The sequence below is a fragment of the Diadema setosum genome, chromosome 13 (assembly GCF_964275005.1).
Source record: "Diadema setosum chromosome 13, eeDiaSeto1, whole genome shotgun sequence".
NCBI classification, from domain to species: Eukaryota; Metazoa; Echinodermata; class Echinoidea; order Diadematoida; family Diadematidae; genus Diadema; species Diadema setosum.
Genome location: NC_092697.1, coordinates 10,475,416 through 10,590,794, shown reverse-complemented (window position 1 = coordinate 10,590,794; position 115,379 = coordinate 10,475,416). Strand labels below are relative to the sequence as shown.

The window sequence follows — 115,379 nt, the reverse complement described above, 5'->3', positions numbered from 1 at the left end:
GAAAGATAGAGAGAAAAAAAGATAGAGAGAAAAAAAAATGTTAACGTGTGACTTTTTGTATGAGATTGTCATATCGATATGTTAATCTATATTTATTATGCTTGTTATGTTTATGTGGAAAATATGTGATGAAGAAGAGAAATTTGTTCCGCTAATGGAGAGTTACTTTATAGTCGACTCAGAATTAATGTACATAATTATTTTGTTGCTTCAGTTGTCAATTGTGTATTAATAGGTTGACATTGTATATTTACGATACACTTTATTTTTTTCCATATTCGTTCTGCAGGTTTTTCACCTGTGTACATTTAAACTTCTTTATCCCAAAATGCGCCTACTAATAAGTGAACACATGACATATTAGACATTTAAGGCAATGCATTTGGTCATAAAGATTAAAGGTTTTAGATTATGCGTACTCTAACATACAAACATGTAATACACGAGAACTATAGATCAACACAAATGAATTCAACATGCATCGCACAAATCTTAACGGAAAGTTACTAACATGCATCATTCTCATCAAGTGTTTTTCCCCTGAAAACACTTTGAAAGGATATTGTATTTCTCCAGGCAAAATTACCATGACTTCCAGTTAGATACCTAGAAAACAACAATATTTCAACACTTCAATGAAGCTTTGTAAAGCAAAAGTTAATCACCGTGGTGAAACCAAAATTTCAATGAAAAGATGCAAAAATCAAGTCCAGCCTTGTTCTACGTGAACAGCAATATTACTAAAGGTACAACAGGGGGGCGGAAATCAAGAAGTTATTTTCATCGTAGGAAAAAAAAAACAGATCTTCGATATGAAACGTGTCATTTCCTCAATAGTATCAAATCACGGAAAGTTTATTGAGCCTGATCATCTAAATGCTTTCCTGATACATGTAAAAAGATATTGTGCTTCTCTATTGGCAAAATATGAATGAAAAGATGTAGGATGAAGTGGGGTAACTGGAACACTGGGGTAACTTGAACACTTGAAGGATTATGGGTACCTACATTGTTTAGGAGAAGGCATTAGTGGAGTAAAGTTTTTTTACGAACAAACAATTACGTAGAAACAAAGTGGATGCCTTCATTGTGACAAAAATTAGAATTATCAGAGCAGAAATCGTCAAAAATCCTGAACATCCCACAGCCTCACTCCAAGATTTTGCGTCATAACTATTTTATAAACAACAGTGGATAAGACGTAGTAATGCTTGGTGTCCCAGTTGATTAAAAAAATATAAGTATTTTTGTCTCGTGATTGAAAGATTGTACAACAGGTAACTAGACTTTCAACAAAACGTAAGTAGATTTTTTTAATTTTGGGCATTTTCTCCTCAGATGAAACATTGACCGACGGCCTGTTTAGAGCGTCGTCATCATCGAGATGATAGAGCTTCCTGTCAGAGCGTTGTTTTATTCAGACTCATTTTAGGCTTATTTTTCTTCAAAATATTTCATTGACAAGTTTACAGGTCCGAAAAATCCCGAAAAGACTCATTTTAGTCTAGTTAGTTAATGATAATTTCATGGACTAGATTACTCATAGAAATGGCATCTTGCTGGCCTGTGTTGACCATGACGACAGGGCGGTAAATTTGAAAATCGAAATGATGCACACGCTACTGAAAATTGGTTTGGAAATTATTTATCGTTTTTTTTTTCTTCACCAAAACTTCTTGCAAGGAACCATTTATTCAATCATGTGTCAAAATTAGGGGAGAAAAATGTTACATTCCATCAATTGCAGCATTTAAGCATTTCCTGATCCACTAACTCCATGGGGTATAGTCGTGGAACGCATGTATTATTAAATAGACTGCTTGATGACTATATCAGTTCCGCGTACTTTCACCTTTCTCATTTTGTGTAGACAATCCTATGCGTACGATGCTGTTCCACTTACCACAGTACGTCGGGGCAAGTGGGACAATGGAGTAGTTATCTTGAACTTAATCATGAATAATATTTGCCCAAAACAATATCACATACATGTATTGTGTTAATGGTCAAACTGTGATGCCTGAATATTTGTTGGCGCGTTTTATTATTTTTGTGTGTGCGTGTGATTTACGAATAAAGGCTTAAGTGTTCCACTTACCTCACTTTATCCTGAAATCAATTCTAGCCTTGTTCGTCATGATCACAACTCCACCTAGCACTAAAACACGGGAAGAAATTTTTAAAAAGTGTTTTTACTGGGAAAAATCCTAAGAAAAGTGTCATTTCCTTGATAGTATCCAATCACGGAAGGTAAACAAAGCCTAAGCAGCTAAAGTTGTTTGTCCTGAAAGCCGAAGAAAGAAGTAATATTTTGTATTTCGCTATTCAGAATTGTCATCTATTTACAATTATATCAACTATACTTTTACAAGAAAAATTAATAAAACTAAATACAGCTAAAGATAACAATCGTGAAATCATAAGGGATGTATTAACATGATATATCAGTGCAGTAGAGATGCAATATCAAGCTCAAATACGAGATAAATACGCAACTTCATAGGCAGTAGAAGAGGAGCTGGATGTTAAAACATCTTTTACTGGAAAAAAAACCCATAATGAATACATGAAAAGTGTCAAAAAAGAGGGAAAGCTACGTATCAAAGAAATCAATTCCATCCTTGAGCCATTCATTATTCTCAAAAAGTTATCTTGTTCGCATCAAACATTATTAGCAAAAGTGATTACATGTGATAAGATGACAATTTGAGAATGGTTCTGCATGCCGATTCATTAAAGGAATCGTACGGTTTTGGTTGAGACCTAATTTCAGGTTTCTAACATTTTTTGGCGAGATGAGAAAAGTCTTATGAAATATGAAAGAGCATGTAATTTTATGAGGAATTCAACGGTTATTTGATGAAAATTGGTTTTGAAATGGCTGAGATATCCAACAAAGAGCGATTCTAATACAATAAAGTGTGGGACCCACACTTTATTACGATCGCTTTGTTTCACTTTGTTTTTGGATGCTTCATTCATTCCACTCCCGATTTTCATCAAATAAACTTTGAATTCCTCTTAAAATGGTGTGCTCTGTACTATATCATAAGTGTTTACTTGGTATCTCGCAAAGAGTAAAAAGCCCAATTCTCATCTCCACCAATAGTGTACTATCCCTTTAAGCCCCTATGCAATCAGTAGGCCTACACATGAAGTGATCTGAGCCAAGTTCGAAAGAGTGTAGCTTTTACTCGAAATAATGCCAAGACTCGTATTTTGAAATGAATATACAAACAAACAAAGTTACGGTCATGATTCATTTCTGTACAATATAGTTATCGTGCTATCACAGAGAGAATAACAAAGTCATATACCAATGAAAATATTCAAAATCAACTTCAGCCACAAACCATCAGGTGCACGCCCCGAGTTCCACACTCACGAGTTACAAAGCCCATGACCTCGACAATAGGCAAATGTCGCCCATGAGTCAGACACTTGGCAAACAAGGCCCACAAGTTCGACACTATTAAAAAAGGCTCCGTGATGCAGGCTAGAAACCGTAGACATTCTTGAATAACATGCAAATCTACGAAAGTAAAACGTCTTGAGGAAAAAAGAGAAAATATCAGAAGTTAAATTTGTGTGCCAATTACTGTACAGTGTTAGAAAATTGCTCCTGAAACTGTAGTGCATTACAAACGTCAATCTTCCATATCTTTGATATAATATACATATATATATATATATATATTCTTTTTTTTTTGGGGGGGGGGGTGATATAGAGACAGATTTTGTAATACAATCGTTATACACTTGAAGAGTTTGTTTGCAAAAACCGATAAGTCCATTTTTGAAGATTTTGAAGTACGGTCTCTGTTATAAAGTACAAAATAATACCTTTTAAATGATATATTGGTCACTACATATAAAGGTACATTTTTGAAGTTATGGTCAAAGGAAGCAAAAATGTTCTTATTATTCTCTATATTTTTCTTGACCTTTAATCGCAAATATCTCCATTTGGCAAATATGGACTTATCGGTTTTTGCGAACAAACCCTTCACTTGTTTATTGTTTTCTCATGATCGAAATCCTGACATTTGGATTGCACATGATAATAACCATACTGTTTGATAAAATAAATACCGGTAGGCTTGTCACATAATTGCTTTTTTTGTTGTTTTTATTGAATCTGATGGCGAAAATGTAATGCGGGTTTTTGAGAATAATTATTGCAATATTAACAAAAGTATCTTGATGAAAAAGACTGATGTCTGTCCCTGTCTCACTTTCGAACGAGAGACCTACGCCTCTTACGCTTACCTGGATGAGCAGAGCACTTATAATGACACCAAACTTGAGACAAGTCAATGACCCCCTCCCCCCCCCAAAAAAAAAACAAAAAAAAAAAACCACAAACAAACACAAAAACAAACAAAACAAAACAAAACAAAACAAAACAAAACAAAACAAAACAAAACATCTTGAGACAGTGTAATTCCTGCGGACCCCCTGCAGAAATAATTACTCTATCACTTTCGGATATTTGGAGATCACCCTACAGTCCCTGTGGACACCACTACTGTTTATATAGATTATTGTACGATTCCCCCCCCCCCCCTCCTTCCATATTAACGATTCCTTTTTAGGTGGGCAAAGTCCACCCACTAGTTTTCGAGAAGATAAATTTTCAAACTTATGAAAACAAATAAGGTCTGCATATAAGATCCGAGGTTATACAGCAAACCAACTGTTAATTAGCTTCCTCAATTGATGACTGCTGCCAATTTTGGTCAGCGGCATCAGTTCAGGAAAATACATTTGGTGTGAAAATGGTTTCTTCCTCCGCAAAGTATTTGACTATTAACATTGAATAAAGTCACTCTTGAATTGTACAGACATGTAAAATAACAAGTCAGATATTAATAAAGAGAATCTTGCTTTCTGGCCTTCCGAACCAATAGGGAGCTGTAGATTTTCGCGACGGGGAAGTTCGGAGGGGAAAAAAACTGTTCTGAGCATGCGCAAAATCGCTTATCAAACTTGATCGATTTATTGCTTGCGTCGTCTTAGTTTTCGCTACTCGTTCTGGGTTATTTTTACGTCCATTCAATCTTGAACCTATTATACATGGACTGTTCACTGCAGTCTTTCTTTGATGTAATGATCGTCGCCGACACCTGATTATGTACATCTTAATGAGTGCATTCAGGTGTCTGGACAATAACGATTTTGTGATCATGTATCGTCACTAACAAAAGAATCTTTTCCCTCTTTTCAGTCTTGTTTCGCCGATGGTGCCTTTTTTCAGACGGCAATGTCTTTGAATAAATGTAGATGATAAGGAGCAGCAAACCTGAGATCACGACAAATTTTGTGTCAAAAGATGGGTAACTACTGATTCGCACATTTTCGCACACACATAAGACCTTGCCTAGTGTCAAGATATATCTGTTCTCTACCATAACCGTCCCCTTTTGCTCTGGAATAAGCTGGAGAAAAGTGAAATATTGAAATTACAAATGACAATGATTCCTCCGAAATGTTGGCTTACTTTTTAAAACTGCCTGCTTCTCCCAAGCAAAATTGTTTGAGGTATGATTTCCTAACATACACCACAACTGCACGTTTACTTTACTTGATTTTTGTCAGTTATTTTCTTCTGCGCATATAGTTTTGGATTTCTCAAATCTCCGTCTTGTTCTTCTTCCGGTTTGCTGGCGGTGACGATCATGGGATCAAAGCAGTGAAGCATGCTAAAAATGTCTTTTTGGCGCTTTTGAGATGTACGGGTGCATGAATTTATTGACGTTACGATGAATATCCATGTGTATTAGGTCCATGGTTCAATTCACGACGCAGAGAGCTACTTTTGATGCACCGATCATGGGGACGCCATTTTATTTCTTTATTGGTTGCGACCTAGCGTAATCTAAAACTACTTTTCAGGACGACGCAGGGAGAGGGAAGAACGTCCAGCGTACTCGTCTCTAACGTCCCCCTCCCCCTTCCGCAAATCTAAAGCTCTATGATGATGTGAAGTTGACAAGTCACGTGACTCTTTTTTTCTCGCTTCCTCATTTTTGGGCGGAAAAAAAAGTAAAGGAAGAAATTGTTATTATATTCTGTAAGTTTCGGCGTAGGGTAATATGTATAGTTCCTGTTGATTTGTTCATCATTGATTCTGAGTTAGAGTGCCATATACCAAAGCTTCGGACGTCAGTCTATTTGCAAATGTGCATTATTATAGTGCAATATTTGTACCGTTTTGCCGTACCTCTTGGTAAAATTATATCAGTATCATGTCCACTTATAGGAGAACAGGATTTTAAGACAAAAAACATTAGATTTCTGATGCACCACTGGCACACTCTGACAAAAACCCTTGTCAGACTGGAAGAACTTCAAATTCTTGCTTCATAATTTGCGCAGCAATGTCGCATCGAAACATCCCAGACTTCACTGCCAAGGCTTTGGCATTACCCGCGATAGTTGCGACGGTTGCAGTCCTGTGTGTATCTTTCGTGCAAGGTAAGAAGATCAACCCTATTTCTGTTGCTCAAATCTGTGGTCAATCCTTATGGTGTTATAACCCTGAAGCGTGTGTGGTTGTGCTGGCATAGCCATGGTGAAAGATCAATGCTGGTAATGGTGATAGTGAAAGAATAACGACATGATTATGGATTATTGCTTGGTGATCGAATGATTTTGATGTTGATAAAGAAAGATAGTAATGATGAAAATTACAATATAAATGAAAGAAATTATCGAAGATACTCAGTGTAGTAATTAACAAATCATAGTAGGGGAATTAGTAGTCTTGATGAACATAAAATTATGGGGATGTTGCTTTTGATAAAAAAAAAATTAAAAAAACAAAATTAATGATGCTAATTGTGATAAATGATGAGTGCTGATGATGTTATTGGTGATTGCGATCTTCTTCTTTGCATGTCACAATATGCCTGGCATTAGATCATTAGATCTATCAATAGGGCCTACAATTATACGATCACTTACATAATAACAGTCAGATCAGAGAGGTGAAACTTGTACGTGGGGGGCACTGACCACTTGTAATCCCATGTTGAGTGATAAGGAAAACCCCCAGGGCTCAAGTGAGTGCCCACTTTCTTTCCTTCCACCTCCCTGGCCAGATGCAGTAACCGCATGTTCAATGTCATCTCATAGGCTGGATGTCCGAAATATGATACTTGATGCTCAACTGAATGATTCTCGATGTACTGATGATTAATTATCGATGCACAGATGAATATTCCACTCAATGCGCACAGGTAATCCAACATAGTCAAGCAAGTAGAGTTGACCAGATCTTCAACATGTTCAACTTAGCACTGCCCATAAGCACGTAAATAAAATGGAGTAACGTATACACAAAATGTAAGCGGTTCAACTCTCCACAGGGGCAGTGTGTCTTCCAGGCCTTATCTCCACAAAATGTATAACAGGTCAGCAGGAAATGTAGGACTAACTAGCAGGTAGCATCTTAATTTGTGAACTTTTTAACTTGCGATATTCAGGTGAGCGTTAGACACCGCGGGAAAGCTTGTCTAAGTTTGAACAGAAATACTGTCCCAACCACATCACCTTTGCCAAGTTTTTCAGACATCTTTGTTAAACACGGTGTGATTGTGATCGCGTCTGAAGCGAGATAGGCGTACACGCAGTTGTGATTTCCAGGCAGACTGACTTTCAAAGTGATGTGCTTTTGTGTTTATGTGGCGCGGTGAATTGGATTGACACTTGGATAGTTTGCCTGTTTAATGTCTACATTTTGATGAAAGTTTGGACCTTTTATTGAGCGCGTTATTGTTTCGAATGATACTAGTAATGACCTTCTCATCGAGGCAGAGATTGCACTGGCCACTCTTTCCTAGGGTTAAGTTGACTATTTTTTTATGTCTCACGTTAACGTGAAATTTGCATGTTCTTTCAGGCTGCAGCTGTACTTTAAGAGCTGGGTCTCATTTTTTTCTTGCTTGATTAAACATAATTTAACGTGTTTCCTCGTCTGACGGTTGCCTTATATACAAAAGCCGTTTTTATGCATCTTTCTCTCAGCGGGCATTGGTTTTTTTTATTTTTGGGGGGTCTTTTTCCGTATAAGATAGATATATGAGTATCTGAATATAAAAACGAGCCAAATCCATGGAAGGTCGTTTCGAGTAAACTTAACAAAATTTCATATCTTTTTTATTTGTCCAATGATATTCTATTTAATTGTGATGGGAAGGTAACATTGTACAAATAAATGAGCACATAAATTATTTTCACAATTAAAATTTGCATTCATTGTGGAGAGGTAATTTTGTGTGATGGACTTGGGTCGTTCTTTTAATCATAAAAATGGACTTGGGTCGTTCTTTGAATCACATACAGGATAGGCTGCTATATTAATTGTATGGTAAAAGCAATAGATAAGACAGTTTTGATACTTTTTCCAGCTTTTAGTCCGTATGGCAAATGGCCTACAAATATGTAGCTGTCCACCATAGTATAATGTCCCTCATCACTTTACTAATTCATCATTTTGTGTGTATCTGTGTGTGTGCACGTCTGTGTGTATATTATTTGGAGCTTCGATGTGTATGTAAATGCGTGGAAATGTCTTCCATCTGTCTCTTATAGGCAATAATATGTGGACGTTATGACTAAGGAACTGCTAGAGGTACCCAGCTGAAACTTTGCACACAGATAAATAAGTGGATAAAGCTGCCCCCATCAACTCATGCTTGCACATACAGTTGTACCTAAGGTCAAGGGTCAAAGGTTATTGCTCAAGTTTAGATTGCAAAATGTCACAATTTTCCATGTGTCTCTGCAGTATTGTTACGAATTCTGTTGAGACATAATTCATGATATAGCATTTACATCGTATGTTCTGTATATTCCATATATATTCATTTATTTTTATGTATTGTTGTATAGAATTACATTTGAATTAATATTGAAAGTAAACTGAGTTCTATATCAGGCCTTGCTTCTCGTCCTCGCTCTATCCTTGCTTCTCGTCATCCCTCTATCCTTGCTCTTTTCGTCCTTGCTCGACGATCGGCCTCTGTCCTCGTACGATCCTTGCTACTTTCTCCTCGAAATGTCCTCTCGTAAATTTTACTTGTCTCAACTGCCTGTAGCCCTCCTTCTCGTTTTCTGCTGACTATTATTTCTCCCCCACGCTATCTTTTCATTTCTGCTTGCTTGCACTTTCATCTCACCTTCCCTCGTGATTTCTCTGACCCTGCAGCCTGCGCGTCCGCGAGCAGTGGCCTCGTGTCGTAAAAAGCAAGGATGCCGCATGCGACCTCGGTATTACGTAACGAGAGGACGCGTCCGCATGCGACCCCAGCTAAGGACAGGATCGTGTGAAGACAGGGACGCGTAAGGACACGCCCTCGTCCTCGTAGTGATGGACGGCGACAGCTGTCCGTAAGGTCAGATTGCTTGCTCACAGGAAGGCCACTCTCGCGGCCGCTAACAGGCGAACTCAGTATAAATAGACTTGTTTATGCCAAGTTGAGGAGCTTGTTCGTTTAGGAGTTTCAGCATGTAGATCATAAGTTTTTCGTTGTAGTTTTCGTGGTGGACATAACTTTCTTCACAAATAAATTGGACAAACTCCATATGATGCCTCCTGTGGTCTTTGTGACTTGTGACTCTAGTATTTCTTGTTCCGCAAATAGCTTACAATTAATTACATGATTTCCAGTACACTGGCTACCAGTAGGCACGCTTACCAACCACATAACGGATTTTGAGGAGAGTAAACGAGGAACGGAAACTAAGTACCCTCAGTATACCAATCGCCCTCTCCATACCAAAATTTTGTTACATTGGTGGCAGCGGTGGGATCTGTACTTTAACACGTACAAATAATCGAATCATGGCACCAAAAAGGAAAAAGATTGAGCTGGAACAAGAGGTACATCGCCTGGAGAGAGAACTGGAGTATGCGAATAGGCAGATTCAGGAGTCCCGGGCGAGTCAGGGGTCTCAATCGCAAGACTACGTAAGAGAGAAGCCGCAGCGAGCTGGTGCTACTGACCGTGCTCGTGTAACAGTTAGTCTTCCTCCACAGGAGCACTACAACCATGACAGACCATGGGAAAGTTTCATTTTCTCATTCCGGAGTTTAGCGGTCACATGCGATTGGGATGAACGGGAACAGCGCTTCAGTCTTCTTGCCTGTCTTCGCGGGGACGCCGCCGACTTCGTCTTTCAGCAATTGAGCGCCGAGGTCGTCAACAATCTCGACCAGCTGATCGCTGCCCTGGAGAGTAGATTTGCTGCTCGGAGAACCCCCTCTGCCTTTGTTTCCCAACTCGAGGCTCGTCGGTTAGGAGCCAAAGAATCAATCCCCGAGTACGCAGCCGACATCCGCCGGCTCACCACTTTTGGGTATCCAACGGCAGACACAGCCACGCTGGAAACAATTGCAACAAGACACTTTTTAAGGGGGCTTGGAGACAATAGCATGTCGATGGCCATCGGTATGCAGGAGCCTAAGACTCTCCAGGAGGCCAGGGAGATCGCTGAGCGGTACCACCACTTGCGAGAGGAGGCTAGCAGGAGTAATCCTCGTGGAGTCCGCTCGATCGCGTCTTCGGTTGTGGATAACGTAGTGACGGAGGAGCGGCTCGTGACATTTGAGCGACGGCTGCTGTCAAGCATGGACGACAAGATAACTGAACTTTCCCAGGCTATCAAAAAGCAACTCCAGCAGCAGGGAGAGCAAGGACCGCGATACAGGCAGGGAGTACAGCGTGGTCGACCACAGGGTCGCCCCACGCATTGCTACGAGTGTGGGGAAAACGGGCATTTCGGGAGAAATTGCCCCCTTCGATTATACCAGGAGCAAAATAGAATGAATCTTCCCTACTCCAACAATCAAAGGGCTGCATGGGAGCATAACCAGCTACAGCCAAACTGGGTGTCACAGCAACCACGCCCGGCCCAACAGCAACAAGCTCCTCCACCACGCCCCCAGCAGCAACAGCCGCCTCACCCTCCTCATCCAATGGACCGTGGGTCGGGAAACTAGTCGGGGCCGGCCCGGTCGACCAGGACCCGGCCCGTGATCATGAACCAGCGCCAAGGAATATTCAGATTAATGAGTGCACTGGAGTAGCGGCGTACGTTAATGCATGTGTGAACGGTGCTACATGTAAGTTATTGGTCGACTCAGGCGCAGCGGTGACGGTTATCTCCACAAAACTGTATAAAACAATGCCAGTTGAAACGCGCTCGGAGCTAAACTCCCCCTCAGAACACATTCAACTGCAAGCGGCAGATAGTGGATTACTGACTGTACACGGGGTCATACAAGTAAGTGTAAACATTGAAAATGACAATTTCATATGGAATGCATATGTTGCGGATGTGTGTGATGAGGGATTATTAGGCTTTGATTTCTTACACAATTTCAACTGTTCCTTGAAAGCGAGGCGTGGACTTCGTATCAGTGATCGTCTCTATCCAATCGAAATCGAGAGTAACTTTGTAAATAGTGCTGTTTATGTCAAGCATGATGTTTTTATACCCCCCAAATCGGAATTCATTGTCCCGGGGACCATTAACAAAGTTAACTGTGATGGCTATGATAGTGCGCCGCTGGCAATAATTGAACCTTGTCTACATAGAAGCGGCTCACACGAAGTCCATGTTGCATCGTGCCTCATCGATGCGACGCGAGATGACATTGACATGCCCGTTCGCGTTGCAAACTTGTCGAATGAGGAAATTAAATTGTATGCAGGCACACGGATCGCGACTTTGAGTAGGACTATGGACGAGGTTTATGAACATCATGGAGATGATAATTCTTGTAAATATGTCGACATAAATGTCCGCAATGTGAAAATAAATTCGAGTGGAAACAATAACCCTCCAAGTGGATGGTCGGACGATTTAAAACACCTATATGAGAGATCGTGTGGTGACATGGACTCAGATGAAAAAGAGCGATTGTTAGCCTTATTCGAAAAACATAAATCGACTTTTGCCTCTTCACCCACCGACCTCGGGCGGACCTCGATAGTCCAACATTCAATTGACACTGGAGATGCAGTGCCCATAAAGCAGCGACCTCGACGCCCCCCTCGAGCCTTCGTCGACGAGGAGGATAAAATAATAGAGACCCAACTCAAGGCAGGCATCATCCGCGAGTCAACGAGTCCCTGGTCGAGTCCCCTGGTCTATGTTAAAAAACGTGACGGAACGACTAGACCATGCGTCGATTACCGGAAACTTAATGAGGTGACGAAAAAGGATGCATATCCTCTTCCGCGAATCGAAGACTGCCTTGACTGCTTGAGTGGTGCCAAAATTTTCTCCACCTTAGATTTGCAATCGGGTTATTGGCAGATCGACATCGACGAGGAGGATCGCCCCAAAACGGCATTTAGTACTCGTACTGGGCACTATGAATATGTCACCATGCCATTTGGATTATGCAATGCCCCTAGCACCTTTGAAAGGGCAATGGAGCTCATCATGAAAGGGCTCCAGTGGCGAACCCTCATCCTCTATCTCGACGACCTTATCGTCATCGGATCGACATTCGAACAGCACATTGAAAGACTTGACGAAGTACTCGGGCGTCTTGGGCAAGCGGGCCTTAAGCTCAAACCGAGTAAGTGTCACATTTTTCAGTCGGAAGTCGCTTATCTCGGCCATATCGTCACTGCGTCCGGCATCAAACCCGATCCCGAAAAAGTAGAACGAATACAGAATTGGCCTGTACCGTCATCAGTGAGCGATGTGCGATCTTTTTTTGGATTGTGCTCATACTATCGTCGCTTCATTCGTGGATTTTCGACCATTGCTGCCCCCCTTAACAAGCTCCTCGAAAAATCACATAGATTTCAATGGGACGAGCCATGCCAAGCTGCTTTCGATCAACTGAGGGGCGTGCTCACCAGCGACAACGTCATGGCCTACCCCGACGATCACGGGATGTTTATACTAGACACCGACGCGTCCTCGACGGGGATTGGGGCAGTTCTATCTCAACTTCAGTGGGACGATGTTAATCAACGCGAGGTCGAGCGGCCGGTAGCTTTCGTGAGTCGATCTCTCACTCGAACGCAACGACGGTACTGCGAGGGAAAGAAACACGGTAATGCCGACGCGATGTCGAGATTGCCGTGTGATCCCGAGAAGTGCGACTGCTATGACAAGTTCACCATATTGGAGGATTTACCATGTGGTGGATGTTCTACGTGCCAAAAGCGACACCGCGAATGGTCGGATTTCTTAGACGAGGACGATGTCGTCCCACTTTCTGTGAAAAATATCCGACCAACGCGTGAATCTACTTTGCCTGCTGGAGACACGATGTCTTCCTCAACAGGGGGCGACTATGCTGAGAACGAGGGGAATTATTACAAAGGATTATCATACAATGTGTTGCCGATGATCGTAATCATTGTCGGTCTCGTTGCAGCCACGATTATTGGTCTATTGCGATGTGATGATTTAATTGTGATCGGTTGTATTGTCGGAATTGTGATTATGAGTTATGTGCATTACAATGCGTGTTCTGTGAGAAGGGGAAAATGGCCACTCCCCGATGTTTCTACGTCTAAGTTGAAGTATTGGATATCGCGTACCAGAGCAAACGTGTGCTCGATGTCGCTGACGACGGCAACCTGCCCTGCACCTCCGAAACAGGTGCCATAGCTGGAAATTTTTCCGGGCAGCAGGAAGTCCCAGTCAGTAATATCAATCGAGAAGAATTAATCAAAATGCAACGAGCGGACCCCAACATCGGGATCGTGATCGGATGGCTGACCACCTCGGGGAGTAAACCTGACCGCGGCCTCGTGCATGACAAGAGTCCTGCAGTGCGCAATCTGTGGCTAGCCTGGTCACAACTTCGCCTGGTGGACGGCCTATTTTACAAGCGTCATGACACGAACAACAAATTGACGTCGAGACTTCAACTAATTGTCCCAGCCAAACTCCAAGCAGAGATCCTTCAATCGAATCACGCCACGATCATGTCGGGGCACTTGGGGGTAAAGAAAACCCTCAGCCGGATCCAAAGGAGTTTTTACTGGCATAACATGAAAGAATCGATCCGACTCTTCATCTCCAATTGTGTGGTATGTGGTGCCAGAAAACGACCGCCAACGAAGCCGAGGGCGCCACTTGGAGAATATAACTCGGGCGCCCCTATGGACCGAGTCGCCATCGATATCATGGGACCCTTTCCAGTGAGCTCAAATGGAAACAAATATGTTTTGGTCATTGGTGACACTTTCACAAAGTGGATCGAAGCGTATGGTATCCCCGATCAGTCTGCCCGGACCGTGGCCGACGTAGTCGTACGGGAGTTCATAGCGAGGTTCGGAGCCCCGCTGGAAATTCATTCGGATCAAGGGAAAACGTTCGAAGCCAATCTTTTTCAAGACGTGTGTAAGCTCTTGGAAATTACTAAAACCCGAACTACCCCTTACCACCCGTCGTCAAATGGCATGATCGAACGATTTAATCAAACCCTTGTCAATATGATTTCATCATTCGTCGATAAGAAACAACATGACTGGGAGGAGAATTTATCATTGTTGACTGCCGCCTATCGAAGCACAATTCATGAGAGCACTGGTTTTTCCCCCAATTTTCTGATGTTGGGTCGCGAACTTCGAACCCCTATTGAGATAGCGCTTGGGATGGACCGGCCGGACATCGACCAGCGCGACTACGACGAGCACGCCGTCGACCTGGTAAAGACGATGGGGGACGCATGTCACCTAGCTCGTAAAAAGCGCAAGACAGAAAAAGGATTACGACGCCAGGCTTTCAGTCAACACATACAACGTGGGGGGTCTAGTCTACCATCTAGACACGACCAAAAAACAAGGGCTCTCACCAAAGCTAAAATCAGCGAACTGGATTGGGCCTTGTGTGGTAACGCGGAAATTCAGCGATATCATCTTCGAAATTCAGTCCCAACCAAAAGGAAAGCGGAAAGTGTTACATCATGACCGGTTAAAGCCATTCGTAAGCACAACCATTCCCTCTTGGGCGCGGGAACTGTCCCGAAAAGCTGTTGTCGGCCTTTCCCTAAACAATAAACGACAGGCTGGGACACAAACTAGCATCAAGGACGCTCTTCTCCCTCGCCGATCAGCTCGCACCTCAAGGATGCCAAATCGTCTCAAATTGTAACCCCATCCCCCCCCAAAAAAAAAAAGGAAACGAGGGATGAGCGCTGACGCTAAGAATTGCTGAAGACTGCGTTTTCTCGGATTGATGGGGGCAATAGAATTTTTTCACTGAATTCATGTTGCCTCCCTGATGGTTCGTCATTTCAAACGAAACCCGGGTATCGCGAACATTGTCATATACCATCCGATTTTTCTTCTCCCTCTCTGTTAATTCGAAATTATCGAATTATCATGGCGTTTAACTACTTTCTCCCTTCCACCGCTGGTGCTGGACAAGGGTATATTCCACTAAATACCCCCACCACGCCCTTGCTCGACGAGGAAAACCCGGGCTACTCCCCACCGATCACCGGGGGTGATGTCGAGAGAGGCGACGTCGGAACCGACTTTACATCCACTAGACCAGGTCCTTCCCTTCCACAAACGAACACACCACCGGTGGCCTTTCAACCGAACCCTCTGCCGCAAAGGAAGACCCAGCCCCCACGAAAAAGAAAATACTGCACTCTTGGCGAAGACAATGAGACCCGACCTGAAACTCCCCTCTCTGAAACGGACCGCATCATCCGGGCCATATCAGCGATGGAGCAAACACTCAAAGCGGATATCGCATCGCTTCGGTGCGATATTGCCAGCCTCTCGCACGCGGTCGCCAGGCTTGAGGAGAAGGTCGATTCCAAAGGAGACGATGCCCGCGAGTACGCCCAGCACATTCAAAATGACCTCAAAAATGGAATAAATCATCTGTCTGGGGTTCTCGGCGGACAACGGAACAAAGTCTACCGGGCTTCGTCCATTTTTCAGGACCTCCTAACGACGACCTCAACGCCGAGCTCATCCTCGCTGTCGGATTAGCAGTTAGGTGGCTACGATACAGCTGGGGAATCTGAACGACCCTATGGGAATACAGTCATCAAGAAACGACTTTTTTTTTTTTGTCCTTATTAATCCGGCCGAGTTCGTGCCTTTAGTTGATTTCAGTGTAAAAGAAGCCCGGCCTACAACGGCCATCTTATATGATATATGCTTTTGGATTCAACTTTGAAGAGAAAAATTCCCGTACGCATTCCGTATCACTTTTATGCGTGGACTGTTCGACTTTTGCCACGGGATGATGTAGCAAGGAGATCTGATTTATAACACAGGACACAATTATTGCCTCCTTTTGGACAATGAACTGAGTGTGACCAAAAGGGACACTGAAAAACAAAATGTACGTATGAATTATGGTGTTCATTTCATTTATTTGGAATCATGCTTTGATGAAGTATATACTTTTCTGTCGCTTGTAAATAAATAGGCAATACTTTTCTTGGAGTTTTGATTTACCTTTGCGTCCAATATACCGCACTCTCGTGTCTCTTTTATGACATGTATGGATTTATATGCAATTGTGACATACTATAGAACTCTCTACTTTATTTTTCTCTTGTCTTCTTCCTCTTCTCTCTGTTTTTCCTTCTTCCTCTCTTCTTACTTTCTTTATTTCGTTGCATAATTCGTTTGAATAATACGCATTATATTTTTTTTTCAGTCATGAAGTTATAATTTATCATGCAGTTATTTTTGTGCTTTCGACAAAATATGCCCTTAAGTAGTTGCTGTGAGGATTTATCGTTTACACATTTTCATGATGTAGCATTACTTGTACATAGATTTTTTTTTCTCCTTTCATGCATTCGTCCCTTTAATTATGGTAGCGCCATTACTCGCTCTTGAATTTCTTATATCCATCTACTTCTTTTTTCTTTCTTTCTTTCTCTCTGGCCTGTCACACCCCTGATCCTCTTTTACTCACTGGTTCCTTCGTCTGGCTTTTCTCTTGTTTACACTCTCCCTCATTTCACTTTTTCACTTCTCCGTTTTTTTTTCTTCTATTTCATCGTCGATCCTTTCTGAGGAGTACCTCGGGCTTCTCGATTTCTTACATTTTTTGTTTTGTTTTGATGTTGTCTTTTCCGCGAGTGCTTACTATACGTACATTTTGATTTAATTTGTTTTAATTTGATTTGATTTTATTGGCGCATTTCGAACCACGAACAAGGTCATGATATTGTTTGTGTATATTATGTTTCTGCATTTGGGAAACGCTCATTTTTTCGCATCATTCTTTGAAAGTGTTAATTTTCGTTGTTCTGGATACGTTTTTGGAATCTAAAAAAAACACAACAACAACAAAATCCTCTACTCAAAAAAAAAAAAAAAATGTAGCAAACAACTCGGCCATGAGAATCATTTGGGATATCATCTCCTGGTCGGGGGACTATACACCCAATTGGACTGTGTAGCATTTATCTCGTTATTTTAGTCCGTGTTACGTAAGGATGAATGTATCCTTGAGTGTAGTATTTCTCAAATCTTGCCGGCGAGCACGTGTAGTAATTCATTCCTTCGCCTTCGTAACTTTTCCGATGTAAATACCACTTTGTAAATAGCTGGATTTATTTCGTAGGTCTGGTTTTTGTTTTTTTTTTTCTCGAGCTTTGTGCACAATGATGGACTTGTTCAGTACAGACACGTGCTCTTGTCATGACGACTGTTTGATTTGCCGCAATGATGATGATACACTTCTAAATTTGAGTTGATTTTCATGCTATTTTTTTATTGCTGGTTGTTAGTACATACAGTAAGCCTGTTATCGAAGTTGCTTTAAGTTGTTAATTAGAATCGATTCTCCCATATCACTTATGTGCCCATCTGGTTCTTCTACTTTGTTTTCCTTGCCTTCCCTTATCTACTCGTCTTTACATCCTCACTGTCGGCACCTATCTTGGTTCGCTCTCGCGATTTCATTTTGATTGTTTAGGCTTTATTTAGCTCCCCGTTTCCTCAATTTTTTTCTCCTCTTCTGATTTCTCTAAGTTTTCTGTCATCCTACTAAATGTATTTATTCCATCTCTATCATTGCGATGCTCGTGTATATAGAAGTTCCTTTCGTTTAAATTTTATCTTACAACGTCATTGCTGAGGACAGCAATATTTTCGAAGGAGGGGGATGGTGTTACGAATTCTGTTGAGACATAATTCATGATATAGCATTTACATCGTATGTTCTGTATATTCCATATATATTCATTTATTTTTATGTATTGTTGTATAGAATTACATTTGAATTAATATTGAAAGTAAACTGAGTTCTATATCAGGCCTTGCTTCTCGTCCTCGCTCTATCCTTGCTTCTCGTCATTCCTCTATCCTTGTTCTTTTCGTCCTTGCTCGACGATCGGCCTCTGTCCTCGTACGATCCTTGCTACTTTCTCCTCGAAATGTCCTCTCGTAAATTTTACTTGTCTCAACTGCCTGTAGCCCTCCTTCTCGTTTTCTGCTGACTATTATTTCTCCCCCACGCTATCTTTTCATTTCTGCTTGCTTGCACTTTCATCTCACCTTCCCTCGTGATTTCTCTGACCCTGCAGCCTGCGCGTCCGCGAGCAGTGGCCTCGTGTCGTAAAAAGCAAGGATGCCGCATGCGACCTCGGTATTACGTAACGAGAGGACGCGTCCGCATGCGACCCCAGCTAAGGACAGGGTCGTGTGAGGACAGGGACGCGTAAGGACACGCCCTCGTCCTCGTAGTGATGGACGGCGACAGCTGTCCGTAAGGTCAGATTGCTTGCTCACAGGAAGGCCACTCTCGCGGCCGCTAACAGGCGAACTCAGTATAAATAGACTTGTTTATGCCAAGTTGAGGAGCTTGTTCGTTTAGGAGTTTCAGCATGTAGATCATAAGTTTTTCGTTGTAGTTTTCGTGGTGGACATAACTTTCTTCACAAATAAATTGGACAAACTCCATATGATGCCTCCTGTGGTCTTTGTGACTTGTGACTCTAATATTTCTTGTTCCGCAAATAGCATACAATTAATTACATGATTTCCAGTACACTGGCTACCAGTAGGCACGCTTACCAACCACATAACGGATTTTGAGGAGAGTAAACGAGGAACGGAAACTAAGTACCCTCAGTATACCAATCGCCCTCTCCATACCAAAATTTCGTTACAGTATATACGGGAAAGTATATATTCATAAAGTTATGATACACATTATATTATTGTAGACATCAATTCTCTGAATCTGTTTGGCCATTTGTTCAAGGGTAAGGTAACAATGCTGTCATTTCAATAGTTTCTCCATCTTCTTAATTGGTTTGATTGCTACATTTCTAGTTACTCCTAAATTCAGACCATAGGCCTATTACTAACATGCGCACTGAAAACATGAATTTCTCCACATGATTTCCCAATAATTTTGTGTTATTCAAATGGCAAGAACTTGGTTCTTTGGCAGTTTTTGTACCTTTCCCCCACTGCTATAAAACCTTTTGATCTTATTTTGCTTCCATTCCTTCGTTTTTCCCAACCAAACTTCTCATGACTATCTAGCAAGTCATGTTCATTTTGTGTATACATGAATAGGCCTGGATATCAACAAGGAGTGATGAGAGAGGTCGCTATAAATCAATATGAATGCAAAAATGACCCAAGTCTGGACTTGGGTCATTCTTACATATATACAAAATTTCAGTCATTCATTCGAGGCACTTCCGGGGTGATTAGGGTTTATCATTTATACACAAGATGAGTCCATGCATAAGCTACAATTTCCCATGTCAAACTGAATTTGGCCAAAATTGGACTTGGGTCGTTCTTATATTCAGGTCTTCATATATATAAGTGAGCTACAGCTGCATGAAAAACATGGATGCAGTCATGAAATCCCACAACCAAAGAGTTATCTGTCAATTCAAGTTTCATGACAAGGAACCAAAGCCCAAATGAAACAAAAAAAAAAACAAAAACAAAACAATGCCCGCTGAGAGGAAGATGCATGGAAACGGCTCTTTTGTGTATAGGGCAACCGCCATACATTTGTATACGCAGGACTTATGTACATTTACGTTTAAGCATGAATTATATACATTGTACTTTTTTTCTGTAAAATGAAGCACGTGACAGAAGTGTGCATTTGATTGACTTTATTATTATCATTATTATTATCATTATCATTATTGTTGTTTTTTTTTTGTTTTTTTTTTTTACAAAGGACGACATGACATTTGTAGTGCGAAATATTTCAGCCTCATGGCCGAAGGATTGATTTAGGATTCCATTCATAATGCACAATTCAAAATGTCACAATCATACAGGTGTCACATGGTATGATGGCCAAAGGAATAGACTCATGCACTACAGGTCAACGATCCTTTGGGTAATATCAATCACTTTTGCTTTGAGTTCTTTATTTCACATGACATTATATTCCTATTTTCGTAAGAATTTCTCTCATACATACATAATTTACTGATATTTTGTATGACATGATTTTGTACAACTGTTTTATTCTTGAGTACTATTGTTCATAATTGATCATCATCATCAGCTCAATCGACAATGTTTACAGGGCCATTTTTAAAAACAATAACCAGAATCAATAGTGTAAATCGTCAAATAGACGGTGACATAGTACACTCTCAGATCACAGAGATGTAACTGAAATGGATAATCAGTATGGGCAGAAGTCTTTCAAGTTAATTTTCCCATGGTTGTGAAAATAAATTTAGCCTTGCTTTCATAATTGTATATCACATTTAGTTTGCTTTTTCTTCAATGGCATTGTGCATTGCCTCACAAAAGCAAGATGCTGGCAGAATAATTTTTAGAATAGCCTCCCCCACAGGAAATGGCCTACATCTTCTGCATCTCATTAAGCACTTGTGTGTGTGTGTGTGTGTGTGTGTGTGTGTGTGTGTGTGTGTGTATCTGTCTGTCTCATGCTACTTGACATGCGCTATGTGTTTTAATACCTATTTCTGACTATTCCGAAACCAATTTGGTATGTCGGAGAAATGTGTTGTTTTCTCTATCTCAACACCAGAAAGCGATGATGAGTATTATTTCAACCAATGTGATCGTTGGCCAGAAGAGAATTTGCTGTTGAACTGAGTACCTAGATTTTGTTTTCAGATGTGGATGGTAAACCTAGCGTCGCACCTTTTCTTTCTTTTTTCTTTTTTTTTCTCTGATATCCGTTGTTTCTTGATATTTTTGAAATACATGTACATTCGTTTCCATTTCGTGCGACCTTACGTTGCACTTTTGGTGAGGGTTTGCAAGAAGAAACTGAAACTGTGAAAATTGGACCCCAATCTGGCTACCCCCCTCCATTGGGGTCATCCGATGAGACCGACACCTACGAGTCATACGGTCCACGAGACCGACATCAAAAATAGGTCCATGAGTCATACAGCCCATGAGTTATACGGCTCACGAGTCATACAGCCCATGAGTTCGACACTACACACAAAAGGCTCACGAGACCGACACTAAGCAAAGAAAGCCCACGAGACCGACACTACACAATAAGGGCTCACGAGACCGACAGTACGCAAAAGAGGTTAACGAGACCAACACTAGGCAAGAAAGCCCACGAGACCGACACTAGGCAAAGAAGGCTCACGAGACCAACATTAGGCAAAGAAAGCTCACGAGACCGACGCTTGGCAAAGAAGGCTCACAAGACCAACACTAGGATAAGAAAGCTCACGAGACCGACGCTTGGCAAAGAAGGCTCACAAGACCGACAGGATGAACAGCGCCATATACATGTCAATTACAAATATGTACCTGTACAGGGTGTTCCATTAAAGGGAAAATTACATACTGGCGGGTGCAATTTCGTCACGCTATCGAGCGAGAGATTGTAACTAATTGAACAGCACCATCTACATATCAACGACATTAAATATGTATTTCTATACACGTGTGGCTTGTAGGGGGCAGTTCTGTGACTCTACTGGGAGCGACATTGTTACCAATAATCTTTTTTTTTCTTTTTAATAATATTGTCCTCTTCATGGGAACCCCCTCAAAAATAGTATGAAAAAATGATAAAGGACAAGAACGATGTATGGTTTAATCTTAGATGCCATCGTGCTATTCTTAATAGGCTTTCCTAATTTCTAGCTAGACGGTGGACAGGATCTAAGATTTTTCGCCCTCTTCTTTCTCGCTTTACAAGTTAAATAGCCCTTATAAGATATCCTATCCGCCTGCTTATATCCGCCCGCTTAGAGTAATACAATTGTGATTTCTCTGTAACTATAATGTATGAAATTCAAAGGATGAAACGTTTTATATTGCGGCGATTTGTGGCTTGTCTTTGTAAAAAATATTCTCAAAACGATACCTTTTTCGTGAAATAGAATAGTTGTTTTCAGGGATACATTTTCTTTTTCCGAATTCTTAACGCTACCATAATAGACGATTACATTATTTTCTGTGAATTTATACTATTAAAATCAACACCTTCGCAGATGACTACCCCCGCTCATATCATGTAAAGCAGGTGTTCACTGCAACATTGACCATTTTGTGAATAATTTTCTTGTAGTGAACTTCATTTCATTCCTGGGTATTTTTCTAGTTGGTTGATCTGAATGTCCACATCATTTTACTATTATTATTAATGATTTTTTTAGTAGGTGTATACCGGTATGGGCTTTGCGGAAAGGGAAACGAAGGTGTTTTGGCATTTTCGAAATCAATGTTGAAACATCTTATGCACTTTTAATTAATTTTGTTCATTTTTCTTCACAAACACTCACATACGCAAACACAATCAAAGATTTTGAACCGTCCAGGGGGTGAAGGAGGTCATTTGGGGGTCATCCCACGAGACCGACACCCACGAGTCATACGGTCCACGAGACCGACATCAAAAACAGGTCCATGAGTCATACAGCCCATGAGTTATACGGCTCAAGAGTCTTACAGCCCATGAGTTCGACACTACGCACAAAAGGCTCACGAAACCGACACTAAGCAAAGAAAGTCCACGAGACCGACACTACACAATAAAGGATCACGAGACCGACAGTACGCAAAAGAGGCTAACGAGACCGACACTAGGCAAAGAAGGGTCACGAGACCGACACTAGGCAAAGAAGGCTCACGAGACCGACAGGATGAACAGCGCCACCTACATGTCAATAACCTGTACAAGGTGTTCCATGAAGGGGAAAATTACATAATGGCGGGTGCAATTTCGTCACGCTATCGAGCGAGAGATTGTAACTATTTGAACAGCACCATCTACGTATCAACGACATTAAGTAACTATAATGTATTTCTACACGTTTGGCTTTTAGAGGGCAGTTCTTTCACGCTGCGGGAAGCGACATTGATAGCAATTTATCTTAAAAAAAACAGAAAAATTGTCCCGCCCCCAGAAAAGAATGTATGAAAAAATAATAGAGGACAAGAACGATGCATGGTTTGATTTTAGATGTCATCGTGCTATTCTTAATAGGCATTTCGAATTTCTAGATAGACGGTGGACAGGATGTAGGTTTTTTTTCTAGATATCCTATATCCTCCTGCTTCTGATGACCAGCCTGTTTAGAGTTCAGTTTGTATTTTTTTTCTGTAATTATATTATACAGTAACATGACATTTCAAAGGATGAAAACGTTTTTTATTGCAGCGATTCACCTCGATTTGTGGCTTGTATTTGTAAAATTATTCTCCTCAAAATGGTACATTTTTCATGAAATAGAATAGCCGTTTTCATGGATGCATCTTCTTTTTCCGAATCCTTAAAGCTACCCTAATAGACGATTATATCATTTTCTGTGAATTTGTACTTTTAAAATCAGCACCTTTGCAGATGACTACTCCCCTTCCATATCATGTAAAGCAAGTATGCACTGCAACATTGACCATTTTGTGAAATATTTTCTTGTGAACCTCATTTCACACCTGGGTATTATCCTAGTTGGTTGACATAAATGTCCACATCATTTTATTTATTTTTTCCTAAGCAGGTGTATACCGGTATGTATTTCGCGGAAAGGGAAACGAGGGTGTTTTTTGGCATTTTCGAAATTAATTTTGAAATATCTCATGCACTTTTACTGAATTTTGTTTATTTTTTTTTCACAAACGCTCAAATGCGCAAACACAATTAAAAATCTTGAACAGTCCAGGGGGTGAGGGAGGGCAATTGACGGGGTAATCCCCTAGCAACTCTCCTTTTCCATCTCTCATATCTTCCTTCTGCCATTATATGGACACCCTATACAATTAATTGGTCTATAGGTGGCGCTGTTCATCCTGTTGGTCTCGTGGGCCTTCTTTGCCTAGTGTCGGTCTCGTGAGCCTTTTAAGCGTAGTGCCGGTCTTGTGGGCTTTGTTTGCATAGTGTGGGTCTCGTGAGTCTTTTGTGCGCAGTGTCGAAATCGTGGGCTGTATGACTCGGGGGCTGTATGACTTTTGGGCTGTATGACTCGTGGGTGTCGGTCTCGTGACGTGCACCCCTTCCATTCCCCCAATTTAGCACTAAGGATGACACCCCGGATCTGCCATGAACAAACTTGAAACGTCGCTAATCAATGTTCTTATTTACAGCTGTATAATCATGCAGTACTAGAGAAGGTTTTCAAAGATTCCTTATAATTAGGTGGATCGAGGGGGTGCCGTGTACCAATTTGAACAAAATGAAATCTTATTTCCCCTGGGGACGTTACCTGCCAGGTTTAGAGAAAATCCGTCAAGGTGTTGTTAAGAAGAAACTGAAATTATGAAATGCTTCTGCATGACGTGCGACGCACGATGACGGACGCCGGACAACGAATAATTGCAAACGCCTACTTGAGCCTTTGGTTCAGGTGAACTAAAAACCTAAACCCGAACTGATTTGAGTGTATTTTCCCCCATACAGCTCAGTCACCTTTCACATCAACAACCAGCCGATCCTTCACGAGTGCAGAGAGTGGAAATTCGTTCTTTGCCTGTTTTCGAAGTGCACCAGACCTTGATGCCACCGTTGCCACTGGTCGCTATGTCTACACGATGAATGGTCTACAGAGTAACCCCGATCCTCCTGCTGCACGTTCTGTTAATGGCCCTACGACAGAGTATTATAACACATTACTCTCAGATACCACTAATCACAGGGCATATGGTGCATTTTATTGTTCAGCCACCAAAGATGGACAGTCCACGGTGGTGCCAACAATATTTCTGAGGTCTAATGGTAAGTGTAAAGAAGTCATCATATTCTCTCACATTGACAAAGGATTCAGCTGATATTACAATACATACAACAATAAACAACAACTTTGTGAAGCGGACTGTACTCATATTTTACAGACAGGTATGGCTGTTAGTATTCGTTTAAGACGGGCAAGATTTATTGTATAAAAATCAAGGAAAAAAAAACAGCCCGAAACATGATTGAGAAGAAAATGCAATCCATCAACATTAGTTGACGTCACAGTCAGATAAATGAAATATATTTTATATCTTCACCCGGAAAGTATAACAAAGAGTTGCGAAAGAGAGAGAGAGAGAGAGGGAGAGAGAATCGATGTTTTCATTTGCTATCTAGCATTGCTACAGCTCATATTGTCATGATTACTTCAACTTGCTTGATACTTCGTAGGTTTTTGTTACCACGTAAGTACAGGAATGATCAAGGGAAAACTTCAGATTTTCAGACTTTTGCATTTGAAAATCCATAATCAGTTACGCTGGGTACACGGTTACAGAATTTATAGCGATTGGGATAAGTAATGACAATAATTTCAAAATTTGTAACAAATCACAGTGAACAAGGATGATGACATAGCAGCTTCATTTTAGGAATGTAGGATTGGGTGCTCAAGAAAGCAGAACAAAAGAAGAAAGCATACATGAAGTCTACACAGGATGACAGGTGAAGTTGTTAAGCAAGTGGTATTGTAATGGAATCACATTGCTAAATTACTGGAATATGTTAGTCTTCTACAGACCAATTCGGTTTGGGTACTGGTTTTTATGGTAATTCATAACTCGGGGGCTTCAAGTATGCCTAACAAAAGACAGAGATGCCAAGTTCAAAAAACTTTTATGAGTGAGATTTTCATGACTCGGTGTTTCGGCGCTCGCGCGCATGCGCACGCGAACGAGGAGGGTGTTCCTTCCCATGGTAGGGAGCTTTTTTAAATTATTAGCTCTTAATGATGCGATCTGGTGCATACTTAAGTGACTATTTCTTACTAATTTTGAAAGGCAAAAGGGAAATATACCTTCAATTGCAACTATCACTTTAATCCTTTGAGCTATGCTCCTTATTTTTGGCCAAAATTGCAGCCTTCACCAGATGCGTGAGAAAAATGAGTGCCATGCGTGAGATCGTGAGACAGACCCTAAATGCTTGAGTCTCACGCAGAATGCGTGAGACTTGGTAGCTCTGAAAAGATTATTTATGCACTGACATTTATGCATAACCAACTGACAGTGCTTTCGTTCTTCTTTGGAAGCCTCCCAGTTATGGCCGACATAAGTTACATTGCTCTGAAATCGGATTCATCTATAGTATGTCCTCATCCTTGTTCAGTGTGAGGGTAATTTGTTTTCGGTTTTTCAGAGTATTGGTTTATCTGCCCAATGACCACAATAACTTCCACAAATCTATGCACAGCAATATTGATTTATGTACTTCATGATATGAAGTATATCGGCTGGAATTCCCCTTTAAGGAAAGATGTTGCATCCAGTTGACATTCTGTCTTGACATATGTCTTACACTGTCAGCACTGTCAGCCATATTGCAGTTCACACTCTACGTACGAATATATATATATATATATATATATATATATATATATTAGATGGCTTAGACAGTTTCTGGTATGTGATTGGTCAAGAGCGTGTCACTTGATACTGTTTGCGAGGATCGCAAATGTTATATTTTGCCAGCTCGTTATATTTCACCAACTGGTCAAATGAATATATTTTTTCCATGGGTGTCGCCCTCTTACGGTTGAAATAAGAACAATTACACCAATATAAGGGTGTGGGACCACATCGGTAACTGGGACGAGCAAACGATTACTATCGATAACTGCAGTCTGGATCGATATAATCTGTTCCCACCCCCCCCCCCCCCCCCCACACACACACACACGATGTACGTTATACGTGAGAGAGTAGACGGCATGCACGGCGCGACGCGGAGTAGCGTCATGCGCGAGGCTTGCCTGGTTGGGGTAGGTACCGTACCGATGTACCGTTTACTACATGCACGTATCACTCGGCCCGCGAAGTTTGGATTCACACTTCCAAATGGAACCCCGTTTTGTCTATAAACGACGACGAGCTCGATAAGAATTTGGAGGATAAGGATTCTAACTCCACTAAACATCTCCTAAAACAAGCGAGTTAATAGTCTGTGAGACATTTTGTTCAGTTCAGTTCTTAGAACGAGGACAATTCATTCATCTTTATTGACGTAACTTATTTAGACTAGTCTAGATCTTACTGTTGGCCTAACATTACAACGAACAAGTAAAGGACTACGACACCGAATAGACTGGTTTGCAAATCACTGTGTTTCTACAATGTTCATCTCTGCAACAGAGGAAAAAGGAGACTGATTTTGAAATTGCTGCAGATTCCTGATGACAGAAGGTAGGCCTAATGTTGTAATGTCTATACCGGTCCTGGCACAAGACAAATTGACTAAAAATCACGGGGTAAAAAAAGATGATGCACTGGGCATGGGGAGCCCATTTGATTCTAACGTTAGATCTAAATTAGGCCTAACATGTAACAAACATTAGAATCTAACTGTTAGGCTACCTGTAGGCCTACAACGAAACAAATGTCAAATGATAAAAATTGCCCAGTAAGCCATAACGTTAGGCCTAAGAGTAAAGTTAGAATTGTTTTGTGAGTAGACCCTAGAACATCTGCTGATATCTTTTGGACCTGAACCTAACTTAACTATAAAGCGTCGTTACTGGACTTGAGCCTAACGTTAGTAGGGCCTACTGTCGTTAGAGGACATGAGCCTAGTCGCCGCTGTACAAAATCGCGACAGCGCGCACACAGCGTCTGGTCGGGCTAACCTAACATGAGCATATAAACGGTTAGGCTATGCGTCGTCAGTGTAGGCTCTTCTGTAAAGCATAATCAAGGGCAAGGCCATCTAATATAACAGATATCGACTGGTACAACGGCGTAGCCAGGATTTGATCTTGGGGGGGGGGGGGCGGTTAGTCTGCGAGGGAGCGAAGCGACCGAGCCCGAGCGAGCGGAGCGAGCGAGGGGGGGAGGGTGTGTGAGGGGGGTGTCCCCCCTCCCACGGTAAGAACTTTTTGCATTTTGATTTTGTAAATGGTGCAATTTGATGCATGTTTTTGCGCGTTTTATCGACGTGAAACAGTCCCACTTGTTTGAGGTAGCAGTATATTTTAGCGTAGATTATTATTGAACAATTTGCATATAAAATGGTATAATTTAAACACACTTCTCAATATTAATTCTTTTCACTGAATATCATGAACGCGACTGAACCCGAGCGAGCGAGGGGGGAGGGGAGGGTGTGGGAGGGGGTGTCCCCCTCCCACGGTAAGAACTTTTTGCATTTTGATGTTGTAAATGGTGCAATTTGATGCATGTTTTTGCTCGTTTTATCGACGTGAAGCAGTCCCACTTGTTTAAGGGAGCAGTATATTTTGATGTAGATTATTATTGAACAATTTGCCTATAAAATGGTACAAATTAAATACACTTCTTGTGTTAATTCTTTTCACTGAATATCATGAACGCGACTGAACCCGAGCGAGCGGAGCGAGAGAGGGGGGAGGGGAGGGTGTGGGAGGGGGTGTCCCCCCTCCCACGGTAAGAACTTTTTGCATTTTGATGTTGTAAATGGTGCAATTTGATGCATGTTTTTGCTCGTTTTATCGACGTGAAGCAGTCCCACTTGTTTAAGGGAGCAGTATATTTTGATGTAGATTATTATTGAACAATTTGCCTATAAAATGGTACAAATTAAATACACTTCTTGTGTTAATTCTTTTCACTGAATATCATGAACGCGACTGAACCCGAGCGAGCGGAGCGAGCGAGGGGGGAGGGGAGGGTGTGTGAGGGGGGTGTCCCCCTCCCACGGTAAGAACTTTTTGCATTTTGATTTTGTAAATGGTGCAATTTGATGCATGTTTTTGCGCGTTTTATCGACGTGAAACAGTCCCACTTGTTTGAGGTAGCAGTATATTTTAGCGTAGATTATTATTGAACAATTTGCATATAAAATGGTATAATTTAAACACACTTCTCAATATTAATTCTTTTCACTGAATATCATGAACGCGACTGAACCCGAGCGAGCGAGGGGGGAGGGGAGGGTGTGGGAGGGGGTGTCCCCCCTCCCATGGTAAGAACTTTTTGCATTTTGATGTTGTAAATGGTGCCATTTGATGCATGTTTTTGCGCGTTTTATCGACGAGAAACAGTCCCACTTGTTTAAGGTATATAGCAGTATATTTTGATGTAGATTATTATTGAACAATTTGCCCATAAAATGGTACAAATTAAATACACTTCTTGTGTTAATTCTTTTCACTGAATATCATGAACGCGACTGAACCCGAGCGAGCGGAGCGAGAGAGGGGGGAGGGGAGGGTGTGGGAGGGGGGTGTCCCCCCTCCCACGGTAAGAACTTTTTGCATTTTGATGTTGCAAATGGTGCAATTTGATGCACGTTTTTGCGCGTTTTATCGACGAGAAACAGTCCCACGTGTTTAAGGTAGCAGTATATTTTGATGTAGATTATTATTGAACAATTTGCCTATAAAATGGTACAATTTAAATACACTTCTTGTGTTAATTTTTTTCATTGAATATCATGAACGCGACTGAACCCGAGCGAGCTGAGCGAGCGAAGGGGGAGGGGAGGGTGTGGGAGGGGGGTGTCCACCGTGAGAACTTTTTGCATTTTGATGTTGCAAATGGTGCAATTTGATGCATGTTTTTGCGTGTTTTAACGAGTTGAAACAGTCCCACTTGTTTAAGGTTGCAGTATATTTTAGTGTAGATTATTATTGAACAATTTGCCTATAAAATGGTATATCATTTAAATAATCTTCTTGTATTAATTCTTACACTGAATATCATGAACGCTGTCTGCAGTTCAGCAATCAAACAGAAAAAGCATGCACACGAGGGTGTAGATAGGGGCATATCCCCTCCCACACGAAGGTGATTTTGCGTTTTCAGACCTGAAATTCAGCGATCTGGTGCAAATTTTTGGTGCAATACTTTTTCATCGAAGTGTTAAAATCACGGAATTTAGCTCTTATTCCAAATATGCACCATCTGTGTGTATGTATAAAGTCTAGTGAGGTAGAGCTTAGGGGAAGGGGGATTCCCCCTCCCGCTCGCGGAGCTTTTGCGTTTTTAGAATTGAAATAAAGCGATCTGGGTATAGCCACAGTCTACTTCTATGCATGGCGGAAGGGGGGGGGGGGAGGGGCGGGCGAGCAGGGAGAAGGCGTGGGCGAGTGTTATCTCCACCCTTCCCTTCCGATGGAGCTTTTGCCTGAAATTGAGATATCTCGTATACGCATATTTGATGGAATCAACATTTGGGAAATCACAAAAAAACAAAAACAAAACAAAAACAAAACTGATGGGGGGGGGGCTGAGGGAGGAAAGGGTCGATTAAAAGGGGAAATTCCCCTTATACATGAGGGAACCTTGAGTTTTCGGAATATAAGTGATAAGTTTTGTGCACTCAGAATTACTCATATATATATATATATATTTTTGTAAATCTAAAAAGTGTACTAAGCTAGGGAAAGAGGCACAGAGGGGGAGGGTTTGTGTATTTTGAATTGAAATTCAACGATCTGGTGCACACTTTGAGTGAAATGTTCAAAAAAATATCTTATTTGATGAAAGGTTGCAAAGGAGACCCGCTTCATGTGAATGCATACAGTATACACGCATTTTTTTTTTCGCCTCCCAAATCCCCGGTCCAAATCTTAGGGGGGGGGGGGGCGACCGCCCCCATCGCCCCCCCCCCCCCCCCCTGGCTACGCCAGTGGACTGTTAGGGGTGGAATGTAACAATCTTCGGAACGCCAGGGAGTTATATTTTCCCTCGTGATCATATTTTCCCTTGGGAAAATATAACTCCCTGGCGGTCCAAAGAATGTTATATTCCACCCCGTACCAGTCAATATCTGTATAATATTATACAGATATTGACTGATACGGGGTGGAATATAACATTCTTTGGACCGCCAGGGAGTTATATTTTCCCGAAGCGCGCAGCGCTGAGGGAAAATATGATCACGAGGGAAAATATAACTCCCTGGCGTTCCAAAGATTGTTACATTCCACCCCCTACCAGTCGATATCTGTTATATTAGATGGCCTTGCCCTTGATTATGCTTTACAGAAGAGCCTACACCGACGACGCATAGCCTAACCGTTTATACGCTCATGTTAGCCCGACCAGACGCTGTGTGCGCGCTGTCGCGATTTTGTACAGCGGCGACTAGGCTCATGTCCTCTAACGACAGTAGGCCCTACTAACGTTAGGCTCAAGTCCAGTAACGACGCTTTAGATAGTTAAGTTAGGCTCAGGTCCAAAAGATATCAGCAGATGTTCTAGGGTCTACTCACAAAACAATTCTAACTTTACTCTTAGGCCTAACGTTATGGCTTACTGGGCAATTTTTATCATTTGACATTTGTTTCGTAGTACAGGTAGCCTAACAGTTAGATTCTAATGTTTGTTAAATGTTAGGCCTAATTTAGATCTAACGTTAGAATCAAATTGGCTCCCCATGCCCAGTGCATCATCTTTTTCTACCCCGTGATTTTTAGTCAATTTGTCTTGTGCCAGGACCGGTATAGACATTACAACATTAGGCCTACCTTCTGTCATCAGGAATCTGCAGCAATTTCAAAATCAGTCTCCTTTTTCCTCTGTTGCAGAGATGAACATTGTAGAAACACAGTGATTTGCAGACCAGTTTATTCGGTGTCGTAGTCCTCCACTTGTTCGTTGTAACGTTAGGCCAACAGTAAGATCTAGACTAGTCTAAATAAGTTACGTCAATAAAGATGAATGAATTGTCCTCGTTCTAAGAACTGAACTGAACAAAATGTCTCACAGAATATTAACTCGCTTGTTTTAGGAGATGTTTAGTGGAGTTAGAATCCTTATCCTCCAAATTCTTATCGAGCTCGTCGTCGTTTATAGACAAAACGGGGTTCCACTTGGAAGTGTGAATCCAAACTTCGCGGGCCGAGTGATACGTGCATGTAGTAAACGGTACATCGGTACGGTACCTACCCCAACCAGGCAAGCCTAGCGCATGACTCCGCGTCGCGCCGTGCATGCCGTCTACTCTTTCACGTACATCGTGTGTTTGTGTGTGTGTGTGGGGGGGGGGGTGGGAACAGATTATATCGATCCAGACTGCAGTTATCGATAGTAATCGTTTGCTCGTCCCAGTTACCGATGTGGTCCCACACCCTTATATTGGTGTAATTGTTCTTATTTCAACCGTAAGAGGGCGACACCCATGGAAAAAATATATTCATTTGACCAGTTGGTGAAATATAACGAGCTGGCAAAATATAACATTTGCGATCCTCGCAAACAGTATCATGTGACGCGCTCTTGACCAATCACATACCAGAAACTGTCTAAGCCATCTAATATATATATATATATATATATACTCCTAGATGGGTCATTTGGAAGACATTTCCATTTGTTTTATATGCAAATTTATTATTACATGTTCAATGGCAGTTTACGCAATGGAGACACGAAAATTGTCTCCTTAATGACCAGTTGTCTCCCTAATGAAGACACTTCCCCCCAATATGTCTCCCTAAGGTGCCAACTAGGGATATATATATATATATATATGTATATATATATATATATATATATATATATATATATAATAACTTATATATACATATATGTATATATACATACAAATGAGTACCTGAATATAAGAACGACCCAAGTCCATTAGAGAAAATTTAGGAAAAATAGAAATGAATAAATAACTTCTTACTGCTTTTAGTGTTTTCAGTTATTGGGATGTTATTCATACAAATTTGAATCTAAAACAGTCACTTGAATGATTATCTGTATTTGCATGACTTCGTAAATGGTTTACAAAGACGATAGCCAAATTTGGACTTGGGTCGTTCTTATATTCAGGTACTCAAATATCAGTTTTGAGAAAATTCCTCTCAGCCACAACCAGTCAGAGTGGAAGGTTAACAAAATTTGGCTAAAAATTGCATTTCAGTTTTAACTCCAATTATCAGTAACTTTAGCTAACAAGTATCTACATGTGTCGCTTTTTAGTTAATCGCCCCATCTCCATCCCTTAGATTATTCTGCACTAAATGTTTTACTCTTTCAATTCTTACCTATAGTACAGTGTACCCTTCTTTTTGGTAGTACTTATGGCAGTATGTATGTTTGGATCTCTTTCCTTTCATTCATGTTGTATGTATGTGCTATTGATTATGTTTGAAATGGAGTAAAAGTAAACGAACTTTCGCTTTAACGTAAATTGCATGGGAATATATAATACAATTAGAAGGGAAGAGTGAATATGTATAGGTAGACAAGAAATTAATTGCAGGTCGTTTGAACGGATAGAATCAAAACTAGAGATTGTAATTTGTCATCACTGACAAATTAAGGTGATCCGATTTCTTTTTTAATCAATGATTCGAATCGTGATAGTGCAAAGTCTCAGCTACAACATACTAAAATCTGAGAGAAATTCACCGAAGCATAAGTAAGATAGTGCTCGATAAAGAGAGTCATGTCAATTTTCACATCTAAAAAAATTCCCTCCCATAGAGATAACACGTCATAGCGAAAATAGAAAAAGAAGTACATATGACCTTTGACCCCACTTTGCACAGACAAGATGGCATCTGAGCAAAAAGTGGTTATTTTATGAAATGATCCCTGTAACATGGTCTTTACGTGTGCAAAATATGGGAAAGATAGGACATGCATTCACCAAGATACAGGATGAAACATCTATGACCTTTGACCCTAATTTACATACCCAAGATGGCGTCTGATCAAGTCGTTGTTATTTTATGAAATAATGTTCGTGACATGAACTAAATATGTGCAAAATATGGTGGTGATAGGGTATGTTTTTCTTGAGTTATTGCACATAACGTTGCAAAAAGAAAGAAATATTTCAATACATCGAAGATAAACTTTAATTTCAAGTAAGTTTTTTGACGTGATCCCGACATCGTATGAAAAAACGAAGGGCACACTTACGATAGCCCAAAGTCTCAGCTACAACATATTAAAATCTGGGAAAAATTCACCGAAGCATAAGTGAGCTTGTGCTCGAAAAAGATAGTCATGTCAATTTTCACTTCCAGAAAAACTGCTCTCCCATAGAGATAACACGTAAACTGGTCAAATGTTACAAGGATACTTTCAATCCATTTTTACGAGGTGATGACGTCATCCAATCAAAAGTTTGTAATAATAAATATGAAAGAACATTAAATAAGCTACAACATACTGAAAGTTAGGTGAAAATCGGCAAAGGATAAGTGAGATACGCTCGAGTGAACTTGAATTTTGAAGACGTCATTTTGAAAATTTACTTTTTTTACTTTTTTAAGAAATTTGATATCTTTTAATCATTTTGTCAGTATCGCCAACCCATGAAATGATATGTACAACTCATCAGCTTTCAAAATATGTGAAGAAAATGGGGGGTCACCGTCCATCCTGACGAGTAAAATCGGATTTAAAATTGGTGGTTTTTTGGCATTGTTGCACTGTATATCGCCATTGACGCGCGCGCGGAATTTCAACTTTGACGGGCCCGTATGACGTCATATTGAGTCGGATTGACTTGAAACTTGGTAGAAACATTCGTTGACATTTCAGACATCCGATACGTGTGAAAAAACGGGAAATTTCTATTGCATATGAGCTGTGCGTGCGTATATGTGCGCGCGCGTACGCGTCCGTCGATTTTTTCTGAAATACTCCAAATGACCTGAAACGTGTGAAAAACAATTTTGAGCTCGATTGGAGCATGTTAAAATTTCAACGCGCGCGTACGCGCTCGTTTACTATGAACGTGACTAAATTTTATGAAATATATCAATAGAGCTTGACTTGAACTATATGATATGTAAATTTCATTGAGAAAATCCATTCCATTAATGAGATACGAATGTGAACGTGTTTTCAGATAATGACGTCATAGTGACGTCATGGTTGACTGATCACAGTGATACATTAGATCTGTCGTCCTTATGACGTGATACATATATGGTATCAGTTTAGAAGTGATAGGTGAATGACTTTTTGAGTTAACCTCTGCACAACATTTGAGGAGAAAGAAATAAAGAAGAAGAAGAAGAAAGAATCCGTACAGATACAATAGGTGATCCGAGAGGATACTCGGATCACCTAACTATGATTTGCATAAACATGTTTATCGTCCTAGACATAGTTCATCGTTGATGGTCTCTGTACAATGGTTAAAATTCAGTGTTCACCCCCAAAGTTACGATATATAGAAATGGGCCTATGGTTATACAGTGACTTACTACATAACTTATGGACATTTCTAGCGTAAGTATATATAGAAATAAATGCACTAGACACCTAAATATGGCAAGGATGTTAATGGTCAAGGCCAAAGGTCATCCAGCCGAATACTCTTATTCGTTGAAATGGATACAAATAAATCCATGCAGTTCCTTTGTACACAGAGGTTAACAGTTTAACCGTTAACGTCAATGGTCAACTGAAGTTAAATGAACTTAATCAAAGTATTGTTAATGAAAGGCCTTTTACAACCATGAGGAAATTAAATTGATATTACCTGTCCTCCTTAAGACTCTTTCTGTTACTCCTTCCACGCTGATTATTCTCTTTTCTTTGTCTGTCTCTTTCTGCTTTTTAAGAGAGCTGCCTCGTGTTTGTTTGTTTGTATGTATTTTTTATGTGTGTACGTTCTTCTTTTTCCCCTTTTTGAATAATAGTACAAATTATATGCAACTTATATTGCGCCAAATCCACTCTGTAAAGTGCTCACGGCGCAAATTGTCTTAGTTTCATTAGTCCAGTTCAGTAATTAATTATTGTCCACAAGGAGACTGCATTTCCAACAATTTCTGTTTCAATTTAGTACTCAGAAAGGGCACAGTATTTATTGTCAATTCACAGTATTTTTCTTTGTTACAACATCTTAATGATTTTTTGCTTGTATGTGAATGTAAATGTTTTGTGCTGTTTTTGAAATGAAATTAAATAAAATGAAATGAAAAGAAATGAAATGCGTGACAGTGCAGACATCCCAGTTGACTACATGGTGAAGTAGAAATTCTCGAGGTCGTTATAATCAATAAATTGTCAATGCATATGCTTGAATTATTCCAGCTAGGTTTGTTCCAACAGAAGGCAGATTTACAAAGACTGTGAATGCCGGAGATGTGAATGTGATAGTGGACTTCTCACCAGTGGGGCCTATCAGTGATGAAAAGGAGAGAAATTGGAGACATAATGGAACGTACGATATCAGTGACCTCCTGTCAAAATACACTGGAGCATCATCGAGTTATACCATTGCGGGAGAAGTCACACCAGCAAATGGAGGGGTGTATGAACTCCATCTGGCAGGCGAGAGAGCTTCGGCTCGAGCTGGCTTGTTGCGACTCATTGTGAGAGGTAGGGTGATCATAGCTGCAATACCTGATTGCATAAGCATCGGCTGATCAACCCCTTCGCTTATAAGTTAGAGAACCAACAAATTGAGACCATATTATCATACAATATTAGCACAGGAGTGGGTGTAAGAGGAAGCACGTACATACAAAACAATGTAAAACGTAGAATATGAGATGTGAAACAAAATTTCGCGGTTCAATTTTCAAGAGTGTTATGGAGAGTATAGTAGCGTTGCTGAAACGCAAATAGCGTAATGAAAGTGGGGAACGTGCTGGAAAGCGTCGTAAGAGCAGCCTGCATTTCTCATTCATGTCATTAATATTGGGCGGAAGTCGGCCTTTGATCAGGATAGAGCGCCACAGCAACGGGACATCACCATTGTCTATATATTTTACATCCCTGATGCCGCTATTACAAACTTGTAAATGTATGTAGGGCTACTCTGCTTGGTGTAGTACAGCCCCCGTTCCACTATCACGACCTGGAAACCTATGTATCCCGATCAATCGGATTGGGGATGATTATTAAAAAACAACAACAACATAGACGCATAGGTTCAAATCGAAAGCATCCAACGAGTGAAATCGGGTGTTTTTTAGATCGGCAAGAAATAAGATTTTGAACATGCTCAAAACTTCTTGCCGATCATCCTAATCAGATTCTCTCCACTTTCAATAGTAAGGCGATCGGGAAGACGCAATGACAACTTAATTAAGCGCTCCATCCAAAATTGAAATGGAGGTCGATTCTTACAACGCTCTCCGCACGTTGCGTTAAGCTCTCGTCATACGCTGTCTCCTTGTCAGCTATACGCTACATAACGGATGCAGGCGATTAACTGGGACCAAACATGTTGCCCAAAAAGAGGTCCAAGAGAGGCAAACGCTACTTGGGAGGATGAAGAAACCAAAGCAGATATCCAACGAAGCCACAAAATATAGAGACTATCCAACGTATGAATTAACTGACGAAAAAGCCTATTTTTCGATCAAATGAAATAAATTTTATCAACAAAAAGAAGACATAGTGGGATTTTTGCAAAAACAAGGATATCAAGAAAATCCTTGACAATTCAAAGTCTGTCAAAGACATTTGACATATCCGTTTAAAAAAAAAAGTTCTGTTACATTCACCTGCAACAGATATGGCCGTCTTTTGTTGGGATTGGCAGTCATTAATCGGGATATTTCTAACACATCGGTCAGTTTTCTGCTCTCAGGACACAGCGTGACTACATCGCAGAGGAAGCTTAGAGCGTAAATACAGCGTATGACTTAACTAACAATGAAATTTCATATCAGTTTCTAACTGGTATGATTGGCGTTGTTCTAAAATGCTCATTCTACACAGGCATGTTGGTTCGACAGTGGCATCTGATTGAAGAAATTCAATCATCTAACCCAAACCGTAATTTGATCGTCTTGCAGGTCAAATATGGAGATGGAGGGCGTTAATGCTACGATTTGTGATTTTATTCACAGATCGATGTGGTCGCTATGATCGCCTTCCTAGTGAGATGATGCATGGTATTGGAACAATGTGACTACTCTGAGTGCGATGTATCCGATGCTATCCGATCTATGCACGCCGCATTTTACGCTCTGAACGATCTAAATATGAAATTATCACGCTGCTTCCCAGTCCAGAAGACTCAAAATTCCCCGATGTGTCTAGAAATACCCCGATACAACTGCGATTCTCAATCATTAATAGTGTTAGCAGAACACCTCGGAGAGTCTCCTCAGCTGACGGGTCTTCTGCAGCAATTCATTTTTTACCAAAAATGTGCTGACCATTCCAATGATTTGTCTTGTTGTCCTTGCTTTCATTGTCAGTCTTTTTCTTGTTGTAGATGATTTTATTTATTCTTAGAAATTATACCATTCCCACTTCCCTGGTTAGCCACTCTATACTGAACAGACATATCTTCCCACGACATGTAAGAGAACCCCCGAAATTGCCACAGGCATATCGTGTCGCTGTTAAGTTTAGAATTCCATCAAAAATTTTGACTTTCGATACATAAAAACTGATGAATTACGGCATGAAACACATCACTTATATTTATTTTTCTTCAGTTGCACAATATACACATCAAAAGAATCATCCAAATCACATTATCGTTTACAGTAATAGATGGCACTAAAAATGGATTAGTCTTAGGTTGAATATGATACTAAGGTATAATCAAAAGATTTTCATTGCATTGAATTGACAAGCAAAACATTTTTCAATGTGGAAACTAAGTGATAACATTGGTATGTGCTTTAACATCAATAGATTGTCCAGCTGGTCGCCACGATGTACTCGGCCGATGCCTTCAAGCCTGTCAATCATGCTACAATGGAGGCATCTGTCACAGTAAGACGGGAGAGTGTGTTTGTCCCCCTGGTTTCATGGGAGATCAGTGTGGAAAATGTAAGTAAAGCTGCTAATATGTACTTTTTAAACAATTATTTGGCTCATTTCATCTTTCTGCTGTCGCAAATGATTTGCTTATATGAACTCATATCATGTGGTTTGGTCTGGGGTTCAAGTGATGGACAAGGATTTGGACATCGCGGTCTTGATAATTCAATCATTCAAAGGATATTGCACTGTCATGTGGGTTTATGTGTATATTAGCACTATTGAATAGAATGATTCCTAACTGTTTTTTTTTAATTCACTTATTTCGATTTTGTTATCCGATTGAGGTATGCTGTAATGGTGAATTGCAAGGGTACAATTAGAAACTTGTGACAAAAATATTTGGTATTTCGTAACTTTGTAATAACCCGTTATTAGATCACCTTGGTTATCACTGCAAAGTCATCACACTGTGGAATAATGAAATGTTCAGGACAAAATTTCTTTCTGTTTGATTACTCTTCAAGAATCATGACGGCTGCTACCATGTTTACATGCAACTTTAAGAACCTGTTACCTCCATGACAGCATGTGTCCGTAGGATGTATTTATTGTTTTGTTTGTTTGTTCTGTATCGTTTCTGAAAGTCGACTAGGGTATATGGAGTAGCTTTTATCTGTTAGTAACCATAGAGCATTTCCGTGTGTGATAGGTATTTCAAGCTCTAGTGAGATTTTACTCAAAATATGTTATGCAATTATATTACAGTAAATCAATACAAAGATATGAATCATAACTTCTCTGAGGATACGTTTTCTTTGTTACACTTAAATATAAGGAGTTTGAATAAACATCTTGATAATTTAAAGTACTTATTAGAATCTGATGAAAGTCAGTCTTTATCGGTTATTGGATTAAGTGAAACATGGTTAACTTCCAATGCAGAAAATTCTTTTGCAATTGATGGTTACGATTTATTCGTTAATAGGCCTGATAAGAATAGTGGGGGTGTTGCATTGTACATATCATGTTCCTTTGAAACTATTGTCCATCAAGATATTTCTAGAATGGACGATACGCTTGAATCTTTGTTTATAGAAATTCTCATCCCAGGATGTAGAAATCTTATGTTAGGCATTGTATAAAGACCTCCTGACTCAAACGCTAATGATTTTTTATTTTATAATTCAGATTTGGCAAATTCACACGTTTTTTGAAATAAGGATTGCTTTTTACTCGGCGATTTCAATATTGATTTGCTGAAGTCTGAGCATGATAATATCTCTAGTGATTCACTTCACACAATTTTATCTTCATCCTTCCGCTCATTTCCAAACCCACACGTATTACAGATCGTTCTGCCACCCTCATTAATAATTTTTTTTTGGTAATATTCCACCACTCCCCGATTCTTTCATAATTCTTTCAGATATGACTGATCATTTTCCAATAATGACTTATTTTACTCTTCAAACATCATCTAATATTAAACCTCTTTCATTTCCTTTGTTTAGTCGTAGAGTTTCACCCGAAAAGTTAGCTGGTTTTGATGTGGCTCTCGAGAATGCTGACTGGTCAGGAGTGTTTGGCAGCGATGATATCTTTTCATAATTTTATGGAAATATTCAATCATCATTTAGATGTAATTCCTCAAAAAAAATAATAAAACAGATTACAAAAAAAAAATACCCAGGTTACCTTGGATCTCAAAATCAATCAATAAATAAATATAAGTTGGAAAAAAGTGAACGATCGAAGAATATATATACATCATACAAAAATACTTTGACAATGATTGTACGTTCTGAAAAGAAAAGATATTATTTCAAGCAATTCTCGAGATATAGGTTTGATATGAAAAATACTTGGAAAGTTTTAAAACAGGCCATGAATGTTCCGAGTAAAAACTCTGACATTGACAAAATTAAAATGAATGATGAATTGATTAATGATTCTCTTCATATTGCAAATATATTTGATTCCTATTTTTCAAAATTAGGTGAAAATTATGCTCAAACTATCCCTGCAACAGAAACACATTTTACTGAATTTTTAGGTCAGCGTAACTCTGATTCAATATTTTTTTTACACCGACTAATAGATTTGAAATTATTGATATAGTTTCCTCTTTTGAGAACAAACGAAATTCTGGTTATGATGAGATAGACAATTTTATACTTAAGGGTGTTATTTCCTCGATTGCTGATGCACTTGTTCATATATTTAATTTGTCAATCCTTAACGGTGTGTTTCCCGATAAAATGAAATCGGCTAAAGTAATACCAATATTTAAGAAAGGCGATAAACTTGTAGTCAGTAATTATCACCCAATTTCATTATTGTCCTCACTGTTTAAGGTTTAAAAAAACTTATTCATAAGAGAATGATCAATTTTTTTGAAGGTACATGAAGTTTTTACGAACTCTCAGTTTGGATTTCGTGAGAAAAATAGTACTTCGCGTGCTCTTTTACATTTCGTTGATAGAGTAATTCATGCCATTGATAATCATTCTCATTTAGTTAGTATTTTCTTGGACTTCTTCAAGGCCTTCGACACCATCAATCATGACATTTTACTTTATAAATTATCGCATTATGGAGTACGTGGGAAGGCCTTGGAATGGTTCAGGAGTTATTTAGTCGATAGAAAACAATTTGTTACAATTAAAAATAATGATTCAGTTATCAGAGAGGTTAAATGTGGCGTCCCACAGGGAAGTCTTTTAGGGCCGTTATTGTTCATTATTTATATACATGATTTTTGTCGCGTATCTGATGATCTCTCTTTTATTCATTTTGCAGATGATACAAATGTATTTTTTGGCCATAATGATATTGATTTTCTCGTTCACAAAATCAATATTGAATTGAATAAAGTGACAAATTGGGTCTGAGCTAATAAGTTATCACTCAACGCTCAAAAAACGAAATATATGATTTTTAGTAATACTGTTGATAGTTTCAACACAAATATAGTTTTAGATGATTCTCGTCGACAAAGAGTATCAAATATTAAATTCTTGGGGGTCATTGTAGACGATAAACTTTCCTGGAAATCAAATGTTGATAATATTTGTAACATAATATCCCGTAATGTAGGTGTTATAAATAGATTAGAATTTCATATTCCACAAAAAAACATTGCTTATGTTATATTCGTCGTTAATATTACCTCATTTGAATTATGGAGTTTTAGTTTGGGGCAACACGCATCAGAATTTACTCGAAAGAGTGTCCCTCTTGCAGAAGAAAGCCCTCCGCGTTATCTGCCATTCCCCGTATGTTCTCATACAAACACGTTGTTTGCCTCTAACAAGCTCTTAAAAATTAAAGATCTATTTTTGTATAATTTAGGGCAATTTATGTACAAGTATTGCAACAATTTGCTTCCATCTATTTTTGATTCTATGTTCCTCAAAAACCAATCATTTCATGAATATCCCACTAGGCGTTCAAATGAATTTCATTTACCCCTTTTACGCACGATCCTTGCTAAAAATACACTTATTCATATAGACCAAAATTATTGGAATTCTTTAAATCATGATATGGAAAACGCCCCACCCATATATTCTATTCATATAGACCCAAATTATTGGAATTCTTTGAATCATGATATGGAAAACGCCCCACCCATATATTCTTTCAAGAGGACACCGAAGTCCTTTCTATTGCAATCGTATGACTCTACAGTACTGAACAAGCCATTTGGTCTTCTTTCTTACATACTGACTTACTCACCTTTGCTCCTCTTTGAAGAATAAATTGTAATCTTTTGGATGTCTGCTGCCATCTACGCCATCGCCCAAAGCGTCAAAGACTTGAATTTCTGTCTTACTCCTGTTCATATACGTCCCTTCAATTCCTTGCTTTTCTCCTTTCAGGTGTTACAATATCACTTTTTTTTCTCTCCACAACTATCATCTGTTTCTCTTGACATGCTTCTGTCGAAGATCGCTGTCTCTGTTGTGCATTTTCGTTTGCTATTTTGTCTTCTGTTTGTTAGTCTTGTCCATTCCGTTTTGTCCCGTACAGCCTTTTCTACAGCAGTTGTTTTGTTATCTAGTCTTGTTCTATGTTTGTTCGCGTCTATGAAAGTAAGTGTATTATCTGTGAATCTAATTCTCAGTGGGCTTCCAGACTTCTTCCTTTTCTTTTTTCTTTTTTTCCTTTTGTATTTATAATGTTTCAATTAATCTTCCCATTGATGTTATTTTTCCAGAGGGGCCCACATTCTACAAGCTCTGTGTTTTTAGTGGGTCTCTCCATTTTTCGCACTTTAAGCAAAGTTACACATGTACTTCATTTCGACCACTTCTGTTTCTTTTTTACTACAATGTATAATTACTATAAGGTCCTCAGTTATTGCTGTACATTCTTTTCAATACATAATGTTCTGTTTACCTTATTCTCTGTTGTCAAAAGAAGTGTAACTTATATGTTTTGTCGAAAAATGAAATAAACTTTGAATTGAAGGCTCATGTTAGCTGTAGAGGAAATTTTTAAAGATCATCTATTAAACCAGAAAAAAAAAATAGTAAAGGTTTGGCATTTAAGGCCTTGTTAAAGGACAAGTTAACCTTCACATACGTGAAGATTGAGGGAATGCAGCAATATTAGTAGAACATACCTGTGAAAGTTTGAGGAAAATCAAACAATTCATTCAAAACTTAGTTATGAAATTTTAAGTTTCTGCACAGTCACTGCTTGATGAGAAGACTACAACAATCGGGATGTCACATTCAATACAATTCAAATTCAATTCAAATTCAAATCCAAATGAATATATTGGGATTTTTTTTTTTTGCATTTAATATATATATTACCATGAAATACAGTCATTAGGTGATCCGAGTATCCTCTCGGATCACCTTCTGTATCTGTACTGATTCTTTCTTCTTTCTTTGTTTCTTTCTTTATTTCTCCTCAAAAGTTGTGCAGAGGTTAGCTCAGAAAGTCCTCTTCCTATCAATTTCAAAATTGTACCCATATATGTATCATGTCGCAAAGACGACAGCGCAAGTAAAATCATAGTGATCAGTCGACCGTGACGTCACTATGACGTCATTATATGAAAACACATTTTCATGCATATGTCATTAATGGAATGGATTATTTCAATGAAATTTACGTCACATATATTTCAAGTCAAGTGAATTCTACTCATATTCTCAAAATTCATTTTTATCTCAAAACGCGCGCGTACGCGCGCGTTGAAATATTTGTATGCTCCAATCGAGCTCAAAAATTTTTTGCACACGTTTCAGACCATTTCGAGCATTTTTTGAAAAATTGAAAAAATTGGACGGACGCGTACGCGCGCGCACATATTCGCACACACAGCTCATATGCAATAGAAATTTCCCGTTTTTTTACACGGATCGGATGTCCAAAATGTCAAGGAATATTTCTACCAAGTTTCAAGTCGATCCGACCCAATATGACGTCATACGGGCCCGTCAAATTCAAATTTCCGCGCGTGCGTCAATGGGGATACACAGTGCAACTATGCCAAAAAACCGCCAATTTTAAATCGGATTTTACTCGTCAGGATGGACGGTGACCCCCCATTTTCTGACATATTCTGAAAGCTGATGAGTTGTACATGTTATTTCATGGGTTGGCTATGCTGACAAAATGATTAAAAGATATCAAATTTCTTAATAAAGTCAAAAAAGTAAATTTTCAAAATGACGTCATCAAATTTCAAGTTTACTCGAGCGTATCTCACTTATCCTTTGCCAATTTTCACCCAAATTTCAATATGTTGTAGCTTATGAAATGTTCTTTCATAAATTTAAAACACAATTTTCATTGGATGACTGCATCACCTCGAAAAAATGGATTGAAAGTAACCTTGTCAAATTTGACCAGTTTACGTGTAATCTCTATGGCAGTGCAGTTTTTCTGGAAATGAAAATTGACATGACTATCTTTATCGAGCACTAGCTCACTTATGCTTCAGTGAATTTCTCCAAGATTTTGATATGTTGTAGCTGAGACTTTGAGCTATCGGGACTGTGCCCTTCGTTTTTTCATACGATGTCGGAATCACGTCAAAAAACTTGGTTGAAATTAAAGTTTATCTTCGATGTATTGAAATATTTCTTTCTTTTTGCAACTTTATGTGCAATAACTCAAGAAAAACATACCCTATCACCACCATATTTTGCACATGTTTAGTTCATGTCACGAACATTATTTCATAAAATAACAACTACTTGATCAGACGCCATCTTGGGTATGTAAATTAGGGTCAAAGGTCATAAATGTTTCATCCTGTATCTTGGTGAATACATGTCCTATCTTTCCCATATTTTGCACACGTAAAGACCATGTTACAAGAATCATTTCACAAAATAATTACTTCTTGCTCAGATGCCATCTTGTCTATGCAAAGTTGGGTCAAAGGTCATATGTACTTCTTTCTTTATCTTCGTTATGACGTGGTATCTCTATGGGAGGGAATTTTTTTAAATGTGAAAATTGACATGATTGTCTTTATCGAGCACTAGCTCACTTACCCTTCGGTGAATTTCTCCTCGATTTTAATATGTTGTAGCTGAGACTGTGCGCTATCGAATGTGTGCCTTCCTTTCTTCATACAATGTCGGAATCATGTTAAAAAAACTTGGTTGAAATTAAAGCTTATCTTCGATGTATTGAGATATTTCTATGTTTCTGCAACTTTCTTTGCAATAACTCAAGAAAAACAGCCCCTATCACTCCCATATTTTTCACATGTTTAGTTGATGTCACGTACATTATTTCATAAAATAACAACTACTTGATCGGACAACATCTTGGGTATGTAAATTAGGGTCAAAGGTCACAAATGTTTCATCCTGTATCTTGGTGAATACATGTCTTATCTTTCCCATATTTTGCACACGCAAAGATCATGTTACAAGAATCATTTCACAAAATAACCACTTTTTGCTCAGATGCCATCTAGGTTGTGCAAAGTGGGGTCAAAGGTCATATGTACTTGTTGTTGTATCTTCGTTATAGTGTATATAGATTTGGTACCAAAGATAGCAGATATGACTCCCTTTTCTAAATGAGAATCCAAACATCACACGGCCAATGTCTCTGACCACAGATGAAACCTGCATGGTCATGCCTATTGCGATCAGGACTTGAATCATTGATTAAAAAAAAAAATCGGATCACCTTAATTTGTCAGTGATGACAAATTACAATCTCTAGTTTCTTTTTATTTTCATATAGTGTGTACATCCGAACATTACTGAGATATATATGTACGTGTACCGATTGAAGAAAAGAATAAGAGAACACGTCAATTGGGAACAACTCATGAATCAACTCGTGAAAGTGAATCAAATGATCTGACTGAATTATGGCGAATGTATTGGGAGTGTGGATGCAGAAGACTGTCGTCAATTAAGCATATAGCGGATTGATAAATATGTAAATCATTTACTTTTAATATTTTCAGTTGTTTAAATAAGAGGATCGGTATGGGCTAAATAAGGTGAATGTGTACAAATTCGGACGGCTTTTTTTTCTGCAATGAAATAATAAATCAATTTTGGATCTATTACAGTTGCCCCATACAATATTACAATAACTGATATGCGGTTAAACAAATGAATGGTACAAAATTAATGAACGTTCTTTGTAAAAATTGGTTTCAACCTGAAAAAGTATACCAATCGCTTTTGAAATCGTAGAACGATATAAAGAAAATATAAAGGGAATTCCACCAAATGTAATTTTTGAGAGAAAAAAAAAACACATTCCCTCGACTTATCACTGACGTATGTTAAAGGTAATATTATTCCCCCTTTCTTCTGAAGTAGACAAGTGAAGTACTCTTTTATTATGTAAGAAAAATTAAGTTGTCGAAGTTTCTGTGTAATTTCTCGCCACATTTGACATTACAAGCTGTAGCAGTTTTCTCATCCGGCGATTAAACTTCAAAAATTCATAACTTTTGATCGGATTGTCCGATTTTCCTCAAGCTCTCACTGATGTGTTCTACTAATATTGCTGCATTCCCTCCATCCACATGTGAGGTGAACTTGTCCTTTGATATACAGTGTGTGGAGGTAATCGCTTTGGGCGTAATTGTGAGTATCGCTGCAACTATATAACCGATGACCAGACAGCATGCAGAGGTCTGCAGGTATGTGTTCCAGACCCCTATGGGTGCTCTTGTACACCTGGATTCAAAGGCATTGACTGTACACAAGGTGAGGCTAATTCTAACTACACGAAATGAGTGGCTTTGTAGATGTCAGCAATGATTTCTCACACATAGGTCAAGCGACTATAGTCAACCAAAGCCTTTAAAAAAAAATTGGTGGTGATAATCCATATTTGTACTGCTTAGAACATATAGCTCTTAAAAACATTTGTTCCACGTTGCTTTCATTCCTAAACCACAACAGAATGTTTTTCGATTGGTCAGTGTGAATATTTTCCAGTTTCGCATTACATTAAGGGGAAGCTGAAATTCAATCAACATGAATTCAATACAGCCGTCGTCTGACTTTTAGAGAGACAGAACCTATATCTTTTCCACACTGATAGGCAACAAAGCTTAGTAGTTTGTACGCAGTCTCATGTGCACAAAAGAATATCATGAAATGTTCCTAGAGTATATGGAAAAAAAAGTCTTTCCAAGAAGAAATGAAAACATCATAAAAAAACTACCATTAACTACCATTAACATCTTACCACTGCCTTTTGGTGTAGTTCAAAATAACAATCACACTAAATATTATAATACTAAAAATGTGAACAAATTCGCATAATCATTTCTTTTAACAATATGCTATATTTTCACCTGGTCATGATGATTAGATACTGTGAATGATGATTAATTTCCCTACTTCAAATTGAATGGATGTGATGGATTTTCAATGCTCTACACTGGCAGCGCAGGAAGTTGGGAGAGCTATTATTTCTTCGCGGAATTATCACGTGATATGTTTTGTGGAGTAAAGAAGCTGACTCTTCATTTTTACATCCTGGCTTTTCATAACTTAAATTGTTTGTTTTGTATCACAATAAGAACCGTACAGGGATAGGCCTACAGAGATACAGATTTTTCAAGTTTACCTCTGAGGAAGGAATATTAATCAAGAAAGAAGTTAAATTTAATGCCCTACATTATACGTAAAGCATGTCATTGCAAGCAGTTGCGGGGGTGCTTCAAGATAACATAAGTTGAAATGTGTATTTTATACAAATTTATGTGTGCCATGATATTGACACATGGATTAGGGGTGTGATGCACAGTATCTCTTTGATAATTATCTTTTGAACTGGGTGCACCTTGTCGTAAAATTAGAGTGTGGTACCAATGAGTTTGGAGCCAGCTGTACCCAAACCTGTCACTGCGTGTCGGGCGAATGTGATCCATATACTGGAGCTTGCACAGGGAGTTCAACTGGGTGTCGGCCAGGCTGGACAGGCTCAAACTGTCAGGGTAAGGATTGCTGGTTATGTAGAAGTCCATTTCCGGAAAAGGATATCAGGATATGATGCCTTGTAGTAATTGGTGATCGACTTACAATTATGGAATATAATTGCTCCTTCTCAAAAGAAGACATCAAGGTTAATGTATGATATCAGTGGTTTACTGATGGAGAGTTGATTGCATAAAAACACCCCTTATTCAGTAATATGCTGTTTAATGTCCATGTGTGTCAGTGTAAGAACTAATTTAGTATAAAAGGTACTCTTACGTTGGTTTTAGGTATGTGCCCTACCCATTTTCTTTTTATGTTCTTATTTTTTTTTTTGGGGGGGGGGGGTGTGGAGCCGGGAAATGTGCAAACGCCGGGAAATGTGCAAACACCGGGAAATGTGCAAACGTCTCGCCGGATATTGTGCCAACGCAGGGAAATATGTGCAAACGTCTTGCCGGGAAATGTGCAAACGCCGGGAAATGTGAAAATTTCATCAACGGGATATGTGCAAACATGACGCCGGGAAATGTGCAAAAGTTCAATTTTGCCGGGAAATGTGCAAACGTCGCCGGGAAATGTGCAAACCATTTACTTTAGCAATACTGTGTACAGTGTATAAAGATGGTAGATAAACTCCATGTCAATAAGTCAATGGGATCCCAATTTGTTTAGATTAGTCATATCCCCCCCCCTTTTTTTGGGGGGGGGGGGGGAGGGGGGAGGGGGGAGGGGGGAGGAACCTCAAAGTCCCAGAACTACGGTTTTATCAAAATTCTTCTTATCTATAACCAAATAAGATAGAGCTTGGTTGGTGCTATAAAGACTGATGACAGTTCCAGTTTAATGGCAAATCCAGGATGCAGGGCATGAGGCCATTGAAGGGGGAAACTTTAAACTCCCCTCCCTAGCCCCCTTTCGGGGGGGGGGGGAGTTGAAGCTTAAGATTCCTAATCTCTGGAATTTTCAATCTTCTTCTGTCAAACCGAAAAAGATAGAACTACTTTTACGTTATTGCTATGCAGTCACTTCAGTTACTGAAATTTCAGGTTTGATGATGACGGATCCAGGGGTGCTCTGATAGGGGGGTGTGAGGGGGATGAGGGGGATTTTCCACATTTTCTGTATGTTCTTGAAAAATCTTAACGGATTTTCACCTAACTTGATTTTGATTTGTTACAAGTTGAAGCCTCAGAGTTCCTAAAGTCTGATTTCTTTTTTTTTATTTCTGTAGAACCGAAAAAGTGAAACTAAGTTAGTGCTATGAAGACATCAATGACTGAAATCTCATGTTTGATTATGGCGGGGTACCCTGATCGGGGGTGGGTCGGGGTCGGGGGAGATTTTCCAAATTTTCTCCATCTTCTTAAGAAAAAAAAAATCTATGACGAATTTTCACGGCCCCAACCCCAAAGGTGGGAGGAGGTAGAGCCCCCCCCCCCCTCTATCTCAGCCCCTCGAAAAGGGCCGAGACGAAGGGGTGGGGTCGTTTGGGTGGAATTCAGAATTTCAGGTATTTCTTGAAAACCCTACGCATGACAAAAGGAATAGGCCTACATATTAGATGACATTTTCTGTACAACTAAGAGTAGTAGAACACAATTTTATCATATTTTTTTGAAGGTTGGCCAGCTTTGACGAGAGTTCACGTCTGCTAATAACGTGGTGGCTACTCTCGTTTTAGCCTCCACTTTGGGGAAAGGGAACAATTGGACTTGTTGCCCCTTCGAACAAAGTAGGATTCTATAACCTCCAACGTTTGGTGACAATCCGTCAAACAAATGCAGAAAACGTGGAAAATCCCCCTCCTTTCCCTCACTCTGCCACCCTATAAGAACATCCCTCGATCTGCCACAATAAAACATGAAATTTCAGTCATTAATGTCTTCATAGCATTAACTTAGCCCTATCTTTTTTTTTCCACAGAAGATAAAATTCCACAGTTTAGGCCGGCTCTGAGACTTCACCCCCCCCCCTTCAGCGGTGTATGTGTGTGTGTGTGTGGGGGGGGGGGAGGCTCATTTTCTCAAATGAAGATCATATCACCATGAAGTGCAATCTGCCAAATTTTGTGAAAATCCATTGTAGATATTTCAAGATGCTGAAATGTGGAAAATCCCCCCTCCCCCCCCCCCGCCTCCCCCATCTGGACACCCCTGGATTCGCCATAATCAAACTTGAAATTTCAGTCATTAACGTCTTCATTAGCACTAACTTACCTCCATCTTTTCCGGTTTGACAGAAGAAGATTAAAAAATCCCAGCCCCCCCCCCCCCCCCCCCGCTTAGGCATGTTAGGCGATGGTTTGGGGGGGGGGGGAGGGCGGTAGGACTCATTTTAAGAAATAAAGATCATATCACCGTAAAGATGCTTTCTGCCAAGTTTGGTCACGATCTGTCATGAGATTTATCGAGAAGATGCTGAAAATATGGACAATCTCCCTCCTCTGCGTCACCCCCTCCCCCATCAGGGCACCCCTGGATCCGCTGAAATCAAAAATGAAATTTCAGTCATTAATGTATTCAAAGTACTAACTTAGTTCTATTTTTTTTTTCCGGTTCGGCAGAAGAAGAGAGAGAGAAAAAATTCCATAGTTCGTCAGGGACTTTGAGGCTTCAACCCCCCCCCCCCCCTCCTTCGGTGATGGTGGTGGTGGGGGGGGGGGCGATCATTTTAACAAATTACGACCATATCACTATTCAGATGCTATCTGCCAAATCTGGTGAAAATCCGTTGTGGGGTTTACAAGAAAATGTTGAAAATGTTAAAAATGACAAGTGGTCGCTATAGACAGGTGGGGGCTAAGACATATGGTAAAGGTAGTAATGATTCATCCCCAGGTTTGATTGAGAGTTTCCTTCCCAGCTATACATAATACAGGTGAAATAAATGATTTTCACTTATCCCGGCGGTTTTTACAGATTTCCCGGCAAAACTGAACATTTGCACATTTCCCGGCGTCACGTTTGCACATTTCCCGTTGATGAAATTTAGAGATATGCACATTTACCGGCGAGACGTTTGCACATTTCCCGGCGTTTGCACATTTCCCGGCGTTTGCACATTTCCTGGTGATTGCACATTTCCCGGCTCCACGGGGGGGGGGGGGGGGGGGGGGGGGGAGGAGAGCAATGATTGTAACACCAGCAATGCCCCTAAATTTGTGTCATTCTTACACAGCCATAACTTCTATTTTATTTCGTTAATGATGAAATTAATTTTGATTCGCGTAACATAAATCAAGGCTTTACTTATGTCAGTGTTACTTGAAGGTTTGCATGGTGAAGTAAATGAGGCAGAAAGGTTTGCCAAGACACCATGTGTATGGAGTCCTACAAAGAGGAGAATTGAAGAGGGAAGCGACATACGTTATGGGGGGTTGTAAAGAGGGCAAAAAGTGAAGAGTGGGGGACAGTAATGGGCTGGAAGTTGAAGTTGCACTAGGGAGACGGTAGAGAAGGAAACAGAGAGTAAAGTAGTGTGAGAATCAAGTAAGATTTTTGGACATTGTTAGGCAGAGAAAGATGAAATAGAAGGGAAGAGGAAGAGGGAGGAGTTGAAGGTTGAAAAATAATGGAGATTGGAGAGAGAAGTGAGGATTTATGAAACCAAAGAGAAGAACGATGTTGGCGAGCAATGTGGACTATGGAATACGGAATTAATGGAGAAAGGATGAATAATCCCGCGGAGGAAAGGTAAGTCGAGGAGAGATGAAACTATGTTGACAGAAGAGACAGACAGAGAGAGAGAGAGAGAGAGAGAGAGAGAGAGGGGGGGGTGAAAACCATAGAAGAAGAAAAAAAAAAGAGAAATGAAAGTTAGATTAAAGGGGGGGAGGGGCTTGGGAGGATCCTAGAAATAAGTGCTGCTCTTCTCTTTGGGTTCATGAATCTTCACTTCTCTCTCCTATCTCCATGATATTCCAACCTTCAACTCCTCCCTCTTCATCTTCCCTTCTATTTCACCTTTCTCCTTCTAACGATGTCCGAACATCTTACTTGATTCTCACTCTATTCTTCCTTACCATTCTCTCTGTTCCCCTCTCTACCGTCTCCAGTAGTGCAACTTCAACTTCAAGCCCATTACTGTCTACCAGCTCTTCACTTTTTGCCCTCCTTAGAACCCCCATTACATATCGCTTTCTTCTTTCCTCTCTTGAATTTCTAGGCTCTCCTTCTGCCAAGCAACGATCCGGTTAAGTACTACATACACATTCACGGTTGAGGGAGACCGAAGGTCGAAATCTCCTATGTTGCGACACGGATTGTCGCCCCTACACGGATTGTCGCCCCGTCACGGATTGTCGTCTGGCGACAATCCGTGACGCTTGTGCAGTTCCCAATTTTTGACCTCGATGGCGACAATCCAAGATGTCAAAAATTTTGTTGCGACACGGATTGTCGCCCCGTCAAGGATTGTAGCCCCGGGCTCGGGGTGGTTGCTCCGGTGTTAAGCTTTGGTGGGATGGGTATGACTGGTAAGTTATGCGTATGTGTGTGTGTGTATGTGTGTGTTTGTGTGTATTTGTTGTGAGCTGCATGGTATGCGCTGTGTATGATTTGTAGGTGCTTACAATAAGTGACTTGTGTATGAGTTTCCGTATTGTTGTGTGCGTGTGTGTGTTTAGAGTATAATAATACAATATGTAGAAACTGTGCATGTGTGGTGGTTGTATAGTGGTAGTGGTTTGTTTGTCTGCGTGTATACGTGTGCCTGTATGCGTACGTGTGTATGTGGCATATAGTGGCGTATGTGTATATCAAAGGGTATGTGATGGTGCGTGTTTGTGGGCGCAGTTTTGTGCCTGCTTGAGTATCGGAGGGGTTTGGTGTTCGTGGGCTACGTAGGCCCTACGTATGTGTGTTGTGTGTGAGCGTTCGTGTGTCTACGTAAGGCCCCAGTCACATAATGATCTGCGTCCGACGTTACGTCCAAATAAGTCATTTTTTTTTTCTGCGGACACCCGCGGATCCCTTGCTGTCACCAGAGCATTTTTACAAAACTAAACATACGGGAAAAAATATGCGGGCGATACGGAGAGATACGACAAATGCGAATACTTGCGTCCACTTGCGGATATTCTTACGAATTGGCACGCAATTTTGTTCTTTTAACTTGCATAAACTTCCGAATAGTTCGGAACACTTGCGGGGAGTTGCGACTATTTACGGAGAGTTGCGGATATTTTGGGATAGTTACAGATTGTTATAAATAATTATGTACAATATGACGATTCCTGCCAAGTCAGTGTATTATGACAACAAATTTATCACATATTGGACTGTCTTACATTGTACACTGGGGAAAACTGAAATTGAATTTACGTACAAGTTGTGAAAAGTTTTCGCATTTCTTTAATTTGCTTTACAGTAATGAAAGATATATGAAATTTTGAACTTGAAGTTTGAATTTTATTTGTGCAGTTCAAATATGGATTAACATCATAAATGTAAAGACTACATAACATGATTATACCACAAATAGAATACAATCTAGATCGATCAGTTAAACAGTTAAACAGAGTAAGAAAATATTACTTACAGTCATGGAATAGACAAACTGTGGTTACGCTGTCATTGTGCCGCGATATACATGACTTTCTGGGTTATGTTAAGGAGATTGTTATAAAAAAGCAATGGCTATTACATTTTCAAAAAAAAAAATTAGGACATTCGGACACCCCTCCCACACCCAAATACAATATAAAAAAATGTAATATCCATGGAGCGTAAAGTGGGTAAGACTATAGGGAAATACTAAATTCGTTCTCATTTTATATAGTTTATCGTTATCGTTCAGGTGAATGCGTTGCAGCTTGGCAACACGAGTTGTGTGGCTTCCCACGCGTCTCTGTGTTCCCATGCGAGTGGATAACAGAAAACGTCCAAGGACGTAATCTTCTACAGCATCCCCTGTACACAGTGGCGTAACTACGGGGGGGGGGGGGGGATGGGGCACGTGCCCCCCCCCCCCCATCCGCTGGTAAAAGAAAAAAAAACTTACCAAAATGGTAATTCAAAGGTTATAGTAAACTGCTTTTGAAATCGACATGAAAGTGTGATCAAGAAATAAGAAATTTTTCTAAGATTTCTTTTAACCATAATTAAAGAGGTATATAGTGTTAAACATTGTTCAAAAAGCCCAGAGCCGACAAAAGATTGTGATTCAGCGTGATTCCTGGTTGACATTCTGAATGTAAGCAGGATTTAAGCAGTGTACTCAGAACATCCGAACGGCAAAAATTGTCGCTGCAATGTTGCGCAATGTGATGTAGAATAGATCAGTGATTTTGCAGTGTTGCTTTATATATCAGTCTATATTAAAATGCCTTGCATTGCCAGTCATATTTAAGACTTGACCTGGGCTATTTCCTAACTCTTCCATGTATATAAAAACCACACAAACACAGACACAAACAATGTAGGGGATGCTCTAAAGTGCAGATTTTGGACATCCTTTCCCCGCTTGATCTCTTCGACGCCCCCTCGCTGGTCATACCTCCCCCAATCATGAACATAAACCGACACCCTTGATTGCCAGTGGCGGATCCGGGGGGCGCACCGGGCGCCCCCTCCCCTTAATTTTCAAAGCGAAAAAATATAGCTACAAACGGCATTTTGGACTTTAAAATGTAAAAATTTTCAAGCACGCTCCCTCCGCTCGCTCGCATTAAATCGTTATGCCGTTCTCCTGATGTTACTGCCAGTAATTGCCAGCAGTTGCGCCCAGTGCGCCCCTCCCCCTTAATTTCCAAAGCGAAAAGATATAGCTACAAACGGCAGTTTTGGGACTGTAAATGTCAAAATTTGAACCTCTCGCGCTTCGCTCGCTTGCATTTTATCGTTATGCCATTCTCCTGATGTTGCTACCAGTAATTGCCAGCAGTTACGCCCGGTGCGCCCCCCTTAATTTCCAAAGCGAAAAAATATAGCTACAAACGGTAGTTTGGGGACTGTAAAATGTCAAAATTTTGAAGCTCGCTCGCTTCACTCGCTCGCATTTAATCGTTATGCCATTCTCCTGATGTTACTGCCAGTTATTGCCAGCAGTTGCGCCCGTTGCGCCCCCCCCCCTTAATTTCCAAAGCGAAAAAATATAGCTACGAACGACAGTTTTTGGACTGTAAAATGTCGAAATTTTCAAGCTCGCTCGCTTCGCTCGCTCGTATTTAGTCGTTATGCCATTCACCTAATGTTGCTGCCAGTAACTGACAGCAGTTGCGCCAGGTGCGTCCCCCCCCCTTAATTTCCAAAGCGAAAACTGTGAACTATAGCTATACAAACGGCAGTTTTGGGACGGTAAAATGTCAAAGTTTTCAAGCTCTCTCGCTTCGCTCGCTCGCATTTAATAATTGTTATGCAATTCTCCTGATGTTGCTGCCAGTAATTTGTCGTTACACACCGTCATTTCATAATCCATGTAAGGAAAACTTACAATGTTGCTCAATGACTGCGCTGTGGAATGTATCACATTCCGTTAGGTAATGTAGTCCCCATTAAGTTTGCAGACTGACAGCGCGCGCACACACACATACACACGCACGCACACACAAGCATACACACCCTCAAAATCACTTTTCCACGAGGTGCACCCCCCCCCCATCAATGTCGTGACCCACGGTACGCCACTGCCTGTACAATTCCCTGTACCTAGAGGTTCGTTGATCCAAAAATGAAATTCGGAATAACGAACCTTCGAATAAAGAACCTCTGACTAAAGAGCCTTCAGAATAACGAACTTTCGCAATAACGAAATGTAAACCCCTCCCCACATACACACACACACACCCGAACCGATACCACATTCCTTCCTGATGAAACGACTTCCCAATGTTGATAAATAAGACATAATGGACCGTATGCAGAAAAGCAGCATCCGCCCGCACGCAAGCACCACTCCGAATTCATAAACAAATCCGCCAAACAAACTCATCAAAGTCAAAGCTGCTGATAAAATTAATATCAACGTTTATGCCAGCAACAGCTTACTAGGTATCCCTACCCACGCGCAGCTAAAAAACACATACCCCAAAAGCTGACATGATAAACACATTCTTCCATCATACACGCACACATACACACACACACACGCACGCACAAACGGACACTAAATTATCACGTGTGCGCGCACGTGCATACACACTTCCTTGAAACTTTACCATGACTTTTTACATGGCCTGTTTGCATGGATGTAGCCATGTAAGTTATGTGTTAGTATGTCAGTGACTATGTGCAGAACGATATTACCCAGCAAAATGTGCTTCGAGGGCGGGCGACAACCCGTGCCGCCAGCCCTCGTCACGGATTGTCGCCAGACGACAATCCCTGTCGCCTCTGAGCCGAGGGCGACAATCCGTGTAGGGGCGACAATCCGTGTCGCAACATCTTACCACCCAGCTTGCATCGCGCGACGTCTATCTTCCTCGTCATAATGTAATAATCTTTCCCAAGTTGACAAAAAAAAAAAACGTTTAGTATAAAATCAGCATCATACCACTATACATGTATATATAATTACATGCATGTTTGTTTCTGTCTTAGAGCAACTTCTACTCAGTTCTAAAATTCATGGTATAGTATGTTTTCTAACCAATCTACCTCCTTCGTTCTTTTTGAACTCCTGATTTTTCCCATTCTTTCTCTTCTTCACCAACATGAAGAGTGCACCGTTGGAAAATATGGCCCGAACTGTGCAGGTAGACTTACATTGTGCATTTTCCAGTTTCATGAATTTTCCTTCTGCTTTCTACTCAAATAATGACTGAATACACAAGCTTTGTGACTCATTCCAAGCACCTTATAGGCATTGCTTTAATGGCGAAGTTAAAAGAACTAGAAGACAAGGATATTGATAGATTTCAGACGGTTTACTATACTATGTCTTTTCATAGTCCATTTTTACTCCTGTACAGGGGATTTCTCAATTGACTATTTTCCAGTTTATTGTGTCAAAGAGTAAGAATAACTTCTGACAGCTTAGTAATGCAAGTTAAAGGTATAATAGCCTGAATAAGGCCTCCCGTGTATATTGACAATAACATCATAATTGAGCATTCTCGTTGTGTTGAATCGTTGTTGATAATAAAACTAGATTTGAACTCGTTCCAAATTTGAGACAGCGAATCTGTTGCTTTTCAACTACATCCATTGAATAGTGAGCCGTATTTACCAGTTGACACCACGGCTCGTTTAACCATAGAGCATTTCCGTGAGTGATAGGTATTTCAAGCTCTATTGAGATAAAGGCTCATGTTAGCTGTTGAGGAAATCTTTAAAAATCATCTAAACCAGAAATTCTTCGAGTAAATACATTTGCAAATGTACGTTGAAGTTTGTTACTTGTAGAAGCGGGGATAGTAACATTGGTACCAATAAAACAGTAAGTGCACATTTCCGCTTTCATGTACCTAAAAACGCGCGGAAAATTTTCACCAAATTTAGCAAGTGATGGAAAAAAAAAAGTTGTCACGGGCGCCATGCCAACATGGGATGTCCCCGGAAACCACATTAAGCCCAAAATTTTCTGAAGTTTCTAAAACACTAAAAGAATACGCTTTAAAAATCTTTTTGTAGAACCAGACATGCATAAGTAGGTATACCTTCAATTTTATGGCAGACCCCATAGTGCCCCCATTGAGGCCAGGAGCAAATTGGGGTGAGTTTTCAAATTTTAATCAGGTATTTCTCCAGTGTGATAACAAGATGCTTTATTTGTTTAGTTTATTTAATCTGCTCAGTTCTTGTTGGATAAATGTGACCGTGCATCACAAAACGAATAAAAATTCGCACCCCTTGATTTTATGTGAGGACTCAAAAAAGTTGAAATGGTTCAAGCAAGTCAATCTTGAGTTTTTCATATTTTCTGACAGAGCTATCCTTCTACATTATTCTTAAGTTTGAGATCATAACATGAATGGGAAAGTGTTTTCAGCAGTTTTTCTGCGACCCATTTTTTGGGGAGAATAGAATCATCAGGTATGTCTTAGAGTCCCCTTTTCATTTCTTAGAATATTTCTTAAAATCCTTTACACTCTCTTCACTTTCAAGTGTAATAACTTTTGAAAGGATAACTCTGCTGATTTGAAAGTTACCAATAATCATAGACAGAAAGTGTCAATAAAACATGCTCAATTTCAGCTTAAAGGTTGTGTACAGTTCTGGTCGAGGACGGTGAGGATTTCGCTTTTAACGTTTTGCGAGATATTCGGAAACCACTCTATGAGATGTCAAAGAGCATGAAATTCTAAGGGGTATCAAAAGTTTATTTGATTAAAATCAGTTTTGAAATGGCTGAAATATCCAAAAACAAGGTAAAACAAAGAGATCCTAATAAAGTTGTGGCCTGTCGCCTTTTATCATTATCACTTTTTTGAATATTTCAGCCATTTGAAAACCAATTTTCAACAAATAAACATTGAATCCATCTTAAAATTACATGCTCTTTCATATTTCATAAGAGGTTTCTCATCATCTCACTCAAGAATGTTCAAAACATGAATCCCCACCTCAACCAGTTGAGTTGAGTTGAGTTGTTGCACCGGCGGTTTACTTCCTTTTTTGTCCCTTTCATTGCACAGCTCGCACGGCTTGGTAAAGATTAAGCGCTTGAATAGACCCTGCACTTCAGAGCCTCTTTTCTCACTTCACACTTTTCCAGAGTGTGTGCTTTCTTTCTAGTATTTAGATAGGTTAAGGAAGTCCATTTGAATCGAGATACACATCATTTTAAAGCTTAGAGTCTGCTCTTTAAGGATCTGCCCTCAACGGAAAATCCAAATGTGGCGACTTTTTGTTCGGTTTGTGATGCAGAGTCACAAATACTTACACATTGTAGTCTGCAAGGGGTAGATAATATGACCCTCTGAGTCCATTGTTTTAAAGAGGAAATATACACAGCAGGACCTTAAGATTCTTGCCCTTCGCTGCCACTTTTTCTTCAGGGACTGTAACAGTCAACTACGAGAAGCAGAATCAAGGGCAGCCAGCAAGTGTGACCTGTTCCTTATCTGGAAGCAGGTTTCTGTCATTAGAAAACCCCATTATGAAGCTACAGAGAAAGCACAGTAATGAGTCTTTTCATGAGAGAGATATCGACCTGGTGAACTCTGCAAGACGTGTCATAGATTGGTACGCTGCAGTCTTTATCGTGTCAGATGTCCAAGATGGTGGAAAATTTCGATGTATGATGTCAGACGTCACCACTTTCATGAGCCAAGAAGTCACAGAAGGATTCTATGGTTTGTATTCCGAATGTATGAATGTTTTTAGAATGTATGAATGTTTTTAAGTAGATGAATAAATCATTCGTTATCTGATTTACACTTCTAAGTTTGAAGATGATAATCGTAATATATGCCATCTTAACTAATTCATGTTTATCAGCACTATCTTAGAATCTTGACATGCATATGGTTGCTCTGTATTTCTGTCTAAAAAGACCATACGCAGGTTTTATTTTTAGATCGAGTTTCATTTTCACAACGGCAATGAAGGAATCAAATATCCAGATTTATATTTCTCACAGAACTTCTGTCTTCTTTAGCTTTCTTTATAGCTGTTCGTTCTGCAATGTTTATTGTGTTAAAATCTCATGATTTTGCGTCGAAAGTGAAGGAATTTTATATACTATTTACTAAAGGTGGAAATATCTTGATGTCTTTACATTTTTATGTCATCCCGCAAGTTTTACCACAACTGCCAGGTTCTCCTGTTGTGGATACAGCGACAAGCAACTCGGTAACCCTCGCCTGGGATGCCTGGAATGAAGAGACAGATGTTGGTGATCCTCCACTGTCTGGATACCAGGTGTACTATAAAGAGATGAGCAACCCTAGGGACTTCATTCGGCTTGAGATTAGAACAGATAGGCTGGCGCCGTCAGAAACTATCACTAATTTGACACCAGACACAGACTACCTGTTTGCTGTCTCAGCTGAGAGACCAGGTGTTGGTGGAATCGGGAATAAAATGGAGGTAGAAGGCAGGACACTCTGCTCCCGTGAGTCACTAAGACAGGATATTCAATTCATTTATTTTCATTCTTCTTTTTTTTTCTTTAAACAAAAACATAACACAAGATAAATCAGGTATTACATCATAAACAAAAACATTTGCCTTTGCAATAAACAAATGATATCGAAAACATAAGAGCGCATACTGGCAAATACAATAATAATACAAAGTCATGCTTCAGTTGAAAAAAAAGGAAGAAAGAATAGAGAGGTCCACTAAAAAGCAAAGCTTGTAGATTGTGAACCACTCACAAAACTTATGAATTACTACAAACATTTGTGACAAAATATGATATACGACAGGACGGGACAACTTAAACAGAAGAAACACAACAACATGACACAACTTGCCAGAATAGATGAAAAGTATGGAAGGAAAGAAAGAAAGAGAGAATGAGAGAATGCCTACACGCTGAACAAGGGAAATGGAACAGGGGACGGTAGAGAATGTGCTTCATAGAGTTGGTGCTGCATGCAGCTGAGCAAGGATTGTAATGGCTACTTCTTTACGTACTAATGAATTCGGTGATTGAATGATTGGTGGGTGGATGATGAACCCTGAGGTTGACGAAACCTATAGCTAAGGAAAAAAAAAACATATCAGAGAGGAATATATGGACCATAATGTGTTTTACTTCACCAAATTGTCATATCTTCTGGTGTGCATAAAATGCCATGTCCCTTGATTGAAAATCCATGAATAGGCGTATAATCGGGTAAATTCCTGATATATTCACAACGTGCCTTTCCCTGAAACCCTAACTTAAAGTCAAAATCTCGGCATGCGGGTTTGTAATACATGTTATGCGTACATCATATTCACGCCATTCAAACAAAAGGTTTTTTTTTTTCTTGTAGTGATTATTCACTCTTGTAATGTACGGATAACAGAATTCTGATTTCCTTCCACATTTCCCTTTCTTATGGCGTGATATATGTTTTCTTTCAAACCTATATCCTTGCATATTTTCTATTCAGTTTCTTTGTATTGTCTAGATCATTGTATGCATAACACTTAGCCCATGAAATGGAAATATAAATGAGCACTATGATGTTTACAATGCCTATTGTACAATGACATTCGTTCATAGTACACTACTGTAGTTGTATGTACACGTTAAGATCAGATGATTTTATTCTGAATAGATTAATGCATACCTGACTTCGTGAGTAATCGATTTTGTAATCATACCAGGGGCATAAAGTCAACGAATACATGTAGCCTCACGGTACTCAAAATGCCCCATAGTTCTACACCTCCTCATAGTACCCAAACTGCCCTTTAGTATAAAAAACCGCCTCATTGTAATAACCCATAGGGCTATAATTTTACTGTCACATGGGCGGACTTAAATAATACTCGATCACACTCGTGCCATTCACTTTACTGTACAATTTAATAAAACAATTTGTGGAATATTTACAGAACTGAAATCAAGAAATTGTGACCAACATAAAATGCAAGATCAAAATTCTGAGTGAGATAAATTAAATTACCATACTCTTATGTTCGACAACCATGTGAACGGGACCCTGACTTGGTCCGGTTCCACCTGTAATTTTGGCTTGGCACTTGTTCAGAATGATTATAACAGCTTCACTATCAATTTGTTATCCCTGACAACACCGCTATCTGCTATCAAATACAGCACTATTTGGTTCACACCCCCGTAGTGCTGATCCTGAGATGACCAGCCTGCACGCACGACGGTTTACCGCGGTTATAGCATTTGTCTTCAACTACACTGCTTCCGTTTACATCCGGGTTCTGTGCTAACCCGCAATTATCATGGAGTATATAAATGCCAATATTTAAATTATGTTCACATTTCATTCATCTTATTACCAATTTCACATGACATTCATATTTCTCCTTCAGCGACACTTCCACGTCATAACCTGCACGGGGATTCCTCGGATATTTCATTAAGTTTGATTTTATATTTTCATTGATTGATTGATTAATTGTTATAATGGTTATTTTGAACTGCCGGGCTGTCACTTTTTACCAGTCACCTACCACATTTTCATCTCTGTATTTCAGTAGGCCTATACATAGAAATGGAGGTTGTTGTGTCGCATTTTTTGGACACGTTTATGTACATGTATAATGCCACCGCCAGTGTCGTATTACTGTATATTACGTTGTATTTCTAGAATGTGTATTGTATGTGTGCATTGTTTTTGTGAGTATTTGCCTGTGATATGTCATCTTGTGTTGTATCACTGCATGTGGTGCGAGTATGTGCTTGAGTGATTTTTGTGTGTGGTGTGTCTGTTGATGGTGTGCGTGTGTAATTGTGTGTGTGTGTGCGCGTGTGTTAAGTGAGTGTGCCGTGTGTGAACTGTAGGCTTGACCGAGTGCCTGGTGTTGTATAAATGGGGTTGCTGAAAACTGCGTGTTTCAGTCTTGTGTGTATTGATTCTGTTTGGTGTGAATAGTGGGCAGAATATACTCCAAAACTAGCATTTTTCATTTTTTTTAACGAATTGTGCATTTGTATCCCAGTCCGGCAGTCCTTTTGTTCTAAATCTGTTGAAGATGATTTTTTTTCGCTTTTTGATGGTCTCTTTTTTATAGTATCCCCTGTGCAGGAAAATGCATTGTTTTTACACAGGCTTCGATGTAAAACAGCTTTTAGCTGATCTTTTTTTATCCTGTATAAATATGTTTCAATAAATAAATAACCAATCATGTCTACAGGGTGTCATACACCCGCCAGGTTCATCGCTCACCTGCGTTGTCCACAGAGTCACATTAATTGTCAAACTGTTCGCTTCCAGACCATAACTAATTCGTGGGTGGAGCGTCCTTGTATGCGAGATTGCTGTTTTAGCTCCAAAGTGTCGCGAGGACCAGCGTTCCGTATTCGCTATCCAAAGGTTCTCCCTAGCGAGGGGCGGACACAGTCACACGGTTGGGAATGCGTCTGCCTGGGAGTAAACTCGACCTCGGCGCCATCTACAAAATTATTTAAATGTAACATATACCAATGGGGTGTGTTCTAATCACACACACAAAAAGGTTATCAGCTTAAAATCCTGACATCACAGTGAAAATTTGAGAACTGCATTATTATCCAATTAACATACAAATTCACATAATGAAATGTTTCAAACATTGGAAATATAACAGTGCATAGCTTATCAAACATCACCGCATCATTTTCAAGAACTTTACACCATTATAATATACTTTATCACTTATTCACGGGGTTCTCCGGGGCTATAAAAAATGTGGTGCCCTGAAACACATTCACATCCTTATACACGACAAAGCAGAAATTAAATCGCAATTTAACTTACCAATGACCGGTGTAATATAACCAAAACGCCTCTTCTTCTTGTCTACTGGAAGGCTGCAAAGGCTGTTGGAATACGCCTTCTGGCAGCAAACAAAATCTGAACTCTAATCAGCCAGTATACAGGCTGACGGTAAGGTGGACGGACGGCTCCTGGCCGCAAACGAAATTCGGCTTAGACACAAAATTATCTTGCCAACTGGCGCCTGGGTGTGGCAGGTTGGTTTCCTGCCATCACGGAGCTAACTCAATGTTCTCTCGGTGAAATCAAAATGGTGTCTGCCACGAAAGGATTCAACTCTACTGTTAAATTGCTACTCGACTACGGCACTCCTTTTCGAGGCATTTGGAATATTTGATACAACTAAAAGGACTTGAACGAAAACACCTATACAGCACTCTCCCGGACTTAGAGCTATTTCCTGTCTTTTCTTTCTACATTAATTGACATGCAAAAATAAATGAACTCCTCTCGGTCATCGATGGCGCGACTTGTAAAACATTTACACCTGTCCTAGCACTTTCTCTCTCTCACTCTCGCTTTCTCTCTCGCTCACTCACTCACACTCTTTGTCTCGTTGACCCTACACGTAAACAAGTTTGTCTAGTTGAATGACCGATGGGTGACCTACATGAAACAACCTGGAAATGCATTTTCAATGTGACATTAACCCTCATTTGGTATTTCGGCAGGGCTTATGTACGTGTAATGTAAACGCTTGACTTCCATGGCGCAAGAGGTAACTATAGTCCTTTAATGCAATCACAATTGAAATGACAGCGCCTAATATGTTAATTGGCTTGTAGGATCGTGATCGACCAAGATAGTTTTCAATTGATATTATTCGGTGTTTAAAACAGACATATTCTGATCTAAACTTCACGCAATGGCCCTCCGAGCAAGCTCCTTGAGTCATTGCGTTGAGATGTCTCGTGTAGGGCAGTATTAGCAAAAGCTTCTGCTTACAAGCAATTGACTATTTATACATGCGTACATATTCAAGCAAAAGGCTAGCACAACCCCAAAAAATAAAACAAAATAAAGAATGCTACTTTTTTCACCGGTGCAGAATGTATTGAAGGGCCTACATTTCCATTCCTACAACAGCAACAACCACAACAACAACAACAAAGAAGTTAATTATAAGAATACACGGCAAGATTTAGCGGGATATCCTTGTGTTGTCATGGTTTTGTAAAAGCATATGTGGGATGACATTACAGAAACATAATCTGATAATCTGTTAACCTTCTTTCCCTGCCTTCATCAAAAACAAAGTGTCTTATATATTATATTTTTTCCCCAGCTCCATCAAAAGGGCCTTCTTCAGTGGAAGCTACGAATGGAAGTAGGGCAGGACAGATAAAAGTCACATGGCAGGTGAGAACATATTTGGATGTTTAGATACATGACTCTTTGTACCATGTCAACCTGGTAAAATCACAGATATTAGAATGTCATTAGACAGTCAAGTATAACTGCTTTGTTTAGAAAATGACGTTAATAAAATGGAGTTTCATATCCTACATATATCCCGTCCAAATATAGCAATTTTGAAATGTTTTATTGAGATCTACTTTCGTATACCTAACTGAGGTATTTGAATGGACCTTTTCTGTTCGCATTCCCAAGCATTCTAATGTGTGACTGTATTCAAACAAGTTTATCAAACGTCAGAGCTAGTTTTCTCAACGCTGCTATATGTGAGGGCTGGCTGTTTTAGGAAATATACTGGGACAAATTATCTACAAATTTTAAAGTGTGAGTTTTGTAAACGTCACAATACCACAATAAAGACATGCACAACTTTAAAAGGTTTTTGCAGTAACTATAGTCACCCATCCATTAAGACACTAATACCTACACACTTTCACTTTACAAGCACGTATACTTTTCATTTCCATATTCAGTGCACTACATGGAACTTTTTGTGGTATCCTTAGATATATTTAAATTCTTTTAAAATTCTAAACTACGACCAAGCATAGAATTATAAAAAACAAGGGTTTATATAAAGAATGGGTAGATCATTAAGTAAGCAAGAACAAGTAAAAGGTATAATGAATTGTCATATCATTATGTCATATACAACTAAGACTGAATATTTGACATCTTTTACGTCGAACCTTTCGTAAATGAAAAATTCAAAACCAAAGTGTTAGATTTACCTTTTCGTTTTTAGGGTCTATACATTCAAAAGAATGAGGTAAATCCACAATTTTTTGAGTTGAGTTGAGTTTATTTACAGCATACATGTGAATATGATAACATGATAACATGAAATTACATAGGGTAAGATACAATAACATGAAAATCTTTTATGAGAAAATGATATACAAGGTCCGTACAGCTATGCATGCATATATTTTACATACTTATATTTATCTTACATAAGAATACATGTGGTATAATTGATTTAGTTTCATAGTTATATATTTGTCACTGAAAAGGCAAAGAGAATGAATAAGTATGTAATATAGACATATATGCATAGACAAAGGTTCTGAACAAAAAAAAAGTAGAAAAAAGAAGATAATGTTGTGAAAGGGGGAACCTAAAGTTAGCACAAGTGCTAGTCGAGAATGGTTCTCCCATTATAGCTATATTTAAGATGCTTATTGCAAGGTCTATTTGAACGTTAGATTTAACACTTACACAAAGTTCGAGGAGTGACAACATTTGAAATGTTTGATTTAACATTTCATTTTTGAGTGTATGTATATCACCGTGAAATCAACACAGCATACAAGGAAAGAGAAGTTTTAATTTGCTATTTTCTTGTAAAAACTGGACCTTTGTGTAGAATCCAATAAATGGATCCAACTGTCGAAGTGGGTTCACCGGAATAAGGATTTACTATGCCATCGCTGGTATGAAGTCGGCCGATATATTTGAGATTTATGATGTTCCCTTTGAGTCTCCACCCAATCACACCCTCACCGGCCTCAAGTCATCCTCACAGTACACTATCAATGTGGTGGCACGGAACCAGGATTCAGAGAGTCCAAGGGGTCAAAGTGTGGTTGCCTTCACCCCAGAACAGGGTGAGGGTGTAATTTTTATTTCTCATCTTATGTATTTCTCTATCGAGGGTATGATGTACCATAGTAGGACGGCTACTTCTGCATTAGGGGTATGATGAAAGTTAGATTCCAGAAAAAAAAAAAAAAAAACAATCTGCGTCACGTTGATCCAGGTCTACTTTAAAGCCAAGTTTAAGTTATATCTATAAAAAAAAGCCACCCCTCACAACATACAGTGTAAGGTCCATTGACCTGATTTGTCTACGTTTTGAGGATACATTAAGAATATTTGTTAAGAACAATGTAAGTTTCATTGTCCATCTATTATGCCCTTTAAACCCCTTTGCTTGCGTGGCCTTCAAATAATAACGGTAATTGCTGGACGTGTTTGAAACTAAGAAGTTTCAGCAGAGTATATAGTGAAAACAGTTATTCTATTTTACACCTTGAACGTTTAGCATGAGGAATTTCTTTGACGGTCCTATTGTACAAACTATGCTCTCCCAGGTGGTACATTAACGTTGTCTAATAGAGTTAGCTCCCTTTATTTTTTTTTTAATTACAATCTGAAATAAGAAAGGTTAACATAGTAAAATTGTAACACATTTCCTATTGATGTGTGCTGGAAAGCTTGTGGCTGATCCCGAGTAACTGACATAAATTTTCTTCTTTTCAAGAATTTCCCCCTTCAGATCCTGCTTTTGGTACATCAGTCGTGGCTGTGATTACAGGGAGCCTTATTGCCACAACTGTCCTTATAATCGTTTCTCTCGCATTCAGCATTGCACGGTAAGGAATAAACAATTGAATTATATTTTGCCATCTTAATTTCTTGAGCCCATTTCTTCGTATAATACAGACCTAACGACAAAAATATTAATGCTTTTAATTGTCACTGGAAACACATAGCGTGTTAATGATTGACTGATTATGATGGAGCTGCTACCAATATAAATGCAACCATTGTGTAAAAAAAGATGTAATTTTGATAAAGTGTTTCATGGTGCAGGGCGAATATTTCTGGTTTTAAAAATGTTGGTGGGAGATTCATATTCCCGATGTTATTACGATAACACAAACACATCCTGACAGTGTCGGACATGTCAAAGGATACTATATTTATTTCTATATAATAATAGTTCAATATTTTTTTTTTTAGTAGGTCTTAAGTGTTTTTTGTACCATACTGGAGCTTTGCATTATCATACTTCATCCAGTTCTGCCTAGCATAGTATACCTCAACAGTTTTATGAAAGGCACCTAAAAAGCTCTCCTTCTTCTTTTGGTTTGGTATGACCGAAACTACACTTGAGCTTTGCATAATCATACAGCCAATACTGAACTTAAAGGGGATGGCTAGTAACTGTTCAGTGGGAATCAGTGAGAATGCTGGGGGATGATTGTTCCAGTCATTGTGGGATTCATTTTAGAGTACATTATATATCTATTGTGTGAAAATTATTTGCTTCAAAATAGTCTCATATTCAAGTAATGTGCAGTTTAATGTTTCCAGGTTAGCGTGCCTGGTCAGTGACGGGGCATTAATCTGCACATTACTTGAATATGAGACCGTTCTGAAGCAAATAATTTTCACACAACAGTAGATATATAATGTACTCTTAAATGAATCCTACAAGGATTGGAACAATCATCCCTCAGCATTCCCACTGATTCCCACTGATCGGTTACTAGCCATCCCCTTTAAAACATACGTGAAGGCCCTAATGTCAAACAGTATGGTGCAACATTCTAATGCTAACGCATCACATATCCAGAACTCTTATATTGATTTTGGTTGTAACCCCAACTAGGCCAAAGTATCAATAAAACCCTGAATAGCTGGCATATATGTGCATGAATATGGTTGCATAAAGATCGATTCAAGATCACTTTGCATCATCGTGGAAATTATGTTGCAATTGCATGAACTGTAGGCGCTACATAAGAATGTGCTGACATAACAACATAACATAATGAAGCCGAAGTTTCTTCTATTTATCAGACTATGACTATAAAGATACGTGATATACTTGGTCATGTTCGGTAGGTTTTTTTTTTTCTTTTTATCTATTCCACTTGAAACAGGAAGAGAAAAAAATACAGGTTTCAAAGAGGTTGTGCTTATAATGTGGGGAGTGAATCAACTACCAACAGTCCACCGCATGCCAGCAGATCAGGTGGGTAACAAATTAGGTAAACCGATCTTGATTGACAGTACTGCGTTTTTATCAAAAAGTCCACTGTAAATACTGATCGGTGATTGGTTACAATGTAATCACGTGACTAATGCAGCGAGGATGGATATCATTTGTTATTGCGAGGAGTGATGTCATGTCAGATTACATATGAATATATTATATACAGACTATGACTAGCTGCGTACGGAGTTAGACTGAAATTGCGTGTTCTCATGTAGATCGTGGTATCTGAATTAGTAAATATCTTGTCTATTGCAGTAATATAATACGTGGCAGTCCCTTGGAAGTTATTTTGCCCTCCAGACAAAGCACTCCCTCAGCGGTTACCTTTACAGGAGAATAGAAATATGAAGGGAGGGGTATAATTCATGGAAGGCTGTAAAGTGTGATATTGCACATCCGAATTGGCAATATCTCTGTGATATTGTTGAATGCCCCATGTATCAGACTGGATTTTCCAGCTTAACTTAATGGCTTAACAGCTATGCAAGTCTTTTTCCACGGGTTTACACACTCATAACCATATAGACGTATGTATGTATGTGTGTGTGTGTGTGTGTGTGTGTGTGAGTACACGCGAGTTTACATATCACTTCCCTTTTTACCAATGTCCCAAACAATCCGTTGCAGTCCGGGCAATCAGTGCGGTATTTTCCAAACAATTGAACTATTGCCGCTCAAGCACACACAGTCGAAAGTCATAGCTTTTTACTCATGATGTTTTTGCCAACAGTTATGATTGAAACCTTACGATCATCCTCTACTGATGAGAATGTATGTGTATCGGTAATGCCACGTAATTTAATGAGCTAAATCTATAAGCATGCAGTCTTAATAAGAATGCCGTATATACTCTCTGTTCATTAGGCTAGAGTATTATCTTTACCCGATTGCACCAGTATGATTCATTGTTATTCTAAGACATTCTCTCATAGTACACAATCTTTTTTCGCTGAACTTTGGGAGGGCATAAGACAAGGTCAGCTTGTGAAAGGGATTGAGTTGCCAAACACGTAAGGCCCCACCTCAATGTAATCCAATTCAATTCAAATCAAATCAAATCAAATCAAATCAAATCAAATCAAATTCTTTTTCCAGTATCCATTTTTGCTTTTGGTACAATTTCAAGGAAAAACAAACAATGTAATTCAACATTTAAATTCTATCAAACTCTCCCTTATACGAAAACAGCATGATGCCCCATCTCATCGAGTTAGATAAAATACTCCATGCCCCCCATCACATGTCCGATGATCATTCTAACTACTGCACTCTGCTAAAATATCGCGTATGGAAATACTTATATTTCTTGCAGGACCTATCGCTGCAGAAAGCCTAGAGGAGTATGTACGGCGTAAAAAAGCGATGCAGAAAGATGGCTTTTTGTTCGATTTTCGGGTATGTTTGATCTTGAGATATTTTCTCTAAGTATTTCCTTTCCTAGTTTTGCACCTGACGAATGCAGGAACACCCCATAGGCCTACCGTGTTTGCGTAGGCCAGGTCATGAATGTAGTAACTAGAAGATGTAAATCGAATTCAGGATAGTTTCACATGCAAACAACTTTACAAAATAATGTACAGGCCTATAACAAAGTATTTCATTTTCATAAAAGTGAAAAGACGATTAAAAAGTCACGCATGTCAGGGAATCGAAATTCTCTAATTTGGCCTATCAAGGTCAATTTCCACAAGATTTACAGTTAGATTTTAAGTAGATAATAGTCCCGCTTAAAGAACTATCTAGTGCTCTCACAAAGTAGGCCTTTGTTTCGCGAAATTTTACATTATAATAATTACATGTACCAAATCTCTAATGAGTTGCTTATAAAGTGTGTGTGTGTGTGTGGGGGGGGGGGGGTCTCAATCGCAAGGCTATTCTTTAAGTTAGAGGTTAAATACCATTTTTTCTTAAAAAATAAACAATCAAGCTTACAAGCTGTTAACGATATTAAAAAATGATTAATTAAATGAATACTTTGTATTATTACTACTTTTTAGATTGTTGGTTGGAAATAATGCACAATTGTATTGAATGCATACTACGCAGCATTTACCGGAAGACAATAAGACCTCAATAAAGAAAATGATGACCTTATTCACGCTGAATTTATTTAAGGCTATACGGATACCCATATTGATTTCCACAGAAAAAAAAAACACACAAGTCAATGTTCATATAGAATATATATATATATATATATATATATATATATATTCAAATTTAAATCAAAATTGAAATTCAAATTTATTCCGTTTCTCGACAGCAAAAAAAAATAACATAACATACATCATTCTTTCTTCAGTGATAAGAATCGTATAAAAAAAACAAACGAACAAAGTGAGTTAACAGAGTAAAACAGTACTTACACACATATATATATATATATATATATATATATATATATACATATGAAGGGTTTGTTTGCAAAAACCGATAAGTCCATTTTTGAAGATTTTGAAGTACGATTCCTGTCATAATGTACAAAATAATACCTTTTAAATGATACATTGGTCACTACATATCAAGGTATATTTTTGAAGTTATGGTCAAAAGAAGCAAAAAAATTCTTATTATTCTTTTTATTTTTCTTGACCTTTAATCGCAAATATCTCCATTTGGCAAATATGGACTTATCGGTTTTTGCAAACAAACTCTTCATATATATATATACATATACATATATATTGACTATTAATTGCCAACACCCAAAAGTGTTAATTTTCTTTAACAGGTTCTAGCTAAACCCGTGTTAATCAATTCATCTTGGGACATTCCTTGTCTTTTCTCAAACTGTGTAGCATTTTGTAATCTACAAATAGCCTTCCTCAAGCTTCATTGTTGTCACAAATATATATACTGTAACTTGAACAGAGTTTATAATCGACGTGTCCTTCTGTTTATGAGGTATACTTATTGGAAATGACATCATGATTTCAGCTGCTGCCTGTGGATGAGCCGATTCAACAGACTGTTTCGTCAAAGCCTGAGAATAAGACCAAAAATCGCTTCAAGAACATTTTGGCCTGTGAGTGAGCCATAAATCTTTTTTTAAAACTAGAATTCAGGGTTATTAATTAAAATCATGCAGTTTTTTTCCTTTTAGGGCTCTGGTGGAGAGTAGTTAGTGGTAGAAATGAATTTAGACCAAGAGACACAGAAAATAGTTACAAAGGAAAAGAAGTTTATTTGTTAAAAGCTTACAATTCTTTTTTTCTTCAATACTAGATTTTGATAAGCAATAACTTTAATAAGTCATATATCACATTAAAGGTAGTTTGATTTATCTTTCAACTGTTTCGGTGAATACAGGACACAAATGTACATCAGTGAACAAAGTCATACAAGTGCATGTTCCAATGTGCAAAAGAGAAAGAGAAAATGAAAAATTGCTCTCTGAAAGTCAAATTCAGTGAAATTCAGTCATTTTGCACATATTTCATGCAAACTACTTAGATCCATTTCAGATTTGGGCTCAGTAGGAGCTCAAAACTATCGCTCCTCCATCCCTTTTTGGGAAACAGAGACAGAATGAACATTCAATTGCACGATTTAATTCACCTGATTCTGTTTCTCATTCAAAGACAAAGCCATTGTGAAAAATGATATTTTGTTTCCATTGTTTGAGGTAGGGCATTTACTCATCAGAACATTATTGTCATTTTTTTTGTTGCAATTTCAAGTTTTGCACCTTCGAAGATAAATTCGTGTGTGATTATTCGCGCTTAGAATTTAACTTTGCATTACCCTATACGCACATGAAAGAGAATAAACTGTACTTATATTCGACACATACAGTGCGTATCAAAAAAAAGAAAAAAGAAAGGTAATTCAGCTTTGGAGGGCTACTATTTTACAATTGTCAACGATGGAGAACGCAATGTTAGTTGAGAGGAAAGAAGAACTCTTTCTCTTTCCATTGGTATCTCATTATGTTGACAAATGTTATACATGACTGAGCACATGAACTTTAAAGACAACAATGCCATATTGCACTTTTCCAAGTTTGTATGTTATTGTAAAGGAACAATGCATCTCTCACTGCATCGATGAGATCTGTCAATGAAAGTGATCAATCATCAGGCTAGCGATGCTTGACTGCAGGTTCGTGTTTCAGGTTTTTTCTAACCTTTTATGGTTCATAACCTTCAACATGGCCACGTTGTCGATAACTTAACCTGGTTCCTCCCATAAAGGCCAAACCATTAACCATTTGCTCTCTTCACATTCAAGACATGGTTTGTCGCTGCGAGCTTTAATGTGTTGAATATGCACAGAGAAAAATGTACTGTGTGGGTTCGCTTCTGGTGGAGTGACCAAGTTATCGGACAGGTGGCCATGTTAAAAGTTATGGACCATGAAAATGTTAGAAGCACTAATAACCGGGGGGCCAAAAGCTAAAAACAGAGGTTGAGTTGCACTCTCTCTACAAACTAAGTAGACCATGCTTATTTTCAAGTTTTCATTGTAACAAACAACATTCCACTGGTCTACCTCAAAAAATTTGTTGCGAAAGCCTCCAAATCCAAGATGGCGTCCAAGATGGCCGCCATATTTACTGAATTTGTTATTTAAATGATAGAATTCGATAGAAGCATTAGATTTCAACAAATGTGATGTCATATGAAAGAGAATAAAATTATCTACAAGTTGATACCATTTTTGTGGGCTATTGTAATAACTGGATTGAGATTTTAAGGAAAAAACACCAAGACCTTGTTGGTCGTGAAAAAAGCCTGCGCACGCTAAGACTACTACACGCACCACTGGCACTGGCGCTTGTAGCAGTGCCAGTGGTGCGTGTAGTAGTCTTGGCAAATGCAGACTTTTTCTTTGACAAACAAGGGTTTGTGCCTGCAAACTAACTTTTCATACCAAGTGGTAGCTCAGGTGATACTGATCGCTATTATTTCAAAGTAGATTGTTCTGAAGCAGATGAGATGAAGCCAAAAAAAAAAAAAAATCAAATAGAGGTAATAGCTTGAAACTTGGCACCAATCTTGTTGTAGATAGTTTAAGACAGAATCTAGATCAACCGCTCAAAAAAAAAAAAAAAAAATCAAGATGACAGCCATCAAAGTTGACATAGTGTATTGCGCCAAATTGAATGTATTATTTCGATTTTGATACAATTTTGTCTGTTGCGCTATCTTAAACCGTCTTAGGTTTTTATGGACATATTTTTAAAACCAGTGATATTCTACTCTCCGAAAAAGAAAAAACAAATCGAGTGGAAATTTTTACTTTTGATGTGAGGAGTGAATAACAGAAAACGGTGAATTTAGAGTGAAATTGGAGTGACTTTTGAGTGAAAATGTTCATTTTCACTCATTTTAGAGTGACCTTAGGCAGGGCCCCACACTAACTTTTATTTCTGGTGGCCCAAAGGCAAATACCCGACCTTTTTCGTTGGCCCGATCAGGCCACCAAATTCTTCATTTCTGACATTTTGGTGGCCCGACGTGCGTTTTTGGTGGCCCTGGGCCACCGGACCACCGTTAGTGTCGAGCCCTGCCTTAGGGATCACTCGTCACTCTTCGAGTGATCCACGAGGTCACTCTAAAATGAATGAAAATGAACATTTTCACTCTCGAGAGATCCATATCTAATATGGGAAAGCATCTAGACATACCAATGGCATAAGTTCAGATCAATTGTGACACTATAACCCACATGAAATCAGCCTAAAAACAATGTAAGAAAATCTGATAACAGTAAATACAGTTTCAGCATGCTTATTTGTAAATGTGAATATACAGCACGAATAATAAATTTGGACAATTTTATTCGAACAATATACTGAAAAAGTAACACATTTAAGAGCAAAGTTGAGAAATTGCCGCCATGTCGGTGTTTTTTTTTTTTTGGGGGGGGGGGCGGGGTTCGGATCAGAAGGGCTTTCAAGGACATCTGCGGATCAGACATTATTACACATATACCATCATCATTCACGTTTCTACAACAGCAGAGTAACATACTAGTAAAAAAGCATATCTTTGATACAGAAGCATTTCTTTTTTTATCAAAATTGGGCCTTACCCAAACACTGGAATGAGCTCCACCCCCCCCCCCCCCCCAAAAAAAAGACCCTCAATATGGTTTACACTAGTACAATATCGTTCGGATGTATAGAAACATGTAATAGACAGCAATATAAGAAGATTTAAAAATATATCAAATTATAAGTTACAGTGTATAAGTTGAGATTTAACTTTCACGCAACACACTAAAGGTATTGTTTACCATTGGGAGAAATATCACATTCGATTTATATGTGCAGGTTAGTTGTATCACAAAACATTCTACCATGTAAAAAAAAAAAAACATAATAAAGCCTAAACCATACGGAGATAACACCATTTCTTTTCAAGAAACCATAACCATGATAACTGTTAATAATTTAGTATATAAAAAACATTTTTATCAGATCTTTTTAGTATATCTAACAGTATTTAGCATTAATTATACTGATTTAAGTTTGTACATTAGTTGTTCTATCCCTAAGTCACAGTTTAGAACTAGTTTGAGGCATTATAATTAAAGCTGGGTTTTTGTTTTACGTGCACTAATGGTAAATAATGTCTTGAACGACAACCTTGATTAATTACCGCCATCTTGAATTTTGTGTGGATACTATTTTTATCGCTAAATATCACACATTGGCAAAATTTGTGCCAAATTCCAAGCTCCTATCTCTTTTTGGAAAATACTTTCTGTTCAATCTTATCTGCCTCAGAACAATCTACTATGATGAAATGCTACAGTATAGCGACACCTATATACCACTTGGCATGAAAAGTTAGTTTGCAGGTACTTGCAAGTCACTAAATCATAACAATATTGCATGTGACCATGTAAACACGTATGCAAAATTTATAATGCATAAATATAATTTTTTCAAGTTTTAGATGTTAACTTGTCAACAGTGTATGATATTGCCTATAATTCCAGAAATATGAATTATGCCTCAATCTCAGTAAATCTCAACCTCAATCGCAGGTTTCAAAACAATTTTTCAGTTCTTCTTTGATAAATATTAAATCATGCATTTTTATATTTCTTCCCTTTTTCAAAACAATTTAAAAATATGTATTCCCTCCCCCCCCCAAAAAAAAAGAGAGAAGCAAACAACCCCCCTCCCAATTTATCACAATACACAGCTAAAGTGGTATCAACTTTTATGAAGTTTTGCTCTCCTTCATATGACATCAAATTTGTTGCAATCCAATGTCTCTATCAAATTTTGTGTTTGAAATATGAAATTCAATAAAAATGGCGGCCCTATTGGACCGCATCTGTACTTTGGAGGTTTTTGCAACAAATCTACTGAGGTGTACTTACGGAACATTGCTTAGTATACTTAATATTATGTATGGTCTTGTTTATAGAGAGAGTGGAACTCGAAAAGTAAGCACGATCTTGGATTTGACCCTCTGTGACGTCTTTGGGAACAGATGCGTGCAAATATATATTATGTAAAATTGGATTTCAAGTTTGAGACATTATAACTCCTGAACCAAATACAATACTGACCCCTAATTTTCTCCAAATATTGATTATATTATGGGAAAAATGTTAATTTCTGCATGGTTTTCATAAACATTTTTAATTTTATTTTTTCTAATACTTTTTAGAGAAATATTCATGGTGCATTCTGAAAAATGTCTCCATAAAAACCTAAGATGGTTAGAAATACCATTAAAATGTTCAGAATATATAAAAACCATATAAATAGACAGCAAAACAAACAAAATTGTATCAAAATCAAAATGATACATTTACTTTGGCGCAATACACTATGTCAGCTCTGATGGCCTGCAATCTTGAATTTTTGAGTGATTGATCCAAATTTTGTTTTAAACTTTCTATAGCAAGGTTAGTGTTTCAAGCTTCTACCTCTATTTGAAAGATATTTTTTGCTTCATCTCATCTGCTTCAGAACAATCTACTTTGAAATAATAGCAATCAGCGTCACCTGAGCTACCACTTGGTATGAAAAGTTAGTTTGCAGGCACAAACCCTTGTTTGTCAAGAAAAAGTCTGCATTTGCCAAGACTACTACACGCACCACTGGCACTGCTACAAGCGCCAGTGCCAGTGGTGCGTGTAGTAGTCTTGGCGTGCGCAGGCTTTTTTCACGACCAACAAGGTCTTGGTCACAACTAAAGTGGCCATTTTTACGTAGTGAGTTTTCAAGTTTGAGACACTATTACTCCTGAACCAAAGATGGTACTGACCCCTAATTTTCTCCAAATATTAATTATATGTCAAACAAAATTTTTGAAACGTTTTAAGATAATCCTTCAGTCTTTCTTTGATTTATGCTGAATCAAGCATTTTCATGATTTTCCTTTTTTCAGAAAAATATCAAAAAATGAGTGTTTTTTCCTTAAAATCTCAATCCAATTATCACAATAACCCACAAAAATGGTATCAACTTTTAGATAATTTTATTCTCTTTCATATGACATCAAATTTGTTGAAGTCTGATGTTTCAATCAAATTCTATCTTGCAAATACCAAATTCAGTAAATATGGCGGCCATCTTGGACACCATCTTGGATTTGGAGGCTTTCGCAACAATTTTTTTGAGGTAGACCAGTGGAATGTTGTTTGTTACAATAAAAACTTGAAAATAAGCATGGTCTACTTAGTTTGTAGAGAGAGTGCAACTCACTCGTTAAGTAAGCGACTTTTTGGGGTTTGGCCCTCCGGTTATAAGCACAAACCCTAAACACAAACCTGCATTCGTACAGGCTGGCCTATTTGGCCACATTCATTGACAGATATCATCCATGCAATGAGACATGCATCGTTCCTCCACAATAACAAATAAACATGGGAACATTTGTGACCATTATTAGGTACCATTGGAAAGAGGAAGAATTCTTCTTTCCTCACAGCCAACATTGCGCTTTCCATAGCTGAAAGTATAAAATAGTAGCCCCCCAAAGTTGGACTACCCTTTTTTTATACGCACTGTATTTTATTCGATTCTATTGCAGTCTTGTGAACTTGAATAAGTGTTTACTTTCTTCTTCTTTTTTGCCGAGTGTAAATGGATAACACTGTCTGCGCATGTAATACAGGCGGCAGTGATGCTGAGAGAGCAAAAGATCAATAAACGTATTTCAATTCAATTCAACTTTATTTTCATTTTCACTAACATAAACAGGGAAAATTATATACAATGTAATAGCACAACAAATTTGAAATAATTTCCAACCCCCCCCCCCCCGTAAATCAACAAAATACATGTGATCATGAATAATAACAACATAATTGTACTTTTAAGGTATATACATAGATGTGAGTAAAAATCAAATTATGATGGGAATGGAAATAGAGGGTTTTGTGAAGATTTAGGAAGAGATTTATGTTTCTACCTCTTTTCTTTCCACTCTATCTGTGACTGCATCAGATGATCACTCTCGGGTCGTCCTAGAAACCCTGCAGGATGATCCTCACTCAGATTATTACAACGCCAATTTCATACGTGTAAGATAGACGAACTTTCTTACGTGACATCAACCTTTCTATTTATTTTTTTAGGGGGGGGGGTATCATAATGCAGTACACGTCACATTTAGATTGATTGATTGATTGATTGTTCTGGTAATGCCATTTGCGTTGGTAAATCAGGTTTTGAGATTTAAAAGTAATAGCTGGCTTCCTGTTTCACGAGTTTCGTGCAAAGAGAAGACTCATTTCTTTTTATTTCAAAGCTACAAAAGATTCCCTGTAAAAAAACAACATAAAATGTACTAACATAATATCCATCTTTAAAGCAGTCACTGAGGAAAACATCACTAAATTACTATATTTATATGGCCATAGATATCATAAAAGTCAGGAAAACGGCAAGTAGACTGATGTGGCCCCCAAGAATAAAGAGTTTTTATATTTGTTCTGAATATCAGCATCTGGTTTTCTTAATCATTTTTTTTCAGTGCTTCATTGTCTGTCATGCTCTGAAGTTCGAAACTTTGGAGACTTTTATGGACTACACATTGCTATGTTGCTTTGAACTGACCTATTGTGTTTAGAATGTTTGATTCCTGCAAATTTGTACAATGAAATAGAAGAAAGTTGGCGTATACTTATGAGAAACTTTTTGTATCTGCCTGATGCTTTGGTGGTAATATATAAAATATGTCATTAATGCATTTAGGCCCTACTTATAGTTGACAGCAACAATCTTACATTGACTACTTAGCATGAAGCCAGATTTTATCAGTGTATGAAAGAAAATTCTGGTTTCCTGGAAAAATGGTTTCAAAACTGCTGGAAAGTAGAATACATTGGAAATTCAAGTGATTTTTATTGTTATTATTATCAGTATTATAATTATAATTATTATTATTGTAATTATTATTATTATTATCATCATTATTATTGTTATTATTATCACTACCATTCATGAGCAATGGTATGAACATTTTAATCCTACGATTGATTATAATTATTCTCATGTCATGCCATACAATTTTCAAAAATGCCAACTTTTATTCGTTTGTGTAGTATTTTGTTATGCCAGAAATACTGCAGGTTTCATTAAAAAAAAAATGTTCAAATTGTATTAGTATACACATGTCTATTGCAGAAATGTAGAAATATTTTGTTTTCAGACTCAAATATGCCTTTGTAGCCTTCATTTCAGCTTTTCTTGACCTGACGCGTGATAAAGGGTAAAATGTCAAAGAGAAATAGCGTTAATGTTTATTGGATCATAGAAAAGACTACATGTTTTCCAAAAAGTAACAAAGTCAATCTCAATACTTATTATATTGTGTCAATTATATTTGTCATATCAGAACCACAAAGGAGAAAAGATGTTCATTGCCTCACAAGGTAAGCAGGTTCAAGCACTCAATAAAGGTCCTGTTTACCTTTGGGAGCAGTGTTTTTTAAAAATGTTCAAGATATCACATTGATGCATATGTGTAGGTCTGTTGTATCACAAAACATCCTACCGCAAGAAATTTTCACATTAAAGCCTAAAATATGAGGAGATATCAGTATTTTTCTCAATAAACCATAACTATAGACGGTTTTGTCTGGAAACATTTTATTTATTAAAGTTGTTCACATTTTGTTTTTTAGCAATACTTAATATTGAATATACGTATTCAAATTTTTACTGTGGTTGTTTCTTTCCCTAACTCACATTTTAGGACTATTTTAAAGCACTATTACTGGGTTTTTGTTTCATCTGCAAATGATAAATTATGACTTTAATTTAGGGTGTGAATGTGCTTGACTCTGATAACATGTTTGAGCGTGTGAGTGTTTGTTTATTCGCTGGCGGGCATGCCTACTTTTAGTATGGGCAGCGTGAGACACCTTGATTGATAGACGTAGGAACTGGATAAGTCAACCAAAGATATGCAAAAATCAGAACAGTCAGGACCACTTGTTGAAAACGGCAAGCGGCAGATCTTGCCGAGAGTGGCAAGAATTTCGCACTGCGATATCACTCTAGCGATACCACTGTCACGCCTCTGTGTAGTTTGTCTATGGAGAAATGTCTTCTCGGAGGGTCCTCTATCAATCGTTGTTCATTTCTCTCAAGGTTACACAGTATTCTTTTTTCAATTTCTACACACAATAAGTTGGATGAATAAGCTGCTGCCTCATGTATTTTTGAGATAAACTATCCGGGATTTTCGGTGTAATCATTGTGAAAGCATAGTCATTCTCAGATAATTTTTCGAAAAAGAAACGGTCATTCGTCACCCGCAGCAGATAAAGGCTCCATCTAAAATGACACATTCAAAAGTACTTGTGGTGATCTGATATCAGCATAGTCAGCCATAAATCTGAAGTTTCTTGATTCGATCAATAATTTATCCATGGTTTCATGGAGACTTAAAACACATTGTATGTAGCTCGTTATTTTCCTGTATAGGCCTACATAGAGACAGTTGCTCATTGTGTATGTAGATTTCATTATTCTTAATAAGCGATTCAATGATTTTGCATCGGTTCAATTCAGAAAATGTGGAATATCTACCACTTATGTTTGTGTAAAAGTATATAAACCAATCAATGATGTTCAACTCAAATAGAACGAAGATTATTGTATCTCTATTCTCTAGACGTCAATAATGCATTTGTATTACATGTATCACTATGACGGTCTTTAATATGGTCCATCTATTGAATTTGGAATTTGAGAATGAATGCTAAAGAAATATGATGGAACCTACTTAGGCAAGCTTTTTGAGCGTACGTCCCATGCTCTGACTTACGACTCTGTCTCTCTTTTTGTTTCTCCAGCCCCCAATAGTGCTAGCATTCAAGACTTCTGGCGCATGATCTGGCAATATAGAGTGAACATTGTCGTGATGATTAACAACATAATCGAGGCTGGGAAGGTAATAACTAATTTTACATTTACACTTACATACACTACATTACATTGTTGCAACTGTATGTTAATAAAGTTACACATCAAGATAAGTGTCACCTGCAATAAAGGAACGCCAAAAAGAATAATTACACTTCAAAACTAAAAAAGAATACAATAAAACAAGTTGACAGAGATTTAAATGTTCATTAATATATTCAATCTCAATGACATGTAAGTTATTATTAATTCATACCAGTACTAGATATGGAGTGTTAGAACAAACTTGCTGAAACAAGCACTCACAATTTTGAATGTTTCTATCACATGTCTGTGGTGATGGTAGTGCGTCAAATGAGTGTCAATGTATCGTGCATGCACGGCGGATCATAATGATACCATACAATTCAATACGATACCATATTACACAACACGATACAATTACAATTATTATTATTATTATGATATTATTTGAAGTGCGCTCTTCAAGCTTGAAGTTTCTTGGCAGCGCTTTAGGTCACATCTTCATCTACAGAGTGAAAAAACAAAATTACACTCAGAAAAAAGCAATTTGTTTTAAACACCAGACGTGAACGAAAGGGCATCATACTCATTTTGAAAGAATGTTCTATCCTTAATCATTTGATATTTCTTTCTTTTTTTTTTTGGGTCAGTATGTCTTTACGAATTGATGAGCAGGAAGCATTGTTTGCAAGATTGCAAAAATATACTCAAGCAAAAATATGAAGTGAGAACTGGGGCCTGTTTCTTAAGGAGTTGCGATTGATCTTACACTCGATTTATCGAGCGTAACTCGAATCAAGCGTAAGTTCAATATTGAGCTTAAGTCGTTTTTCATAAAGACACGCCTGATTTCAAAGAAAATCAAGCGTACCTTTCAGGAGATTGAGCGCTACTTGCGATCAATCGCAAAGTCGTTTATGAAACGCAATTTGCAGTTGATCGCAACTTGTCCACAATCTTTATGAAAGAGGCCCCAGAATTGAATTAAAAATCAGCTTGCTTTGAGTAATGTTCGACGTCTTCTCTCTGTATGGCGCATTTGTTTAATTTAGGACAATTTATGTATAATTCCAATAAAAGTAATCTTCCAAATATATACTGGACAGCAAAAGAAAGTACCCACTTCTGTCAAATAAAAATTCACTCCATAGAAATAAACAATTTCTGTGCACAGGTATGCTGCAATATCCATTAGTAGTAGAGCAGATAAGCCCTCAAAATCACGTGAATTGTGCAAAATTTGACTAAAGCATGAAACTTTCACCAGTGTTAGTACATACCATAAGATTTATTTTAAGATCGGGAGGTAAGTCTGATTTGACCTCTGATGACCTCCAGAGGTCAATGTACTTTAGATATCAGAAAATCGATGTTTTTAGACATTTGCAAATGATATATGTGGTTATGTTGCACTAAACATGCATTTATACCACAGAGAAATCATTTCCAGATTCAACAGAGCACTGACAGGTTTTTATCTTTGACCTCTGATGACCTCCAGAGGTCAATGAATTTTAAATATCAAAATATCGATTTTTTAGACATTTGTGAATGATGTATGTGGTTATGATTCACGAAACAGGCATCTATACTTCAGGGAAACCATTTTCTGATTCCACAGAGCATTGACAGGTTTTAACCTTTGACCTCTGATGACCTTTGGAGGTCAATGACCTCAAAATATTATATTGATCTGTGATGTCATTGGTTAATGGTAACCATTGTTAAGATGTACAAAACAAGCATATCTGTCTTACAATGAAATTGTCTTCATATTCTAAAGAGCAGACAGGTTTCTACCTTTGACCTCTGATGACCTTGAGAGGTCAATGACCTTGAGAGGTCAATGACCTCAGAATATCAGAATATTGAAGTATGACATCATTGGTGAAAGGTCAAACATGGTAAAGATGTACAAAACAAGCATATCTGTGTACAATGACATCGTCTTCATATTCCAAGGCACACAGACGAGTTTCTGCCTTTGACCTCTGATGATCTCGAGAGGTCAATGACCTCAAAGTATCAGAATAGTTTGGCATCATCAATGGTAAACATGATGATGTTTTAGAGAGCACTCGTAGGCCCTGTTTATTAACGAGCCATTACCGTTCACCTATGAAAATCACACAAGGTCAAATACCTCGAATGAAATGTGAGGATGTTAATATTGATATTGCGATAGTTAATAGTTAATAATTGTTTATAATGTAGGGCTTACAAACCATGCATTTCTGTTACCAAAAAAGTGGCTCCTCATTCCGCAGAACTTTTTAGGTAATTATCTAAGTCGGGTATGTGCACAGAGCAAGGGGTGTCGATCTGTTTTCACGTGGGGGGGGGAACTTGGAAAATATGTAAAAGCATATTAGTTCATGGTGCAAAGGAATGAAGCGGAGGGGGAGGGGGAGGATGTGGGTGGGGGATTGGATTTTGCAGGTTTAGACCTGAAATCAGTGATTCAGTGTAGCTCTTGTTTAATGTGTGCGTCATCACTTATACGGAAGTTGATGGGGTGTGGGCGCATCTCACCTACCCTCCTCCCAAAGACGAAGTTTTTTTTTTTTTTTTTTTTTTTTTTTTTTAAGAATCTGATGCATACGTTTTGGGGAATATTTGGAAAATTATGGATCACCAAGGTGTACCAAGTCTATATGGATGGGAACCCAGCAAGCGCAGCGTTGGCGAGGGTAGGGTATTCCACTCCCATTCGACAGAGCTCTTGTATTTTGAGAAATGAGATTCAACGACCTGGCACACAGGCACTTTTGAAGGAATACCTCGAAATTGTATCAAAAAGGTGTAGTAAGTCAGCCATCTATGGAGGAAGACCAATCGACAGAAGGATGTGGGTGGAGGTATCCCCCTCCCACATTATGGAGCTTTTGCATTCTTTTGTTTGCAATTCAATGATCTCGTGCCACTCTTGGTTGAACTACCATTTTGAAAAAAAAAGTCCATACCCAAATGTGTAGCCATAATCAATGCATGGAGGAGAGGTTGATACAGCGAGAGGAGGGTATGAAAGGGGCTGTCCCCCAATCCTTCCCATGCGAGGGAGCCTTTGCAGTAAGAATAGAAATGTAAAAAAAAAAAAAATCTAGTATACACATTTATGATGGAATATTTGGGAAATCATCAGTAAAAGGAGTGTACCAAATCTAAGGATAGAAACCGAGGAGGGATTGTTAATTGAAAGATACACTACCCCTTCCAACAAGAGGGATTTTCTTTAATATGTCGGAACTGAAATTAAAGATCTAGTACATAAAGCACTGAGCGTATATGGAAGGGGACATAACGAAAGATAGTGTGGGGGAGGGGGTATGCAAAGGAGATTCTGCCTTTTACTCTGGTGCATACTATAGCTGAAATGTTCAGTGACAATTCATTTTCTGTCAAAAAAGTGAAGAAAAAAAATCTCAATCTCAGGAAATACTTGGAGGCAAAGTTTTATGTCCCCACCATTCCCCCTCCCATATTTTCTCGGGAGGCGGGGCAAATGCCTCTCGGAGTGCCCTCCATAATGAACAATCGTGCATATATAGGAAAGCCTTTTCATCTTTGGAATTCAAATAAAAACATCTCTTAAAAACATTTTTCATAGAATAAGGGAAATTATCATTCCCCAAAGTATGTTATATCTGTGGAAGGAACCAAGCAGGGGGAAGGAGTCTATCGAAAGGACATATCCCCTCTCACAGAAGGGAGATTTTGCATTTCAGAATTAAATTTTAACAATCCGATGCACACTTAAAGTGAAAAACTTGGGCAGTTTTCCGTCTAAAAAGCAAAAAGCAAAAAACAACAAAAACTAACAACAACAAAACATAGTCCACATCTCAGAATTTAATGGGGTGGGGGTCAACTATCCCTGCCACCACCCCACCCCTCCTCCAAACTGATGCCCCGGTATGTGCATGTGTTTTATTCCACTTGTTGAAAAGAAGAGAGAGTTTTAAGAAACAATATTGTTCAGTGGTCGCTATCCCAGTCAAGTTAATTGTTTATCAATAAGGTGATTTCCTTCACCTGTGTACCTTAAGATGATGTAGGCCTGGTATTTGCCTTGCACGTTATTACATCTATTTCTTTTTTAGTATTCTCGTTTATATTTTGATGTGAAAGTTGTTTACTTTGCCACGATTTTATTTGTACATAGAAAAAATAATCCAAGATTGAAAATGAAACTGATACAATATTTAATGATTGACATGATGCACATATTGTGTATTTCTATAGCAATAAAAGTGAGCAATTCAAAAGGCGTGTACTCATTTCACATGAACATTAGCGATGATCCTCTGACCCCTGGAGGATATTGAAAGATATGCATCAAAATGTAAGAATATTGATGTCTGGTCTCATTGGTTTGTAATGGCCAGCTGCTTATGAAATAATAATTATATTTAAAAAAAATGCATTTTGTGTGTGTGTGTGTGTGTGTGTGTGTGTCCAAAATTGTATGCAGAGTATTCCACACACAGTTCAATTTTGACTTCCATCTAGGACAATGAGCGGTTACTTTTTTCTCAACTACACTGTAATATCAAAATCTATTGAAAAAACACGGTGGCGGCTGGGTCTAACACATTATCATTCCTTTTCGTTGGAGATCCATGCGGGATGGTCAAAACAAACATAAAGAATAGATATCTCAGACCTAATTGTTATAACAAAGCATCATATCCTCATATACCCAACCCAACCCTCTATGCCCAGACAATGTAAACCACCCCATGGACTTACTTGGAGCTTTAGAATATCCTTTGTCAACAGAGAGAGAGACATCCAAACCTTTGCAGTGCCGACTAAGATCTGCCATGGAACTGATCGGTATTGGCTCTGCATCATTGACAGCAGATCTCGTTTCCTATTCTCCTCCTTCTTCTTCTTCTTCTTCTTCTTCTACTTCTTCTTCATTATACTGTGTAATCTTGTAATATTCTGCCATGGAGCCTTTTCTTAATTGGTTAAAGAAGGTATCCAAAGAGCTATATGAAGCAAAAAACAACAAACAAATGCAAAAACAAAAAGAGAGACATATGTATCTTTAATAACAGAGCTGAATGTTGAGTATCTCTCTCCTGAAGTGTTTCAAAGAGATACAAGAGACAGTGGCCGAGAGTAGCCGCCACCTTTTTTGGGAGTAGGCCTACTTTGTGTTCTTGCAAATGATGCCTGACATTTTTGGTCATTTGCCCTTTTTGAAGAATGCAGCAATAGAGCCACAACTTCCTGCGGAGTGAATATTGTGGGGTTCTTGATGCAGAACATCATCGCTGAATTTGCCTGAGCTGTACTTTCTTACAGGGATTGCCATTGTAGTTTTGTTTTGTTTTGCTTTGTTTTGTTTTTCAAGTGTGGCTGTAACACTGCTTGTTTTGCATATGATGGTTATTGCAGCTAAAGAGTGCATATCTTCTCTGGATCATTCCAAACTTCATGATGTTTCACCTGGGTGAATGGATCCCAGATGATGCATGCATATTCCAGGACAGTCCTGAGCGGCATGGAGTAGCAAAACACCTGAACTTTATGATACTCGTATCTTCGTCTGGAGAGAGTCTTTGGTTGAAGTATAACCTTTTTAAGCTGCTGTGGCGATTTGATTCCAGCTGAGCCTCCTATTGGAACTCCAAAATATTTTGCACAATCCGCTTTCTCCATGGTTTGCCATGAATGCTTATCTATTCCCTGGGTAGGTCTCGGATGGCAATAGCTAGTTGCAATACTCAGGATTGCTTCATGTGGAATGCATGTTGGGCCTCACAGTATGTCGAAGTTTTCAAGATGGTCCATGATGTCGCAGCTGTGGACTGTATACTCCAGGACCATGAGTCATTCATCGCAGTCATACTGTAACAACCCACCAGCTTTACACTGGCCAATACAGGCCCACCAGCTGGAAACTATGCAAATATTGCCCATGAGCTTGACACTTAGGCAAACCAGTCCCATAATGAGTCCGACAAATGGGGGAAAAGATCTATGAGACTTACACTGAATAGATTAAACACTCTGTATATCAGTCTCGTGGGCCTTGTTTTCCTCGAGTGTCGAGATAATGGCCATATTTGCCTATATTTGCTAGTCTACATAACTAACCCAAACATAACAGTTGTATTTGAGGTCATTGCCATCACTCAAGAAACTTAAGCTTATTTCTGAAGTAATTGACCTCTCACATTTCAGAGACCTGTTACTATAAACCAATGCTCTGTGGAATATGCATACATACTTTGATCAAAACATCAGTGCGTGATTTGTACATGATTAAGCATTTACGATTACACCAATGAAGCCAAACATCAATCCAGGTAAGCCTACACATGTGACCTCAGTGACCTCTCATTGTCCTGAGAGGTCAAAGTTGGATATAATGCACAGGCTAATGACCAATGTTCCATGGAATGACAAGATTCTTCTATTATAGCATAAATGATTGTACATCGGGTATTACAAAGTTGACCATTGACTATACATAGAATATCAATATTCTGATATTTTGAGGTCATTGACCTGTCACCTTCCTCAGAGGTCAAAGGTAGAGACACGTGAGTAATTTCTCTTGCTCTGTGGAATAGGAAAACAATTCAATTGTAATACAAATGAATATAACATCTAAATCATGTTTGGCATCAACCAATTGCACCAAATATCAATGTTCTGACATTTTGAGGTCATTGGCCTCATCATAGGTCATCTGAGGTCATCAGAGGTCAAAGGTAGAAATCTGACTCGAAAGGCTCAGTGGAACATTGAGGCAATTCCTCTTACAAAAATTAGTTTTTAGTACATAATTATCGTGTTTCAGTTATGAGTGACGCATTAAAATATCAATTTTCTGACATTTTGAGGTCATTGACCTCTGGAGTTCATCAGAGGTCAAAGGTAGAAACCTGTCAGGGCTCTGTGGAACATAAAGACAATTTCACTGTGACAAATATTAAGTTTTAGTACATCATTACTGTGTTTATCATTAACCAATGACGCAAAATATCAATTTTCTTAGATTTTGAGGTCATTGACCTCTAGAGGTCATCAGAGGTCAATTCAGACTTACCTCCCGATCTTAAAATTAATCTTATAGCATGTACTAACAATGGTGAAAGTTTCATGCTTTAGTCAAATTTTGCACAATTCTTCGGCTTATCTGCTCTACTATAGTACCCAATAGCAAGTGTTTACAAAGAAAAAAAAATGACATGCACAGCATCTTGGTCACTGAATAAAAAAATTATTGCTAGGGGTGAATTTTTGTGCGCAGGCTTTGACAGAAGGGGGTATTTTTTTTTTTTGCTGTCCATTTTATTTGTAACAATGTTTCGAATTAGAAATCAATTCCTTCACAATTATCCAACAAGGCGTCGAATGAATTCCATTTGCCCTGTTTGAGAATTTTACTGGCTCAGAACACCTTCATTTACGAAGGGCCAAGGTATTGGAACTCCCTTCATAATAATATAATAACAGCTACATCTTTGAATTCTTTTAAGAATACATTAAAGTTATTTCTGTTGAAATCTTATAATATACAACTGAATTGAGTTCCTTTCATCCTCTCAATCAGGTCATCATTTCTTTAAACTTAAAAAAAAAGAAACATAGATCATTCTTTTTTTTTTTTTTTTTTTTTTTTACAAAAATAGTCTGTCAAACACAAGTCCTCCTCAGATGCTCCTGTTATTGCACCGTATTATTGTGTCTATTCTCTAATTCTTTTATGTCCGCTCTTCTGCATCATTTCTGGTATGTGTATACAATTCTTTGCAGTATAGTCAATCCAGGTTGCATTTTATCATTATTCTAACCTTGAGGTTCAAGAGAAAGAGTTACAACAGTGTTATTTCCTTTGATCCCATGTTTGATGCCGCCACTAAGAAATTATATATTTAAGTAGGTGCTTGCATCATGACTCGTTACTCTCAATGGAAGATATGTCTTTATGATGATAATTACTTTTCGCCATACCTTCTTATAAAACATGAGCGGTACATATAGGTACAGACACGGGGACGTGCGAATAGAAACTGCGCAAAAATTAATGAAATAGAAATCAAAATCAAAATCGCTGTCCTTATGAAACATGAGCGGTACGTAAAGGTACAGGCAAAGGGATGTGCAAATAATTCCACACTAATTGATGAACTAAAATTACCCGACTTAACATGGGTTTTTTTTTTTTCACACTAATTTAGTATATAAATTGATAAAAAAAACTACACTTGAAGATTAAACCATATCAGTTTCATTTGTCGGAAGTGATCGGAAAGATGATAAAATCGACTTTTCGGTATGGGTGCAATTCAAATATTTTCATAACGTATGCACTGGTATGACTCAGATTTACACATTTTGACATTATCCTGGACAGCAGTAACTTTCTTTGTCATATGCCTTATCTTTAGCTGAAATTCAATTTCCTTTAACACAAAAACAAACAAACAAACAATTTATAGCCGACATTACGTTAGCGTTCCAAATGAATCATCTCTTTGCTCGGAAAGACGGCGGCATCAAACCCCGATCATCAAAGTCACAAATGCACCTGTGGAATTCTTTTGTACGTCAAAAGAAAACTGACAGCTGTTTGAATGTTTACAGCCAGGTGGAACTCCATTTCTCGAACCTCCTTGCTCCAACATTACGGAATCCAGTTTGCTTGTGTCCACGGAGACACGTGTTGTAGTTTCATTTTTTTTTCTTTTTCCCTTTTTTTCCTTCCTAATTTGATCTTATATCAGTTGACATTTGTTCCTTTTGATTTTGTTTTACATCTGTTTGTAGTTCGTTTTCTTACATTTTCCGAAGGTCCCATATCGGTCTAGCTTTGCTTTATAGTAGGAGCCTCCATTTCCATTCCCATCCTTACGCATGCATATGTACATAGTTAAAAAATACAGTTTTGCTTTCTTCATTTTGTTACTCATTATCACATGTATTTTGTTAATTAACATTTTTGCAATTATTACAAATATATTCTGCTTTATAGACACTGTATATGATTTTCTCTGTTTATTTGATGGAAAAGAAAATACATCTGAACTTGAGAACTTTGAACTTCGTTTAAACGTATTGCTTTGCGGGGAATTCACACTTGTAGGATCGCTGCACAGTGTACTGGCCAGAAGAGATGAGTAGCAGTGTCCAGTTTGGACAGATGGTTGTGACTCTCAGGACGATTGTGGAGAGATCTGATTCCGTTCACAGGGTCATGGATGTACAGCAGGTACGTTATAACATAACGGTAGGCTTGCCAGGGCAGGTAATAGTGTGATTGCAAACATTTTTGTGGGGATCTACAAATTTAACGTGAAGCCACAAAAACGCAAATTCGACACATTTGGAGACTTTACTGACGATATTACTACCATTAATTGAAGAAGCTGTTGTGTACACAGAATACAGTGTAGTGCCAAAAACAGAAAAGTTGGCATCTTATTTTTTTTTTTCACCAGAAGTAAGTCATGTGAACTGCTTGAAACATGACACTTTTACAGTGATCGGAAGACTGATCGTTGAGAAATGAGGTTGCAAGAAAAAACATTAAAACTCAGATCTTCATTCAGAACTTGTGTTCCGCTTGGTCCTTCCCATTTATGACGTCATCCAGTAGGCTTACTGTTCCCTCCATGTTGTAGTGGATTGCGGTCATGTATGGAATGCCATTACGGAAACAATACAAAATTTATTTAACTCCAGCCAATATTCATTTCACTCTAAACAAATACATTTCACTCACCAAAATTTATTTCACTTTTTACAAAAATACATTTCACTTTTAAATAAAGATTCATTTCACTTTTCACAAAAATACATTTCACTTTTAATAGAAATTGATTTCACTTTTCACAAAAATACATTTCACTTTTAAATAAAAATTCATTTCACTTTTCACAAAAATACTTTTCACTTTTAAATAAAAATTCATTTCACTTTTCACAAAAATACATTTCATTTTTACATAAAAATTCATTTCACTATTCACAAAATGCATTTCACTCTTTAACCAAAAACATTTGACTTTTCCCCAAAAGTCATTTCACTTTTCAAGAAAAAACAAAATCTTTTCATTTTTCCGTTAAAAAAAAGTCGTTTCACTTTGGCGAACCATATCACTCTGACGAAACCATTTCACTGCGCTAAAACCATTTCACTCTGATAAAACCATTTCACTCTGATAAAAAAAAAGATACGTTCCTCTTTTTTCCCGGCCAAAAAGGTGGCGCCAGTCTGAGAAGAGTCACAGTGCCATGGCACTCTGTTAGCACTGAGCTGAGGTGAGTGGCCGGCCGGCTGGCTGGCTATGCAGTACCTAGATTTAGCGCGCTACGCCGGCGCGGCAGCGACGCGAGGTGAGCTAGCAGTCGACGGCCCTCGCCTCGGCATGTCACATGCACGCTCGTGCCGTTATATGCATACTACATCGAGAATTGAATCTACGCCCGACTTGCTGAATAATGCATGCATCTTGGAATGGAATAGAGGGTTCGATTTATCGCAATACTCATTTTCAAAGGTGGGAACCCCCCCCCCCCCCCCCCCGCTAGCGAGCAGGATCCGCTTGAACACACACACAAAAAGTGAAAACTTCTTTTCGGGCAAAGCTCCAAATACGACAGAAGAATGATTTTTAAAGATAAAACAACAACAACAACAACAACAACAACAACCAAAATAAAACAAAAACAAAAACAAAAAGCCAGCATGACCCAATCTCAACTAACGTCTCTTGCGCTTCTCCATATTCACTACCACAAAGTGATCAACCTGGAAGAGGTGGTTGATATCTTCAGCAACACAAATCGAAGAAGGATGATGCTGAACTTGGTATAGATAATATAGGTATAAGAACAAGGGCGCCGGAAGCGGGGGAGGGGGAGGGGTTGCAGGGGTGGCGCTTGCCCGCCCCCCCAAAAAAAAATAATAGTAATAATTTTTTTTTTTTTTTTGGGGGGGGGGAGGGGGCAAAACGGTTCCACCCAAGTGCTCCCTGTAACAAATAATTAATCAATTATTTAAAGAACAATATGAACAATAAAGGCACTTTTTTGTCTAAAAGGTGTCAATTTCGTAGAAAACTAAAAATGCAAAATTTTCACCCCTAACGGGGCGAAAATCATAATTCATTATCAATATACATTATAATACCTATACACTATAACATTTACTTATGAGTAAATTTAGTGTATAGATGGTAGCCTCGCATCCTCGGGTGTGCCCCGGAAACATACCTTTAGTAAACCTTACATTTTCCCTTTCTTTGATTTGATTTGATTTATTTCTGCTTAATTCGGGTTACATCAGATATGATTATGTACACGTCATCTATAACAAATAGTATTCCCTTTCTTCTATGCTTTTTAGCAATATAAGAATAATATCGCTCGCTCTGCCCGTACATAGTAAAATGAACAGTTTTCATAACTTATATGATGATAGTCCTTCGCAGTGATGTTTGTTTTATGAAAACTGTTCATTTTACTACATAACGGGCAGAGCAAGCGAGCCACTTTCACTTTGCCATTCGTCTGAAATGTATTCATTAAAAGCTTAAACGTGATCGCATTGTTCGAGCAATAAAAATTATTCTTATATTGCTAAAAAGCATAGAAGAAAGGGAAAATGTAAGGTTTACTAAAGGTATGTTTCAGGGGGCACACTCGAGGATGCGAGGCTACCATCTATATTTACGCATAAGTAAATATGTATAGGTATAATGTATATAGATAATGAATTATGATTTTCGCCCCGTTAGGGGCGAAAATTTTGCCTTTTCAGTTATGAAATTGACATCTTTTAGACAAGAAAAGTGCCTTTTATTTGTTACAGGGAGCACTTTTTTTTTTTTTTTTTTTTTGGGGGGGGGGGGGGGGGTCAAGTGCCACCCCTGCAACCCCTCCCCCATTTTCCGGCGCCCTTGTTCTTATACCTATATTATCTATACCAAGTTCAGCATCATCCTTCTTCGATTTGTGTTGCTGAAGATATCAACCACCTCTTCCAGGTTGATCACTTTGTGGTAGTGAATATGGAGAAGCGCAAGAGACGTTAGTTGAGTTTGGGTCATGCTGGCTTTTTGTTTGTTTTGTTTTGTTTTGTTTTGGTTGTTGTTGTTGTTTTATCTTTAAAAATCATTCTTCTGTCGTATTTGGAGCTTTGCCCGGGAAGAAGTTTTCATTTTTTTTTTGTTCAAGCGGACCCTGCTCGCTAGAAGGGGGGTGGGTTCGTTCGAACCCCCACGGGCCTGAAACGTAACCATACCGTACGGTACCCACCTTTGAAAATGAGTAATGCGATAAATCGAACCCTCTATTCCAGTCCAAGATGCATGCATTACTTCAGCAAGTCAGGCGTAGATTCAATTCTCGATGTAGTACTTAGTATGCATGTAACGGCATGAGCGTGCATGTGAGTGAGGCCGAGGCGAGGGCCGTCGACTGCTATAGTATAGCTCGCCTCGCGTCGCTGCCGCGCCGGCGTAGCGCGCTAAATCTAGGTACTGCATAGCCAGCCGGCCGGCCGGCCACTCACCTCAGCTCAGTGCTAAAAAGTGCCATGGCACTGTGACTCTTCTCAGACTGGCGCCACCTTTTGGCCAGGAAAAAAGAGGAACGTATCTTTTTTCTTTATCATAGTGAAATGGTTTTATCAGAGTGAAATGGTTTTAGCGCAGTGAATGGTTTCGTCAGATTGATATGGTTCGCCAAAGTGAAATGATTTTTTTAACGGAAAAATGAAATGATTTTGTTTTTTCTTGAAAAGAGAAATGACTTTTGGGGAAAAGTCAAATGTTTTTGGTTAAAAAGTGAAAAACATTTTGTGAAGAGTGAAATGAATTTTTATGTAAAAGTGAAATGTATTTTTGTGAAAAGTGAAATGAATTTTTATTTAAAAGTGAAATGTATTTTTGTGAAAAGTGAAATGAATTTTTATTTAAAAGTGAAATGTATTTTTGTGAAAAGTGAAATGAATTTTTATTCAACAGTGAAATGTATTTTTATAAAAAGTAAAATAAATGTTGGTGAGTGAAATGTATTTGTTAAAAGTGAAATGAATATTGGCTGGAGTGAAATGAATTTTGTATCGTTTCCCTAATGGCGTTCCATAGTCATGAGTTCGCCTTGTAGACTCCTAAGCCGTATACCAGCATGCGCTGGTACTCCTAGACACCTTACATGAAGTGGCTGAAACTTAAGATGACATTGGATTTTGTCATCGTTCATCCGGTGGTACTTGTATAGCTTCATATTTAATCCCCCCCCCCCCCCAAAAAAAAAAAAAAAAAAAAGAATTGAAAGGTAGAACAATATGATGCCAGAAAAAAAAAAAGACTTTACCTATAAGAGAATCTTGAAACTTGTGATACATGTATAATTAAGCAAGAGGGTAACTGCTTTCCTGGCTAACATGTGTCAATAAACAGACCTGCATGCTGATAACAATGATTGTTTGAAAGCATGCATTTCCTTCTGTAAGACTCAGCGTATTGATGTCTGAAATAGGTTACTTCACATGAAAGGGCAGGGTGCTACAGACGTAAACGTATTAAGGATCATTCGAATGATCGGCATCGTAAAATCAAGGAAACCTTATTTGGCGATAGTAACACAACTAGTATGTTGTACTAACCAGTGTTGCCAGATGATGATTTCGGTAACCAAAAAGGGTGAAATTTGGTGACTTTTGAACTTGTTTGGGGACAGAAGTTTAGCCTGGTAACCAAATCAAACGTTTTTTGGGGGGTGATTTTGAGACCAATGAAAAATAATCACACTAACTGATAACGAAAATGCATTTTTTACCCAAAGTTTTCACCTTATGTACTGTAGAAATACTACATGTGCCCCGTTTTTGTCACTCAACACAAACAAACACGCATAATTGCATCTTACACATTTTGCATTGCAAGTGTGTGACTACGGCGCGCCGTAGATTGCACCGAGACTCGCGCAGTGTTTGATAAAGATTTATCAGTTTATTGACATAATTTTGTCTTGAAATTGAAGCCTTCGATAACTACGCTTTTCCAAATCAGGTGATTTTTAATGTTTTTTGGTGATTTTTCACATGCCTTTTAGTGATTTTGCTCTGTTGGGAGCTGACAACGCTGGTATAAACCATTCATTCTGTCTCTTGCAATAAAAGAAATACAAGATTGAAATTACGCTCAAGATTATTTTATATATTCACCAAGGCATTGACAAGAAACACATTAATGTAATATTTACACAGGAAAGCGTAGGAAATGCTTTGAATTATGCGCGTAATTATGGCAATTTTTATTATAATACAGCGTGAATTTCAATTGGGCACATGCTACTTGAAATTTTGTGCCAGCTGTGATCTGCTTCTCTTGAAATAGCCAAACTTTTGATTGTCATGATGTTCATGCCACCCATAGGTAGACCAGAATGAAGCCTTTAAGGTTCACCAGTTTCACTTTCTGGCTTGGGAAAATCTGAAATCCCCCGAGCACCCCACCACTCTCCTAAGTTTCACCCGTGCTGTCAAGAAAGTTCACCAGAAATACGAGGGAGACCAAGGGAGATCAGCACCGATCCTTGTGCACTGCAGGTTAGTGAGACAATCATCCAAAGCCTTATGAAGCGCCGACTTCTGATGATAACAAGAAAAAAATGCATGCATTGCATCTTGCAAATATCTTTGTATTGCAGGTATAAGGACCAGATTTTTCGAGGGGGGGGGGAGGGGTGGCATGTATGGGAGAAGAGTACGAGGAAGTGTGTTTAGCCCACAGAGCAAGAGAGGGTTTTGGAGAGTGGATGTATTCCCACTTCCACTCCCACAGGTAGTTTTAATAATGCATTTTCAGAATTTTTATGCAATGATCTGGTGAACACATTTGGTGGAATGTTTGAACTTTTTTTTTGCCCCAAAAGTTAGACGGTACATTTCTGATCTATTTCAATTGTAAAAACAAATAAACCAGCATGATTCTAATGTTTCATGATTGATTTCTCTTCCTTTAATCATATCATTTTAAAACCTTACCAGTGGCGGATCCAGAGGGGGCGCAACCGGCGCACGACCCCCCTTTATTTTTCTTTAAAAACAAAAGAAATAAAAAGAAAAAAATGAAATGAAATCCGGAAGTGGCACCAGAAATATTAGTCACGCCCCCCCCCCTTTACAGAATTCCTGGATCCGCCCCTGCTTACATTTAGCGACACAGCACGGAGAGGAAGGCGGTGGGAGAGGGACACGAGGGAGGTTTATCCATTTTTAGAATCGAAATTCAGCAATGTGAGGCATACTTACAAGGGTGAAATATCATAAAACATTTCAGTCGAAATAGTAAGACGACGTGGTGGTTATTTACGTCAGTCCCAAAGAATGTTAAAAGATGTCAAGCGGTCCCTACACACCAACGGGATTAAGCCCTGAACAGCCCATTCCGTGTCACTTTCTCGTATTGTACAATTTCACTGAAATGAAATCTAAATGATCCATAGTATGAAATAAAAAGACAGGGTGTAGATGTTCATTATGAAAAGAGCTAATGAATTATGATAAGCTAGAGTGCTAGAGTCACATGAGATGAGAGAATACATTCCAAAAAGGTTAATTTCTCCCATGTACAAATTCATTCAAGCCCACAAAGTACACAAGATTTCAGCTAATTCAAATATACGAATCAAGGTTTCAGAGTCAACAATATCGGATAAGGTGAGAGGAAAACCAGTCCCTTTCTCTTGAAGCACATGATGATTTTTTTAGCATGTTTAAGTAAATTTCTAACCAACATCCATGATCAAGCGCCACATATACAGCTCCAACACATTCTCCTTGCTCCAGCACTTGGGCAAGTCTGAATGTGACCAATCAGCAGGCCCGGCTAAAACAAAGCAGTGTTGGTGTGCAATAAATGTCTGTTCATATGCTAGAAAATGTTTAAAGAATGAATGATCTACATAGATAAACCCACTAGCGTAACAGTTGGTGTAGGCTTACGTTCAACGTTTTTTATCTGCTGGGCAGCCAGTCATTTCCAAGAAATTTCCAAGAATGAAAATCATTGCAGATATGAGTGAAAATGGACACGTAATACTGGTAACTGGCTCTGGCTACATGACGTGCAATATTCCAAACAATTGCGATCCCTGTGGTACCTTTAAAAAAGTGTGATAGTCTTGTGACCATTCATCTTTCGCATTGCATATCCTCAGTTAGTTTGTGAACAAAGAGAGCTCAATCACTTTATTAAATCCGTGTGAAACGGAAGCTTCCTATCTTTGAAGATGGTGTTGTAACCATTACATTTGATATTTTTAATTGCTTGCAATGTCCATTGTGTAGTGCTGGAGTTGGTAGGACAGGGACATTCATCACCCTTTACTGCATGCTGGACCAGCTCCAAGAGGAAGGAAGAGTCAACATATCTGATTTCATCAAACAGATGAGGAAGGATCGACCAAAGATGGTTCAAACTGCTGTGAGTATTCTAGGCGCTCTCCACATATCTTGAACACACAATTTCCCGAAATTTCATAAATAACTGCCTTTACAGAGTATATGAACTTTCAGGGTTCAAAGGAAATTGTTTAAAAAATCACGTGATTATGGCGAATGGCAGTCATTGATTACCATTTATCTGCCAGGCACTTACGTTACCTTATTATACTTGCTAAGCTTACCCGTTAGCATTCAGTATTTCATCTAACTTGACCTGTAAAAGTTGTAAATTTGTAATAGCAAGCCCACATCACAGCTGAAGCAATGCCTTTCAGTCCTGAAGACAGCCGTGGTGACACAAAAGGAACTACAAGGGTTAGGTCATCTGTTTCTTGACATCGCGATAGTTTGTAGACATCTGTTCCAATCAGCGAAAAGGTACTCCAGGGTGTGTGTTATCCTGTCGGTCAACAATAGAACGGAGCACAATAAGCATGATAAGGATTTAATACGAGTGTACACAGTAAACATAAAGTGCCTATTATAGGTGCAGTATGCATGTCTGTGCAGTTTATCTTTTGTTGTTGTTTTTTATTATTTTGAAGATGCGTAAAATCAGTGATAAACAGATAAATAAAGGGAAAAAAGTACAGGAATTCTTCTAGGCACATTGTTAGGAGTGAACATTTTGACTCTATTCTAATCTCATGTCACCTGCTTCAGGACCAGTACGTATTCCTCCACACCGCCCTTGTCGAAGCCTACCTGAGTGGGAACACAGAGATCCCCGTCAGAGAGTATCGTGACCATTTGATGTGGCTCCATCAAAGGGATGCACAGACAAACAAACTCAACATTGAACTGGAGTATGAGGTATTACACTTACAATTTGCATCCATTATCATAAAAAAAGAACGATGAGGAGGAATCCTAGTTATTCTTCTGTAGTTGCTATTATTGCTCAGAGGGACACAATTCTATATTCTTAAAACAAATAAACTTTATGAGCATGTTTTTTTTCTTCAAAAAGCTAAAAATGTTAGCATTCATAATGCTACCATATGCGTCACTGTGTTTATAGAATGTAATTGATTTCTCATAAAATAACGTAAACGTAGTAACATGATGGAAATATCATGAATTAAAGGTTGCAGTAAAATCCATTATTTAACTGCGAAGAGGAGGTTGTATAACACGGTGAAGTGGTCCGCTCCAAGTTCATGCAACTAGACCCCAATGGAAGATCAGCTAGTGCAGCGGACTAAAAGTTAACCAGCGATCTTGTAAGACGGAAAATGAAAGCAACTTGACGTCTTTAATAAACAGATAAGTCATTAATTGATGTACTGAAAAAAAGTCTGAATGTTCATGTACTTAACTTTTACCATGCTCTGCTGCTATACATGTATAATGTATGAATTTTAGATAGAGAAGCATTTTATCATTCTCTCTTCTTTTCTAATGTTTCCCAATTTTTATTTTACTGCCTTGTCTAAAAAACTAATCATTATCACAGGGGCATTTCCTGGAATTCCTTGAAGGGGGCAGGGGAACCCCTTTGCGAAATTAAAGGCGCCCCCTCCATTTACGTCTTTTAATTCTTTTGTTTAGCAAAAAAGGGGACGCCACTGTTATCATGTTGCATAATTGTGATCTTTTGCCATCCCTTATGTCCAGAGTCTGATCAAAATCATCCAAAAGTCCATCAATCACGATCAAAAGAATTTGAAGTCTCCGATGGAAGACTGCAACAGCGATGTGCTATCGGGAGCTGTTCGTTATTCCCAAGGTTCGTTATTCTGAAGGTTCATTATTCCCAGGCGTCAATCAAATTCATGAACCGTTCAAGGAAATAAAATGCTTATATATACAGGAAATATTTCATGAAGTAAATTGTAGGTGATACAAAACTTGAAGACATAAATTGTGAACTTTTTACAAAGGACATATATCAATTTTCTTTTCTCCCTCTTCATCTCTACCTCTCTCTCTCTTTCCCTTCTCTTCATTGCATATATGACGTGTGCACACGCATGTTTCTGTATACGTGCGTGCATGGAATATGTGTGCTAAAAACTTCTTTTGAGGGATCTCCCCCCACACGTATTTACACTCTGTGGGTTCCCCCATGACATCACTTTTTTTTGGTACATTTTCCAATATGATATTCTAGTCTAATCTTAATGCATTAGTAATTTAGAATATTATCCATGTTCATCCTTGTATACACAGAATTTTTTTTTTTGTTATTGCTCATTGATCTGTATGTATTTTACAAGTAATGTACATTGTTTGGAAAATTGATAAATGAAATAAATGAAATGAGACAAAATGTGAACATCTTCATTAGATACACATGTCCTGGAAAGTTGCAAGCTAGCACGGCTTGACTTCTCACCCATCTTTAATAATGTCCAGTGACATACAAAATTTATCTGATCTAAAATCCGCAGTGGAGAGGAACAGTCTTGAGACAATGGAGTATGCTGAAATAGAAGACTGCATCAAAGCAACATTCCTTGATGTAAGTATTCACGTCATCAGGTTAAATGGTTATTTCTAGAACAGAAAACCTCTTCATGTGAACTGTTTCATGTAAACTCACGGGCTTCTCACTCTGGGAATCTATACAAGCAATATAACCATACAAGCAATGTGTTTATATACACTCCCCATATATTTCACATATTTAAAGGAGACCTCCGGATGATTTTCAGATTTTTATACATTTGAACAACTATAAATTAGTTCTACTGAGGACAGAGTTTCTGAATTTGTGATAATTGGGATGAAGAATAAGAATATTTTCAAAATTTAGAACCAATTGCAATGAACAAGGAAGATGACATGGCAGAGTCACCATAAGAATGCATGAGTTGGGGCTCAAGGAAGCAGAACAAAAGAAGAAGGCATGCATAGATTTTACACAGGTGAACTTGCAATCAAGCGGTACTGTAATGAAATTACACTGCCACATTTCTGAAGTATGTGAACCTCCTATGTCATCATCCTTGTTCAGTGTAATTTGTTTAAGGTTTTCAGAGTATTGTTTTTCTGCTCAAGAATCACAATAAATTCCATAAATCTATACATGGAGTTGTCGATTTATTTACTACGTGATGTTAAATCATGAAAATCGTCTGGAATGTCCTTTTAATTGTCTTAAATACTGTATTTAATAATTCACCCACGCATTTTGTTTTTATTATGTTTGTGGTGTATTTGTTTAAACGTGGGATATGGAACAATAAAACAAACAAAAAAATCTTCTCTCTGTCTTCTTGAAACGCTTTTAATACGCCATATATTAACTGCGATATCTGATTTTTTTTTTGTTTTTTTGTTCCATGAATTATTTGAAAGGGAGCATACCTATAAGGATGACTCAGAAAATATTTGATTACCAGTTCACGCCAACATATTTTATTCTAGCATAATGAAAAAAAAAGTACTCGACTTGCCTTTTTCGTAAGTAAGAATTAGAAATACCTTACCCTTAACATTATGTCAGTATCAAGAGGAAGAAATGCGTACCAACACTGGTACCTTTCATACACGGTGAAATTTTGTGGATTTTTTTTTTCTGTATTCTTTTTCTTTTCATTGTTTCCATGCGTCACTTCAGTTATTATTGTAGACTATTCAACCTAAGATGGCGGCACTAAAAAAATATTTTTCAGGGATATTGCCTCATTTACTAAATTCATATTCATATTTTATTTTCAGTTAACATTGAATTGCTAGGACAGCATCAGGGTTCAGATTGATAATGTTTATATTCCAAAGATACATATGGCAGCCTGTTAGATATTCAAATGAATTGTAATTACTTAACGATCTATGAGAAGGCCAAATATGAAGTGAATCAATCAAGGTATACAAATCATATTGTTGTTATACTTTTCCTATGATGTAGCAGATATAATTGTGTGTGCTTTACTCTTTGTGAGGAGTTTGCAGTTTGGCATCTGTAATAGATTGTGTTTCTCTTGTATGTAGTTTATTTCCATGTTTCATGTCCTGGTATGCAGTTGTTACCCTTCTCTCTTCCTGCTGTAGATTACATTGTAATGCTTAATTTTTGTACTATGATTTCTTCATACAGTGAGAACTATTTCTTTTAATTTGTAACAAAAGATATATCATTTTTTCCATTGTTTTTGTGTTTGGAATTTCCAGTTAGGTTCCTTCGTGATGATACGATACAATAATTGTTGATAATCCTTGTGGTTTGATGTGAAAATGTCAGTCGTAAAAATATCAGAGGTAAACGGCAGAGGTATGAATATCAGAGGTGAAAACATCAGCGGTAATAATGTCAAGGGTAAACAAAAAATTGAGGTAAAAATGCATATTTATCATGGCATGATTCATTATACCTTCAATATACGTCACAGTATAGTACATTCTTACAATCACTCCGTTCTTATCTTTATTTTTCATTTCCAAACATAATACGATTATTATATGAATATTTCAAATGTTAAAATATTAGTGTGTTTAGTATCACATAGAAACACATTTTGTTTTATTAAAGGCTGGTAAATAAAAAATGCAGGAGCTGCGTAGAAATGAGAATTTGTGATAATGCAGAGAACAAAATAGAAATACAAAAAATAAAAACAATCATAGAATTTGTGATGAGACACCGGATTGACTTTAGAAAGATTGTAATAGTAGAATTTCGTAGATTAAACAGTTAAGTGTTTCCATTCTATGAAAATCTTTTATTTCAAATCCATTACGTATACTTGAGTTTTGATTAAGATTCTTTTCCTATGTTTATCTATAGAATCGTTAATCAATGTTCAAGTATGGCGCGTATCATTTTAAGTAAAGTCAAGTTTTTTAAACTATCATAATTTTTTTATCTCTGAACGCAGTATCTAAGCTATGGTAGGTATTTCATAGGCTGTATACTTTTTGTGTGGTTGTTCTGTCTGTTTAGCCTTAAAAACATAACAATAAAATATAGTTATTGTTTTTGCGATTAACTGAACGCAATAACGACTTCGAAACCCACGGGAGATTTGAATTTCGCTTGCAGTTATGCGGGTTTACTCTGCCTAATGAAACATAAATATCTGACAAATTTACAATTTTATTGTGACGAATATCAGTATATGCTTGAGACCCAACAATTCTCATCACGAACTCTAAAAACCGGACCTTGTTTGGGGGTGTGAACTTACGCTTTCCTTCATAATTTGATTTTTCTTTTTTGGAAAAAAAGAACACAAATTATTGAATGATTATGGTATATGTTATTGAATAAGGTATATCCTTAATTACAATATCACGGTCATTTAAGGGGCAGAGCGTTGTGTAACACGAATCCGTTTTTAAAATCAATGGTGAGAAATATGCAGAAAGAGTAATATCAGGAAATTCGCGAGTGTTAATTACATATTTGAATCAATACTAAAATCAGCAGTTTGTCTTTAACATTGACATCATAGCAACATTATGTCTAGTCACATGATGCTGTGTAAACCAATTATTGAGTAGGACTTCATTAATGAAGGATATTATTTGTAATATTTTCTCATCTTTTTGTCTGTAGTTTGCAATGTCCTGTCTCTTTCATATCTGTAGTTGGTAGTGACATATCACCTTCTTGCCTGAAGTTGTATCCTCTTCCTTAGCTATTCATAGTTAACTACTAGTAATGTCATGTATTTGTTGTCTGTAAAGCTCGTAAATTCATCTCTCTCTGTCTTTTTTTGTTAAGTTTATTCTTTCTCTATCTGTCTTTTTGTCTGTCTTAGCAATATACTCTTCATTTTGTAATGTTACGTCTTTTTTTTAAAAAAAAAAGTTTGTTATGCAATGGTTCTTCGATTCTTTCTTGACATGATTTTTGCTCCTGCGACAATTGTTCCCATGAAATATCTGCGCGCTCATCTCAACACAAATTCTACCCACAAACATAAACTTAACCCTAATCTTCATCCTCACTTCAAAGTAAGCCAATAACCATACACGACCCTAACCCTATACATAGAGAAACAATAAGATTGAAGCAAGTTTGCAACATCTCATCTGTCACCCTCTCCATCAGACATTCATGAGGAAATATGTCTTCGTGGCAACACAGATGCCTCTCCCGCACGCGAGAGGAGAATTCTGGAGGTTCGTCTACGAAAGGAAGTGTCCCGTCATTATCATGCTCAATCAGATGGATGAGAATGACGAGGTATGTTATTTTGTCCCAAATAAAATGAAATCCATTGATAGAATGATGAAAAGAATGTGACAAGACTGAATTGACACACTTAAAACTATTTGTAGTTCAAATTTAATACAAGATAAAAAAGATAACCAATTTTAAAGCACTATTATACAGAGTTAGGTATGCAAGAGAAGAACGTTTGAAAGTTTGAATGTTGTAAGTTTGTCATACTCTACAACCCATTCTGGGTAGCAGACTCCAAAGTAAAAAATATTTCACATTATTAGTTCAGTTATACAAACAGAGTTACGAATTGCTTCACAAAATATACGGAATAACCATAATAAAGTAAACAAGAATGTAGCACGAAAAGAAAAGAAAAATGAAGGAAACCGAAAAATGGGGGAAATAATGCGAAAGAGAGAGACAGGGGAGATAATCTGAACAATTCAATTCAATTAATTTATTTTCAAACGTCTAATTTATAAATATTTCTTCAGAAATAATAGTACAAGTTCTTTAACCTTGTTTATAACAATGTGCAAAAACAAACAATATACATGGTAATAACAAAGCAATTGTAATGATAACTGGTCGAAATGGAAATGGGGTTGAACAAAGAGAAGTTTGACGGGACCTACATGAAAGCAAGCTTGTTTGGCTGTATAGGTTCCGAGTAATCAGTGTTTGTGAAAAAGAAACGGAGAACGGATAGAAGATTAGACCAGCTGATATATGGAGGAGAAGAGTGAATAATCAGGAGGACGCACAAAAGTGGTTTAAAAGTACTTACAAATTAATAGTAATACAAGAAATGCGAGTGACATATAATTGGGGAAAAAATGAAAAATGGGGGAAAAACGCAAACCTGTACAGAAATGTATCCATACGATAATTGAACAGAGAGGAGGAGAAATGGAGAGGAAGGGGGAGGGGAGGGAGAAAGCGGGATTCACTGATGCGTGTATTTTCAATTCTAAAATGGCTCCCTTTACAATTCGAAAAACCCACTTCATTATGCTCTATAGTTGTTTGTAAAGCAAAAACAGTATATACTTTGAGAACAAAACGAAGTAGCTGTAATGGTGAACTTGGTAATATCACCACACAGACTTTGTGGTTTCCTTTCAGTCAACCAGTCTTGTGTCCAGTACTGGCCCGATCAGGATTCTGCAAACTTTGGCCCCCTCTGTGTCACCGTTACCTCAGCCGAGGTCAGCCGACAAGACTACGTGGTCAGAGAGTTTCATGTGAAAGGAGATGAGGAGGAGGTGAGTTGGGGTTTAGTACATCAGGTAATGTCATAATGTGGAACATAACTCATTAGCTCGACTCTGACATGCCAATCAATTCAAATCTGGACTATCTTGTAATTTTGTCCGAATAAAAATGAAAACAACAACTATAAACATTAACCTTCGTATATGATAGGCACTAGTAGGCTTCCCTGTACTCTCACGAGATGCATGTTATTTGCATTAGCTATTTATTCTTCAGGGATCATTATTGCATGATTGCCATGATTCATCTCATGAAAACTGTATCATTTGATTTACTGGTGTCTCATAAGTAGTGTCGACGTGGTATTTTTAACAGCAATGTAAATATTGTAGGTTTGTACTTTCAATATTGGGCCTTTATTTGAAGTTTTTGTCTCGCCTAAGAAGTGGGCGAAACAAAAAAGAAGAAATTACAACAAATCGTTGTCGGTGTAAACGATTTCATGTACCGGTAGACTTCTACTCTCTTTAACTTTCCACAGCATTGAGCTATGACCACCAAACTCACACAACAGGTATATGACCTTCTAAATTGCAGTGAGGTTCAAATATGGGTGAAGTCGATCCAATAAGGTCAAAGGTTAAAAGGTCAATGGACTTGCTTCCGATAGGTACCTATGCATTGTGCTCAGGGTAGGACCTATTGTGGTTTATTCAATATCTTTCCACAGATTTGGCCTGTGGCCACCAATTCACACCGCATAATAATACATCACCTAATAATGCTGGTCAAGTTTTGAGTACTGGGAAAATCTAAAACGTTAAAATGTTACAAGGTCGCCAAGTTAGGCCTAATCAAAAAAAAAAAATACTCAGAAACTGCAATATGAAAGCGATGCAGTGCTTGGTGTTTCCCTTGTATGATCACATTATGCATTACAGATGGAAATTTTGAAATATATTTACTCAATTTTCATGAGGCGCATCGATCGCCCTGCAATATGAGTCGTGAATGCATTGGGCTCGAATATTGCACGAGGCGTGAAATAAGCCACTGTAGGGGGCAATCTCGCGCTGCGTGGGGTATTATGTGCCCAATGCATGAACAAAATCATAAATTTTTCGTTTTATGCGACACCTTCACGTCCTTATCAAATCACTTGTTTCCAAATGATCGGCAACACGGGAAGGCCAAAAAAATGAATGTTAACAATTATTAGCTTCTGAATTCCACCCATGCAGTGTAATCAAACGCTCGCCATGAATCGACCACACAGGAATCAATTGCTTTTGTATGAAACTCTGCAGGGTCTATACCCAGTATGCACTTAAAGTTAGATCTAGAACGTTCTAGGCGATAGATCGATCTGAAATGTCTGTAGATCTAGACTAGATCTATAATTACCAATCAGATCTCTCACGTTAGAGACTATAGAGGACTAGACTATGCCTATTTCCGACTATGATTTTGTGTAAAAGCACAGAAAACAAAACAAATTACAAATCTTCAAGTTGACGGCTTGATTTGAGATCACAGGAGTCCACGTAGCAGATCAAAGTCAAAAGCAAAGAGTATAGAAGCTAGCGCTAGTTAGCTTCTATACTCTTTGGTCAAAAGAAAAAGCACAGCTGTAATACAATAAAAGATCCTACCATGGAGTGTATACAATCTTTGATACAATGCAATGCATGCTGGCTCAGGTAACGCACTGGAAATGTGGGGCAGCTGTGAGCACACTGTAATGTTAGGGACCGGTATCGCGCAGCGCCTGTAAACCAGAACTTGCTGGCGCTTTGCACGTTAAGAGCGGCCGTACGTGCGTCATGCGGGAGTTGTCCATAAAGGCCGTGTCCCACCAGCTTTGCGTGCGACTTGCAAAGAACAATTTTGACTACCCGGAGGTCCCCGTAGATGATCCGCACATGACAGTACCTAGCATGTATCTCAAAAGTAGTCGCCCGGAGGTGCACACGCATATCTTTTTACCCGCAACCGTGTTTAGGCCCTGTCACACCATTCCGGGCAAGCTACTCGGGCTTGTTACGAGTAGGGATTTTCTAGCATACCGGACATTCCTGAGGGCGGAAAAGGATTTGTGCGAGTCAGCGTATGTGTCTTACTTGCTGGACGCGTTATACTTGCGAGTATACTGTGTGACCTTTGTACCAGTCGCGTGGGGGCTGACAACTCAGTGAAGGAATTCCTCTAATGGAATGGCTGAAATCTCACAGAATTTCATTATCTTGGCTGCATACGGGACTGCGAAGTACCTGCGTGGGAATTGCCTGGGAAGTACTGCCGCTAAGGGTCTCCTACTGGCGTTCTGCGTGGACCTCTACGGGCATTCCCGCGACTCACCCGGAAAAAGTTTTGGTCATGCTCAAAACTTGGCTGCGGTTAAATCGGACTTGCGTGAGCTCCTCCGGGCAACTACGCGCTAGATACTGTCAGGTGCGGACCAACTGCGGAGAGCTCCGGGGAGTAAATTTGTTTCCCCGCAAGTCAAGCCGCAGAAGTTCCCCCCCCCCCCTATGGCCCGCACGGTATGACAAGGCATGAATGAAAATTGCAAACATTCTTGTTCGCCCGCTGAAAATCTTCTACGTGCTGGAAACTACCTCCTCGCCACAAGCCCGCGTAGCTTGCCCGGAATGGTGTGACACGTCCTTTAGGCCCATGAAGGGGCTTAATGCACGGCTGTCTCTGTCAAAGAATTTGATAGAGATTTTCTATAAAATGTCATGTGACATGTTCTTGGCCAATGACAATTTGATATCATCTTTAGGTGTTGTATAATGGAGGCTATGGATCACAGCTGGTGAGTGAAATATAATTTTTGTTTCCCTCAACAACAGGTGTTGGTAGTGCAGCAATACCAGGTCTTAGGATGGTTGGCAAGGCAGGCAAGACCTTTCTTCATCAAACCACTTCTAGCTGTGATGGATGCTGCAAAAGAATCAATGGAGAAATCACATTCCTCTGGACCAATTCTTCTGCACTGCATGTAAGTCAACACATTATATGCAATGACAATTATACCACTATGTATATATATATATATATATATATATATATATATATATATATATATATAATGTAAGCTGTTTTCAGACAGGACTCTTTTATCATCGCAGTTTGCAGACAAGGTTTATGTGACAAAGTTAAGTGAACCTCTTTCATTTCATGTTATGAACACGTCTTATAAAGACTCAAGAGTAAAATGATTGAGTAAACCAATTCTAAAGGAACATGTAATGTAATGTCCTCTGCATAACTGACATGAAGCTGAATGACCCGGATCTGTCTTTAAGTGATCAATATCATTGTCCCTCACCACTTCAGTCAACAATCTGGTTTCATTTAAATAAAAGTCTCGTCCGTTATAAGTTAAAAAGCTATTTCATTTGTATTCGTTTCTTCCTATTATATCAAACATTCAACTTCCTTCCACTGAGTACACATTACTTCTGATAGTTCGAATGTTTCTCACTTGAATGGTTTTCTCTTCAAGAACTGCACTTTCTTTTATGAATCAATAATAAGGACTAGTTTTATATTCATAAAATGCCAGACCATTCTCATTAATACAGACTTAGTAATTTGCCAAGTTTGTGATGTTATACTTTGCCTACAGATGGTTCTCCTCCCATGACACATGACACTTGACAGTCCTGTTCACATACAAATCTTGCAATGCAGTTTGAGCTTACCAGTAGTATCAGATGTGTGTGAAATTCATACAAAAAAAAAACAGTGTTGCAAAGTTTTATGCATGCAAAATAGTATTTGAATGACAAGTCAACTAAGTTCAATCCTTCTACAATAAAAGTACCGATTCTGTAAATGACATGATCACGATGATGGTGTCTGTAAGTCTCAAGTTTTTAGGAAAAAGGACTATATCAAGTCTGCCAGTATAATACTTTGTTAATGACATTTTAAGATGATGGTTTTGAGAGCGTCTGAGATTAATCAAGCACTCTATCTTCTCCCATGGGCTATCACTATCAGGAATGGCATCGGACGTTGTGGTGTGTTTGCAACTGTCTACTCCGCAGCAGAGAAAATGATTTCTGATGGTACGATTGACGTCTTCCAGGCAGTTATGATGCTGGGTGAAAACAGAGCCAACATGGTTGAAAGCCTTGTAAGTACTTGATGTCAGTTGAAATCGTGCTATATTATCACACCATCTTCCAGACAGTATTGTATGATCAGCAGCCTCACTTACACTACATTGGTCAATGATAAGTGACTGACTAGTCAAACCAAGGAGGAAGTGTAGTACCTCCTTGGTCAAACTCGAATATCTAGTTGATTTCCATTGGTCACTTAGTCAATCTCCATATGATGCCCAGTCAGTCTCCTCTGCCCCCTCGTAATCCCATACTTAAACTCCCCTAATTATGTGGTCAATCTGTGTTGAGCACCTGGTTGGTCAACTTTGACCACCTGGTGTGCAATCCTGTTGATCATCTGATCAACCGTTTTCCTCTGACCACATGGTTGATTCCCACATACTATTGTATCATCTTACACACAGATCTTTAATTTTGTACTGAATTCATAGATGTGATTATCAGGACAAAATCATTTTCTTGTTAATGTTCACTCATACTCTCAAATACACTTATCTTGTTCGCATAACGTTAAGTTCGGTTATACTTGTCTCAGTTATTGCTAAGTTATCTTTACAGTAAAGATAAATTAGTATTTTCCTCCCTGACGAAGGGGGAATCAACCTAAAATTTGGAATTTTAATAAATACAGATTGGCAATAATGCATTTCTCTATCGTGTCATTCCATGATATAAGCAGCAATAGGCTTAAACTCCTAAACATGGCGGGATGGTGAAAGGTGACTTTGTACGCATTGAAAATAAATCTATGTTGTCAATATGTGTGTATATTACTTAACATATATATATATATATATATATATATATATATATATATATATATGTATATATATTCAAATGTATATATATCTTTATTTTCATACGTGTTTTATATATATATATATATATATGTATATATATATATATATATATCATATATACGTGTGTGCGTTTATTTTCTGTTCATGTATAGACCCACAAATTCTTGTTTTTTATCAGGTATTAACTAACTCTCAATCGCAAAAATGTTTGACGTCATGCGAGATGAACAATAAGGAATTCAAAATGTATGAACATTGCAACATTTGTTTTGACAATACTATTCATCAAGAAAGTATTGGAGATTCTTTTCACGAGTATAGGCTTTAAAACTGTGTCAAAATGAAAATTAAGATGTAGATGTATTATAGTTTAAATTATGCTCTGACTGAAAAGAAAAATGTGTGAACATGATACATGCCATCATTCCTCATCAAAGTAGGCTACGAAATGTTATTGCAGCTGTAGGTGATATAATTTCATAAGTGTTCAATATGACAGAATGAATTAAAACCTTGCTATTAACAGGAGCAATATATGCTGTGCTATGACGCCTTGGCTGAACACATGAAGAAGTTTGAGAAATATTTCAGTCTGGACCTCTGAATGGATGCAAGGATCTCAACCAACAGAACAATGAAATGATCTGAATTTCTTGAGTTCCTGAATCCAGTGAAAATGTGTCCTTCAAGAATGAATGACGTCACAAGTTTTGAAGGAATCTCCATTATAAATCTTGAAGTGGAAAAAGAACAACAACATTGTGGCGAGTGTGAAAAGCAAAAGTTGTTTGAACATAGTCTAGTCGTTTTGTAACTTGCAGAATATCTAAGAAATGAGTATAATGGTATTGTATTGTAGTTGTAATTTAGATTTTGGTTCAAAATACATGTAGGATTGTGAAGGCTACAAAATGATGTTTGACAATATTAGTAGGCGATAATGAGTTATAAAAACTTTAAATTGAACGAATGTTTGTGATTTAAGAAAGTCAGCAAAGTATAGACAAAAAAATAATAATATTTAGCAAGTAAATAGATTCTGTGTGTTCCGTAAAAATTAAAACGATGTATTATCTTATGTTCCTGAAACTCGATGAACTCATTGTGAACACAGAGAGGAGCTGAAAATTTCCAGACAACACTGAAGGCTTGTAACAATTTCCTTCTCTTTACAAAAGTTTAAAAAGAGCAAGTCATCCCGTGTCAATTATAGCTGATGTTCACCCTTCTATGGACATTGATATGTATGTATATGAAATCACCTTTTTCACATGCTTTGAACTTGATTTATTTTAGTTATGAATACCCCGATATGAACCCCGAAGAGGTAAATCTGGCCATTCTTGCACTGACTTATTTTCTTTCTGCCATGCCCTGTGTACGCAGCAGATTATGAGAGCTGAAATGAAAAAGTGTAAACTGATGAGATGATAACTTGTTGATATTCAATTCAGGTTAAATCTGTTTTCATTTTGCGACCAAAACATACATATCACTTTCTTTTGTAACAGAGAATAAGGTAAACAAGAAAATGTGAAATCGACAGACTAAGAAAAAATAGTGAAACCTTTTAGTAATGATACATTTTAATGAATGCTGATATGATCAAAGAGAAGAAAACAATATGCAATGAAAGAAAAATGGAGTGACCCACTGAAAAGACTAATATGCTTATGTTGGAAAAAGCCTAGCCATGTCAAGCTTAAGGTAAACATTTGGTAGGTTCACATGTTTGGATTATTTGTTCATTTGAACAATAATTTGTATATGAATTCATTATAGTTTATTATATGTATACTATGATATGTTGCAATATCGTTTCATAACACCAATTGATTGAAGTACGAAAAAGAATACTGAATGTACAGGAATTAAAATTATAAATGTTGCCAATATCATATACAGTGTAGTATGTTAATCGACTACAAAAGTGTATCTTATACCCAACGAGTGCTTGCATTATATGACTTCACGTTGTTTTCCCAATGCAGTGATGCTGACGTTCAAATATATTCACTTATTTAAGCGTCAAATTGACTCTTACTTTAATGAAACTCAGTGAATTGTGAACGCGGAGAGGAGCTGAGAATTTTTAGACATTACTTAAAGCTTCTAACAATTCGCTTCTCTTTTCAAAAGTTTGAGAGAAGGAAGTCATCCCATTTCAATAGCTCATGTTCACCCTTCTACGCACATAGGCATGTATGTACTTATAAATCACCCCTTATTTTTCACATGGTTCGAAATTTTTTAATTTTAGCTATGAATATCTCTATCTGTACCCTGAAGAGGTAAATGGGGCCGTTAATGCATTGGCTTATTTTTGTTCCATGCCCTGTGCACGAAGGAGCAAAAGTTAAGCTGTAGATTATTGAGATATCAGCTTGTATATATTTAGGCCTATATGCAGAAAAAAAAGGCGTAGCCATGACAAACTTTAGCTAAACATTTTGTAGGTTTATATCAAATTTTTTGATTTTTTTCATTTGAACAGTTTGCTGGATACATACTTCCAAAATTTGTATCCTTTCTATTGAAATGATTATCATTTTATTATTGTAATTTATTGAAATAAGAAATGAATACTGAATGTATAGGTACAGTCATTTGTTGCCAATATTCTGTCGTATGATAGTGGACCACACAGACGTACCAGTACACCAGCAGTCTTTTGACACACATGTGTATTTTATGCAACATGTGGATGTTTGGTCAATACACATAGTTTTCTTCTCTTATTCCAAATCACACGATTTCATTGGTCTCAGTTTCTGTTCCCTGACGTCCCGGTGTCCACTCCATTTCATACTTCATTGGCAGCTAGAGATTTCCATGTATATAGTAAAGTACAATCCTTGACCCCTGGTCATGTGCAAAATCACCTACTTTTTGTAAAATAACTGGTGCATATATTTGTATTAGCTTGAAATGGATTTGCGTATAAGGAAATCACTTTACATTGTCCTGGTAAGAAAAAAAAATACATGCCAATTAATAGGTATCTTCCTATGTCAACCTTTAATTGAGGGAAGAAATGGCGTTCTCAGTATTTTACACGATTTTGTGGTATTTTTAGTTCAAGTAGATTATAGTACATATTGTTTGCGTAGGGGTATGATGAATATAAATAGGCAAAGATACATATCCATTTCTACAATTAATGTCAGTCACCCATCACACCATTAAAGTTCATCACACAAACAAACTTTCACACACATATGTAAGGGTGGCTACGAGTGGTTCAGGAGCTATGGGTGAAACATCAAGTAATTACACCTTGGACACTGACAGGTTTTTACAGTGAGACTTGCTGTCATATTACCATAATGATTGTACAGCTTGTGACCTCTTCACTGACATCTGTATGCAGAATTGAACCCAGTGTTGTGAATTACGTTATACATCTTGTTCAGCTAGTTGTAGTGTACGAGATACCAGTCACAAAGATATACAAACTGCTCTTGAATTTGTAATGCACTTTTGGCAGCATATTTTTGCAATATCTCGCTAGCTCATCTTTGTAACGATGTTTCCTATAACTGTATTGTGTATTTTCACGTAGTATGATGTTTGTTGTCACTGCAGAGCGCCTTTGGAAAGCAGTTAAAGAAAACCGAAAATGCCAACCCTGCAGTATAAAATAAATAAAACAAAAGAATTCTAAATAATAAAATTCTACAACTGACACCAGAACAGTTTTTCCCCTCTGTTGGCTACGCATATATTGAGTCGTGAAGTGTTGTAGATGAAGTATCTTGATTATGTTTTTTTTTTTTCTAAGCAATTTTTGCCTATTGGGAATTAAATGTACATATTGTACATGTACTGGGGAATATGTGTAGATTATATGTCGCTATTTTCCGACAAAAGGAGGTTCTTGTTTGTTTGTGATGTGTATGTTTGTTTTGTTTGAGGGAGAACTCTTTCTCGAACAGCTGCTGCTGTTATTGACAGCGGTAACAATAAAACAACAAGATGATAGAAATAATGACAATAGATATAATGATTTGAACAAAATGATATTGATGAATATCAAACACGCTAGTATTTAATTACAATAATTTTAATGATGACTCATTTCATACGCTAGTTATCATTACTGTTATTATTTTACTATCATTGTGTGGGATTTGCAAAGGTATTTTATTTCGAATAGCTTACATGGAACGGTGAATGTGTTTATGCCTGTATTCACCTTAAAGTGTGTGTTTGTCTATGCGTGTGCTTTTGTGTTAATTCATCTGTACGTGTGTGTGTGTGTGTCTTTGTGATTGTGTGTCTTTGTGACTTAAAGAGAGAGAGAGAGAGAGAGAATGACATCAATTTAGATATATATACATATATAAAATATATGTATATATACGATATAGTTCCTTTCCAAAAGGTTACTCTAAATCCATTCTTCATCCAATTGGATTTTTTGACAGGAGTGTGCTAATTTTAGGAGTCCGACACAGTAATCTCTTCAAAGTACTGAGATTCTTGTGCGAAAATCATCTCAGTGAAGTCATCATTTTTTTGAACATCAAACAATAATGAATTTATTTCTTTTTTGAATCAGATGATAATTTGTTTTATCACAAGTCCTCCTTTGATGTTCCTGTTATTGTTCCGTATATAACACTGTGTCTATTCTCTCCTCCTGCATTCTTAAGCCCCAGTCACATAATGCTCTGCGTCCGGCGTTACGTCCAAAAAAGTCATTTCTATTGCGGACTCCCGCGGATCCTTTGCCGTCACTAGAAAATTTATTCAAAACATACCGAGAAAAAGTGCGGGTGATACGGACAAATACGATCAGATGTGAATACTTGCGTCCACTTGCGGATATTCTTACGAATTGGCACATAATAGTTCTGAACACTTGCGGAGAGTTGCGGATATTTTCGGATAGTTAGGGATAGTTACAGATTGTTATAGATAATTATGGACAGTATTATTTTCTGTGACGATCCCTGCTAAGTCAGTGTGTTATGACAGCAAAGTTATCACATAGTGGGCTGTCTTACGTTGTGCACTGGCATGACTGGGGAAAACTGAAATTCAATTACGTACAATTTGTGAAAAAAAAATCGTAATCCTTTAATTTGCTTTGCAATGATAAAAGATATATGAAATTTTTGAACTTGAGGTTTAAATTTTATTTGTGCAACTCAAATATGAATAAACTTCATAAATGTAAAGAATACATAACATAATTAACAATGTATACCACAAGTATAATACAATATAGCTCGATAAGGTAAACATTAGAGTAAGAA

The 115,379-nt window shown here is 38.3% G+C and overlaps 1 protein-coding gene across 1 annotated transcript; it reads left to right on the top strand.

Moving 5' to 3' along the window:
- Positions 1–15,365: 15,365 nt before the first annotated feature.
- On the top strand, positions 15,366–110,722 carry LOC140237171 (uncharacterized). The gene is made up of 28 exons (XM_072317113.1): positions 15,366–15,979; positions 18,551–18,612; positions 24,853–25,167; positions 36,387–36,674; positions 38,955–39,092; positions 47,087–47,239; positions 48,343–48,480; positions 57,120–57,155; positions 59,400–59,696; positions 60,161–60,457; positions 65,080–65,153; positions 66,577–66,817; positions 70,310–70,392; positions 71,935–72,022; positions 78,416–78,492; positions 79,809–79,845; positions 81,274–81,371; positions 90,474–90,599; positions 95,775–95,947; positions 97,691–97,826; positions 98,510–98,659; positions 99,464–99,575; positions 100,240–100,310; positions 103,848–103,982; positions 105,098–105,229; positions 108,035–108,183; positions 109,191–109,326; positions 110,645–110,722. The coding sequence occupies exons 1-28, from the start codon at positions 15,366–15,368 to the stop codon at positions 110,720–110,722; spliced, it is 4,434 nt and encodes a 1,477-aa protein (XP_072173214.1).
- The last annotated feature ends 4,657 nt before the right edge of the window (positions 110,723–115,379 follow it).

Bases quoted from the DNA above. Each gene is read 5' to 3' on its own strand.
- LOC140237171 (XM_072317113.1), top strand. From the start codon at position 15,366: ATGGCGTTTAACTACTTTCTCCCTTCCACCGCTGGTGCTGGACAAGGG. The intron at 39,093-47,086 runs GTAAGTAAAGCT...TTTGATATACAG, and splicing joins GGGAGATCAGTGTGGAAAAT to TGTGTGGAGGTAATCGCTTT. The intron at 103,983-105,097 runs GTATGTTATTTT...TCAGTCAACCAG, and splicing joins AGATGGATGAGAATGACGAG to TCTTGTGTCCAGTACTGGCC.